The 144,179-nt window shown below is 35.1% G+C and overlaps 2 protein-coding genes and 3 long non-coding RNA genes across 30 annotated transcripts in view; 2 read left to right on the forward strand and 3 right to left on the reverse strand.

Moving 5' to 3' along the window:
* Positions 1 to 9,522: 9,522 nt before the first annotated feature.
* Positions 9,523 to 88,826, reverse strand: LOC103911981 (uncharacterized). Its single transcript, XR_663166.5, has 3 exons — positions 88,683 to 88,826; positions 23,621 to 23,697; positions 9,523 to 10,553 (listed from the first exon to the last, which is right to left on the reverse strand). It is a non-coding gene; the product is annotated as an uncharacterized lncRNA (long non-coding RNA).
* LOC141377139 (uncharacterized) lies at positions 18,723 to 20,304 on the reverse strand. The gene is made up of 3 exons (XR_012389176.1): positions 20,258 to 20,304; positions 19,438 to 19,723; positions 18,723 to 19,258 (listed from the first exon to the last, which is right to left on the reverse strand). It is a non-coding gene; the product is annotated as an uncharacterized lncRNA (long non-coding RNA).
* Positions 21,035 to 76,721, forward strand: LOC141377137 (uncharacterized). 3 transcript variants are annotated; one of them, XR_012389170.1, is made up of 4 exons: positions 21,035 to 21,127; positions 23,636 to 23,746; positions 49,101 to 49,288; positions 75,851 to 76,721. It is a non-coding gene; the product is annotated as an uncharacterized lncRNA (long non-coding RNA). The 3 variants fall into 3 exon arrangements; XR_012389169.1 differs by lacking the exon at positions 75,851 to 76,721 and adding an exon at positions 70,147 to 70,876; XR_012389168.1 differs by lacking the exon at positions 75,851 to 76,721 and having other exon boundaries at positions 49,101 to 49,426.
* An 800-nt stretch (positions 88,827 to 89,626) lies between the features above and the next one.
* six2a (SIX homeobox 2a) lies at positions 89,627 to 92,498 on the forward strand. The gene is given in 2 exon segments (NM_131783.2): positions 89,627 to 90,439; positions 91,702 to 92,498. Coding segments are annotated over 2 exon segments (867 nt in total). The 5' UTR covers positions 89,627 to 89,879; the 3' UTR covers positions 92,009 to 92,498.
* Positions 92,499 to 115,007: 22,509 nt separating this feature from the next.
* The window catches only part of six3a (SIX homeobox 3a), an 88,867-nt gene continuing 59,695 nt past the window's right edge, over positions 115,008 to 144,179 (reverse strand). For 7 of the 24 annotated variants that reach the window (XM_073919302.1, XM_073919301.1, XM_073919291.1 and 4 more), the window contains 2 exons: positions 117,577 to 118,114; positions 115,008 to 116,088 (listed from right to left, as the gene is read on the reverse strand). In XM_073919302.1, coding sequence (XP_073775403.1) covers positions 115,896 to 116,088; positions 117,577 to 117,881 — 498 coding nt within the window. In that variant the 5' untranslated portion in view covers positions 117,882 to 118,114 and the 3' untranslated portion in view covers positions 115,008 to 115,895. 24 annotated transcript variants of the gene reach the window in all.

Below are 144,179 nucleotides of genomic sequence, written 5' to 3' on the forward strand. Positions count from 1 at the left end.
AAATATTTTGCTTATATATTTTATTTTTCCCATGTGTCATTCAAAGAAGCTCTTTGTGGCATTGTATTTCTTAACAGCTAAGTATCCAGTCTAATAATGCAGTTCAACTGCCTTGGTTTGATTCATGGTTACCACTTTAACACTGATTGATTACAACAATAGGTGTAAGTCATGTTTATAGATGACGTAATACATAGGCTTGATGCAGTGGTGCAGTAGGAATTTGGTGTGACAATTGATTTCAATGGGCCACAAGTATTACTAGTGTCCCCTTGGTGCTTAATACAATGTAATGTAAGTATGATGTCATTGACGGACAATGCAATAACACAGATTGTGTCACTGGTTAAAATAACAGGTTCATTTGCATCTAACCATTTGAAAACATTTTGGATAATGTGTTTACATAAGTCACCAAAATATGTAACACTGTGTGAACGTTACAACTAGTTGCAAATTGTTACATAAAACAAGATAACTCTTATTGGTCACTCATAAACATGTTGAAGGCTGCACGATACATCATTTTAGCATTGACATTGCAATGTCAAGTTGAGATCATTGCTGAAAAGGCACCACAGTTTGGAATGCATGTAATTTGTGGATTAATTGCAAAGTTGAACAATATTACAGTCAACATAGGTCATTTGCAGGTGTTTTAAAGGATTGTTAACGTGTAAACTTTAAATTTTCAAGTATTTAAAGCATCCGGGAGCAAGAAACAACAGAGGTTGAAGTAAGAATAAGTTTACTATACACACCAGAGACTATCTATTATTTACCATTTGGTCACATAAGCAAAACGCACTGTTGATTTCACTTGTATCTTTTCTCTTGTAATTTGCTCATTACGTTTTACACTACTTTGGTCAAAAGAGCTTAACATGCGGCAATAAGAAAGTTTCTCATTGGTTTGACAGAACAGGTGTTGCAAATCCTCACCACAGAAACACATTAAGAAACATGCTGCAGTTCTCACAGAGCAAACAAATAAGGAAATGCCTGCATTTTCTCTCAACACATGCAAATAGCACAAACGACAATGGAAATGTTTCTAGTGGACCCTAAAATTTACCCCGGCTATTTAGGGTATGGTTATTTAGACCAACAATATATAAGACAAGGGAATTGTGTAACCATAATTTTAAAATAAACAAAAAAATAATAATCTTTCAAATATCACTCGAAACTTCACTGAGCAATAGTCACAGCACAATAAACAAATCCCAGCAGGGCCAGTCCCGTTTTTTGGGTCATCTTGAAAAGTTTTCGTTGATGTTGTGCTATTTGCATGTGTTGTGAGAACATGCAGGCATCTTCTTAATTTGTTTGCGTTGTAAAGATTTGTATCACATAAAATGAGGCAAGCCGTTTCTTAATTTGTGTTCTTTAATTGCAGCACGTTAAGCTCTCTTGGCTGAATATTATACAGATGAACTAATTACTACAAATGTAGGTACTACGAAACCACCCCAAACTTTCTAAAATAATGAGTTGCACACTACACTTTTCAATTTTACTTTTTTATATACTTTTTGAGCCTTAGCGTTGAATTTATATTTAATTTTATTTAGTCATGCACCTTAAACTTATTGTGCTGGCTTTTTCCTGCATTTTTGGAATCAGTTTTGTCCAGCATGTAAAACAAGCAAAGCTACAGTATTACCTCATCTGTGGGTCAAAAAAAAAAACCTTCCACCCCCTTTCATTTGGTGGAAATTGAATAAGGTTGCATTACTTTAACCCATGTTTACAGGACCTCCTAAGCCACAGGAGGAAACGGAGAGGCATTTCTTGACCATAACTCACTCCAGAGAGATTTAGAGTTCGGGAAGAGATGCTCCAAAACACCGTGCACTCATTTGTACATGTGTTGTGCTGCACAGAGAGGAAAGCAGCCACTTGTCGTCTGGAGAGCTTGAGTAATGCAATCCTTCACGGCCCAGCAGCAGCACTGCCACATACCTCACTAATAGCAGGTTGATTATCAACAAGACTGTCCTTTAACACATTCCCCACATCTGCTTTCTGTCTGAGCATGGAGAGTGGATGCATGCAGACGTTCAGAACACTCGCACACACCACATTCATTGTAAGAGTATGTAAAAACACCCCTGCTTCACAAATTATATACAATTGAAGGCAAAATTATTAGCCCTCCTATAATTTTTTTTTATTCATTTCAATGGTTTCCTAAGTTATGCTTTAAGAAGAAAGCAAATTATATATAGAGATATAGAGATTTATATATATTTATGAAGTTATTTAAATATATACGTTTCAGTCAATATTCGTAGTCCCTTAACAAATTATTATTTTCTGATTGACTACAGGACATTCATTCATTCATTCATTCATTTTCTTGTCGGCTTAGTCCCTTTATTAATCAGGGGTCGCCACAGCAGAATGAACCGCCAACTTATCCAGCAAGTTTTTACGCAGCGGATGCCCTTCCAGTCACAACCCATCTCTGGGAAACATCCACACACACATTCACACACAGACTCATACACTACAGACAATTTAACATACCCTACCCGAAGGCAGGGAGAACATGCAAACTCCACACAGAAACACCAACTGAGCCGAAGTTCGAACCCGCGACCCAGCAACCTTCTTGCTGTGAGGCAACAGCACTACCTACTGCACCACTCCAGCCTCGCCGACTACAGGACAATACATTTTTATCCATTAGCCTGCTTATAACCAACTTGCTTAGTTAACATTATAACATACTTAAGGCTTTAAATTTAAATAAAAAGCTGAACACTATATCTAATTAATTATGTTGAAAATTTATATACTGTCATCATGGCAAAGACAAAAAAAAAAGTTAACAAGTTTATAAGTTACACAATATTTAAATTTAATATGAGCTGCATTTTACTGTAGGACAGTTATGCTGTATGTTACTGTATTTTAGTTGCATTGTGTAAATTAATGTATATTGTACAGTAAAGATATAGATACAGATCTGTAAATACATATACATCAAGATAAATGGTTCTGTAAATGTGTATACTGTATCTTTGCTTTAACTGATTTAAGTTACTGGCGTGCCAGTAAGTTACTGTATATTCTACAGAAAGTTGTTAACGGTGTAGTTATTGAAAACTAGTTAAAAACTATTATGTTTAAAAATGTGTTGGAAAAAAATCTCTCTGTTAAACAACATTTGAGAGATTTTCACACTATTTTTATACTATATTTTAAGTTTTTTTTTTTTTTGTTTGGCTGAAATGTTTTTTTTTTTCCATTTTCTTCAGAATAAGTTGTCATGTTTACATTTAATAATAATAATAATAATAATAATAATAATAATAATAATAATAATAATAATTTTAAGGTCAATGTTACTAGTCCCTTAAGAAATTTTCTCGCAAAAATGTTGAAAAATATTATATTAATAATATATTTATTAATAAATATAATCATGTCAAAGACAAAATATCCACTGTTGACGATTTTTGTAAATTACAGAGTATTTAACTGTAATAGTTAGTTAGTTAGTCAGTCAGTCAGTCAGTCAGTCAATCAGTCAGTCAGTTAGTTAGTTAGTTAGGTAGTTAGTTAGTTCGACAACCTAATGATAATAATTGGAAAGTGTATGATAAAGGATGTCTCTCATCATTGACAATCATAGCTTTTTTTAGTTCTCTTTCTTTTTTATATACTTTTAATACTAACTGTATATACATTAATTCTGTTAACAACATTTTTTTTCCCCAATAACTTACTGGCTGCCCAGTGACCTCTTCTGGGCCTCAGAAGCATTTCCATACCAACAAAATGTTGCAATACCTTCAATAAAAGCACTATCAAACATGATCCACAGTATGTTGTCAACATTAAAGTTTCTTTAAGAAATACATTCTCTGTTGAAGCTTTTTCCGGTCAGTCCATACATCCCACTTAAGTTTATTGTCCAACATCACACCCAAATATTTATAATTTTTTTCTAACTGAATTTTCTAATGTGGGATGAGCTTTGCATATTTACAATATGAACTGTATTTTACTTTAGGACAGTTATGCAATATGCTACCGTGTTTTAAAGTGGCATTGTGAAAATTACTGTATGTTTTACAGTAAACATAATGTAAATACATATACAGCAAGATAAATGGTGATGTAAATGTAAATACAGTATTTTTGATGTAATTGATTTATAGTAGGGTTACTGGCGAACTGATGCCTGTAAGTTACTGTAATCTACAGAAAATTATTAATAGTGTAGTTATTACAAATGAGTTATTAAAACTATTAGGTTTAAAAATGTGTTAAAAAAGCATTTAAAAATGAAAAAAAGAGATAAATTGTTGAAAGAATTAAAATATCATAGAAGGGCTAGTAATGTTGATTTCACCTGTATATTTGCATATACAGTATATGCATGTTTGTAAGATTGTTCACACATTTACTCTCAGACACTTTAATGTGCAACACACACACACACACACACACACACACACACACACACACACACACACACACACGCACACACACACACACACACACACACACACACACACAAACACACACACCATCCATTTATAGTAGAGGCTCTTAGCGACGTCCTCTTGACATTGTTTGGCAACGTTGTGATTGAGAGTGTTTTAGATGAGCAGATAATGGACTATATCCGCTCACTAATGAGCTACAATGAGCTCTGACTTTTGTTATTGTCCCTTCCTGAACAGAGTTTATAAAACTTCCTCACTCACTGTCTTTGCAGAAGGTGGGATTAAAGTCTTTTTGTGTGTGTGTGTGTGTGTGTGTGTGTGTGTGTGTGTGTGTGTGTGTGTGTGTGTGTGTGTGTGTGTGTGTGTGTGTGTGTGTGTGTGTGTGTGTGTGTGTGTGTGTGTGTGTGACTTGTGTCAAATGTTCTAGTGAGATTAGTAAAAACTTAAAATTTTGACGTTGTATCCATGATTCATTTTTTTAAAATAACATTATTCTGTTCATCAAGGCGGCATTTATTGAATGTATTTTTTTAATTATTAAATATTAATTTTTAAATATGAATTTATTACTTATTGTATGTAGTTTCAAATGACAATTATTACACTAAAGATTATTGCTTTTATTACTATTACCATTAATAATAATAATAATAATAATAATAATAATAGTAAGAATATTTAGAAGATTTAATTTCTAATTAATAATAATTAGAGTGATTTCTGAAGGTTCATTTGACTCTGTAGACTGGAGTAATGAAGCTGCAAATTCATCTTTAAAATCCCTGGAATAAATGATAAACTACTTATGATAGGGTATTTTATAGTGCAATAACATTTCAAAATTGAACAATTTGTACTGTATTTTTGATTAAATAAATGCAGCCTTGATGAGCAGAAGAAGCTTATTTTAAAACATTTAAAAATCTTACTGACCCCAAACTTTTGACGGGTAGTGTATATAATAATAATAATAATAATAATAATAATAATAATAATAATAATAATAATATTAATATAAAATATAAAAAAAAGAATAATAATGGAATACAGTCATGTAAACAACCACAATATTATTTCTAGCCCAACCCAAATCAACCCTAAAAACCAAAAAAAAAAGGAAAAATGTTACACTAATTCATGATAAAATTGAAAAAAGTGTGTGTGGGGGGGAGGGGTGCTACAAAACCTTTTAATGTTGAAAAAATAACCCTGCAGTTTTTCAAAGTGACTTACTGACAGTTTTAGAATTTTCTGCTGGTCATATAAATGAATGTACAGAATAGTATAACGTTGAAGTCAGATTTATTAGCCCCCCTTTGATTTTTTTATTTTTTTTTATTTCCCAAATGATGTTTAACAGTGCAAGGACATTTTTACAGTATATCTGATAATATTTTTTTCTTCAGTCTTATTTGTCTTATTTCGGCAAGAATAAAAGCACCTTTTAGGTTTTAAAAAACATTTTAAGGTCAAAAGTATTAGCCCCTTTAAGCATTTTTTTAATTGTCTACAGAACAAACTATTGTTATACAATAACTTGCCTAATACCCTAACCTGCCTAGTTAATCTAATTAACCTAGTTAAGCCTTTAAATGTCACTTTAAGCTGTATAGAAGTGTCTTGCAAAATCTCTAGTAAAATATTATGTACTGTCATCATGACAAAGATAAAATAAATCAGTTATTAGAAATGAGTTATTAAAACTATTATGTTTAGAAATGTGTTGAAAAAATCTCTCTGTTAAACAGAAATTGGGGGAAAAAATAAACAAAGAAGGGGCTAATAATTTTGACTTCAACTGTAAATGTATTACAGTTTTTTTTTTCTGTAGTTTTGTCATTTAAAAAATAATTGAATGTGCTTAAAAGTTTTTTAATTGATTTATTAAAATGAATAAATACTAGGGCAAACTATAGTGGTCAAAAGAGCTTAACAAGCTGCAATTTAAGAAAACACATTCACAAACAACTCACAAACAACTGAAGAAATGCGCTGTATTTTGTCACAACACAAATAACTGAAGAAACGTGCTGCATTTTGTCACAACATAAATTTTTGCATTTTTGTGGGTCCCAAAAACATAACAGACCCTGCTGAAATTTAGATGTGTTATGCCGTGAATGTTGCTCAGTCAGGCGATGTGCAGGAAAGAAGGTCAGCCTCAGCTAGGTCAGTTGGCATTTCACTGTGGAGTTTGCATGTTCTCTTCTCGTGGGTTTCCTCCGGGTGCTCCGGTTTCCCCCACAAGTCCAAAGACATGTGGTACAGATAAATTGGCTATGCTAAAAAAATGGACCGTAGTGTATGAATGTGTGTGAATGAATGTGTAGGATGTTTCCCAGTGATGGGTTGCAGCTGGAAGGGCATCCACTGTGTAAAAACATATAGTGGATAAGTTGGCGGTTCATTCCGCTGTGTGACCCCTGATTATAAAGGGACCAAGCTGAAAAGAAAATGAATGAATAAATGAATATTGCTCAGTCAAGTTGTTGTTGGTCTTTTAAAGGTGAGCTTTTTTGTTTATATTAATATCCTGATTACACGATTCCATTAGCTTTTGTAAAATGTTGCTTTAATAGTATGTAGCTCACTTTAAAAATGCAGTGTGTTTCTTCAGTTGTTTGTGTTGTGAGAATTTGCAACGTGTGCTGTCTTGATGAAGGTTGTTTTTTTAATATCCTGGTGTATTTTGTAATTGCACGTTTTCTTAAATTGCAGTGCGTTAAGCTCTCTCAGCCACTGTAGCAAACAGTAAAATGGATCTAGAAACCCTGAAACAATAAAAGTATAAGATGACTTTTCATTTTAGGCTTTTGACATGTATATAACAAAAAGGCTTTAGCAAGGAAAAACATAAAAAACAACACATGAATGTTTTAACAATAACTAAAAAATATTTATAAAAACTTACGTCACTGTTTTACCCTTGCTTTAAATATAGCTTAAACTATTTTTTATTTTCTAGCTTCTCATTACTATCAGTCTTTATAAACACACAAGTCATTATTTATTAATTTAGCAGTAATTAAAGCAGTAGGAATAACTTCACTTGTCTTGTTTAATCCATTTTCTGAAACCATTTGTATCCTTTTCAACAAACACACAGATAATATAAGATGCCCCTAGACTTACATTATAATTGACAGTATGATACTAACATGTAGACCATTAGCACAGAACATCTTTCAGTTTTGCTTTACTTTAATGATGACTTAAAAGCCTCCAGATTCACTGCTTGCCCACAAAGCCACATGAGTTTGATTGACACGTGCCTCCCTGGTTGTCAGGACATGTTGCTGATTGAGACCTGGCATGCGATTTCCCAGCGAACCCCCATCCCTGATTTTCACTCATCACGAAGCCCTCTGAAAGTCCACGGTGTCTCGATCTGCTCACAACTGATTTCTGAAGCTCTTCGGTTTCCCCCTCGTTCGGCTCCTGCCGCTCGGCCCGCCAACAAATGGAACCAATTTATACCCCTGGAGCAAGGTGGTTTTGATGACATCTAAAATGTTCACAATGTAAACTCTGGATATAAACATTTCAGGTCAGGAAGAGTTTAGAAACGTCTTTCATAAACACGCACGGGGAAGATTTTTGACTTGTTTTTGATAGATAGGCTTGTCGTGTGTTCCAAATGTAATTCAATTTGTCATGCTGTGTCCTGACGGAGAGAAGGGAGAAGGTATGGAAAAGGCAGGAATTAATAGGAGATTATTAGTTGTGGGAAGATGTGTGTGTCTGTGTGTGCTTGGAAGCTTTGATGTCAGAGGAAGTCAAATGCACATTCAAATAATCAAAAGTCAAAGTGAATGTGCATATTTAAAAAAAACTGTGTTTAAGAATGATACAAGCATCCCCTCTGTCACAAGCATGAATGTTTATTTAGCAAGATAGTCTGCTGTGGTTCTGATAACGTTTTAAAAATGTCTATTACTTTTTTTTCTTTGATGCAAAGTATTTAAATACTTTATGGTATATTTGACAATAGTAAAATATATATTCAAATAGGCAGCAACATCAAAGCTTCAAAAAATGCTAATTTATTAAATTCAATTAATATAAGACTTTTAAATTATTACGAAATTCATTTAATAAAATTTAATTTGTGGAGCTTTTGTGTTGCCGCTTGTTTGAATATTTATTATTTAACAGTAGTGAAATTGATTTAAATTAAGTGTTAAATTATATACATGCCATATGGTAACACTTTTCAATACGGTTGTATTAGTTATTGTTAATAAATGCATTTACTGACATGAACAAACAATAACAATATATTTATTACAGTATTTATTGACATGAGTTAATGAAAAGTTGTTCATTAGTTCAAGTTAACTTAAGGTGCATTAACTGTTAACAAGCACGAATTTGGATGTTAATATAAATGTTGAACTATGATTAAAATATGCTGTACTAGTTGAAGTCAAAATTATTAGCCCCTACTCTGTTTATTTTTTCCCCAATTTCTGTTTAACGGAGAAGATTTTTTCCAACACATTTCTAAACATAATAGTTTTAATAACTCATTTCTAATAACTGATTTATATTATTTTTGCCATGATGACAGTAAATAATAGTTTACCATGATGTTTTTCAAGACACTTCTATACAGCTTAAAGTGACATTTAAAGGCTTAACTACGTTAATTAGGTTAAGTAAGCAGGTTAGGGTAATTAGGGATGTTATTGTATAACAATGGTTTGTTCTGTAGACTATCGAAAAAATAGATCCTTTAGCTTAAAGGGGCTAATAATTTTGACCTTAAAATGTTTTAAAAAAAAATTAAAAACTGCTTTTATTCAAGCAGAAATAAAACAAAAAAGACTTTCTCCAGAAGATAAAATATTATCAGACATACTGTGAAAATTTCCTAGCTCTGTTGAACATAATTTGGGAAATATTTAAAAAAGAAAAAGATTCAAAGGGGTTTAATAATTCTGACTTCAACTATATATATATATATATATATATATATATATATATATATATATATATATATATGGCTGAATTATAAAAAAGTTTTTTAAGGATCAAAGAGTAGTACAAGAGTTTTTTTCAATACATTGGAATGTGTTGTTTATTTATTTCTTTTTTTATCAGGTGTTTTTAGTACAATAATAATTGTATAATATATTAAAGAAAAACTTTATTTAAGGATCACTGTGCCCTAAAATAAAAATTAATTGAATTTAATATTTTTGTATTCATATTTCCACTTTTCTTTACACATTTGTCAACTAGAAAAAAAATTATTATTTAAAATATGCATTTTATTATGGCAGTATTTTGACATTTTATTTTTCACTAAAGTCATCTGAAACATTGAGATAGACACTTTAATTGTGGATGCACAAAATTATTTCTGTGTGTATAAAATTACAAATTCAATTTGATGTAGACAAAAAAAAGATACGTCTTATTTTTGACTGATAAATAATAAAAAAAAATTAAATGTGTGCTTTGGGGATTTCCAATGCTGCTAGGCTTTTTTTGTGAAGTACAGCTTATAAAACACAGTAAACTAGGTTTTCTTAACAAGAATGCAAAATTATTTCTTTCAGGTTAAGTTTAGACTTAGGGATTGCATACGGTTTGAACAACATAAAAATGAATGTCCATGGAAAGTCCCCATAAAACATGTAAGCTCAACCCTTCTGTCATTCTTAATCTGCTTGATTTTATATTTACACCAGAACAAACTTGTTTACTGTTAGTGATCTCAATATATTGCTAGATGCGCTGGAATTAAACCTGCACTGCATTTTCCAGTCTTGTGGTTTCAGCGTTAGTGTGAAAGGACAAGTTTAGTGTTAAAACCCTACACTGTAAAAGTCTCTTTCTGCAGCTTGACCATCTTAATTGATCCTCCATTAGGGCTTTATAGACAGTGTGTCCGTCGTCTTGTGCCTCTTTTATAGATACTAATAAAATGTTCAAAGTCCCTGCGCAGCTCCTTATCATGCAGCAGTGTTTTTATGCCCTGCTTTCACCAGGATTGTGATTCTGTCTTTCTACTGTACAGTCTGATGATGAGGGTACGGTTTCACAGCCTCTGCCTTCATGTCGCAGCCTGGCACCATTTTATGTCTGGAAAAAGAGAAAGAGGAAAACAGAGAGGCATTAAAAACTGATATAAAGATGGGGTGGGGGATGCAGGATGGCAAGTTTACTTTCTAATTTGTACAAATCATCTTATATATATATATATACATACACACCCACCCACATTGTATATACACACACCCACACTTCATGAAAAATGTGTAGAATTTTATAGATATATAAATAATTATATATAAATTGTTTCATCTATAAGCAAATGGGCAGTGGGTAGCTCTGTTGCCTCACAGCTAGAAGGTTGCTGGTTCGAGCCTCGACTAGTCAGTTGGCATTTTTGTGTGGAGTTTGCATGTTCTCCCCTTGTTTGCGTGGGTTTCCTGCGGGTGCTCTGGTTTCCCCCACAAGTCCAAAGACATGCGGTATAAGTGAATTGGGTAAGCTAAATTGTTCGTAGTGTATGTGTGTGAATGAGAGTGTATGGGTGTTTCCTAGTGTTGAGTCGCAGCTGGCATCCGCTGCGTAAAACCATACAATGGATAAGTTGGCAGTTCATTCCGCTGTGGCGACCCCTGATTTATAAAGAGACTAAGCTGAAAAGAAAATTAATGAATGAATCTATAAGTGTCTTTGGTTACTTGGTCAAATGGTGCAGTGAGGTAGGGGGTGACAGTATTGAAAAGCCTATTATAGTTTGTGTTCATTTATGTTATTTCTTTCAGTCGTATATTTACATTTCTAGATACAGTAGGGGGAAATTAAACAGATTTAGGAATGAGAAATATGGGGAATTGATAAGATTCATCATTCATTTATGTACACAACGGGAAATTATGTGGATAGACATTGTCCCATGTTGTGTAGTTTGACCTCCTGTAACGTTGCTGGGAATGAAGTTGTGGGCCAGTCATGGTTTTTGTCCCAAGGTGATTTTTAATGCTTAGTATCTGATGACACAAGACCTCATTTTTCCTTGGTAAAAGCAGATACTAAATATTACAACAGATAATGTGTGTGTGTGTGTGTGTGTGTGTGTGTGTGTGTGTGTGTGTGTGTGTGTGTGTGTGTGTGTGTGTGTGTGTGTGTGTGTGTGTGTGTGTGTGCGTGTGTGTGTGTGTGTGTGTGTGTGTGTGTGTGTGTGTGTGAGTGTATGCATTTCATTTGCTCTTGTCATATTTAATCACTTTCATATCTGTCTTTTATATTTGTTTTGTTTTACATCTGAATGAGCAGCTGTGATGGCAGTGTATTACATTATTTTATTTTTGTTTGAATTTGAAACAGAGAAACAAACTGATTATACATTTTTTCTTGAATATTTGTACAGCTGGTGGGACTTTGTTTTAGAAGTAAGTAATTGGTTTATTTTATTTTTTATTTTTTAATTAACATTTACGTGTTGAAATTTGTGCTTTATTTTATTATTATTATTGAAAGATTGAACAAGAACTGCACAATGTGTGGAAAGACTTTGTTTTGCTTAACATTTTATTTAACTAATAAATATGGTGAAAATGACTGCAAAAACACTGAGAAACTTGTGGTCATTTTCACTATTGAATTTAATATGGTATTACATTGCTAATTTGTTAGAAAATAATAATATTAACATTTATCCCGTGTTTAAGCATGGGGAAGGAATGGGGGCGAAATGGTTCTTGCAAGTGTTTGTTTGAGAGTAATATTCTGAATAAACATTAGTTGCAATGACATTTCAATTAGTTGGAAAAAAGAAACAATGTAGTAGATTTTTTAATGTTTTAATATTTATAGATTTTGCTTTGATCCACAATCAAACTACAAATAGCAGATTCAAATGAATTCTGAAAGATCATGCGACACTGAAGACTTAAGCATTGATTCTAAAAATTCTATTCAAATAGAAAATAATTATTGTAATGATATTTTACATTAGTGCTGCTTTTACTGTATTTTTGATTTAAAAAAATAGGTAGGCATTGTAGCTTTTCACTGAAAACATTTCACATAATTGAAACGTTTCCTGAGTACTGTAAAAGCAGTACCGCATTCCTTCTCAAAGTATATTATCTTTAAAAAGTCTTTCTTTCCATAAAGAGATGCAAAAACAACTAAAGCTAAGTGAATAATTTGCTGAAACACCTTAAGCCCCCTTTAAAGCGAATTGCAAAATCAAAGTAGCACTTGCAAATAATTATGCTTGTGTTTTGGAACCAGGCTACGAAAGAAAACAACAATTAACAGCGAAAGTTCCCTCATTCACTAACTTTGTCGACTCGCTCTGATAGCAGAGGAAGTATCTGTTTACTTTGTGATTACGACAATTTTGCTGTCGCGGGGCAGCAAATTCAAACCAGTCGCGAGGCCAGATTACTCCAGACAACGTGAAGCCCGTACGGCCGACTTTTTTATGGTGGCTTCAGAGTAAAATAAACCTTCATACGTAATTACAGAGAATTCTGTATATTTTTGTGTCCGTTTCCCTCCTAACAAAAAGCGTATATTTTAAGGGCCAAGCATGTCACGCTTAACCACCGGCCTACAAAGTAGATCACACATTGGAGGACCTGACCCGGGTCTCTTGTTTATTCAGAACCAGGGTAAAAGGAGCCTTATTCATCGCACATTCCAAATCACATGGACTGTCATATTTAGACAGTTCATATATCCCCGCTTCAGAGTTGCCATGTCGTGAAAACATTATCAAAGTAAATATTATGACTGCAGACACGTTCTTTTATGCAAAGAGCGCTAGTGTGAAGCTGAGTTTGATTTTCGGGCCTAAGGCAGCGGTGAAACGTCCACCAACATGAAAGCACTGAGGCTGCTTAAAAGCATAACCGGGCTATCAGTCGACTCCTGATTGTGTTATTATTTCTTGCTACTGTTTTTCTTATCAGTCAGTCAACATTTCATGTCAGGAAACAAGCCGGAGAGCTGCGTTTGGCTGCGTGCCATGTCGACCTGAAAGCATGCACCTCAGAAACCCCACACGTGTGCGAACGGTGAGATCTGGACAGTGTCCCCGTGGCCAGAGAAGGATGTGAGCAATTACCAATTCTCAAAACACTACTTTACCGTAGTTAAATATATTACACGCCTTACACCAGCACCGCTCGTGGTTCAGTCTCTGTAGGGCTGCGGCCTGGGATACGTGGACCTTACAAAAATCCAGCCACCTTCAACAGGCACAGTCTACTGCAATTAACCAATCACCATCATCATCATCATTAACATCATCATCGTAATCATAAACCCACTGAACGGGCTTTGAAAATGGGGCTTCATACTAATTTACCCCAGCCAGTGTTAGTTTTTGTTTTATATTCAATTATTTCATTGGAAATTAATTTTAATATATGCTTATTTATAAGATATATGACAATATTTACAGATAAAAGAGATAAAGGCAGAGGGGAGAGTGTTGTGTTTCAGGTCTGAATTACAGTTTGATTTATGAACTGTTATTTTGTGTCCGTTTCCCTCCTAACAAAAAGCGTATATTTTAAGGGCCAAGCATGTCACGCTTAACCACCGGCCTACAAAGTAGATCACACATTGGAGGACCTGACCCGGGTCTCTTGTTTATTCAGAACCAGGGTAAAAGGAGCCTTATTCATCGCACATTCCAAATCACATGGACTGTCATATTTAGACAGTTCATATATCCCCGCTTCAGAGTTGCCAAAATGGGGTTTGAAAATGGGGCTTCATACTAATTTACCCCAGCCAGTGTTAGTTTTTGTTTTATATTCAATTATTTCATTGGAAATTAATTTTAATATATGCTTATTTATAAGATATATGACAATATTTACAGATAAAAGAGATAAAGGCAGAGGGGAGAGTGTTGTGTTTCAGGTCTGAATTACAGTTTGATTTATGAACTGTTATTTTGTGTTGAATTGGTGAACTGGTAGCTGAATATTCATGTTTATTTGATGTGACATTGAGATTTTTATTTAAATGTTCTTTTACTTTTTCTACTTTTTTTATATGTCAATGGGGTTGTGAAGGGTGGCACGGTGGCTCAGTGATTAACATTTTCACCTCACAGCAAGAAGGTTGCTGGTTTGAGACCCTGGAGTGTGGAGTTTGCATGCTCTCCTCGTGTTCAAGTAGGTTTCCTCTGGGTGCTTTGGTTTCCTTCACAGTCCAAAGACATGCACTATAGTTGAATAAAATAAATTAAATTGGTCATAGTGTATGAGTGTGTGTGTGTGTATGGGTGTTTCACAATACTGTATTGAAGCTGAAACGGCATCTGCTGTGTAAAACATATGCTAGAGTAGTTGGTGGTTCATTCTGCTGTGGCAACTTCTAGACTAAGCCGAAATAAAAAGAATGAATGACTGAATGAATGGGGTTGTGATATCTTCCAGTTTATTGGATGTTTAAAATCAGTTGGTGTATTCTGACAGCTTTGAGTGTGGCGAATACTATGTTGTTATACTGCAAAAAGTTAGTTTATTACTTAGATTTTTTTATAGTGCAAAATATCTAAACATTATAACAAGAAGTGTCAACAAACTTTTTCAAATTACTGTATGAGTTTATTGAATTAACTTATATTATCTTAAACTGCTTTAAACTGTTTGCATAACTTATAAAATTAAGTTAAAACGTGACTAACTTAGTTTAATAAGTTACAATGAACTAAAAACACATGTTGGCATGACTAATTGTTCAATTTGTTTTTTACATTGTAGGCAAGCAATACATATTGTCTTGTTTTCAGAAATAATATACAATATTAAATGAGTTTTTTCTTAAAACAAGTAGAATAATCTGCCAATGGGAAAAGCAAAATAAATAATCTTGTTTTTCCTTTTGACATAAGATTATTTTCTTACCCCATTGGCAGATTATTTACCTTGTTTTAAGGAAAAACTCACTTCATTTTGGCATATTATTTCTTAAAACAAGACAATATATGTTTTGCTTGTCTATAAAATGCTTCTGGATTTAAGATTTGTAAGATATTTGAACTGAAAACAAGACAAAAAAAATCTAAGTAAGAAAATTATTTTTTAATTATTGTAAGTATTTGGATTTATGTATTTGTTTTTATTTATTTGTTTATTTATTTGTTTATTTATTTCAAATAAATAAATAAAAAATGATCCAATTTTTAATTTTTAACTTTTGTAAACTAACGACATTAAAAGTTAAGAAATGCAATCCAATTTGTTTTTCTTGGTGGGCATGTAAAGGGTTAAAAAGCCTCTATTACGAATTAAATATTTCAGGCTTAAAATGTCATCATAGTGATTGATTGACAGATTTGTCCCCATTTTTGTTTGAACAATCCCTTTATATCATTGTAAATGATGGCAGATAGGAACTATAGTTTATATATATATATATAGGCTACATTTGATATAAATAAATATTATAAATAGGGTTGGGTATAGCAAAAAAAAAATTATATCATTTGATATCAATAATTATTACGATAAATGTCTAATCTTTATATCTATCAATTTTAAAAGAATTTTCAGCATGCCAATGCCTTTGTGCAGCTGATATATAACACATTTTGTGAAATGTTTAAGCTGTCTGACAGCATAAATGATAAAATAATAAACAAAAGAACAACCTAATTCAGCATTTACTGTTAAAGTTTTCAACAACCATACACTTCTATGTATTGCTACATGCATTTACAAAAATCCACAGTCCTTTTCTCAATGCATCTCATAATCGCTACATTCACAGGAGTGTAGAAAGACAGCAAACACAAATCTAGTCTGTCCACAAGCAACAAACATATAATTTGACCACGTGTGTGTCCACCTCAGTAATCCAGCAGACTGATCCTCTCACTAACCAATTCAGGGAGTAATTGCCTTCAGTGCGAGGAAGTGCGCGCACACAGGCCTGGGTGACACTCGCTGCCGCAGCTCAGGAAAAGGCAGACCCCGTTTATTTTCATCCTGGATTTACGAGATGAAACAGCACTGATTGCCACAATTCAAAACCTGGGATGTAATTAGTGAACACGGACATGGCTCGCGCATCAGAGACAAATTAAACAAACAATTATACATTTGTCCCGGGTAACTGCTTCTCGGAAGCTCGAATAAACAAATGACACATGTGAAGTCTGTGCATTAATAAAGATAATTTACTGAGGCTGCCAGACTCAATAAAACAGTCTTCATCGCGATTTGTTTGGGTTGAAGTCTTTTCCTGAAACTAGTAAACTTTAACATCAATTAAAGAAGCATTGAAAACGTAAAGCAAAACAAATATGCGCAAAGTTACTCTTGAAATAGTTTTCCTTTTGTAACAGGGCCTACTCTCAAAAAGCAAGGTGGGAAAAGCCTAAACAGATTATAGGTAATAGCACGTATTTATTTATTTATTTATTTATTTATTTATTTATTATTACCACGACCATAATTATTATTACTATTATTATTATTACTATTATTATTACCACAACCCCCATTAGGCCTATTATTATTATTATTATTATTATTATTATTATTATTATTATTATTATTATTATTATTAATATTATGGTTGTTGTTGTTGTTGTTATTGGTCTATTCGTCTAATTATTATTATTATTATTATTATTATTATCATAATTACTATTCATATTATTATTATTATTGGCCTATTATTTTTTATTATTATTATTAATGTTATTGGCATATTATTATTACTACTATTATTGGTCTGTTCTTCGTCTCATTATTACTATCATAATTATCATTCATATTATTATTAATAATATTATTGGACTATTATTATTATTATTATTGGCCTATTATAATTTTTATTGGTCTATATTATATTATTCACATTATTATCATTATTATTATTCATATTATTATTATTATTGGTCTATATATATATATATATATATATATATATATATATATATATATATATATATATATATATATATATATATATATATAAATTGTCTAAATTGTCTAAAACGTCTAAATTGTAATTATATATAATTACAATTTAGACGTTTTAATTCCTAATGTTCACCTTATAGCATTTTTGTTTATGTTGGATATAAGCAACATTTTCTATCTAACTGATCTCGCAGCTTTAAATCTGAGGTGGTGTGTGATTTATGAACAGGCAGCGGGATTGCGGGCGACGCTTATACTCAATCACCAATTCAAGCTCCTCGACATCACGCTAAACTGAGGGCATAATGTATGAAGGTAAATCCGTTGCGAAACTCGAGAGCTTGCAAATGTAAATGTGAGCACTTGTGATAATAATATTTGTATGTGTAGGTTGAAATGTACACTTACAGCTCTGATGTGAACAGCTGAAATCCTCGATTTGCACACACACACAACAACCCACACACTTGTGTTTTAAATTGGAAGTTGCAGATTAATAGTTGTGTATTTGTAAAATGTCATTCACAAATACAAAGTGACAGACACACGTGTGCAAGGCAAATTTGATTGCATCTTTGCTCTACAACCACAGGTCGGCACTCACAACCTCTCAGATTGGTCAGTACAACTACAAATCTCCCGCGCTCTGACTTTTGCTACACATCTCCCGCGATCTCTGTAGCAGAACTCATCTGTGCACTCGCAGATGCAGAGGCGTGAGCAGCGCGGGGCGGGGGAGGGGCGGGGCAGGTGTAAAGCTGTTTGATTGGCTGAAGCCTGACCAATGAACAATGCCAGCAGCCAACAGGACTGAGGTGCAAAATAATAATTTCCCACGATTATTTCATTAGTTAGGGTTTATTTAAACTCTTTTCTGAAGAGATTCTTGTTAAAAATCATAAATTCTACTGTAATGTACATACCAGTAAAAGAGCAGCAAAGCCAGTTTATTGGCTACAGCCAGCCAATGAGATGGGGTGTTTCTGTTTGTCAGCACACAGGGCAGCTCACGTTGTTGGAGGCCTCGAGCAATCAGAGGGTAAGTTATGATTTTTTAATAATTATCTATATGTTCAATACTGTTAGCTAAGCTAAGGACTGTGCTGGGTGCTTCTCTTGTTTGTTTCTTATATAAGAAAACAGTTATGAGTTATGTAGGAGTTGCTTTCTATCATGTTATATGATTCTAAAGATACGATTCAACCCACATGAAATAAGAAGTTGTAATAGCATTTATAGTAAACAATATTACGTTTTTGAACCATACTAACTATAATAAACTGTATTATACTGTATATTTTGCAGTATCTACAACTTTGTTAATGAATGCAACAGCACACTGTAGTATTAACTAGCATGAACTTTAATGAATTGAAGTATACTTTATATGTAAAACCTAATACATTTTAAAGCAGTTTCATTTCTTTCTAATTTATACATCTACATGCATTACATCTGATTTAGGTCCACAACTTGCATCCTTCAACATGATATGTGTGTTCAAAGGAAGAGCAACTAGGTGAGGGAGACAGTGTCCATCGCTCAGCAGAGGGTCCACTTTGAGCATCTCATCTGCAGGGTTAAGCAACATAAGCTGAACAGTCATCATCTCTCTCTATTACAGCGAGCATCAACCAGCTTTACACAATGGCTTGCTTTCTGACCATTAGTATAGGCTTGAGCAAAGGATTAAAGAGGAGATAACATTTGATGGGTAATGATGAAGTTGGATTTACCACCTCCATCTCATTACGAACAAGGAAAAACCCTGAAATATTTCAATACAAGTAACTAGACATTTGCACTGCACTTATTTGGACTGTAAATTTTATTTGACAAATTACATTTCACTTACAGAACAGGTGTCAAACTCAGTTCCTGGAGGGCTGCAGCTTTGCAAAGTTTAGTTCTAACCCTAATTAAACACACCTGATCAAACTAATTGAGTCCTTCAGGTTTGTTTGAAACTTTCACTTAAGTGTTTTGAAGCAGGGTTGCAACTAAAAACGTGCAGGGTTACGGCCCTTCAGGAACTGAGTTTGACACCCCTGCCTTACAGTAAAGTGTAAAAATACTACATTAAACAATTATCAAAATAAAAGTTGTGTGTGGGTGAGTGTGTGTTTTGTTCAAATCTGTAGTCATCTTGGCAGGTAAAAAGAGAAAATAAATGGTCGGCTTCCTCTTGAATGATCTGAATTATTTTGAAGTGTTTGTAGATGAGCTGGATCATCATGTCATCTTTAGCATAAATAACATCCTTTTCAAGCTATGCAGCTTCTCTGAGTTCCTCATCGACTTGAAACATCCTGATCTCTCCTGTCACTCCATCCTTACAGGAAACTGAGAAATAAAGGTAGTAACTTTCATAATTAAAAAAGTGACATAAAGGACACACTGTACACAAACATGTAAACAGATAGATGGATAGATAGATATGATGCAGGTTATAATAACAAAAACCGGTATGATCTGTAAGAAACTGAAACGCCTAGTGTTATTTTTAATTGCTATTAATGTGTGCGTGTGTGTAAATATACTTCAATTCATTAAAGTTCATGCTAGTTAATACTACAGTGTGCTGTTGCATTCATTAACAAAGTTGTAGATACTGCAAAATATACAGTATAATACAGTTTATTATAGTTAGTATGGTTCAAAAACGTAATATTGTTTACTATAAATGCTATTACAACTTCTTATTTCATGTGGGTTGAATCGTATCTTTAGAACCATATAACATGATTGAAAGCAGCTCCTAGATAACTCATAACTGTTTTCTTATATAAGAAACAAACAAGAGAAGCACCCAGCACAGTCCTTAGCTTAGCTAACAGTATTGAACATATAGATAATTATTAAAAAATCTTAACTTACCCTCTGATTGCTCGAGGCCTCCAACAACGTGAGCTGCCCTGTGTGCTGACAAACAGAAACACCCCATCTCATTGGCTGGCTGTAGCCAATAAACTGGCTTTGCTGCTCTTTTACTGGTATGTACATTACAGTAGAATTTATGATTTTTAACAAGAATCTCTTCAGAAAAGAGTTTAAATAAACCCTAACTAATGAAATAATCGTGGGAAATTATTATTTTGCACCTCAGTCATGTTGGCTGCTGGCATTGTTCATTGGTCAGGCTTCAGCCAATCAAACAGCTTTACACCTGCCCCGCCCCTCCCCCGCCCCGCGCTGCTCACGCCTCTGCATCTGCGAGTGCACAGATGAGTTCTGCTACAGAGATCGCGGGAGATGTGTTGCAAAAGTCAGAGCGCGGGAGATTTGTAGTTGTACTGACCAATCTGAGAGGTTGTGAGTGCCGACCTGTGGTTGTAGAGCAAAGATGCAATCAAATTTGCCTTGCACACGTGTGTCTGTCACTTTGTATTTGTGAATGACATTTTACAAATACACAACTATTAATCTGCAACTTCCAATTTAAAACACAAGTGTGTGGGTTGTTGTGTGTGTGTGCAAATCGAGGATTTCAGCTGTTCACATCAGAGCTGTAAGTGTACATTTCAACCTACACATACAAATATTATTATCACAAGTGCTCACATTTACATTTGCAAGCTCTCGAGTTTCGCAACGGATTTACCTTCATAATAATGTGTCCACTTGGGCTAAAAGCCGGTGTTGGGTTGCATCGCAGAAGCATCTGCCTAATAGATATTGCAGAGACCGAACACACAAATGGGTTTCTCTTAGGATAGTGTGTGCTGTATCACTATACACCGCTCACAGGTACAGTCTGTCTGTATAAATGCTTTATCTTAAGTTTATCCGCCCCGATGAAAACAATCACCCGAGAGTAATGTGCTTAGCTTTAGCTTATTTGGCCATTTAACACCCGCCTCTACCGACATAAATAAGCCTCTCGCTGTAGCCTAAACATTGCACATATTGTTCGCGTTTCTTGAAAGATAAACTAGGCGAAATCAGAGAAGGCCTGTTATAGCGAATGTGAGAAATGTGGATCGACTGTTAGCATCTAAACCTGCTAAACTCACTCATTCAGTCAGACGATTTCCAGATCTGCTTTAATGATTGTTGTCAAATCATATGATTAATGACTACACAACTGCAGCACTAGCTGGAACAGTGAGGGATTTCATGATTTTCATGGCCAAACAAGGCACAGAGAGGAAAGTATTTACTTTAATAATGTAATATAATGTTAGATATTGCCATTCACTCGTTGTCTATGTGTGTGTTTACTAGCTGGCATAACTAAAATGCATAATCAAAACAATCTCAGAGTCAGTTCAGTTGTTCAGTGCTGATTTTCATATATTTCCTTAAAAAATACAGGTGCTAGGCAAAGATACAAAAATACACTGTTACAAATGGGTGTAAAAAATACAGCATATTTTACAGCAGCTAACTGCTTTTCTAACAATAGCAGTTTTCTGTAAAATTTGTGATTTCTGCTGTCACATGATAGTTTTACCAAAGGCGACAGAGTATTTACAGCAGACCAGTAGCCAACCTGGTGAAGGGGATTGTTATTTTTTCTCAAAAGGTGAACCTTTTTGCAGTTATTTGCCTCATTTTTCTATTTAGTTATGAGATTTAAATTTTTAGTGACATTTTAAGGGCTATTTTTAGCTGGATTAGTTTGTTGGATGATCATCGTAACCATACGTTTTGATGTACCAAATATATTTTCTAAAGATGTAGAATAACAAAAATTTGACAATTAACATCATATATCATTAGAAAAAATAGGAATCTGTTAAAGTTTTAAATTAAAAAACTGTAGCCTATTGTCATTTATTAGGCAAATAACAAACTGGCCAGCACATTTAACTTTTCCTCAGTTTATGAATAAAAATAATTAAAACATATAATAATAATAATAATAATAATAATGTAGAGCTTCACAATTTTTCTAGACTCTCTTGTAATTATTATTATTTTTTTTAGAAAATACACGCATAACCACAATAGCCAAAATAGTATTCAATTACATTTTAATATAGTGTGCTTTTGGTGCTTCACCCCTTTTTATTTGTAATTTTTTTGTTTCAGGAGTAGGCCTAAGGTCCAAGATGTTTTCTCTATTTAAAAACAATACAGTAGGGAAAGAGGAGTTTACTGAGGTCAAATTGTATGTTTTCTTCCACAGCTGAATGTTAGGGCTCTTAAAAAATAATTGTTTGCATTGAATAAACTGATTAGCTGAAGTAACACGAAAGTGACACCCAACAGAGGATTCCACTCGATCTTAAAGCCTTTTTTGATGAGTTATTTTCACAATTTATGATGGCATAGCAGTCAAAATAAGACAAATGAACTCATGGATGGGACAAATTCTGGACCTTTGTCAGTCTTTTGAACCCCCCTGGCTATGGGCCTGTACAGTGTTGGTTTTCACATACTGTAGATACATTTCAGGTTCCCCAAAGATCCATTTTTTTATAGTGTGAAGAGCATTTATAATCCAAAGAACATTTTTGTACGAAAAAAAAAAGTTCTGTGATTAGTGTGAACCATTGATGCAAATAAAGAGTCTTTATTTTTTAAAGAGTTTTTTCCAATAAAAATGACCTAGCCTAAAATATATACATAATAACATTACAAAGATTTGAATAATGAAATGATGAATTTTGAGATGTGTGTGTGTGATGCAATATCCTGATTCAATTTATCATCCCCAAATCACTAAACCTCTAAATTAGAGTAATTCAGGAGATAATTAGTCCTGCATTAAGTCCTTTGAAGCCACCAATATAATCTGCTGTTATTGCTTTACATCAATTCACATTTGAATATTATGCAAATTCCCATCAGACTTCACGCACATCCTCAGGGCGAGTTGGAGAAGTAATTAAAATGAACGGATACATATAAACACACATTACGTATAATAAATTTAAACAATGATATTATCGAAAACACAATTCAGGATAATAGTCTGCATTGCTGCAGGCAACAGTGGTTTGTTAAGGTGTTTGTAAGCGAGTGAAGGAGAATGTGTGTGTGTGTGCGTGTGCATGTGTGTGCGTGTGGGCGTGCGTTCGTGTGTGTGCGTGTGTGTGTGCGCGTGTGTGTTTGAAAGAGAGATGCTTTTCTTGTGGTCTTGTACAGCACAAATGAAGGTTACTGACTGTGTGTCCGTTTGCAGGTTACAGTTTCTGTGGTCACATTGGCCTCTGTCTAGGTTTAAGTGTGTGTGTGAGTGTGTGTGTGTGTGTGTGTGGCAGACTTTGGCTCAGACTTATTCTGATATATTACCATTTGATCCTTCAGTTTCCTGCCATTGATCAAGCCCCACCTATTCAGCTGATGGGCCAGAGGAGAAACCCGATCACCTAACAAGAGAGAAGCAGAGGAGAGAGGAAGGAGAAAATGAGAGAACTGGTACTGTACCACAGCCTCTTTATTTCCCTTCGTACCTAAAACACATCCCACTCTGTGCAATGCATATCAGTTTTACTGTGTCTACATTCACACATACTTAATTCATCGTGCTAAACTTGTCTCTGTAAGCCACTGAAAGTGATTTGCATTCCAAAATGAGATTAACAACATCAAAGGGACTGTAAATGTACAATTTAGAAATTCAGTTGTTATTATTCAGTCCCTAATATCTAAGGCCGTACTCACACTATGTACAGTTGCCTTGAACTGGGCCAAAGCACGCTTGTCCCCCTCCTGTCTCCCCCGACCGCCTGCACTCACTACATTCGGGCCTGGGCATGATTACGTCATCGATGCTGCGCTGTTCAGTAAGCGCTCTTGCTCAGCATCAGCACAGGGGAAATTTCTTTAGTTTTATCGCTTGGGATGCGGTGAAACGCAGTCAAATATTTCACCGAACAGATCCGCCATTATTGGTGCTCATAAACAACCATAAAGTCCTCATGCTGCAGGAATAAGGAGATTGCTGAAGGTGCAGCTATCGTGCAGTGAGGGGTTTGCGTATTTAATAATCTATGATAGTTTGCCTTCACTGAACAGTAAGAATGATTAATAAATCCATATCAAACAGTCCCTTAAAAGTCACGTCTTGCTTTCAGTTTTGGCCTTTGGCATGTTTTGCACTCACACACAAGCGTACCGCGCCAAAGCCCAAGTGAACCGCGCTAAGGCCCACCTCTTTCAACCGGGCCAGGGCCGGCCAAGTGAACCGTGCCTAAGCCTGATTCAGCGCACTCACACTTCTCAAACGATCTGGGAAATGGGCCTGGGCACGCTTCGGATAGCATAGTGTGAGTACGCCCTAAGAGCCACAGATTTGCGATCTAAGCACAACATTCTTTCAAAGCAGTTTCAATGTCAACAAATAACAGTGAGTCAATAATACAATAATTTTTTTTTACAAACTATAGGATGATTGTCACTTATAATCTATAATAATAGTATTCAGTTACTTTCCTCATGGTTTAGGTTTCTTTAAGCCATAACTAACTTTGTTTAAGTAGAGCAAAAACACACCAATACAAACATAGAACATCGGATTCTTGCAGCTGCTGGAAATCCTTGAAAATGATTTAAATGGTTTCAAGGTTTGAGAAGTGCCTAGATTTTTGATAAAGTGCCACAAACTGACATGAAAATGTAATTGTATTGCTTTCATAATAGTTGGTCTTACTAAATAGGTAATAATATTAATAATAATAATAATGAACTGTTTTTTAAAGTGCACCTATTTTACCCCTTTTTTAAGATTTAAGATAAGTCTTTTGTCTCTTCATAATGTTTCTGTAAAGTTTTAGCTCAAAACACCCATCAGTTTATTTTTTATACTTCTCAGAGTGTCTCTCAGAGTATTAAGAATTTTCTGCTCTGAGTACAATGTTGCTGTTTTTGTTGCCTGTGCCTTTAATACTAGTTCTCCCTACCCACCATTCCCACATACCTGTCAGAGTGTGCCTCAATCTCCAGCTCTGTGTGTCAGATAAATAGCACAGTGACGGACATGATGAAAGCCGATCTCGTGTAACTTTGTGAGAAATACTACAGTAAGAACTTTCCCAATGATTATTTGATGTATTTGTTGTGGAGTTGGAAAGATGAGTCACATGCAGTGTCAATTACAAACTTTATGCACGCACGCATAGCATGTGTGTTTAACTTTGCACTGTTGCACGGCAAATGTGACAGGATACAGGTTAATATCCACTGCTGTAATGTAAAAAATAAACCTGATTTAACGTACACAAAGCGGTATTGAAGCGCCGTCTGTTATAATTGTCCTGACATGCAGCTGTGGTGATAAAGACTGTAAAATCGCGTTAATTCTTTACAAACATGCACTGTTTTAAAAACGTTTTAAACTTGTAAAACTCATTCTTGATCACATTTGATGATGATTGATGATCACAGAGAGCTGAACAGATATTTTAATCCTAGTCCAAACAGCTTACAAAAGATAATTTTCATTATAGGTGCCCTTTAAATTTTCTTTAATTTAAAATGAATATTTGCTTTTGCACAAAATTAAAACTCTGGAATCTAGTAGTGACTGTAGCGTGATTTGCCTGTCCTTTAACAGTGGTAAAAGACAAAATGCATGGATATTACAATTTCATGAGCCATCGTGAAAATAAATAGAATTTAAGATAAATAATTATGCATTTAAGATGTGAGAAAATTACATTTAAAAGGGTTAACGGCCTTAATCCAATGTTGAACTTGGAGTAAACATGCTATCAAAAAGCTTTCTTAGAATACTGTAAAATATAACATCTGATCTATGATGAAGTGTGTATGTATACGTGTGTAAATACGTAATTGGCACATTTTTAAACTGCCTGAAAATGTTGAAAATGTACCTGAAAAGTACTTAAATTTGACTTTGGGAAAGGTGTTAGAAGCCAGAGCACGCATCTGTGTTTCTCTGATTGCGTGTATAGAAGCCACCTGTGGAACAATGTCCCTTTATTAGTATTGAGCACCTCCAACAGTCACGTAACATTTACATAATTTAACTGATTAGGAGGTTACATTCGAAGGGTGACAATGCATCACTTTAAAGGCAGCCCTATACACTTGCTTACTTTGTGTATAGGGGACACTGACTCTGAGTGACACTATAGTGGCTATTCAAACAACTGCAGCCTGCAACTTGTTACTTGTGCAAATGTAACTGTTAAGAGGTTACACGCCTTTAAATGATCTATTAAATGTGACGTGCTGCATGACATAGTTTGCCGTCTCTGATTCTCTGATTACCTGAATCGTGTAAAATTGGAAGCTGAACTGTTTCTTTCAACATACTTTGTAATATTCATTCATGTTTTTACTCGTTTTTAATTTAGCAATACATTTTTGCACTCTGTGTCTTGCCTTTACTAACTGGATCTTAATTGATATGGAGATGTGATTAGATTGTTTTTTAGTTTTTCAGAATGTACTATGTCATGATTGGCTGCAACACTACAACTGGCACTCAACAATGACATTTTTGTAGGGAAAGTAAAGTGTAACATAATTATTTTCATCAAAATTCTCAAGAAAATACAGGACATCATTCATGTTAATGACAAAATAGACAGAAGAAAAAAAGATGGCTGCTGATGCTGTTATGGTAGCTTGATTATAGCAGTAGCATTGCTACATGTTGTGTCGCTTTTAGCTTAACTACATTTCTCAGTAGCGTCGCTACTTTCTTAATCAAATAGCTTTTTAGTAGCGAAGCTATTTTTTAAGTCAAGTAGCTTGGTAGCTACATTTACTGATCGCAGATCAATAAGTAACGGCACCAACATTCACAAAGCTGTGAGGCCGGCATCTAGCTGATGAAAATAAATCCATGATCAATCAATGATGGCGAGAATGACGATTTCTTCTACTACCTGTTTTACAGTGGTCGACATTAAACTTTTTGGTGCATTACTGCCACCTCTCCCACCGGTCGGTGACTTTGCCAACCAATTAGGCTAAGATGAGAAATTTGCTTGATGATATATTTTACAGTATTCTAAGAAAGCTTTTTGATAGCATGTTTACTCCAAGTTCAACATTGGATTAAGGCCGTTAACCCTTTTAAATGTAATTTTCTCACATCTTAAATGCATAATTATTTATCTTAAATTCTATTTATTTTCACGATGGCTCATAAAATTGTAATATCCATGCGTTTTGTCTTTTCCCACTTTTAAAAGGACAGGCAAATCACGCTACAGTCACTTCTAGATTCCAGAGTTTTAATTTTGTGCAAAAGCAAATATTCATTTTAAATTAAAGATAATTTAAAGGGCACCTATAATGAATAATAATAATATAATCATCTTTTGTAAGCTGTTTGAACAGAACTGTGTGTAGGTATAGTATGTCTACAGTCCAATTGGAGTGTTATAAACACAATAAGTCTATTTTTTACATTTTCTGAAGCTAAAATAGGAATTTAAATAATTCAATAACATTACAATTTCACAAAACGCTTTAAGGGCCCTATCATACACGCGGCGCAGTGTGGTGCAAGGCGCGGCGCAATAGTGTTTTGCTAGTTTCAGCTTGGCGCAAGAGTCGATTTGAGGTGTTGCGCTATGCTGTTTAAATAGCAAATGGATTAGCGCTCAGATGTGCGCCCATAGGCGTTCTGGTCTAAAAAGGAAGGCGTTCTGAGGCGTACTGCTGGCCCGTTGCTATTTTGAGAAACTATAATATATTTTTCATTAGACCAAAACAAACCCGGCCTAAACTCCAGCACAGAGTTGCGCCTCGCTTACACAATGCTTAATACGCACAAAAGAGCAATAGGCAAATATCTTCACATATATAAAAATTAAATATTAAGGATATATATAGGATATAATATGAATAGATATAGGATATAAATAAAAAGGATTAAAATATAATAAAACATATTACTTTCTAGCCTACATAAATATGAAAAACCACTGCTTTTATGTCTTCTTCATCTCGGGAGGCTTTTTCAGTTCATTCATAACAATTTGCTTTTGTATAATGTTATTATTATTAGCAGTATTATTTATTATATCCACATTTATATTTGTTTTATTAAAAACAAGCTTAGATTCCCCTGCCTGTCAGGTTTTAGACCATATGGGGCACAGCATGTGTTTTAGGATATAACTCAGGTTTTTGGGTACACTTCGCTAATATTGTTTACTTATTCGTTTGCTGGAAATTAGAACTGAATTTAGAAATTGTTTTGAAACAAATATTTGCGCTTAACAAACACAATTAATTATTTATATATTAATTGATGTCTGTGCATAAAGGTTTCCCTATCCACGAGAGCATAAGTGAAAGTAGATCGATTACCTCTCATTCTCACGCAGTAGATGCTCTGTTTAACAGTTTTCTGTTAAAAAAAACTGTTAACTGTTTGCTAGTGAAATGCTAATTTTTTCCACTTAGACTTACTTTACGTCCTGTAAATAGCAAATGCGCTCATGACGCGACGCAGCTGGCTCTTAAAGGGAATGGGAGATGAGACTCTAATTGGTTTATTCTGAAAACACACCTATAACTCATTAGGAAAATAAACTCAACCCTTTTAGACCATGCACCGCGGCGCAAAGCGGATTTTCCCGTCCTTAAATTTGCAAAAATGCGTTCTGACACGCCCTGAAATCGTTTGCGCCCTGCGTTTTGCGCTCTGCGCATGGACTGTGAAAATAGAGCTCAAAATGTGCTTGACATGCTCAAGCAGGCCTTAAAAGCACATTCAAATAATAAACTTTCACTCTATTATAGATAAACTTAGCAATTTTCCCACAAATCACACGTTCTGTACTGTTGTGCCTGATTGTCTACTAATCCTGACTGGACATTTTAGTTCCTGCTATGTTACTATCGTAGATGCACACATTGCAATATCAATGAAAAACGATATATTGTGTCAGACTTTAGTTTTAATTAATCCTGAACATTATAAACATTCAGTTCATGTGACAGAGGCTCTTGGGAGCATGTGCAAACTTCACATCTCTTTGATTTTCCCAGCAAAAAACATCTTTAAAGAGTTCTTCAAATATAAGTCTGGCTTTCATAGACGTTAAGAAAGGTCTTTTTTTTCTTGTTACGAGCTGTTCACACATTGGCAATAAAAAAAGCTAATTATACTTGAATATTCTACATACAACCTCTTTAACCTCATTTATCATGCATTAAGCATCTTCCCAAACTGTATAAAGTGTTGGGGTGTTCACACACAGCAAAACCGTCTCCAATATGTGTCGCTAAACCACAGACAGGCATTACAGGATCATATTTACTGGATGATTTTTAGCTGACAGATCTGTCATTAAGGCAAATATCAAGAGAGCTGCAATTATAGTGCGTGGATTCCTTTTACACTGACATACATCATCCTCATCTTCTTTTTTACACTTTTGAACACACATACACACACACACACACACACACACACACAGTCTGAGTGACAGTAGATCAGCTCGCCTGGCCTCGTGAAGGTCATAACCCACACCATCTGGATCTGATCTCGCTCCGCACAAAAAGGTGCTGGGTTTGCGAGGTAAAGCTGCTTTAGCAGTGGGAACCTGCTATGCGGCCGCTCTCATATTCGACTGTTGACGCTGGGCATCTGAATGCATATTCATACTTCAGTGCTGCTGAAAGACAAGTGTAATGTTTGGAACTAAAGTATGGAAAATTCATAAGTTGGCAGCTTTTTTTTTGTCATGATCTAGCCATCCAATGTAAATGCAAAATACATTATATTCTTCCATGTGAAGGGGGAAAGAAAACAATGACGGAATTTTCGGTGTAAAAGCAAATGTTAACCTGCGTCTGTCAGGAAGCTGTTTAAGTCCATGCTTGGCTTGAGAGAGCTCCAGTCATTCACTCCAGCTGTCAATTACTGTCCTTATCGGCTTACAACTGGAGGAGGTGAGCGAGTGACAAACCTCTCTTTGAGGATTTAGGTTACACAATATGGTAACAACAAACTGTCACTGGGCTTTAGAGGCTGCATTGAAGAACCTGGGGAATTCCCACCCTGGGTCAATGCATATAGTGTCTGATTCCAGAAGGTTTGGGTGGGATTATCTCTTTGTAATGAACTTAAACATCAAAAACTGTTAGTTGACTGCTGTTGTCGAGCTGTAATTGATTACATTGCATAAGTGTAATTTGGTGGTGCAGCAAATGTTTTTTGTCCCCAAACACCAATACAAAGATAAAGTGTTGCCAATCTGTTGTTCTTCGTCATTTAATAAAGTAATGTGAAGACATTTACAGAAAACGTTGAAGTCTGATTTTGACATAATATTAGTACAATTTAGGTTTAAACATAGTAGTGACAATTTTATTTTACTTTAAAAAAAGTTTATTTATTCATGTAATGTTGAGATTCCCAAACATTAATGTCAGCTGAACCCATTTAACCTAAATAATTTTAAGTTATATTTCAATATATATATTTTTTAATTTTTTTATATTTATATTTTTTTATTTGTTGTATTTAACTGTCTATTTAACTACTGGTATGTAATTTGTTATTGACAAAGACTTTCAGCCATGGCTTAACAGTAAAATAGAGTAAATAACAGTTAGAATAGTTCATAATAACTAAATATAAATTAATGTATAAATTATTTGTTTCACCGTTTGATTGTGTACAGTTTTAACTTTTCATTAAGCCTTGAACCTGGTTTCAGAAAGCTTTATTTTTAATGCTGCTGATATATAGATCAATATGTTACAAAATTAGTCCTGTACATATTTATGCACTATAAAACCCAACAGTCAACTTTATCAAATAAAATGAATGTAGTTAACTCAAAATTGACCTAAAGTTAATTCTACTCATTTGAAAAAGAGTTTTGATCTCAGTATTGAAGGTAATGAGTTAATGAAATACCTCCTTCAACATAAATGGAGTAAGTTCACAGTACTCTTATCGATTAGGATTTTAACTCTAATGGTTTGTAGCAATCGGTTTCCTCAAACAGTTTGAGTTGCTTTAACTTATTGGGTTTTACAGTACTCAGTTGGTTTGAGTTCTCTTCATTTGTTGGATTTTACTGTGCTCAAATTGCTTCGTGTACTCAAATAAATTAAGTTCACAGTACTCATAAGGGTTAGTTTTTGAACTTAAATGGTTTGTTGCAATCGGTTTCTTCAAATGGTTTGTGTTACCTTAACTTTTTGGGTTTTGCAATGTACATGATTAACCAGTTAAGGCAAACATCAAACCAATAATAATAATAATAATAATAATAATAATAATAATAATAATAAAAACATGTTATAATAATAATAATAATAAAAATAATAATAAAATATGTTATAATAATAATAATAATAAAACATGTTATAATAATAATAATGATAATAATAATGATAATAATAATGATAATAATAATGATAATAATAATAATAATAATAATAATAATAATAATAATAATAATAAAACATGTTATAATAAAAAAAATAATGCTAATAATGATAATGATAATAATAATAATAATAATAATAATAATAATAACAATAATAAAACATGTTATAATATTAATAATGATAATAATAATGATAACAATAATGATAATAATAATAATAATAAAACATGTTATAATAAAAAAATAATAATGCTAATAATGATAATGATAATAATAATAATAATAATAATAATAATAATAACAATAATAAAACATGTTATAATATTAATAATGATAATAATAATGATAACAATAATGATAATAATAATAATAATAAAACATGTTATAATAAAAAATAATAATGCTAATAATAATGCTAATAATAATAATAATATTAATAATAATACTAATAAAACATGTTGTTATAATAATAATAATAATAATAAAACATGTTTTAATAATAATAATAATAATAATAATGCTAATAATAATAATGCTAATATAATAATAATACATGTTGTTATAATAATAATAAAACATGTTATAATAATAATAATAATAATAATAGTAATAAAACATGTTATTATGTTGTTTATAATGGATCAGTTTGTGCTTTGTCATGTTATAATTAGTGAGGGATTTCTAAGGAATCAGTATTCTGAATGTTGAGATTATTGGCCCTGAAGTTTGATGAAATATGTTCTGGATGTACTTTTATTCTCTTGTTTACTGTCATTTCAATATTTCTTTCTAGATGATTAGCGAACAGCACTTGCAGTAAATCAGTGGCACTTTAAATGCTGATTCTGACAGATACGTCTGGCACCCAGTGAAATATGAAGTTGGGTCTCAGTAGCCCATGTCCTTCTGAGGAGTCTTGTGGTGCCCTTGTCACAACGGCACTGACAAATGATCAGGCTCAAATAACAGCGCACTGCCGCTGTCAGTTCCACAGAGACATGTAAACAATATTTTGATGAAACTAAATTAAGCATGTAAACGCTTCTTTCCTGAACCACAGCAGAGCAACACACTAGTGCAATACTCTACCTGCTTCTGCTCTTGCTGAAATTTCAAGTGTCTTTTGTTTGGTTTATAACGTAAACTACTTAGCCAGAGAGTAGCTGAAGTATTAGTGCACAACACATTTGTAACACATGTAAATGGTAAAAGTGTGTCATAAAAATCTGATCATGCATTTAAATATGAATATTTTTTCCCCCACATGTTTCTATATTAGATATCACAGTGATTTTGTTTTGTAATGTAGTGATGGCTTTAGGAATAGAATTTTACATTGATGCTTAACAACAGCTGCTAAGCAAAATCTTCAAAAGAAAATCCTAAACAATTGCATCTTATTCAAATCTTAAATTTTGATCCACACTTAAATAGAAAATTTTTTACTTTTTTTTTATTTGCTAAAAAAATACATTTTGAGAAATGTTCAGAGCTAATAATCAGCATTGGACAGAATTAAATTTTATAGTATGGACAAAAATGGTTTTAGGAAGGGCATAGACTATTTATTAGAACAATTATTTTATTTATTTATTTTATTGTTTATTTAACAGGGACAATACATTTGACATTGTTATACAAAGACAATCAATGTCGCGTACATAAAGCATATAGTATACAGCTAATTTGCAGCCTTCGTCCCTGGTTAGGCTTTACATATAGAAATCAAAAAATAAACAAACAAGAAAAAAACACCATACAACAAACATGTACAGTATATACAGAGCCACAAACATAACATGTAAGTCAATCTGCATACTAAAGAGAAATGTAAATCTGACCATGTAAACCTGTATCAACTCACAGACTACTTTAGAAAAAAAAATCTAATCTTAACAAGTTATATTTTTTAAGAATTTGACAATGATGCCATTTTATTGGTTTCTGATCCATTACTTTTAAAGTTTTTGTAAAGTGACATTACAGGCTTAACAACTAACTGAGTAGCTTGACCCCAGATTATTGCACAATAAGACATACGTGATAATATCATAGCATGCACAAACATTTGCGCTGCTTTGAGAGATATATAAGGTCTTATCATTCAAAAGCAGTTTAAATTTGTCTTAATAGTCTCAGATATTTTTTAACATGCGCAGCAAACCTAGGCTTTGAGTCTATAATGACACCTTAAGTAGGTATTCAAATTCACTCACTTCCTTTATTTTCTTGTGGTCAGTTTTTTTTTTTTTACGAAAAACACATTGAAACTGTTTTATTGTAACTTAGAGTTAAATAGTTGTCCTGCAGCCACTGAGAAATACAGACAAGTTGCTTGGCTAACACTTCTGCAGCCAAAAGCAATGGTAATGAGCCTTGTGGTACACATTCAAACATTGAATCGTATTAAAATTATACTATTAGGTTAGAAACTTCTGTTCAATATTTTAATCTTTATAAAACACCCATTTTATAGAACAGCCAGAAGTAGAACATTAAGAAGCATTGCTGTCATAAAAAAACATTTCTTATAATCAAAATGTATAACTTAGTTTAGTATAATTATGGTGTTTTCCTGAACAAAAATAAACCAAAGTAAATTAAAGTAATTTTCACTAAGAATCATATGAAGTTTGTTATGTTACAAAACACTTTTTTAATATTCTGTAGTTTCCCCCTTAAATAAATGGCATTTATTCTAACTAAACCTTGACTTTTTTTTTTTACTGTATTTTTAAAATATTTATTTTGGCAAATACATCTTCCAGAATTCTTTATTAACATAATAATACTGTCTTAAATAGCATTTTCTAATTTATTACAGACCAAACATCACTCTAAAGCATCAATGGTTGTCATTGTTTGCAAGTAAAACCTAAGAGTGCATGAAAGACACGGGAAGCAATAAAACCACCCAAGGGCTCAGATTTCTTCCTCTTTATCCATATCTCCCTCTAAGGCAATTATCCATTTAGTTTGCTAATTTAGCTTTTCCTTTAAGTCTAGCATGAAGTGCGAAAAAAAAAAATCAAGACCTCAAACAAAGAGCAAAAAACACCTTACATCAGCTTGACATCGCAAATATAAGTGATTGTTATTACTCCAAGGGTCATTTCACTGTTTATGCTATTTCACAATATTGTTAAGCGGCTCATATTTTATATGTGACAAAACATCAGTCTGTATCTTTTCAGCAGAATCTTAAAGTAAATAAACTGTCCCTACCATAGCACTCCCCTACTGAGAGTGGCTAAGATTTCTCCATCACTCTTTATTATTTTCCTACTTCACTTCTTGCTTTTATGCATGCTATTAAAAGCTGTAAAGTTAAGCTTAATTTATTTAAAATATACTCAGCCCACATTTTATGAAACCACAGGCCACAATTTTAGTGTTTGACAGGAAAGAATGTTAAAATTAAGAAACTCACATTGCTCAGCTCGATCTAGAAGGCACATCGGTGCATCTGATTAAAGATATGCTTAACACCATCAATGCATCAACAGAGGCCGGACAGTTGGGCTAATGTAGGACTAATGCAGCAAGCAGGAGCTTGTTTTTATTACCGCACAGCCCAGTGTTTGTGCAGTTTCTTGATTTTCTAAACCCTACGTTGACAGGCCCACTCTTTGAGCCAAGCTCCAGCAGATGTCCAAACATTGGTTAATGTAACCAGCAGGACCTGTGCAGCCAGCATATAGAAAAAAACATGACGGCCAGAGCAGAATAACTGGAAAAGACAATTAGATGACACATTTTGGAAACAGTTGAATGCAATGTTTTGGCTTAAAGGTTATAAACAAAGCGGAGCATCTTCAGTGTCATTCTGAGAGGAATCACTCCTTTATGTGATTTTCTCTGTCGGAAATTGTGTAAAGAATCACTTGACTGCAGTAAAGGATGTGAGTAAGGGATACAGGCTTGTTGCTAGAAGGGATACAGCTGCGGCCTGCAGTTAATGAGAATTATTTATATTATTTATTAAATTAACCAATATTTGTATTTTATTAACTACCCCAAACCTAAACTATTTAACCAAAGTGTGTTGCAGTATAGAATAACACCATGTCCTAACTAAATGCGACGTGTCGCTGTAGCATGTAATAAAAGGTATCTTTTCCATGTTAAAATGAGCTTTTGTCCTAAACATTCTTCAAAATTTCGATATTAGAAATCGTTTCTGTTTCCACAACGTTGTGGCAGAACAGCAGCATGTACTACTGTGACAAAGATTACCCCAGGTTAAGATGATGTGCATTATTCAGTGTTAAATTCTCCCAATGTGAGTTTACATATAATTTTATGTGAGATTTATTGCCATACTACGGAAAGCAGCAGCAGATAATTTATAGTAGAATTAATCTTGAAAATGAAAGAACTAGCAGGCTGTTTGAAAATTAAATTCAGAACTGTGACTCAGTGGCCTATTGATGATTATAAACAGGTTTAATATGTATTAATTAGATTAAAAGCCTTTAACATTTTGTTGGGAGTGCAGTGGCAAATTGCTTGTCGCTGGAATCTTGTTGCGTTGCATGTTGTTAGGACACAGAGTAACAGATGTTTATTATTAAAGGGTCATAGACTGACAGTCAGATATGTGACAGGCAGCCAATGAGAATTGATCATGCTTTATCAAGTGTAAGTATTTAAAGCAGCAGAAAACAGTTACTTATAGTAAACAAAATTGTAAGCAAGTTGCCTTACAATTTTATGTTAAGTCAACTTTTTTTACAGTGTTCTTGGTGTGAATGTGCCTTTATTCCAGTTTTAAGTAGATATATTTCCTTCCAGTTAACTATTTCCTTCCAATTTAGCTTATGCACATAAAGGTTTGCAAATAAAGCATTTTTTTTGCATTACATGTGTTTAAAAGTTTATTTTTTATTTATTTTTTTAAAAGAAAACCACTGTAGCTCTTTTCATCAGAATAAACTGTAAATGACTAAAAACTGAATAGACTGTAAAAGATATGGATGATACCAAACAAGGGCAAACAAAGGCGGAGCGTTTTTGGAGCTACAGACACATGCTGGCATTTTGCTTAGACAGACATTTCTTTGGGAGAACTGGTTAATACTTCATTACCTGCAACTCACTTGTGTTCTGACCACTTTTGCTTGGTTGTACACTATATAAGTGTTTAGTCTTTTATTTACACTGTTGTAATACATTGAGTTTTTCTACAGGAGGAAAATGCTAATTACTTCCACTTAACATATAGTCTGTGTTAGAATATGTCATTCTAGAGTGCTTTACACACGGCTCGAAATTGCGACCATTTTGGTCGCATATGCGCCCGAAATTTTATCTATGCGACCTCAAAATATATTTGGGAGCATTTTTGCGAGTGCATGAAGTTGTTGTGTGCGACCAGTTTTTACTGCAAAATGTTCACCACATGCACGGATTTGGGAGGCATTCACGCAGAATGCATCTCTGCACTTGAAACACGAAATACAGCTCTCAGGAATGTTTTAAAACAGTTGACATGTCAACTTGCTGCAGTAAACAAAGCCAAGTCCATAACGCTTGCCCCGTCTTCGCACTCTTCTTATTGGCCTACTGCTCTAGCACTGAAATATCAGCTGTCAATCACTCAGTCAATGACTTGCCTTCTGGCTTGGGATGACAGAGAGAGCTACTACCGCGAAAAAACTGTAAAGCGCTGAAGATGAGAATGTAGATAACACTGACAGATTTTGTTTTAGAAACCATCTAGTTACAAATAATGACACATCTTAGTAGTGATCATGTGCTGAATGTTAATCAACCATCTACACTTTTTGAAGAGTGGATAAAAGACTTCCATTGGCTTCAAGTCCCTTATGAAAAGTCTGTGGGATGGAATTTTCAGGTAACTGCGTGCCACATCTAGCACAGTTTAATCCTTCATATAATCGCCAGATGCTGTCAGCCGTGCAAGTAACAGCTGTATGTAAAATTAAACACCACGTACACCGTCGCAAACGGGCTTACACGGAGTAAACTAATATCGCTACTCATGAAGACCGGTATGGCTATTAACATGACGTATGTATATAATAGAGTACAGTACATATCATAGCATAAAAATACATACAAATACATAAAAATACCACTTTTTAAACAAACTGTTGGGGTTGTCCATATTTGAATCAACGCTGAGACACAACACAGCATTTTTTTAGAATGTAGTTTATGTACACACAGTATATTCCTATCGCATAAAAATGATCCAATTAATTGAGCATTATTTTTAATATACTGTACATGCATATATATTTAAAAATATTGTCACTTTCATCCAGCATAATGTCCTAAATACAGCACGGAGAACTTAAAAATGATAGCAAACCTAATAATGATTAACGAAAATGAGTCGATTTATCATTTGTCTATCTGATTGCTAAACAATGAAAAAAAACAACACAAGAAATCATTAGCGTGACCTTTCTTGGTGTTTGCTTTTTATCCTGTCTGCCTTCTAATGTAGAGTTTGAGGAAATGATCCAATAAAACAGGATCATCTGTCTAAGAGCATGACAGCTATGAGCAAATCAATATGATACTGTATACTTCAGCGTCGGCTTTCCTCAACACATTCAAATTCTGCTGGCACACTTCTAAGACACTAAACAGCAAACGATATTATTATATATTATTTCATTATATTATTTAATATATATTGTATACTATAGTGTAATATTTCATAAGACCATTGAAGAACACTGAAGTGTATTTCTGCTTAATCTCTTGCTGTGAACAAAACTCAAACCTCCTAGTTAAATAAAATAAAATTACACTAGCAATATGGTTTCAGGTTATAGTACAGGCAGTCTACTGATCCTATGGTCAATGGTTTTGTTTATGAGAAACAGGAAATAATGATAGAATAAGACAAGTTAAGATAAACAGTCTGATTTTCAAACTCCTCCAGCAAATTATCATCTTCTTCTTTGATGAAGTCGTAGTCAAACTTAATTATAGTATAAATATACAGTTTGTTCCTTACAACAGAGGTTTCCACTTTGAAAGAAAAACCAAATATCAAAACCAGAAATTTTCACTCTTCATAACCAATCAAAACCTCATATTGATGAGAAGACAGTTATGCATTTTTTTTATTTTTTTTTTACAAACGTCAGGTTTTCATTACAGCATAACCAATGACTTTGATGTTAAGGTTCTCTATTATTTGTTTTTCCACTGCCTTTTGGGTATCTTGGTACACTATGATGATGCTTTAGTTTGTTTGGGCCTCCACTGAGGATGAGAAGTTTGTTGTTGTTTGTTTGGTCGCTATCTTCCCTCCATATTTGGTTTACAGCTAAACTTTGCAATGTGAACTCGCTGCATCAAAATGATGGTTCACTTGAGCAAACCAAAAACAGATCTGAAACTAATTTAAGCAATGTTCATTTTTAACCCTGCCTTTTTAAAAATCATGACATCTCCCGATTTACGATAACCAGGAAACTTGTCATTTGACTTGCACAATCAATAATTAAAAGACAATACAGGCACCTTCTCAATCTTATAATACTGTTAACAAATAGTCCTGCATGACGTTGGGAAAAAAAACATTGGGATATGTTGTTTTTCTACCGTTTCTGTTTGTTTGTTTGTATTTCATCTATAATTTGATATGAATACAATTTCACCAGATTAATTTAATTAAATTGAAGAGTTCATAGTTTTAGATTTCTAGTAAGGTTAAACTTTGCAGTGACTCAACTATAATCTTCTAAAATAGAGAACCACCACATCTGCACATTTTTCATGCTTCCTTAACCAAACACACCTTATTCAAACCATCAGCTCATTAGCAGAAACTGAAAGACCTGGGCTGCGTCCGAATCCACCTACCGCTCAGTCGGTACTGCATTTGAATTAACCGTTCAACACAGCCGTTAGAAAAATAGTTGCTTCACTCCCATTCATGAGTTCTCTTGCAGGGCATTATGGGATAGTGCAGTGAGCATGGGATGCACACTTCAGAATATTTTTTATATATATAATGTTTTAAAAGCACAACGTTTTTGCGGTTATTAGCGCAGAAAGAAAATTCTCTTCATAGTTTTTTCTGCCACTTTTTGTACATTTTTCATTGCCATCATGTAAATTGTGGAAGTTTATTTTGGAAAATGAGGCTGTCTACACGCATCCGTTCATAGACTGTCCATTTAAAGAACTCATCAAAGTGGTTGAAAGTGTACAAAAGAGATTAATACACCACGTGTAAACGAGAATGTGTCTCCCTCATTGACTTTATCCGATTGCCCTACTAATTCACATGAAGATGTTTGACCAATAGAATAACCGATTGAAATCTTAATACATTTTTGCAGTGTGGCAATAATGTGGAATAGTATGCAGATTTTATATTTTATTTATCAAATTGTCGAATTATGTTGCGTCATTCAGAGAAATGTTGTGTGCTCAAAGTCTAATGTATGTAAAGTCTTTGCATTTTTTTAAATCACTCATTTAAACTATTAAAAAATTGCCATATGGTTTATTGATTTAATATGTTAAATTGTTTTGTGATATCCGCATAATACATATGTGGCTTAGGTGCACTATAAAAATGGCAGTGATTTTAGCTGTAAATTTTAAAAAGTTACAGTAAAAATCTGTAACCTGTAACACTTCCCTTTTTGTTTTTTTGTTGGTTCTTTTTTTCTCATCAGTGATGTACATTAGGGTTTGTTGATAAATTGTTAATAAATAATTTTAATGGCATAACTGTGACAACCATAGCTGCCATTTTTTTTTTTACCATGAATTTTATTTATTTATTTTTTAAGTGAAGGCAAGGCAAGGCAAGGCAAGTTTATTTATATAGCACATTTCATACACAGTGGCAATTCAAAGTGCTTTACATAAACAGGAATAAAAAAGACAAGTTTAGGAAAATAAAATGCAGACAATAAAAAATATTAAAAACAGATAAAAACAAATTAAAATGAGTTAAAATAGGTTATAAAAGAATGAAAAAGAAAACGAAAAACATAATAGTGCGATCTGTCGGACGCAGCACAGTGCTCATTCAGTAAAGGCACAGCTAAACAGATGTGTTTTCAGTCTTGATTTGAATGTGCCTAATGTTGGAGCACATCTGATCATTTCTGGAAGCTGATTCCAGCAGCAAGGGGCGTAGTGGCTGAAGGCAGATTCACCCTGCTTAGACTGAACTCTTGGAACTTCTAGTTTATATGATCCTAAAGATCTGAGTGATCTGTTAGGTTTGTATTCAGTGAGCATATCTGTAATGTATTGAGGTCCTTGGCCATTTAGTGATTTATAGACCAGTAATAATACTTTAAAATCTATTCTGAATGTAACTGGCAGCCAGTGTAGAGACCTGAGGACAGGTGTGATGTGCTCTGATTTTCTGCTTCTGGTCAGAATTCTGGCTGCAGCGTTCTGGATGAGCTGCAACTGTCTGACTGTCTTTTTGGGAAGACCAGTGAGGAGTCCATTACAGTAATCCACCCTGCTGCTGATAAAAGCATGAACAAGTTTCTCTAAGTCTTCACTAGAAACAAAGCATCTGATTCTTGCTATGTTTTTGAGATGATAGTATGCTGATTTACTGACTGCTTTGACATGACTGTTGAAACTCAGATCTGACTCCAGCGTCACACCAAGATTCTTGACCTTATTTTTTGTCGTTTGACCTTTAGAGCCAAGGTACGCATTCACCTTGAGAACCTCATCTCTGTTCCCAAACGCAATGACTTCAGTTTTCTCTTTGTTTAACTGAAGAAAGTTTTGGCACATCCAATTTTTAATTTCATCAATACATTGGCAGAGGGTGTCAATGGGGCTGTAGTCATTAGGCACTAAGGCTAGGTAGATCTGAGTGTCATCAGCATAGCTGTGGTAGGAGATTTGATTCTTTCTCATTATTTGGCTCAGAGGGAGCATGTAAAGGTTGAACAGGAGAGGTGCCAGAATCGAGCCTTGTGGGACTCCACATGTCATGGGTGTCCACCTCGACCTATGATCACCTATACTGACATAGTAACCTCTCCCTTCAAGGTAAGATCTGAACCATTTGAGGACTGTCCCAGACAGCCCAACCCAGTGAAGTGTAATTTGAAAGCAGAAATGGTTTTATATACTCATTTCTAACCACATCAATTATTCCAGAATAAATAGTTCAGTTTTCACCGTATTTGGAACAGTCATGAATATTAACCAGCCATGCTCTGATGCTTGACAGCTTTTGTCAGTCTTGTCAGTGTCACAGCCTGCTGTACTCTAAAATAAACACATTTCATTATACCAAAGTGAGTAGAGATGCCTTAAAAGTTTTTTTAACTAAAGTGGCAGAGGTTTATTTATGCTACTAGAAGCGAGGGAGTTATCTTTATGCCACCAGAGTAATAGTTTGCTCCTGAGTTGTGTTTAGGATGAATTTTGATTGATAAAGTATAATTATCTTCAACTAAAGGAACAGACAGAGATGCATTTAGAGTTGTATTTTAAAGCTTTTTAGAAGTCTTCATGAGTTTGTTGCCTCATTACAAACATGAATATCGAATTTCACGATCCCGCTTTATATTAAGTGGTCTTAACTAATATGGACTTACACTGAAATCAATCATTTGTTATGTACTTTTTGTGTAAATACATGTTTTACATTGCACTTATGATTGATTAAATACCTGCATGTAACAGACCCCCTAGTTTGTCACGATTTGTTTTGTGATTTTTTTTTGCAAAAAAAATACTGATTCTGTGGTGGTAATTCCCAGAAATTTGCAGACAATTTAGCAATTAAAATATTTATGTAAATATAATATATATATATATATATATATATATATAATTTTGGTCTCTTGTCGACAACATCTAAAACGGTTGGGATTAAACCAAATAAATGTTGTATAACTCTTTATTTTTATCCACTATCTTTCTCACAGATTTCAATCCGATGAGCATCTGAGGTCATGTACAGTACCTCACTCAGAACCAGAACATGTGTTTGGGCTTCCCCTACCGTAATACACTTAAAACACAAATTGCCGTTAGACTTGTCAATGGCTTGTCAACTTGTCAACTTGTCTTTCGTTAACTGTAGGAAAACAGTTAAACTAAAACATTTACACATCAAATTACCAGCCAAACATGTAAAGCACAAATAATGTTATTCAATACATTTTTGAGTGTATGTACTGTACATACACTGAAAAAAAGTGATTAATTACTTAAAGCGCGTAAACCAATTGTCTTTAAACAAACAAATTGACTTTACAAAAATAATGTAAATAAATGCATTGTAACTTGAAACTGTTAAGTTGACTTAATTTTTATAATTATGCAAGTTGTATTCACTTTTTCTTTTTATGAAAGTAAACTAATCACTTTTTTCCAATAAACATTTATTATACTTGTTTTTTTTTCAGCGTTTCTGTACCTAGCAAAATGACAGTAACAAAAATAAATCTGCTCTTCCAGACTCCAGTTTGTCTTCTAAATTTAATACAGGCTATAATTGTAGATTTTATCGACTTAATAAAGCACCAAATATGTAATATTGTGATAATTACAGTAATAGTTTGAAAACAGATGTGCTAAAATAGTCTGACACAAAGGGATTAGTTGACTTTGAAAAAGTACAATTAGCATAAGTATAAAAAGTCAACTTAACTTTTCCAAGTTTCAATGGGTTTATTTTCTTTTTGTTAAGTCAACTTGTATTTCAGGCAATTGGTTTACTCGTTTTAAGTAACTAATCACTTTTTAAAGTGTAGCAATCAAGGGCTCTTCAAATGGAACCAATTCCACAATATGCATGTTAAACTTTCATTCATTTTCTTTTCGGCTTAGTCCCTTTATTAATCCGGGGTTTGCCACAGCGGAATGAACCACCAACTTATCCATCAAGTTTTTACGCAGCACATGCCCTTCCAGCCGCAACCCATCTCTGGGAAAGCATGTTAAACTAACAACAGTTAAATATAAATAGACTCTACGACTCTTTGAGGTGGTGCTATATAAATGTACAATCTGTATATCCTAATACAAGCTTAGTACATGCTTAAATAAACTTAAAAATAAAGAAAATAATATTGTTGGAGGAAGCGGTCACTAGGAAACAATGGCCAGTCAACAGCCTGGGGTGTGCATATTAATAGTTGATCATAAGAGTTTGTGTGCTGTTCCGATTGGCTTGTTTTTCACTGGGATTTTACTCTTGCATGTAAAATCATTTCCATATACTTGAACTCTTATTATTTAACTATGTCTAGGTATATATCCATAGTTTAATTCCATAAGCTCTTTAATAATTAATTGGAATTAGAATACTTGGAACGCAGCAATTGGCAAAAATCAGTAAGTAATCATGCTCTTAAATCTAAACAAATAATCATGGTTCTTAACTCAACGAGACTGGTACAGCTCTACTAGCATTAGAGATGGAAATAATCTCAGCTGTTGGGACCTGAGGCCATGCTGTTGTATCCCCAACAAATCATATGTATCGAGTTGCCATCCACTGAGAGGATTGAGAGAGGATTGAGTGTTAACCGTCATGGCTTCCCTATAAACATGCAATCACACTGACACAGAGCCTATTGTGCTCTGAAGCAGAGAGAGAATCGACAATGAGGGAAATTTTGGATGGGGAAGAGGGGATTGCAAGAAAGTGAGTGAAAATAAAGGGCTAAAAGGACTATCTGAAGGAAGAAAGTGAGTAAACGGAGCAGTGTGTGGATGGATGGTCCTGCAGGTCTCAGGTGTCCAGTCGATAACTGATGCATTAGTCTAGAGCTCTGTGCTGGTTTTGGGTTTAAACACACATTTTCTTAATACAACATGACCCCATTTCCCTCTCTCATTAATCATGCAACTCAGTTCGAACAGCCTCCGACGAAGGGGGCAAACTTACTGTTGAACTCTCATGTGCCCATTGACTGATCATAACTGCTGATTTTTCATCTAATACACACTAAACTAAACTAAACTACACACATGAACTAAAACTTTGTTCATGTATGTGGCCATTTTTGTTCTTGTTTGTAGTGCCTGCAATAGTAAAAAGTTTGGATTTTTCTTTTGTTTTTGTGTCATGCTCACCAAGAATGTATTTATTTGATCAAAAAAGTTGTGAAATAATGTAGAATATATTTAATATATAAGTTAAATTATATAATAACCATTTGACTGCCTCTCCACCAAATGGTTGGCCATGTTTTTACTGTTTTAAATAATGAATGTTAAAGTCATTTGAAGATTGACTATTTTAAATAATGGTCTACACACAGCATTGTTGGTTGCAAGAGTGTATGGGTGTTTCCCAGTGTTGGGTTGTGGCTGGAAGGGCATCTGCTGCGTAAAACAGATGCTGGATAAATTTGTGATTCATTCCACTGTGGCGACCTCTGATTAATAAAGAGACTAAGTCAAAAAGAAAATAATGATTGAATATTTTGATTAGTTCCACAATTCTCACGTTTAAATTATCATATTTTTAAATAGAAATATTTATAACATTATAAATGTGTTTTTTATTAATGCAAAAATAACATTATCAAAATTAAAATAATTATTACAAATTTCATTTGATCTTTTTAAATAAATGTAGTTAACGTCAGATTTATTAGCTCTCCTGAATTGTATATCCCCCCCCCCAATTTTTGCTTAAAGTAAAAAAGATTTTTTCCCAACACATTTCTAAACATATTAGTTTTAATAATTCATTTCTAATAACTGATTTATTTTATCTTTAAATAATACTATCTATTAATATTTTACTAGATATTTTAAAGACACTTCTATACTGCTTAAATAGACATTTAAAGGCTTAACCAGGTTCACTTGGTTAATCATAGGCAAATTATGGTAATTAGGCAACTCACAATGGTTTGTTCTGTAGACAATTAAATAAGAGGACTAATAATATTGATCTCAAAAGGGTTTTTTTTTTTGTGTAAAACTGCTTTTTTTTTGTCAAAATAAAGCTAATAAGACTTTCTCCTGAAGAAAAAATATAGACAATTCTGTTGAAAATCACCTGCTCTATTTTACATTATTTTGGAAATATTTAAAAAAGAAAAACAAAATTCACAGAAGGGCTAATTAAAATTATTTTTTTTATTTTACAGTGCATTACCCCAAACTTTGAATAGAAATATAACAATAGAAATTAATATTACCAGATATGTAAAAATAAAACAAATATTACAAGTTTAATATTACTCACTTTTACACTAAACTTTTGACATTAACCTAGACACAACAATACGGCAAATTCACGTTTTCTGAAGCAACTGAGTAAAGCATCTCATCAGAAACAGCCCTTAAATCATCTCAAATTTCTTTTAAATGCTTGACTAAATTTTGATTTGGAGATGCCTGACATATACACAGGGCTATAGGATGTGGATTTTCTCATCCCATTTCAGGTCATACACTGTCATCTGCTCATGGATTAAAGTTGTTTGTGTGCTTGTCTTTCTGTTCCCAGCAGCCCCACGGCTGGTAGTCATATGTGTCAGATCTTCCACTGTGACTAAACATTTCTGCTGCCTTTGGTTTACACAGTCTGAATTCCGCAATTCATGTCATAAACTTGTTTATGAAAGTAAACACTGTGACTTACGGATACAGGTCACCATCATTATCCATAATTTCAGCAAAATGGTGGCGGGCAGCTCTTCAGAACAGAGAGTGAAATGTATTCCGCTTATTCAGGGAGAAAAATATCATCTTTTTCCAGCATATGCTTTGGCAGTTAATTCTCAGATTTTGGTTCATTTGTAAATATTTTACCTCAAGAAAACAATGATGGCAAAACGGTAACACTATAAGGCTTCCCATTTGTTAACCAACACATTGGGCCCTATCATACACCTAATAAGGCGCAAGACATGTTTGGTTCGCTTTGTTACTATTTTCAGACCAGTGCAACCCTAATTTGCACATTTTGTACCACGTTGTTTAAACAGTAAATTCATTTGCGCCGCTTTGTGGACTCATTGGTGTGTCAGTCTAGAAAGGAGGTGTGTTAAGGTGCATTGTTGGGGTATTGTTGCTATTTTGAGGAACTGAAATAGACTATTAAAAACTGGTCTAAAGTCCAGTGCAGATGGTCCAGCGCCTGTGCCAGTCCAAACGCTTGCACATTGTTTAATACACACGTGTACAGCAATATACAAATATCTTTACAAATGAATAAGAATTAAAGGAATAAAATATTACAAAAATGATTTTGTCTATAATATATATATATATATATATATATATATATATATATATATATATATATATATATATATATATATATATATATATATCAGTTTAGTAAGTTTCCACCGTTTCCTTACTAAGTAAAGTGTAAAGGGTCTGAATGGAGAAGACCTCTTCTCTAGCGTTGCACTGCAGATGGTCTGTTTAACTGTTTTCTCGCTAGTGAAGCAGTCAGTTTTTCCACTTACAATTCGCCATGTAAATATCAAATGCACCATGCCATGATGCAACTGACTCTTAAAGGGATAGGGAGATGAGACTCTGATTGGTTTAATGCAGGTTATGCTCAAAACACACCCATAACTCATTAAGACAATAAGCACAACCCTGTTAGACCGTGAGCCGGGACACAGAGGGCTCTATTTTGACGGTCCATGCGCAAAACGCAGGGCACAAACACTTTCAGGGCATGTCAGAGCGCATTTTTGCTAATTTAAGGACGGGAAAATCTGCTTTGCGCCATGGCGCATGGTCTAAAAGGGTTGAGTTTATTTCCTTAATGAGTTATAGGTGTGTTTTGAGAATAAACCAATTAGAGTCTCATCTCCCATTCCCTTTAAGAGCCAGCTGCGTCGCGCCAAGAGTGCATTCGCTAATTACAGGACACAAAGTAAGTCTAAGTGCAAAAAAATGAGCATTTCACTAGCAAACAGTTAACAGTTTTTTTAACAGAAAACTGTTAAACAGAGCATCTACTGCGTGAGAATGAGAGATAATGGATCTACTTTCACTTTCGCTCTTGGATAGGGAAACCTTTACGCACAGACATCAATTAGTCTATAAATAAATAATTTTGTTTGTTAAGCGCAAATATTCGTTTCAAAACTATTTCTAAATTCAGTTCCAATTTCCAGCAAACGAATAAATGAATAATAATAGCAAAATGTGCTCAAAAACCTGAGTTATATACTAAAACACATGCTGTGCCCCATATGGTCTAAAACCTGACAGGTGGGCAAATCTAAGCTTGTTTTTAATAAAAACAAATATAAATATGGATATAATAAATAATACTGCTAATAATAATAACATTATACAAAAGCAAATTGTTATGAATGAACTGAAAAAGCCTCCCGAGATGAAGAAGGCATAAAAGCAGTGATTTTTCATATATGTAGGCTAGAAAATAATATGTTTTGTAATATTTTAATCCTTTATATTTTTATCCTATATCTATTCTTATTATATCCTATATATATCCTTAATATTTAATTTTTTATATATGTAAAGATATTTGCCTATTGCTCTTTTGTGCGTATTAAGCAGTGCGTAAGCGAGGCGCAACTCTGCGCCGGAGTTTAGACCGGGTTTGTTTTGGTCTAATGAAAAATCTATTATAGTTTCTCAAAATAGCAACGCGCCAGCGGTCCGCCTCAGAACTCCTTCCTTTTTAGACCAGAACGCCTATGTGCGCACATATGAGCGCTAATGCATTTGCTATTTAAATAGCGTAGCGCAACGCCTCAAAACGACTCTTGCGCCAAGCTGAAACTAGCAAAAGACTATTGCGCCGCGCCTTGCGCCACATTGCGCCGGGTGTATGATAGGGCCCAGAGTGTATTTTTCCATCCTTAAAATAGCAAACATGGATTTGGACATGCCCATGTTTTTGTACCATGTTCTTTAGACTTTGCAATTAGATTGTTAATATAGAGCCCTTAAAGTTAAATTTGATTGACCAATAATAAAAGGAAAGTATAAAATAAAAAGTTGTAATATGAATATATTTTCATATTATTTAATGGACCTAAGCTAACATAAATATAAAATTAACAGTTTTATTAAATTGCATTTACTTTTATTCTTTACTTTAACCTTTAAATGTATTTATAATTGTAAATGAAAACTGGTAAATAGTAATGTTTTGAAAATGTTTGTAAATGTAAGAATAAATAATAAATTTCAAATTAAATTAAAAATGTGCTTATTACTAGTGACATTAGTAAAATCAATGTTATTTGTGGTAATCAATTAATTTATTGATATTTTTTTTAATTATGTCAAGAGGCCCCTACATGTCACATTTTTAAATTAGTATTATTTAACTAATCATTTTTTGTGTGTTTATAATTTTGTTTTGAGCTTACATTTGTAAAATATTTTCACACATACTTTGCAATTCAATGGCAGTTTGTAGCAAACTATTGAGTCTCCTGCAAACACATCAGTCTAATGATCTGTCGTTATTCTCACAGTGTGGACTAATGAGAGACTCCAACCAGCACATCCATCTTGCGTCCTCAAAGAGACTGGAGAGTTGAAAGTGCTTGAGCTCAACACTGCTGTTTTCTCTGTGGGCTCCAGCTGCCGGTGTGAGTGACCAGCGGCAGCTCTAGAAAGGCTTGTGAGATTGTGCAGGAAACAGAGGAAACTGAAGAAAGAGGTCAGATTGGGTTTACTGGCCTGTCAGTCTGTCAGTGATACCCCCACTGCAGCAGTCCATCAACACACTCGCATACACACATACACAAATTAAAAATGTAACAAATGTGTGCAGTGCCATAAAATGACATTTACCAACTATAGTGTTCCAGAGCGTTTAACACCTAATTCTGTGATGAATAATCTGATTTTGAAACAAGGTTAGTTTTTTTGCTATGGCTACATTTTGGTTATTGGTCCTTTTCTCAAAACATCTTTTACAATTACAACAGAAGGAATTCTTTCATTTACAACAGAAGATTGAAGCAGTCTGTGTGAATCAAAGTCTATACAGTGTTTCCTTTAGGATTTTTTCGAGCTGTGGCTGCAGGCATTTTTTACACAGATCTACCAACTACCTGTGGCGTTATTTCAAAGACAAATGTCAGGAGCGCAGTATTAGAAGTCGAGATAGCATTTATGTAATAGCCTACGAGCATGCGAATCTCTTCAATCGCCGATTTCCTCTGCTTGTGCACAAAACTTCTTGTACGCCCTTTCAAATATAAGCCACTTCAACAGCGCTGATCTTCTTGTGCGCTGAAATAAACGCTGCTGAAGTGCGATTTAGTGAGTTTATGTAACAAGTATGTCTTCAGCATTTACTAGATTTGCTAGGAATATTTATGAATGTCTTCAATAGACCTACAGAGCAGCATTAATGCGTCCTGAAGTAACGGCTATACGTCGTGTTTGCTGGCAGCACGCACCTGTCAGTCAGTCACCATGTCACCTTAAAGGGTTAAACAAATGATGCACAGCACTACTACGGTTACAGAAAAGATTGTGCTGTTTTAATTCACTTACCTTTTAAAACGTTTTGGTGCGATTATCACCCGCTATTTAAAAAAATAAAATGTTTTGAATGAGAAGCTTTAATGTAGCCGTGGCGGGATGAGTTTTGGCGTGGCGCCCCGCCAAGGAAAAATGAATGTAGCGGAAACCATGGCATATTATAATACATTAGTGTCCAATCATTTGTCATTTTTTAGACCCAGTTATATATTTTTAGTTAATGTATGTTTATAACCTAGATTTTGCTGATTACCGCTCATTGGAGTGTATTTTAAATTAATTAATGTAAAATATTCAACACATTTGGGTGGTGGTGTGGGGGGGGGTGTTAACAAATGCGAATGTAAAGTCCACATCACTTTTTTTCATTGAGCAGTGGTTTAGTTGGTACCACATTTCCAATTTTTAAAAAAATATTTGACAGTAATATTTTCTAGCTTATGCACTTGTTTAGAATCATAGATAGAGCAGGGATGCCCAAACTAGGGCCAATGGGCAAATGTTAGCCCATAGTAACCTTTGATTTGGCCCGCCATTCCATCTGAGGAGAGAGGAAGAATGGGCATGGCTTGGAGTAGAGCTGCACAATTAATCTTAAAAAGATCGCGATCTCGATTCGACTCCCTAGACAACCTTAATCCAGCATTTCTACGATTCTGCCAATCATATTTTCAAGTTCAGGAGAGAAGCAAAGGCGGCTGCACGAGACTTTTCATTGTTTCACACACGTTGCTCAGCGACATGGACACCTCCAAAGGATGTTAAAAGAGTCACATACTGTATATATATATGGTATAATTCACTTAAAAATGTCATTTTTTTAAAATTACACGTGACATGAGCTGCTGAATGTGCAGCTGAGCACCCTAATGATAGACGCACGCACCTCTCCTTTAGTGAACAGAATCTGCATATGCTGTGAGTAACAGGTAATAAAGTTGTAAATAATATTCAATATGTGGCACACAGTGATCGTTTGAGAGCTGTGCACGAAGTATGAACAGCACTTAGCAGTGAAAATGAAACCGAAAGCATGCACATCATTTAAATAATCATATCGCATTTTAAAGATATGATTGCGATATTAATTCCTGTGTAAGTACATATTAGTTAAGACCACTTAATATAAAGTGGGACCTAAAACTGATACAACATACAACTCATCTACACTGAAAAAAGTGTTGCATGCAGAACGGTTGCAAACAATTTATTTGTGTTGAATTTAAACAAACAAATTAAGTTTAATAATGTTCAACTTAATTTGTTTGTTTAAATTCAGCCCAAATAACTTGTTTACAACCACTTGCCGTAAAAAGTATTAATCCAAGGAATCATCTTTGAATATTTTTTTTCAGTGTAATAGCTTCCTTCCCACCCTAATATTTTGATTGTACAGTCAGGTTTCTGTACCATGCTCTACTAATGTAATCCAAATCTTCACATGAAACACTGCTCATATCGGCATCTCTGTAAGTTAACGAAATCACGCATGAAACCCAAAACATTACATCCAGCACAGAGAGCGGCTCTTGCACTGTTTAATGCAGCGATGAAGAATTTTCCAGTTTACATAGCAGGAAATACAGTTGTGAGTTATAAAAAAGAAGAGTGTGAGTTTCTTTATAGCATGCAGTTGTCATTTTGAAATGTGTGTGAAAGCAGTCGTCTGAATGACTAACAACTGTATTCTGATGCTGCAAAAGCTGCATCATCGTCCGCTGCAAAAACTTTGGAGAAATTCAATCCAAAACTGTGGCTGTATCGATGAGTGACAGGATGTTGCGGGAGAAGCAACACCATGTACACAGATACCTTCGATGATACTGTGAACGTCTTCCAATACACACTCTCATACACACACCCCCACAACACACTCTCAGGGATGGTATTTCAATACACAGACTGGGCAGTATGGAGCGCTTTCTGTCTGTGTGGTTTCCTGTGAAAGCTTAGCAGCTGATTTTACCTTCAACCGCAACAATAAGCTTGACACTAAATACTCCCAAACACACACACAAACACACACATACAGAGAAGCTGAGGCAGAATGAGGTCTCCTTGGGTCTGCGTTGTGCTTGAAGCCCAATAAGATCAAGATTGTTTATCTGTATCTATCTGCATTCATTTTTCTTTGGCTCAGTTCCTTATTTATTGGGATCGCCACAGCAGAATAAACTGCCAACTATTCCGGCATATGTTTTACGCAGCGGATGCACTTCTAGCTGAAATTCAGTACTGGGAAACACCAACACACTCTCACATTTACACACTATGGCCAATTCAGTTCATCTAATACACCTATAGTACATGTCTTTGGACTGTGTGGGGAAACCGGGAGAACATGCAAACTCCACATAGAAATGCTGACTTGTCCAGCCACGACTTGAACTAGTGTCCTTTTTTGTGTGCGGCGACAGTGCTAACCACTGAGCCACCGTGTCACCCCCATTTTGGATATCAAATCATATTTTTACTAGTAAGACATTAGTTTATATGCTTCACAATTGCCGGCTAATCTGCTACACATGTTCAGTAACATTACTGGTCAAGTTCCATCATTGTTTTCCTTTATCTATTAAAGGACACTGTCTGGCCGTGAACCTGATGGACAGATCAATTCAGACCTTGAGTTTCTATCGATATCAATCCCCATGTAGCCTCTTTCCCAGTAAAGGCCACTTAAGCACAAGAGGTCCCATCAAGTTAACATGGATTAACTCATCAATCAGATGGATGGACAATAGGCTCGGCAGCTATTTTAAAAGTTGCCCAGCCCATGTGTTGTGGCTGATGGCCAGACACGGAGGTAATTTAAGCACAGTGCTATGTCGATAGTTGTAATGTTAGCTGCGCTACATCTGTACACATTCATGACGGTGTAGAGCCTGGGCTTCCTTTTACATGTGTTATGCATGGATGCAAACTTACATGATGCTGTAGGATTACAACAGAGAGGGAAGGTGTGTCAGTTGTATTGCTCATTGAAGTATTGAAGTATTGCTTATTAAGGATGCTGGGAAATATGTAAAAAAAAAAAGTGTACTTATTTTAAAAACAAAAAAACAAAGTCTGCTGGATGGCGCAGTGGTAGGTCTGGGCGATTAATCAAAAAGTAATTGAACTTGACATTCAGAGCCTATAATAAATCTAAATTTTCCTGGTCATTTTTTTTTTCAATTACTTTCCCTAGGACGTGTGGAATCACGTGACCCCGCTCTGTTAGGGCTGATTTACTTCTGTGTTGAACTCACGGGTATGGTCTAGCGCAGCCTTCGCGCGATCGCATAACTACACGTTGCATGTTTGGACTACATTGACGATAATTGGAAGCTGTGCCAGAGATGCCTTGAGATATCATATTTTTTTAAAATGACTAAATAAATAAATAAAAGAAGCGTTCATTAATTATAATCGAGTTAAAATGTTCAATTGATTGAGATTTAGATTTTTACGTCAAATCCTACAGCCCTACGCAGTGGGTAGCGCTGTCGCCTCACAGCAAGACGGTTATTGATTCGAGCCTTGGCTGGGTAAGTTGGCATTTCTGTGTGGAGTTTGCATGTTCTCCTCATGTTCACGTGGATTTTCTATGCGTGCTCCGGTTTCCCCCACAAGTCCAAAGACTTGCGCTAGGTGAATTGGGTAAGCTAAATTGTCCGTAGTATATGTGTGTGAATGAGAGTGTATAGGTGTTTCCCAGTGATGGCTTGCTAGAAGTGCATACGCTGCATAAAAAACATAGGCTAGATAAGTTGGCGGTTCATTTTGCTGTGACGACTTCTGATTAATAAAGGGACTAAGCTGAAAAGAAAATGCATGTGAGAAATTGCACCTATGTATACATGATTATGCAACTGGCAGCTTGTGTTCTATACTGTTAGGAACACACTTATGACCATTTAAATATGCTAATTTAAAGGTAATAATGCTGTAAACTGTTCAGTTTCTTGCATAGATCAGTCATTTCACTTTATAAGACCTCAGTGTATCATCAGAAGCTACGCTGGGTATTTATTTAATTTTGCTTGTTTATTTTTTGTGCTGGAGGTAATCCTCCTAAACTCTGCATACCCGATAACGGTCCGTGACGTCATTTACATCTGCATTCTTTAAATTTTAAAGGTCAGTACTGGCCCAATACCCCAATAAGTAGTTCCGTTCTCTCATCAGTTGGAATAGAATAACTTTTGCATAGATTATTATTGAGACGTTTTTCCATTTCCCTATGATTACTCACATGTGTAGGAACCACCAAAATTATTTACAGCAACCTACACCACAGAGAACCTTAAAGGTATACTTTCAAATTTGAGTTCACCAAAAACTTTTTTGAAAGGGTTTATTATAACATATATATATATATATATATATATATATATATATATATATATATATATATATATATATATATATATATATATATATATATATATATATATATATATATTGTTGTTTTTATTATATTTATTACAATGTACAATTAATTTAATTACCTTCAACAGTGTTTTATGAAAATTCAAATGGTTTTCTTTAAAACGATACCAAACCTTTACATGTACACCTCTGCATGTGGATTTGGGAAACTTTTAAATTTAGGGAGGCAAAATCCAGGCGGAAGCCCCAAAAAAGCACTTGACTTTAAGAGGTTAAAGATCTTCTAAAGTTCTTGGCTGACCTAAAGAAGAGTAAATTAACAACAGTTTTTCATTTTTGGGTTAACTACTGTATCTCTTTAATCAGCTGCCTAATTATTTAGAATAGTCAACAACTAGAGTTACAGTCTAATTCATCATTCTATCTCCCAAAGTTGTGCTTTCCCCCCACATCTTCACGGAAGTCTCTGTTTTCCCTCTCTCCTGGAAATGGGACTATCCTTCTCGACCCCCATCTCTCTCCCTCACACAGACGGTACCACTGCTTCATTTCTCTTTTTCCTCTTGCTCTTTCTCACTCTCCCTCTCTGCCTCCTCCCTTGGCGCTCGCTTGGGCGGGCAGCCGAATTCCTGTGGGCTATCCGGTTACCAGTTGCCGTGGAAACCAGTGGGAAGGCAGCTCCATTAATCATTTAGAGCGCGCCCGAAGTGGAGGTCAGCCTGATTTCAGCGGATAGGGTATCATCCCTGTGTCCCACCAGGGACCTCCTTGATTTGAATTAAAAAAGATTAAGCTTGCCCCCTCCCAAGCACCCCTACCACCGTGGCCCACCATCATCATCGGCCCAGCCATATCATGTGACCATGCTCCACGGAGCCACGCGGATTAAGAGATCGGAGCTGAGCATGTGTTTTTTAGAGACTCGCTGAAATATTAGACATGCACAGGTGTCTACAACAAGGATTTGAGAAGCTTGTGTAAGAAATGGACTGTGCGTACCCCTCCTGAGTATTTTTTTCATCCTGTCCTCCTATATTTTGCTTCTTCTTATCCTCTTTTCTCCTAATATTCTATCAGTTACTTGTTGCTGTGCTTTTTTCAAGCTGGAAGCAATAACTCAGTTTTACTCTCCCACTGACATTTCCCTCTCTTTCAAGCCTATGAAATGGTGCATTTGTTGCAAAACCTTTTTATAACTTAATAGGAATATGATTTTTACAAGCGTGTAGGACAGCTGGCTCTGGCTGGGGTGAAGGGAGGCCAGACGTGTGCGTGGGTGAAGTCGGTGTGACAGCTCTTGGGTCACAATCCTCCGAAGTCTGTCTGGCTGCGGTGGGATCACCTCAATGAAATGTGAAGAGCAGTGAAATGACCAAAAGCGTTAGTCCATGTGAAGTGGCCCTCGGGCCTTTGCTTGCCGGCCCCCCGTTCCCTAATGACGGCAGTGAGAGTTTAGATTTACGGGGCCTCTGTGGGAACGACATGGAGAGCCATGAATCATCTAAGCTATGAAATAGTGGCATAGCCTGCTCCACTGCAGTGGCTCCCAAAGGTGCCCGCCAAATTTACGGGCGCCTGTAGAACTTCAAAAACTTGCCATAACTTAAATCCAGGCAATTTTATCGTTCCATAGAAACTGAAAGGGAGATACGATGAAGGTGATGGAGAAGATGGATGGGTTGAGTAAAAAAATACAGCCTCCTTCATGTTAGTTAATTAAAATTCCATTGGCAGTCAACCCCTATCGCTTGGGAATCTGTATACAGTAATAGAGCTTAAACTAATACTCGTACGTAACGAGTCCAAGCTGTGTTGGCTTGATAAGTTTAGGGTTTTATCCTTATATCTCGGTTGTATGAACTAGCCCAGGAGAATGATGACAGTAAAGTAAGAGCTCCAATGAGATTATTATAGACTCTTCTCGCTAAAATTAATGATCTCGACACCTTGCTTGTCCAAGTTACAAGCATTTCGCTGGTACGCCGTCTTGTTAATGTCCACTTTAATAAGCGTTTCGGTAGCACCAGACTCACAAGGCCTGAACAGATGCTTGCCAGCAGGTTAAGCTGCTATGAAAAGGTAGGTGATGCGAGCAATGTCTGTTACTTGGGACCTGTGTGAGGATATTGACATGTACTTAGGTTATATATATGTGGATTTACACTTACTGTAGTAAGTGAACATTTGTAAGCATTAATAATATTTAAGTTACAGTATAACATAAGTTATACATAACAAATCTTTTCTTTGTGCTGTGAAATTCTGGTGCCTTGCACATTTGGTATTCCCTATTTTTGACCATAGTAAAATTACAGTGAAAAGAACTCATTATGGTCAGTGATTTTAAGTAAACCACCACCAACAGGGGGGTCGTGTTTTGCTTCTGTTAGGAAGGCAGCTTCTCAGTTAATGCTCTGGAAGTGTTTTCAAGCTCACTGATTACAATTGATGCTTTTTAATTGTCTTTGAACTTAAGCAACCCTGTTAAATAGATGGTGAAAGTAGGCTAGTGCATGTTGCTCATGTATTTGTAGGATTAAGAGTTTGGGATGAAATGTATTATAGCCATGTCCTTATGTATTTTTTTTGCAAGGGCTATGCATGCATATTCATCTGTTTACACACTTTTTCTTTCAGATATTTTGTAAAACTATCAAACCTTTCGAAATTCAGAATAGTGTATTATATGCACCAACATTCAGTATACCATATACCACTACCAACCAGAATGTTTTCAGAATCTGTGCACAATTCTTAAGTAACATTAGCATGCAAAAATGATTACATGTTTTTCAGAAATATTTAAAAATAGCCACATTTTAGTTGATTCATTTAGCACTTTCATATTGTTTAAACTGAGGAATGCAGTGAATTGAACATAGGGGAAGAAGTGAAAAGCCAATGAGAATGTTTGTATCTGCTGAAACTTGTGGTTCTGTAGTTGACCAATGTCATATTCTATTGAAGCTGGAAGTTAAATTACTGAAATCCATATGAGCAGGAAAAGCTTCTCCAGCCAGTGAAGATGGCTGTTGAGAACATTAATGTGGAGTTTGGCCTGATGTATGTGCTGCCTTGCCAGATATACAGTAGGGTAACTTTTCCTGTAAAATGAGTTACATAAAAAAATGAATAGATTGTTGGGAAAATATATGGAAAGAATTGTAGTTAGGTGTGTATACCTATGCATGGTTCGTTGATTAATTATTTATTAATTTTTTGTAATTTAAGAGTTAAAAATGTACAACCTACACTCAAATTACTTTTGCTGCTTGTTTACCCTTAAACTGAGTTGAAACAACACAATCCATATTTTTTAAACAACTTAATTGTTTTATGTTGCATCCATTTAAATTTGTAAAAACAATTAAGTTAACTTAATCGATTTGTGTTGGGACAACATAAAGGAATTGTGTGGAACCCAATTTTTTTTACAGTGTCCAGTATACACAGAACACAAACGACAACAGAACAAAATGAATATAACAGGTGTATAAACAATGACAATAAGAACTATATTGGTTGTATTTAAATAGCATTTAAAATTCATATTAATAATAATAAGAAATAAAAAATATTAATATTATTACAGAAATAGTCAGTGATAGCAGTAATAATAAAGGTAATGATACTAATAATGTCATAACAATAGTAATAACACATACTATCATAGTGTTGTCACACTAAAAATTCCAAAAAGACAATGTCCACTAAAAATGGCCAGATGATTCCCTTACTTAACAACCCAAAAACCCCTAACCAGAGAGAACACATAATGTCAACAACATAATGGTGACTTTAAAACCAAAACAAAATCAATTTAGTAAGTCAATTTCGGTGGTGATTTCTAATAAAAGAACAATAATAAAATAATAAAAGAAGCTGAATAATAATTAATAATTAATAAAAGAAGCTAAAAAGAAGAATTGGTGCAAAAGAAATCACTGGAAATTCTCTATAGATATTCCTCAAATATTCTATCACTATTCCAAAACCTCAAAACTTCTTTTCGGCTTTGCACGATGACTGCCATCCTGAATTTTATCCTAACTTTTTCTGAGTAACAAATGCAAAAAATGATATAATTCTAGTAGTAGTTTAAAACTTAAAAATTACCCGAAAATGGAAATTCTATTATCAATTACTCACTCTCATGTCTTTCCAATCCCCAGAGAGATTTCTGGAACACTAATTAAGAATTTTCCTTCTTGGGATGAACTGATTTAATTTTTGGGAAGAACTGATCTTTGAAGTTCAACAAATTGTTGGTCCTTAAAAGTCTGTTATTAATTAGGTTCACAGTTTTGGTTTTGAGGTTATACTGTATATACTAAAATTACTAAATATTTATTAAAATTTGACATTTGCTATATTTTTTCTACGATATATTGCCATATTAATGCAGTTTCATCAGATGACTTGAATAGGTCTATTTAAAATGAATATATTAACTTTGCTTGGAATAAATGTAGAGGAGTTAATAAAAAAATGCAAGTGTAAATAAATAAGATAGAGCAAAGATAAAAGTGAAATAAGTAGTTAGACATTCAGGTACAGTAATTCGATACGATATTGTCATTTAGCACCCGATTATGATAGATCACAATTTCAGCGATGCACAAGAAAACCATCCACAATTTGTCATGATATTTGTAAAAAAAAATAAAAAAAGTTTATAAGATGTATTTTATTAATAACACATATATTTTGTAGAATTGCAACATTGATATGTGTTCGATCCGACACAACGAGAAGCACCACCTCCTGTACTTTCGCCTGAGTGGTAAATGGTAGCAGAGCAAGGCTGATGAATTAGTTTAGATCTTTTGTACCTTTAAATAAATCTTGATACTTGGCTACATCAATAATGTATCAAGGGTGGAATTATCACATTAAACCAGCATCGATATTCAGGGCTCGAAATTAACCTTTTTGATTGGTAGCACCGGTGCTACCAACTTTAAAAATGTAAGCCCATCAGCCAAAATTTAGTCGCACCCACCAATTATAAGCACCGTTACTACAAGTTTTATACAAACATATTTATTGCAGTTGAAATCAACATTAATCAAACTAACAAGCAAAAATAAAATAAAAAAATATATACATATATAAATATGCGTGCGTGAGGAAAATATGTCTCAACGAAATTCCGTTTTCACAAGAAAATACATTTTTATAACATAACTGAGTGACAAAAGGATACACAGACCGCTCACCGGCCCTGCACACACTGCTTGACATGAATGAATCTGTTAACGAGATAACTGTGCTGTTTTCACGGGTGGTGTCTGATATTGAACTGATGCTTTTGACAAAAACTGTACCTTATTATATGCATACGTCATGTTAATAGCAAGACCGGTCTTTTCATGAGTAGCGATATTAGTTTACTCAGTATGCGATGGTGAACGGGGTGTTAAATTTTACATATAGCTGCCACTTGCACGGTGGACAGCATCTGCCGAATAAATGCAGGATTAAACAGAACTTCTCGTGCTAGATGTGGCAAACAGTTACCTGAAAATTCCATCCCACAGAATTTTCATAGCGGACTTGAAGCCAATGGAAGTCTTTTATCCACTCTTTGAAAAGTATAGATGGTGGATTAACATTCAGCACATGATCACTACTAAGATGTGTCATTATTTGTAACTAGATGGTTTCTAAAACAAAATCTGTCAGTGTTATTTTCATTCTCCTCTTCAGCGCTTTACAATTTCGCTGTTGTAGCTCTCTCCATGTCATCCCAAGCAGGAAGGCATTGACTGAAGGATTGACAGCTGATATTAACCAATCCATTCTTGTTCAGTTCTAGAGCAGTGGGCCAATAAGAAGAGCGCAAAATGGTCGCAATTTCGAGCCCTGATATTTTGTCCTGGACCTTTTATTGAATATCAAATGTAATGTAAAATAACACTGTGTATTCTTCATTGCTGATCAACAATGATAGTCCAGATATATATATATATATATATATATATATATATATATATATATATATATATATATATATATATATATATATATATATGTATATATATATATATATATGTATATATATATATATATATATATATATATATATATATATATATATATATAATGCAGATGCTGCGATGTAATATTGCAAATGCACACATATAATGTGCAGCCCTAGTATATACAGCTAAAGTCAAAATTATTTACTATCCTGTGATTTTTTTTTCTTTCTTTTCTTTCTTTTTTATATATTTCCCAAATAATGTTTAACAGAACAGGGAATTTTTCACAGTATTTCGTAAAATATTTTTTCTTCTCAAGAAAGTTTTAATTTCAGCTAGAATAAAAGCAGTTTTAATTAAAAAAAAAAAAAGCATCTTAAGGTCAGTATTATTCATACATGTCAACACTGGGATGTAAAAATATGGGATCTGCCCCCTCCCCACTTCCCTAAAAAAACCCTCAAACCTACCCAAAAGAACTCCCAAAATATGACCCTATATTCCCTAATCTATTCATTCAGAGCAGTTTAATTGTATTTAAGCCTATTGAAACAGTTACAAATATGGGGAGGAAATTAGCTTTAAATGATAGAAAATTCAAAATAACATCAAAGGTTTAGCCTTTATCAATGGCTTATATGGACATGAAATCAAGTTATTAAATCTTATTCAGTTTTTATTCTCTATATTTAAATATTGATTAAATTTACTGTAATTATTTATTGAAGAGCAGCGAATCTCTCATTTTGATCCCCTAGATCAGTGGTTCTCAATCTTTTTTCACCAAGTACCACCTCAGAAAAAAATTGTCTCTCCAAGTACCACCATAAAGACCAGTATTAAAATGCAGTAGTGTAGCAGGCCTAATTAAGCAGCTGCAGCTCTGCACAGTTCAAAAACCAGGCAAATTAATTCCTGGTTTTAAGAATATTTAATATTGTCAGCCACTTTAGACATAAATAATTTGAACATTAACTGTGCTTACAGGTAAAAAATATAAGTTAAATGTGCTTCTAAAAGTTCACTAAAAATGGTACTGTTATTAAAAAGTAAAAAAGAAAACTGCTTTACTTAAATGTAAAGTATTAATAGCCTATTTATCAAAACCTGGAATAATTCCTTGGACTTTATAAATATAGACTATATGTCATCATATTCATAAAAACCCCTTTTGATATTTTTTTAAATAGATGTTGCATGCATTTTTATATATATGATTTGAATTGACATATTTACATTAGATCTGCTTACTGCGCGTTAGAGTAGGCTTCGTGTGCCAGAAAAGCAAGTCATTAAACCATACCCATCAACATTGGGATATAAAAAAATACGGAATACGCTCGCAACAACCGTTACAAATATGGGGAGGAGATTAGCTTCAAACGATAGAATACATAACAAACTCTAGACAATTGAAAATAAAATAAAAGGTTTAGCCTATTCAAAGCAATTTACTGATCGCATTGATGTTATCGTATGCGTCAAAGGGTTAAAAGTGTGTTAATTGTTTACTTTAATTATTCAACAATTTCTCCGCGTACCACAGTTTGAGAACCACTGCCCTAGATAATAGAGGTGTCCGTTTTAGGATACACAGATCTATAATAAAAACTTTCTATTACTTTCAACAGTTTTTACTCCTTTAATTGTAAGATAAAACACACCAGGATGGACATGTTTACATATTATTAGGTGTATTTTTCTGTTTAAAAACACACCCAAATCCAATAGTGTCCACTTTCACTCCTCCTTAAATCGCGTGTACAGGAGCTGGGAACAGTTTGTTTATACGAAGCGCCTCTGTAAGTCAGCACCATTAAGGCTGATTTACATGACTGATTCAGAGGTTGCATAGCTTTAATGGAAAAGGGGGTGAATGCAGCTGTTTTAATATTAATTTCAATGTGCTTTCAAGCCATTATAAAGCAAACCATAATTCTCTCAGTCGGATCACATTATATCACAATATTAAAAATACGGGAGAAATACAGGAAAATACTTAAACGGGATGACAGCAGGATAGATTGGTTTCGATTGTCTACTTAATTGCCTTTAAATTAAACTTTAAGCTGAATACTAGTGTCTTGAAAAATATCTAGTAAAATATTATTATGTACTATGTAAAATATGTATTGTCATCATGACAAAGATAAATAAAATCAGCTATCAGAAATTGATTATAAAACTATTATGTTTAGAAAAAAATCATCTTTGCATTAAACAGAAAATGGGGGGAAAATATATGAGGGGGGACTAATAATTCAGGAGAGCTAATCTTTTTGACTGACTATAAATTTTAAAAGAAAAACTAACGTTTGTAATATACACTGTTAAAATACTGTAAAATTTACAGTAACTTAATGGCAATTTTGGTTGCCTGTAAGTTACTGTAATTTAATAATTTACTGTGTACTTACTATTTAAGTCACTGTAAATTAAATTTTACAGTAAAACGTAATTATTAATTTACAATGCATTGTAAATTTACTGTCTTACTGGTAACCAAAATTGCCAGTAAGTTACTGTAAATTGTACAGTAATTTGTAACTGTTAATATACAGTGCATGTTGCACATAAACTCATCACACCTGTGTGAGCCAAAACTGTTTAGTGCACCTTGTTATGCTGTTTTCTGTTGTACTTGAGACAGGCTCTGTCAGTGTTAGCTGACTCATGGGGCGCACTGGATGAGCAGCAGATGCTCTGTTATCTCTGTGAACTAGAACTCTGCTGCTCTGATCACTTTACAAATACCCCAGTCCACCCACTGAGCTGGTCACTCAATCTGAACATGAGCTGATAAGATAACCTTTACCACCAAACAAGCTGCAGGTTGACCCTGGTCTTGAATGAGCTACAGCTACAACGGTAAAAAGAAAGAGAATAGGAAACATACTAATTTTAGATCATTTTTCCATCAGCATGGGCTGAATTCTGTGAGCCATAATTCTTATTAAATCATCTTTTGTCACTTTCCAGGCGAGTTTGTGTTGCCAAAGCGTATGAAGACATCAGGAAATATGAAACATGAAATACAGCTGTGTGAATATTATATATAAAATTAGCACATGAATATGTGCTAATCTTCATCTCCAATTTATTTATTGCATGGTGTTAAAGATTAAGTATCGAGGAGGAGGCTTGATTTTTCTGAACATGCCGATACAAGAGCAGAAGAGGGAGAAGTGTGCTTTCTATTAGCGTCATGAGGACAGTCCCGCAGTTCAGCTTTAATTAAGCACACAGAAGGAGCGACTAAAGGAACAATGAGACATCTGTGCGAGTGCATGCATGTGCGCTTGTGTGTGATTTTGGTTGAAAGCCGCAACCAGCAGCAGCTCTGCTTCAGTGATCGCATGCTGGTACATAGATCCTGAAGCCATTTAGGTGTTGTTGCATTTTTTTTAGTCTTTAAGATTCTAAATGAATATTTTAAGGCTGTGTGAAAGAATGTGAGGTGCAAGTGAAGTCTGCCCAGTAGATTTTTATGATAGACAGATGGGTAAAATCCAACTTGTTTTATACTCAGGGTTCCCACAGATCATTGAAATTCTACAATTTTAAAATGTCTTTTCCAGACATCGAATTATATATTTTTTGTTTGATTCATTTCATGCACTGGCAAACTGATTCATTAAATTTACTAATGATTTTAAGGTAAGTGGTTGCAAACAATTTATATGGGAGGAATTTAAACAAACAATATAAAATTTAGTAATGCTCAACTTAATTTGTTTAAGATCAACCTATATAAATAGTTTGCAGCCTTTTACCTTAAAAAAAAAAGTAAATCCAATGAATCAGTGTGTTTTTTCAATTTCAGTTTTATTTATCACAATGCATTTTTCTATACTTTATTTATTATGCTGTTTTAGATGCCAATTATTATGGTTAGGCTATTTTTCAGCTCCATTTTATTTCTTTCCTGTGCATCAACTAGCAATCACTTAAGTTAGATGCAGTCACCAGACTTGTACCTGTTAAAGAAGGCTAACAAGCCAGAATAATATACACTATTGGTCAAAATGTGGGCTCAGTTTTTGATGTTTTTTTTTAAGAAAATTGTTCTATTCATCAAGGCGGCATGTTTTTAAATGTACAAATATTAGGTTAGGTCACTTTATTTACCTGAAGGTATATTTGGTTTGCAGTCAAGAGTCCTCATTTCATAACAGTGCCACACAAAAAACTCCCATAGTGACAACAACAACTGGACATAAAGACATAAAACATATACACACAAAACAAATGTGTCTTCCAAAACAAACAAACAAACAAACAAACAATAAAGAACAAATAAACAATCACTCCACCCCCCAAAGATAAATGTTTAAAACTATCTTTAAAAATGTAAAATATTCACGTCACAGAAAGACCTTGGATTATTTAAATATCTAATGGCTGCTGGTATAAAACTATTTTTGTATCATTTAGTTCTACAGCTTGATTCTAGGATTATTGTTAAATTGTCAAAATAACTGCTTTCTTATTGTATGCAGTTTCAAATGAAATTATTACTCCAGCCATTGTTAATAATAAAATATTAGTAATAGAGTAATGAAGCTGAACATTCATCTTTCATCACTGGATTAAATTATCAAGTTTAATAATTTTGAAAAGTTATTTTATAGTGCAACAACATTTCACAATTTTACAATTTTTGATAAAAAAAAAACAGCATTTCCTATTGTTTACATCGTTGCTACAGCATACCGTTAACAATAGACACTGTACTTGTCATGATCAATTTTAACAAATAAAAACACTTACAGGTTGTAGTTCACAGCTTCTGCTTTAAGGAGATTTTAACCGAATCCAGTACTGAACTGGGAGTGATTCTGGAGCTGTTTTGTCAAATCATGCTTTCTATGCGTTTTATAATTCTCTGGAACATAATTAATATTGAACTGTAAGCACTTCTGTCTTTGTGTCGTGTCCTTTGGAAGGCCAAATACAGAAACAGACGAAGCTCTGTGGAAACAGCAGCGTTTTAGCTCTATCTCTGCTATAACGTTACAGCGCCTCTGGCCTCGGCCCTTAGCTGCGCAGTGTCTGTGCGTGGTAAAAAAACCTTTGTGATCTAACAAGGGCCGGAAGTATTTTTTCGTAGTCCCCAAAATTCTTTCATTGTAGGCTTTGCTAAGCTAACTCTGTAAAAACCTTGAAAAAAACTCCCTTTGCATTGAACTTTGAGCTTTTTACATTCAGAGATGTTGTTTATGTTCACACAGCTACATTACACATGAACTAAAGTTTAAAATATGATGTCGTAGTGGACCACCCCTATAAATAAATGCAGACTTGGTGAGCAGGATAAGCTTATTTTAAAACATTTAAAAATCCTACTAACCTCAAACTTTTGACCAGTAAGGGTACATTTTAAGAGCTTTGGCTTTAAAATGACCACTTTAAAAATTGGTTGTTAAAAAGTAGATGACAAAAAAGATACATTTTGTTAAACTATATTGAGCTATCAAATGTCAGACAGTGAGTTCTTCATAGTAGGGCTGTGCGAAATCAAATCGCAATTTGAAACATTGGGATTAGTTCATCGCAAGAGGCTACGATATGAAATAAATACGTATTTTTGAATTTCCCCCGCCCAGAGCATATGTGTGAGTGCTGTCTGTGTGTGACAGTCAATTGAGTGAGCACACTTTAATTCAGCCCAATCAGAATTGCGCAACTGAACTATGTGGAATGCCCACAATAAAAAAAAAGAAAACAAAGAGGAAAGCGCGGAAAAGTGGGATGTTGCCGTCTGCTGCTTCAGAAGCATTATTAGACTAATTAATATCAAAGAAAAACAGCATGTGTAATATGGGAATAGTTTGGTTTCAAACTCACAGACACCGAACAAAAACAGGTCATTTTTAAGAGCTGTCGCAAAATTGGTGCCACGGCTTGCACACTATTGAGCTGAGGCTTGTCTACAAAATTATATCGTGAATCAAATCGCAATATCTGTCAAAAAATTACTGTAGATATTTTTCCCTAAATCGCACAGCCCTACTTCATAGACATGCAAACTTTTTTCAGGCATTACTTTTTTTCAAAATCTGAGGTAATGCATTATTGTTCTCATAGTTAAAACTCATGTAAAATAACATTCAAGCTAAAACCATTGTCAATTATTATTATTTGAATGTAATATTTTTAGCATAACTGCTCCCCGTTTATTCATTATAGATCATGGAAATGCAGCTTTTTTTTTGTTAGTAAATGTCGGGGAAATGTCAGGGAATTTGACACTTGGCTTAGAATGGGAACCCTGTATGTCTTTGCAGTGGTCAGAACTGTTTTTGAACCAGTGAACTCCTAGAGACCAGACTGAACGCTGATGACAGGCCCTAAAGCTACGACCGCTATTTATTGCTGCTGTAGCATTTCAGCACTCGGGTAAAGTGCATGTGAGCAGGTAGAGCGCAAAAATGTATCATCCTTTCACTGATAAAACAACGGAGAGCAGAAACAGGGCGGCTATAAAATTGCAGATTGATTCCAGACCTGGATTTTATAGTCTGAGGGTTATAGAATATCTGGTCAGCATGATTCTGCTGTGCCTCGTCTATTATCCAGATGACCGACTCACATAAACCGGCTCTTCACGTAATACTTCATTCCTTCTTTCATGACGGATTCTTGCTTTTTTCTCTCCAGGGTTTATCCTCTTTTTCCTTTTCCATCCCTCCAGTGGGATCAATGTTCTGTATTGACTTAGGATTTTCAAATCCTGCCTTTTGTTGCGTCGACTTTGCTTTTATTACAGGATGGCTCTTATTTTACCCATCAATCACTGAGATGTCACAACATCTCTGAGCTCTTTAGCCTGTTCAGAGAGGGCAGGAGGAAGAAGTCCTTTAGGTCTGGATCAAGACCAGACACAGAACATCTTTTGCTTTTTAACTTTTCCCTCTGCTCTTGGGTCATGAGAAATGTATTTTTAGTCATTAATGTCAGATTATTACTGCTTGACTTTCATTCTTTCTTTCAATTTTTGATTTTTCTCATATATGATGTTAAATGGGTGGCGCAGTAGGTAGTGCTTTCGCCTCACAGCAATAAGGTCGATGGTTCGAGCCTCGGCTGGGTCAGTTAGCATTTCTGTGTGGAGTTTGCATGTTCTCCCCGAGTTCCCATGAGTTTCCTCCGGGTGCTTCGGTACAGGTGAAGTGGGTAGGCTAAATTGTCCGTAATGTATGAGTGTGAATGAGTGTGTATGGATGTTTCTCAGAGATCTCCTCGTGTGCTGGAGAAGTTGGCGGTTCATTCTGCTGTGGCATCCCAGATTAATAAAGGGACTAAGCCAAAAAGAAAATGAATGAATGATGTTAAATCTAAGTTAAGGGACTACTTTGGTGTTACAAAAACATTTTATTGCTAGATATGGGTGAAATTATTTAATTAATTAACTTCAAAATTTTCAGTATGTGGTCCGGACTTTGATTTAACTATTACATCTTTCACTAAACGTATGAAATATCAAGTCAAAAAATATATTTGTTGGGATAAGGGACTGAAGTTTACTATAGTGCTGATTCAGTTGTAACAGAATGAAAACACGTCACATCGATGCATTTTCTTTTCAGTGTTTGGAGTTTCAGCAGTAAAATTTAAACCACACTGAACTGAACTAAACTGAACATCAACTCTGAAAACTGGACTGACACAGTTTCAATTTAATAGAACTTCTATGTTATGCTACTTTTACACAATCTACATAGTAAAAGCTCTATAGACCATTTTTGGGAATGTAAAAAAAATGCATGGTCCCAATGTATTTCCAATTTTACATTTTTATTTTCTATAGCTTCCGAGAATCCAAAACGTGCCACACATTGATAAATAACATTATGATAGCTGTTTTAACATTAAGTTATGATTGTCTCTTGTTACAGTTGTGAAATAGTTTGATAACAAGCAGGAAATGTTCATGGGCAAGCAGCAAAGTGAGATTATTGCTCTCAAATATGAAAAAGTTCATGTTGTGATAAGCTACAAAACCAGTTAAAAAACTTTTATTATTATGTTGCTGGCTATAGATGTTTTGAAATAATTGTGGTTCAATTTACTCATCAAGTTCCCTATTTATTCATTATAAAACATGTTTGCTCCATACAATTGTTAAACTTTTATTATATTATAATATTAATATATTAATGCATTTAAGCTTAGCTTCTATTGTCATTTACTCCGAAATGTTGTAACAGTTTGACCAATTTAATGAGGTGTTCCACTTCAACAAACACTTAAGTACCTATACTTCCAACCAAAACATTGTTCAGTGTAGCAAACCATCGTCACTCAGCAGAATAACGTGTATTTTTGTAAAAATGTATCAATATATTTTGATCTGTACTGTTTTAAATATCTAAAAGAATGTATATTCTAAAGGATTTTCACTTCTTCACTTCAATTCTTACAAAAATATATTTTTTGGGATAATATGTGATAAGGACAATAAGATAAAGGATTTTAATGATAACAAATTAGTATTTGGGGTCTGCAGTGCTTTATTAGTTCTTAAGTAAGCCTGACAGACTTATTTTGGTATATAAGTCATGGTAAAAAAAAAAAAAACTGAAAATCATGGTAAAAAAAGGAAAAATATTAATAAAAAGAACAAAATGTAAAAGCATCTTGTATTTATTAACCCACTTATTTATAATTGTCCATAATGTATGAGTGTGAATGAGTGTGTATGGATGTTTCCCAGAGATCTGCTCGTGTGCTGGAGAAATTGGCGGTTCATTCCGCTGTGGCATCCCAGATTAATAAAGGGACTAAGCCAAAAAGAAATTGAATGAATGATGTTAAATCTAAATTAAGTGACTAAGATAAGATTCTGGCGAGACACTGAACTGACAGATACAGTTCTTTATACATAGCTCCTATAATTATAAAAAACCTATAATAATAATTATAAAATAACCTATAATTAAAAAAAAAGTCTTCATAAGCTGCCAGTTGCATATGATGATTGTATGAGGATTCTTCTTAAAAAAACATAGCTAGGGTAGTGTAAGTGAATTATTCTGTAAGGTAATTTCAATAATTTTTTTATTAGAATTTGATCTATATAAGTTTTCTGTCGATTGGAGAATTCTCAGAATAGCATTTTAATGTTGATAAATCCTAGCCTTACTGAGATTCGTTATCGGTCACATTTGATGAAATATTTGCATTACTGTCTTTTTTAATGCGTGGTTTTTTTAGTCTGTCTTTTGTACCATTTGGACCTAGTGTCTGGAATAAAGAGAATATATCTGATTATTTAAACTCCCTTTAAAGTCTTTGACTTGTATGTCAAAAGTTGAAGATATATTTGAACGTGCTGTACATTGTTTGTTTTATTTATCTTGAAGTCATACGAACCCATGCTTCTGATTTCAGGTTAATAGCTGTCTGTTTTTTAAAAGTTTCTTCAAGCTATGCCTTTGTTAACACACAGTCCACAACTGTTGTTGATAACTTATAAATTGGGACCCTGTACTTTTTTATATGCACAATGTACTTGCAATAGTAAGATATCACAAGTATTACGTGTCAAAAATATTATAACTTCATCCTAATGCATGTTTTTGGAATGAGATCCTCTGAATTAAGTTAAACAGATTTCACAAATTGAACTTGACTCGCCAATAAACCCCCCCTCATCTGCCGGCAGGTCGACTGCAGGACAAGCCCTTCTTGCCAATCAAGAGGGACTGATCCGACTTAGTGTTTTGCAGAAAATACAAACGGTGAAATTCATACTTCAACAATGTCAACTTTCCTCCACTCGCCTGTCACTCATCGGAAAAGGCTGCTAAGCTTTGGTTGTCCAAAGCCATCCAATTTGTAAAAAAATACAGATGCTCAAAAAGAAGATCCTGTGTCTTTTCCTGTTCCTCCGTTCACTTCCTGACCTTTTCGGTTTAACTCGTCATCCCAGCCTCCACCATCTGGTGCTTCCTGTGCCTGGTGCCTACTACGGTGGCCAAGCCGTTCACAACACCAATGAAATGTAGAATGAAAATAGAAGTTTTCAACACAACTTAATTGCCACAATGAAATGAACCAGCATCACAAGAGAAACAAGCTGATGCACACGTAAGGAAGCAATATAACAATAGAAACAGTGCAAATGTATATTTGTTCAGTGCAAACACTCAGAGGCAAATGCCAGATTCTGCAGACCAACCCCTTTTAGTGGTTGGGAGAATTTCTTGTTGTGTTGTGGCTGGATTTCAATGTGTTGTGAACTTATATTTGCTTTTTAAAATTCCATTGTTTTGACGTGTTTCCATTGTGCTTCTCTAATCAAAACAAAGAAACAATAGAAATCATAATGGAAGCTCTAATAGGTTTGTAATGGTTTTACTGGTTACAATCGAAATATATGGGTTTAATGGAAACTGTATTGATTCTGTGGGTCTTTATTTGTGGCATGTTAAAAAAAATTAAATCCTAATGTTCATGTCCCAAAAGACACTGGAAATCATTTAAAGCCGCTGTATTTGGTGGTTAAAATTTGAAGCTTTGTAAAACAAAATTGTCATAAGACTAATAGGTCCTATTCAATCTGCTTTCACTACATGGCAGGTGATTACCTGCTGAGACAACAACAGATCTGCTACTGCTGGTTAAATTTATGTGATGTTTGCAGCAACAGCTTGTTATATTCTCAGACAGCATGTCTGTGAATGTGCTGCCAGTACATTAGCAAGTCTCGGTTCTTGCTCTCCACCACTAATCAAAGCAGCACCAGCCTAGCAGATCTATGCTGCCAAGACCAAACACATAAACATTGCCAAATGCACTGTAAAAATGCTGGGTTCCACACAATCAATTTGTGTTGGGACAACATATAGGAATTCAGCTGAGTGGTTTTTAAAAATGTAAGTTGTCCCCCTACAAAAACTCAACAATCCCCCAGCTCATTTTAATTAGGTAGTTTGAACAAACAGCAAACGTCATTTTTTGAGTGTACAGAAAAGGCTGAAATTATTCAAACCCCTGGTAAATTCTGACTTTAGGTTAATTTAACCAGCAATTTTTTTCCCAGAAGATAATAAGACATCATTGTGGGGAAAAAATATTTCTCAGCTTTTATTTACATTTGAACAAAAACTTGAAGTCAGAATTTGCCAGGGGCATGAACAATGTCGGGCTTGACTGTGCATATTCATTACTATACTAAATCTCTCCAAGAGTTGTCATGACAGAAATGGTTTTAATGGTATTTGTAGTGAAAACCATTAGGGATGTGTTATATGATGATATACTGCATATCACAGGGGTGTCCAAACTCGGTCCTGGAGGGCCAGTGTCCTGTATATTTTAGTTCCAACCCCAATAGGGTATATGCCGTGTTGTACATACATTTGATATGATTCTTGATTCACTGTGTTTTGGCCTGTGTCCTGGTTTCTATCCATTGTGTTTTGGCCTGTTTCCGTTGTTTCGTGGTGGACTGATATTTCTTTTTGCTTAATTTCATGGTATTATGCAGCATTGGGCAACCATAGCCTGCTTGTTTTGGTGGCAGTGGCCTCTGTTAACCTGACTGACTTGGGCGAGATGCCATCCTCCTCTCTACTGAACCTGTGTTTTTGACCGAAAGCTTGAGAAATGGGTGTTTTTTATTTTTCTTGGAAGCTTTGCTCAAAGGGTTAGGTTCTCACTTTTTCTAGCCAGCACTGAAGCCTTTCGCAGCTCACAAAACAAGCTGTGACACAACCTTCTGTATTCTCGTAAAATGTTGTCTTTTTAAAAGTGTAAATCAAGAAAACCAAATAGATCCTGTCTTTAATAAACGGGGCATTGAAAGCCGTGGCAATTTTAAAAGGTGAAAAGCAAGTGAAAGCCCGTCCTCATCAAATTAGTATTGACATGCATAAACTTCCATTTACGCTTTTCTCAACTCAAGTCAGTGTCCATTTTTCCTGTTCCAAGCAGTCTGAAATGATTGGATTAGTCTAGATTTGACTGGACAAAAGCAAAAAAATCTGCTGATCTAAAGATGTGTGCTTAAGTGCTTACTTCCAGAAAAGTCACTTAAAAAAAACAACAACAAAAATATTGCATAAAATATAAACATCATTGCAATGATTCCTTATAATTCAGGTATTTTTAAAATAAATTATGCATGTTTATCACTGACAAATATTACATTTTATATGTATAAATTGTGTTAATATTTGTTATTTGTTTAATTAAAGCACTGCGTAATAATAATGATGATGATGAATAGCAATATTAATATTTCAAATGTTTGATTTTTTCTATAAGTAGTGGTAATATTTAATAATGTCCTGGTTACGAATGTAACCTACGTTCCCCCAATAAGTAAAGAAGATGTGTGTCTGGAACAAACTATGGGAGTTTGCTAGACAACCATACACTCTGAAGAGTGATCTCTTTTAGTCTGTTCCAGTCACACGTCTCCTTTTCGTATTGGAGGAAACATGGGTTACGTTCGTGACCAGGACGTTATTAAAAATTACCACTACTTAGAAAATAATAAAAATATGAAATATGAATATTGTTATTCATCATAGTCCATAAAGGGGAATGTCTTGGTTACGTCCTGGTTATGAACGTAACCCACGTTCCCCAAATAGAGAACAAAGACGTGTGTTAGCTGAGTGATCGGTTCTTCAGCTGGCAAAATTTGAATGCTCGCTCTGCGGACGCCAGCTGATATACTTCTTTAATGACAAATCACTGGCACCTGCAGAGCCATGTTCTGCCAATTAATTTGGCATTTCATTGGCCCTTTTTCTTTCTCTTCAGAGTGATTGGTCGTCTAGTTATCTCCCATAGTCTGTTTCAAACACTTGTGTATTTCCCATGAAGGGGAAAAAATAATATTAAAAATACTTCATAAATGTATTATTTCATAATGTGGTTTATGTTCTAAGAGTAGTAATATTTACACTAGTAGTTATAATATTCATTCATTAATTTTCTTTTTGGCATAGTCTCTTTATTAATCTGGGGTCACCACAGCAGAATGAACCGCCAACTTATCCAGTTCACCTATCTCACATATCTTTGAACTGTGGGGGAATAGTGATAATAATATAATATAATATAATATAATATAATATAATATAATATAATTGCTGTATTAATGCTTTATTAACCTGAATTTGGTTTTACTTTTGATAGTGGCTCAGTTCTTTTCAAGTCTAGCAATATATTGTTTAAGTGATGGTTACTGATAGTAAACTGCTGGAATAAAATCAAATACAGAACTGATGTTGACAGATGAAATTCCAAGGCATAAAAGGATTTTGTTAATGTAAGCCAACATTTTATTCTTGAAACAGTATAGATTTTTTGATTTTCCAATTTTTAAACATCAAATATATATTAGTACCCCTGTATCAGAGCATTCATAAGCTTAGAAAAACACCTCTGGGCCAGCAAATAACACCCTCGATACTACAAATACCCACAACTGCAATAAACACTTCTGCGCCTCCCCTAAGAACAGCGCATTAATGAGTTTGCCAAAACATCAAACTCCAACTGTTGTGCTTGCTTTGCCGCTCCATCAGGGAATATAAAGTTTAAGAGTCTTTCGCTATCAGTGACCCAAGGAGAGGAGGCATTTGTTGAAGAAGTGGCCATTTAATTGCGGAACTGCGAGGGTTGCTAATGCGGCTCTGAACAATGACACCTTTGGAAGTACAGTTACAGGAGAACGGGGCCCCTAATTTATGTCAGCACTTTTGCAGGGTTGAATTTATTGATGGTAACTCAAGCTGGTGAGATCTGCTTAAAAAGCCCCAAGGCCTCTTATTATACAACTTGTCTGTCTTTCACACTAACCTGAACTGTAACTGTAGAGTCTTAGCTGACATGAAGGACATATGGCATCCAAAGAAACCATTAGAAGGAGGACCGTTAATGAACCCGGCGCTCGCCTCCCACCTTCAGACTGCTCAAGTGCTGCTAAAGTTAGACCGCTTGCGTTCTGTGCATTTTTAAACAAGGAACTGTGGAAGTCATTTGACGGAAAGCGAATGCTAATTTTTCTAGTCGCTTTAGGATTATTATTCAAACGCAGAGAGAGGAAATATCAGGATGGAACTGGAGAGCAGGACGAATCCCAAAAGCAGCTGGCCTGTAACCGAGAGGTCAGTTGGGAAACACCGCAGCTCTGCGTACACGGCTGGGTGTATATAGATATTGTTTTAATGTGCAGGTCTGCTTTTTCAAAAGTGATTTGAAGACATGTGTTCTATAGGCATGTTGAGTCTGAACCCCTTTGACCCTCTAAAAGACACAAGAATGTACTGAGTCTCAATAATTTCACCTTTGTGTTTTACTGCGGTTGTGGGAGAGGAACATCCAGGTTTATTGGCCATTAGAGGCCCTAAAATTTACCCAGTACCGCTCGCTTCCCTCTTTGAATAAAAGATGTCGCGTCAGGAAGCGATGGACTTTATTCGGATAACGTTAGAGGTCAACTGCATCATGACTCTGAGGTTATCGCAACAAATACAGACATGTTGATACCAGTATTGGTTTTACCTGGTAATCTGTCGACTCAACAGTTCTGAGAGGTGTTGCTTACTACAGGCGCTGAAATTAAAACCAAAGCATCTCTGGAGGATATTATTGATGTTCATTGTCCACACAGCTGTGGAAACTCAGTCATGTATTGATGAAGGTATGCAGTTCACACAAAAATGAGAACAATGTCATTTAAATGATATTTGGAAAATAAAATAAGCAATAATTGACAATGGGCAATTTTATAAAAATGCAAAAAAAAAAAAAAAAGGCATGTTTTGTTTGTTGCACATTAGGTTTGCATTTTTATTCTAAAAATAAATGTCCTCAGTCAATTATTACACTTTTACAATCATTTCGACCTCAAGCCATTAGCCTATTGCTAAATCCAAAAGAACTAGTTAAACAGTCATGGGGTGGTGCTGACAGCATGCTCCGGTTGCACCAATGTTTCCATGTTTAAGCTGGAGAAAGAAAATGCATACTTTCTGTTGATTCATTTTAATTTTAGCAATAATTGAATAATTGACCATTTTGTGGGAAAAGTAAGAGACCAATTGGTCATGTATATTGTATTGTCTTTATATTTATTTTATAGCTGTCAATTTAAAACACTAATTTAACCAAAGCGACACTATCTCGGACTCACTTTCTCTCACCTTCCCTTGTGGTTGATAAGTGGTGTTGAGTAATAGCTAGCAATGCCTTACAGAAAAGGCATTACCTTTGACAGTAACTAACACTGTAACTTATACGTTTTAAGTATATTAATTCCATTACCTTTTCAATATGATGCGTTTGTCCGTTACTTGATAAATTACTAAATTTTAGCTGCAGTCTAGCCTACATCTTCCTGTTTACAGCTGTGGCGCCTTGTGGGATTGGTGGATGCCAAGTTTGCCAACCAACCACTGTTAAGAAGACGCATCATGTACGAGGCGCCAGACTGGACAAAACTAACATGAAAGCAGAGAGACCGGCCAAGTGCATGTGCGAGAGAGGACTGAATGCGCACTAGGTAGGCTGAGTGTGTACGCGAGAGAGACCGAATGCACGCAAAGTAGACAAAGTGTGCACGCGAGAGAGACTGAGAGACTATTAAAGTTAGTATTACAAATACTGCTATGTATGTTGTTTCAAATAAGCAAGCACACATTTGGTATCTGTATAACAATATTGATTAGTTTAGAAGACTACCTGTAGTGTTGTGTTGCTCAAAAAAATGCTGTGATTTTATTTATTTTTTCATTGTTTTACACCTTTCTCGAGCTGTATACAATAGCAGATTTTGCACTTTGAATATACACAGCTTACTTTGCATATGTTGTTGACATGCCATGTTTAATTTGTGGTTAGTTTGAAAATTCATCTTTGAGCAGCAGTTATATTTTTGATTTGTTTAAAATGGTTGTCTGTAATAGCAGTTTTTTGATGCTGAGTTTCAGTAAATTGTAATGAGTTTCACCAAATGATAAATCAGCTCTCTTTTATTTATGTCATAAAGGTTGCGTGTTTGTTGTATTTTGTCATTATTTTCATACTCAAGCTGTGAAGGAACATGTTTAAGAGTTAGATACAAACTTTTACGAAGCTGCAACTTAGTTTGACAGCTAGAGTTTAGTTTAGTTTTTGCTTTTTTTGGTTGTGAAAATATTATTCAGCTGGTTTATAACTTTGTGATATTTTCATTTTTATACTACTGGTCTAACTTGAATAAATTATTGTTTAAGTTTGTTTTGTGTTTTAGTTGTGACAATGCAAATTAATTAAAACAGTGAAGTTGATCAATAGTGAATTTTCCATACAGTACTGAAGTGACGATGACGTTATAAGCTCATTAATAAGAGAATTAAAAATGTTGTTTGGAAAAGTAACTCAAAAATTACTTTTAACAGTAATGCATTACTTTTTGATGTAAGTAATCCATAAAGTAACTGAGTTATTTTTGGAATGAAGAAACTAGTAACTGTAGTTAGTTTATTTTTTTGGTAACACTTTACAATAAGGTTCATTAGTTAATGCAGTTACTAACATGAACTAATCATGAACAACACATGTACAGCATTTATTAATCATAATTGAACATTTACTAATGCATTATTAACATCCAAGTCCATGCTTGTTAACATTAGTTAATGCACCATGAGTTAACATGAACTAATAATGAACTACTGTATTTTCATTAACTAATGTTAACTAACATGAACAAATACAGCAGTAAATGTATTCTTTATTGTTTGTTCATGTTAGTAAATGCATTAATTAACATTAACTAATGAACCTTATTGTAAAGTGTGACCATTTTTTTTTTATTTTTGAGTAACTAGCACCATGCTGCATAATACCATGTAATTGGCAGTCAGCACCAAAGTGGATCCCTGTTCATCTCAGAGTCATTTTTATAAATGTCCATGGTTCCGCTTTTTTAGGGCTGTGTGTACTGGGTCACAACCGCAAGCTCCAAATATGATTTCCGACGAAGAGAGGCAGATCTGGTAGCCCCAGCAGCAGAATTCATGCAGTTACAAGTTATTCTACCAATAATATAATTTATAGACATTTCTTTAGTTCACTTTAAAAAGTGTTGTCTTAATTATTTCAGAAACAATAAAACATAACATTTTAATGCATTTAAGAGACCTTTCTCAGATCTACATTTCATACAGCTGATTGCTGACCAACATGATGCAGGCCAACAACTCACTGCAGTCAAATGCCTCAAACATTTACAATTACTGGGTTTCTGTCTGACATTTATATCATATATGGGCAATATCATTTTTGTTTCGGAAATAGCATGAGCGCAAGTGTGATACTGATGTTGCACAACAGTTCAATAACCAAGAATTAATAGTGTTTTAATGTTTTATTTAACACAATATTTTCTGTTTTTAGCAATTAAGCATGCCTCCGATCAACACACATTTTTAAGCAGTGTTTTCAGAATGAATGTGCATTAGAGCAGTTTACTTCAATGGTGAATGAACTAGTCACTTGAATAGATAGAATGTATGACTAACTCAAAAATTCAAAAATGAGCCTTCTGTTTATTTTAACCTGTATGATTTGATTTCACTTGATTTAATATAAGGGACGTAAAATAACTATTGGACTTAGTCCAATTTGCTGGGCCATTGTAGGCTTAGCCTTCATGTATATTAATACCTTCTAAGACACTTTTCTCATTCAAAACCATAATTAAACATTTAATTTTATTTTGGGGGTAACGTTTCAGCTAACTTATGATCTCCAATTAAATTGTGATTTCTAATAATTACAAGGATAGTTCACTCAAAATTAAGAATTTCGTTTCCATTTACTCACACTGAAGTGATTCTAAACTTGTTTTATAAATGTATTTCTTCTGTTGAACACAACACAAGATATTATGAACGTTATAAGCAAGCAACCACTGACACCCATAGTATGAACGAATAATACTATGGAAATATCAACTTGCTTCAAAATATCTTCTTTGGTGCTGAAGAGAAGAAAATCAAACAGGTTTGGAACTAGTGGATGAATAAATGATGAGAGAGTTTCATTTCTGGATGAATTATCCTTTTAAGTGCTACATAATGCAATTAATTTGATTGCACATTTTATTTCTTGAAAGCCCTAATTTATATGCTTAGCCACCCTTTTGGTTACTATTGGTCCTATGACTGTTACAGCCTGTAGGGTCTTGTGAAATAAGTGAAATCATTTGATGTAACGAAATGGAAAATCTTTTTATCTATTCAGTGAGAGTGAAAGATATATAAAATAACATTGCACAGAATGACTTTCAATGTAATAGACAAACTTTATGGTTGTAAAACTGTTTTTTTTTTTAACCTAATCTGCACCTAATCAGTATTTCTTTACTTGTGTAAATGTGTGCACATTTATATTTATAAATGTTTTAAAATATTTTCAGTAATAATATTGACTAATATAAAAATGTTCATATGATTTATTTACAATACAGCTTGTAAAGGAATATTTTCTCTCTTTTAGTAGAAATATTATATGAGAGACTTGCTTTGTTTACCAAATAAGTGATCTAATTGCATTTGCATTGTAAACATTAAATAAAAGTCCCTTTATTAATACGGGGTCGCCACAGCGGAATGAACCACCAACTTATCCAGCAAGTTTTTACCCAGCGGATGCCCTTCCAGACGCAACCCATCTCTGGGATACATCAACACACACATTTACACACACACAGTCATACATTACAGACATTTTAGCCTACCCAATTCACCTGTACCGCATGTCTTGGACTGTGGGGGAAACCGGAGCACCCGGAGGAAACCCACGCGAACGCAGGGAGAACATGTAATAAATAAAAGTTAAAAACATATTATTTCTTATTTAATATATTAAGCTTTTAGTTACGATACTCCCAAAATCATTTCACATAAATACTGATTTTGTCTGGCCCTACTAATCAGACATTGGACTGTGCTGAAGAAGTGTAGAGGTCCTTCAGTGCAGCCCAAACCAAACCGTCCCCCACCAGGCCCTCACAGGAAGCCTCTGAACAGCTGCTTAGACACTTGTCTGGACTGAATTACTGCAAGGTGCCTTTCTTTTTGCTTTTATTGATAATATTACTGTAGTTGATGTAAATATGGCTTTGGCTGTTGTCTCTATATCGGCGTGGGCCAAGGCTGGTCGTCAGACCAAAAGTGTGACCCTTGTACCTCCCTCCCTCTGGAGTCACGCTGGGTGACAATAAATATCCAAATTCTCTCCTTTCTATTTTTTTTCCTTTTTTATGCTTGCAATTGATACCTGGTCATGGCTTTAAACAGAAGCATAAATTACCGTTTTAGGCTTTATCTTAAATGGATAGTTCACACTAAAGTGAAAGGTTTATATCTTTTATGAACATTCATACAATCCCTTTAAATCTTTGCTGGGAAGCGAGAAAACAAAACTATTCTACTTTAATTTGTACGTTATTATTATAGTGCCTCTTTTAGGCTTTTTTTTAAATATTGCTTTTCATGCAGGTTCTGTCTAGACCAAAAAGCTGCCCAAGAACACACCAAATAGATGAAAACCAACTTAGTCTACAGAGCACATTTGTACCTGCGTGGGAGGACTTTTCTTTCTGTACCCTCGGAGGGCAGTATCTGTTTTCTTATTCACAATGGGAAACTGAAACTTCCGACGTGTGTGTGTAAAGTGTAAACAAAGCAGCAGTTAGTACCGTTATCACAGTAATTGTCACTCACCACGGAGGAATTTGCTCTTGCAAATATGTCTGATAATAATAATAATACATCTAACAATCCATATTGTTTGCAAATATTTGGGAAATATAGTGACATTACAGCCGGGTTCTTTGTGATCCTTGAATTTTGACTTGAATTTAGTTGCTATGTCACTTCACTCATGCTCTGATTCATTGCTAAATAACCAGTCAGAGCACTCTCTTCAATATGGACCCTGATTCTACATACTAAATCAGGCCAACAAGCTCCAACGTTAACCCGGCGAGAGGAGACATGTTGAACACACCAAACCAACAAGCAGGACCGACTGACGGACCAATGAAGACCAACGGCCCACTGTTGGCTTGTTGTGTCTTGGCCTTTGAAAGGAAGGAATAATTGTCAAAACGAGTCATCATAAATTCTAGTTTCACTCAGTGACTTATCCATGTAGATTTGTAACACAATTACATAACCCTAGCCTGTTTTTTATTGGCAAAATCTACTTTGCCTCTTCTTGCGACAAACAGCCATATGCCAAGAATTCAGAACTGCTGTATGTCCTCCATTGTTGTTTAAGGCTGTTCACATGCTGTGTCTAAATGTGTGGAAAGTTGCTGTAGTTGCTCAAGTGTTTCCTGTTGCTTCATCAGCAAAGTGTGGATTTACTTCACCTCAAAAACAAATCTTATACACAAACTGCAAATAATATAGACATGAGTGCCCAGCTGCTGATGGCTCATCTTCACTTTCCTACAGATACTGTTTACTAACAAGGTGACAGTGCCAAATATTGGCCTGGCATATGTATTACACCATTTTTGTCTTGTTTTCATAGGGGTGTGTAAACATGGATAGATTTGGAAATGTTGACATTAAACTTTTTGAAAACGCACAGGAAAACATATTTTTGGATACATTGTTGTTGTGTACATGTTAAGTCTCGGTTTTAGCACCTGCTTAAAGGTGCTGTATATAAGTTTGACAAGAACTAGGTATTGCAGTGTAAATTCAAGACTTTTTAACCCGGCCGCTTCTCTGACAACTCCATGCAAACACAATGTGCCAAATTGATGACACCAATATGAGCAAGCGTGTCTGGCCATCAAGCCTACACCATAACTCCACATGACCTAATGAATCTTTTTCTTGTTAAAGGGGTTTTTGCCTAAACTATCATCTAAAATTTCTATTTTAGAAACGGTTTCTGTTTCTTCCAGCTGAACAACAGCATAAACTACTATGAAAACTACTATTACCACAGGTACTGATTATGTGCCTTTTTCAGCGTTAAATGCAACCAATGTGAGTTTGAATACCATTTTATGTGACTTGCATTGCTGTATTGAAAACAACAAAAAATGTTTACCTCAGATCTTGAATAAATAAACATGTAAAAATGAACATTAGAACTGTGACTCGGTGCAAATCAAAAAAATAAGTCACTCAACGTGTATTTTTAATAAGGTTAAAGAGGTTTAGTATACAATACATACATTTTAAAACTTTCTATTTTGTTGAAGTGCAGTGAGTGAACTATTCTGTGCTTCTGAATGGCTCTATTTAAATGTTTCTGTCATATTGCATTGCGTGGGGCCAGTCAACTTGCTTGTCTCTAGAATTTTGTCACATTGTGTGTTGTTAGGGCATAGTCTTACAGTGTATACTGCTCAGCTAAGGTTTACATTTGTAATATTTATACTACCTGCGAACTAAAAACCACCTAAAGTGGATTTTTATAATTTGAAATCTAAGGCTCATTTCAGAAGATTCTGTTGTCCTCCAGAGGTCGCATTTTCAGCTGAGGATGCATACACTGAAGCAGTCTTCATCGCTGAAATGAAAAATGGCGTGTTTTCTACCAAGGCAACCCAGAATGCTGAAATATAATTGGGTGTTCTGGCATTAGGCAGGTTATAGAGATGTATAAGCATGTTCACTTAGCATGTTTCTTAAATATCCGCAAACATAAGGGATTTTTATGCTTTAGAGGAGTCAAAAACTTACATGCAGCACCTTTAATTGATTCGTCATTGGACTCGGGTATAAATTGAAAGCTTTAAATTAACACCATTGTTCCTAAAACATGTACAATTACTGAGGATTGATGAATCCTGTGCATCTGAAATTCAGATATATTTAGTTTCAGATACATGGTGTAAGCAGTAGACCAATCACAATAGGCTGTGCCATATGACCAATCAGAGAAGAGTAGACCCACAAAAAGGTGGGGTTTAGAAAGATCTGATCTCTGAACAAATCATTACAAACTTCTTAAAAAATGAGGCTATGTTGAATATGTATGAAAAATTTAAGTCGTTTTTTTTAACCATGGATGCATGTAAACCTTTTAAAAGCTACATCAAAATCCATTAAAATAGCATAATAGGGACCCTTTAAATCTAATTTAAAATACATTTGCAATGCGATATAACAAATATGCCATTTCCCTTTTTGTGGAGGATTCTACAAACATAAAAATAATTAAAGCTTTATATATATATATATATATATATATATATATATATATATATATATATATATATATACTGTATATTTATTTATTTATTTATTTATTTTTCTCAAATGATGTTTTGGATTTTTTTCAGTATTGTCTATAACGTTTTTTTCTTCTGGATAAAATCTAGTTTATTTTATTTTATTATTTTGGCTAGATTAAAAAAATATTTAAAAAAAAAAAAAACATCTCAAGTATTATTTTTTTAGATTGTCAACAGAACAAACTCTTATGTTTAGAAATGTGCTGAAAAACATCTTTCTATTAAACAGAAATTCGGAAAACATAGGGAGCTAATAATTCTGGATGGATAATAATTCTGACTTCAAATATCCGTACATCTCACCTTGACACTGTTTGTAAAAAGCTTATTTCCACATATCATTTTGATCAAAGCTTCATAGGACCTGCTAAGCTCATCTGCATGGTGATCATTACAATGCAGATATTACAATATCTGTAAAGCCAGCTGTTCATTCTGCTCTTGGTCATCTGTAATACATACAGACACTTCTGTCTTCAGTCATGAAGGCTTTTATCTGCCCTGACCTGTGGGTGTAAAGTCCTGTTTAATGCGTGACTGCTGAAGACTGATCTACTGTCTGAATGTGTGCCCCAGCTACCACACACACACTCATGAATATGGTGGCGGAGTCGTTGCACTCTCGCACAGTATGTTTTTTTCACTGTTGTTAGCAAGACTACATTTTTTTGAGCATTCTGCCTATCATATTACATGATGTACATGCATACAAATATTTCCCTACTAGTAGAACAATGTAGCTGCTTATAATTATTACAACTGGCTGGATGAGTTAGCCGTCGGATCAAAATGGAGAAAAACTGATAGCTGCATTTTTCTACAACACGTTTTTGTGTAGTCTATTTTGTTTTAAAAAGTGATTTTCAATTTCAGATTCAGATTAAAACAAATGATTGTTTTTGTTATCTCAGATGATTTACCCAAATTGTGCTCGCAAATTATTTAACAGAGGGAAAAATAGTGTGTGCTTATTGAGCTTCAAAATTTTTGCATTCCATAGCAAACAGTATGTGTGTAACATTTGTTTTTTATAAAATAAAAAATCTAAAAATTTAAACAACTTCCAATTTAAAAAACATCCCATAATGTAAGTAAGTTGTCATTTAATAAGAATATGTCAATAACTCAATTTTGACAATAATGTCAGATAGAACCTTATAATTCTAAGGTGAAGAAATGTCTTATTGATGCATTCAGATAAAATTAACAGCAACTATAAATGTCATGGTTACATTTATAACACAGGAAATATAAACAACTAAACAATACAACATTGTGCTGTCAATCATGTGTGTACCAGTTTCAATTTATTATAGAGATTATACAGGCTCTAAAAGATTACGGCTTTAAAAAGCTGAATGTTTGGCATATGCCCATACAATTTACTGAAAAACGATCTTTATTTATATATTTATCTATATTTAACATTCTCAGATAACACATTTAAATATAAATATATATTATAATATACTATAAAGAATTTATTTGTGTAATTCTAGTTTTAATTGATTTAAGTTGAAATCATGTTTGATTAAAGATTAAGTTTTAGTTAGATCAAGTTTGGGAGATATTTTGAATATAAGCGACTGAAACATTATGGATTGGTATTCTCCACTGGAATGGACACATGTAGCCATCCGTCAGCTGTGTGTGACTGTGGGTGGCCTACACTGACCAAATTATTGTGACTTGTATTCAACTGACAGTAAATCCACATGATGAGCCTTTCCAGCACATCAACACAGATACACACAATCATATTTTATCATATTTACAAAACACATACTTCTAAAAATGTATGAAACTCATTTTAGATGTTTTTTTTTATTATTATTCAGTTAATAAATACAGTTGTATGCATATTATTATGTTATTAGACATGGTACTGTTGTGTATCTATAGTTCTTTATTCATAAGCCCAAAACACTTTAATAAACAAATAATGTGATCATGACCAGTGCTTTCTTGTTGATGTTAATCTTTTTAAGCAACCACCCCCCACCCCCCAAAAGACTCAAACTTTATTATGTTCTCTTTCTTTTTACAAATTTTCCTATGTAGTGTGTTGCGTGTACATTAATATAAAATAAAATAAATTATGTTAGTTTTGTTTTATTTCCAACAAGTTGTGCATATTATTCTGTGCTCCTGTGTCTCTTTTATTTATTAATTCATTCACTTATTTCCCTTGTTTCCTGTCAGTATCAACAAGCAGCTAAATGTATAAATAATCAAAAACACGCATTAGTAAATAAAATAAAATTGAATAGGTGAACAATGCCATAACACAAAATGCCTGAAATATGCTTGTTTTTCTGAATTTTATCAACTGGTGTTGATGAAAACTAATGCTGACCTGAAGAAGTGCGAAACAAGGAAAAAATTTGAGGCAAGTAATGCAAACATATGTTCTTACTTTTCAAAACCAGTAAAAAAAATAAAAAACTGAAGTCAAACTAAAAAAAAAACCTTTGGAAAAAGCCTCCTCTGTCGACATCAAGTAACAGCCACTTCTCAAAACTTCAATACTGTCAAAACTCACCTCACTAATACCACAATTTCATTTCATTAAATTAAAGTTTACCATTCTATGAAATATTTTTCCAACCCCTTGTTTTATCACATTTTCATGTATACAATATTAAATATATAACTTAAAATAGCTAAAACCTAATTACATATTTATTACATACCAAGCAATTGTGAGGAAGTAGCAAAATACAAATAACTTATTGTATCGTGAATAAAGGTTTGCATTTACAGGTGTTACTTTAACCTGAAGATCAATCGTAGCCATGTACCCAAAGCCAACGATATGTAAACATTTGTACACACCTCTCACCGAAATGCAAACAATTGCCATATAATCTCTACAATGTGTGGTTTCATTTAGGTCCTTAGGGAAAATTAGAGGATTAGTCAGCAAATGTAACCAATGCATGAAAAAGTCTCAGTAAAATCGCAGGTATCAGATAGCATTTGATGTATAACTTGTAAAACTCTTCACCCTAAAATATATTTATATTGTTCTCTTGGTTTTGTAGTTTAATAAACGAAATATTTGTAATATCTTTAATTTTCGATTTATATTCAACGTTTAATTTTACTGATAAAAAATAAACTTTTATTTGTCCGCTGCACTTGCTGCTTTAACATTATTATGATGTTATGAAGAATTAACCTTTGCATAAACAGAATTTTGAGTTAATATTTTATTTGCATTTCTTTAATCATAAATCAAGCAAACTACTGCTACTGTATAGAAGACAGAGCAGGTTCTCGACAAGTCACGCGCGACCCCAGTCACCAGGGAAAACACAAATCATCAAGTCATGCGTCACAGTAAGTTGTGCACCAATAAACAGACCTATCTCTAATAGATTCGTGCACGACAAAGGCTACTTACGTGTACGGAGGTCAGAGAAGGTGAAATACACCACCAAAAATAATAATGCCGCCAAGCCGGCTTTTGAAATAACGCACTTGTTACCCGACTTTCGTCATAATGGGTCATCATCAGCCTAAGTTCAGGAATTATCTACAGCATTAAAATTATTTTCGTTTCCAGTCGAGTACAATGTTTATTAACGGGTTGTTTTTATTTTTATTTAGGCAGTGGTGTATGTCATTTTTTGTTTATCTGTGACTTAAAACGGATACCTTAAAAAACTATGCCAATGTTTATTCCAATATACAGCCTATATATTTATAAATATGTTAGGCTATTTGTCCTTTAACTCTAAAAATCAAGGGCAGATTTAAATCGGCTGCAAATTTGTATTTATTTATTTATTTGTTCATTTATTTTGGTTTTATAAATGCATATATTTTATTATTTATTAAATGTTATTAAATGTATTGTTCATATTTGATTATTCAAATAATCAAAATGATTTTTGTCTATTCTTAGTATCTTAACAATGAGTAAACATTAGAAAAAAAAACAAAAAATGGGTTTCGAATCAAAACTATAGCTCTATACTTTTATAAAGACAGGCATTGTATGTATAGGTGATTTAGCCGTTCATTATTGTGTCAAATACAAGCCTCATCTCCAATTTTAAGCGGTCTTTGTTTTTAGAAAAGTACACATGAGTGTTATAGCAAGTGTGATTTATACTATGCACACCTCTGCGACTTGTGTTTTTTCTTATTATTAAATGCAATTAGTTATCTATTTCGCGCGGAATTTTAATGCATTCAGTTTTTTAATTACTGTGGGTGTCTTGTTTTTCTTCCACCGAACCGCACGCTGACACCACACGTCTGGGTTTAATTCTTACTATTCCCGCTTAACATGACATGTCTGAAAGAATGTAACTCATCTGGTCTTATGGTGCAAGCCGCGGAGCAGCCGCGCACTGCCGCCACCCTGCGCTTTCCAGAGAGGAAAAAACATCTTGCAATAATCAGTCCAATTAGTGGAGGTCGCGGCTGCGCGCTCTCCGGTTAGCTGTGGGAGGTTGTCAAAACAGGGGGCGGCTATTAGACGAAACGCGATCCCCATTCATCAGCATTGTAATAATCACCATGCAGACGAGCAGCGCAGGTCCTACGAAGCTCTGATCAAAATGATCCGTGGAAACAAGCCGTTTACAAACAGTGTCAAGGCGAGACGTACCTTGATTTGGCCTGTCACTGACATACCCCCACAATACAAAAGCATCCAAAATCCTTTTAGTGTTCGTTTCCATTGCTTCGCTGCATTGTTACAGCTTCATTACAGTGTCACAAGTGGAATATAGATAAAATAACTCACACGATCACACAATAAGCTGGCCTCTATGCTATAACGACTATAGATTATGTAAATGTACATAATTTGGGACAAGAACTTTTTATTTACTCTCAGCAACAAGCCGATATTGGTATATTGTGAATCAAAAAGAGCACTGAACAGCAAGTAAAGATATTCAAGCAACAGGTTTAATGTTTTCTCACAGCAAAGTGCAATTGATGCGACATCTAAATAACTATTTGAACCCTTTCCTTGATAAGTGCAAACAGCTCTACTTTTATTTATGTAATGTTCATTATTTATTTTGGATCAAAAACAGACATTTACACTGCGTAAATTCAAGATTTACACAAAAATATTTGGATATTTGTTGGATTTTACGATTATTTTGCTGCTATTTTATTTTATTGACTATTTTGTGTATAGTTATAATAATCTTGTTAAATTATTGAATTTGTGATGTCTTAATCATATCGCAAGATTGTATTGTCAAAATGTCTTAAAACATTAATTATTGATTAATTTATTAATTATTTTAGCATTTGTTCGTCAAAACTTATGGAAGTATTTAAAAAGTATATCTTTGGGCGACTATAATACGCGAAACAATTAATGAGATGGATGGGATGGGTTATTATCCTAACGATACATGCTTTGACGTGTTTTTGGATAGTTTGCTGTACAAGCTCTGAAGTTTCTTCACAAACAAGCCACATCACAGGCCTTCGCGGCACCACAGCAGTATACGGACATCTACAAAGCGCAACGACACACCAGACCTTATACTAAGCAATTTTCTCTCTCCCTTACATCGAGGCTGACATGCCTCAACAGCGTCAGCAGTTTTATTTCGTGTAAGATGTGATTTTGCTGAACTTTCTTGTGGCCTCAAGTATCATTCAGTTGTAAAAGGAGTCTACCTGGTGAAAATAACTTTGTTTCTAAGCCACTGTACACGTTGAGTTAAAGTTCATTCTAGAGACTGTGACTGATGATCTGCCAATAATGACGTGCTTAATGGCAGGTCATCATTCAAATATGCGCCTTTCTGAACTGTCGCTTACAAACACCTACAGTTTTACTTAATTGACTTGCAAGACAACAAATCAACCGAAGTAGCACATGTATGCGCAAACATAGATTTAGTGTCTAAACAGCATTTTCAATAATTTTCAATGAGTTGTCTTACCTGCTCAAACGTCCCTCGCAGTGTTTTCAGTGCCTTTGTGGTGTAATACTCAATCGCTGTTCAATCTAGCGTGTATCCTTGAAAACCGCTATATACTACCTAAAAACGCCCTCCAACCCCGTTCTACTCCAGTCCATAATGTCTGGCTTCCACGCGCGTGCACTTTGAGAAACATACCCCCTTGTTTGTCTTCAACAACTGTTAAATAATGCATAACACGGGACAACTGGTCCGATTAAACAGCCACTGAATTGAAAACAAATGTAAACAGGACAAAAAAGACTGAAAGTTTTTGCTTATAAAAATGTTTGTGTAAATCGTGACTTTCTTTAAATGAATTTCATTATGGTAATTCATAAGTGCTGCTTATTAATTAGTGAGACATAGTTTATGGATTCTGGGGGTTTTCCGAACTTTGAAACATAGTTTTGGTGTGATCGACAAGTTACAGAGAGAAAAGGTGTGCATATCCAGGGTGGATTGTCTGCTTATGGTCACTCAAACATTTGGTTTGGAGAGCGCCTGGTGCGCAGTCTTGCTCCGGTGCTCTCAGCTCAACTTCTGCTACCTCACAACCTCACAGATCAGCGCTCTTTGGTTGCTAGAAGTGTCTGTCAAACCCCGGGTAAAAAAATGTAATATACATGGAAAGTCGAGGCTATATTTCGATGTCGGTGGGCGGGCTCTAAATGAAGGGAATAATCAGTCAGCCAGCCCAAGGAGCCACCTCAAAGCATATCAGGTTACCTTGAATGACAGCGTAACCATGGCAAATAATTTGACTAAAACTATTGTCTTATCCTCATCATCCCCGGGTCAGATAACCAACCAATCACCGTTCACATAATCGCTTTTCTTGCCAGCTTAGAATAATATTATTAAAACAAGAGAGCGAGGTCCTTCTTCGGGAGTGCGTTATGCTGAAACGACATAGAAGAGGTGGCGAGAGACTCGCGCAGGAGGAACAACTTTCTCTCGTCTGCTATAGATGGATATACGGTGTGCATTATGCTTGTTTGAACGGATCTAAAGTTTTGTGCCTCTCTTCACCCGGTGGGATTTGATTCCATCTACTCAAGAAGTCTTTCTAAATGTTTGCCTCCCAAGGGTTACTTTAAATCTCTTTAAGGACAGTCCAAGTCATCGCTTAGATAGACATACAAGTACAAAGAGGGACGTTTATTTTTGAGACAAACCATGTCTATGCTTCCAACATTCGGCTTTACGCAAGAGCAAGTGGCGTGCGTCTGCGAGGTTCTTCAGCAGGGTGGAAACATTGAACGTCTCGGCCGCTTTTTGTGGTCTCTACCGGCTTGCGAACATCTCCACAAGAACGAGAGTGTGCTCAAAGCGAAGGCTGTGGTCGCATTTCATAGGGGGAATTTCAGAGAGCTTTATAAGATTCTCGAAAGCCACCAGTTCTCCCCGCACAACCATCCGAAGTTGCAGCAGCTGTGGCTCAAAGCGCATTATATCGAGGCTGAGAAGCTCCGGGGCCGCCCTCTTGGGGCTGTTGGGAAGTACCGCGTCCGAAGAAAGTTTCCGCTACCCCGCTCCATTTGGGACGGCGAGGAGACAAGTTACTGCTTTAAAGAAAAGAGCAGGAGCGTGCTGCGGGAATGGTATACCCATAACCCCTACCCTTCCCCGCGGGAGAAAAGGGAACTAGCTGAGGCAACTGGGCTAACAACGACACAAGTCAGTAACTGGTTTAAAAACAGACGACAACGCGACCGAGCAGCGGAGGCGAAGGAGAGGTACGGAATTTTAGTTTGTTGCTTTATTAGTGTTTAATATTATTAAGTGTCTAAAAGTAATTGGAACGCATTATATGCATATATTCGTGCCGTGCAATGTGACATCAAGTCAGTGGTGAGTGTGTAAAAAGTCCTAAAGTTCCCACAGATGGATGAGCACAGTCGGTACAAATGTCATCCGTTCTCTGTAATTGTTGATCGTTATTTTTGTAATAAATAGTTCTCCATGTCATTTGTAATATGCAATAAAAAGTAGGCTGCTGTTTGAGAAAAGCAGGCCCATGCTTACGGGAAAAGTCTTAAAGCCCGTGGTGTGTATTTTGGTGTAATCCAGTTTGAGGGAAAAATAATCCGCTTTTAATTAATGGTAATGTTCTTCGAATTGTAAAAAAGTATCTGAACATATTCTTGTTATGAATGTGTGCAGTTGCAAAGGCTACTCCTTAAACGTGTCTTGTTTCACCCGCAGGCGAGCTAGTCAAGTTGAAACCACAATGTAAACCATTAAACTAGCTCATACGTTTCCCGATACTTTATCCTTAATTAATACTTTATGAATGAACCTTTAATTGACACCTTGTGATTTAGAATTTAGATAAATCAGTTTGTGACGATGTTTTAACCGACATGATTTATTCCAAACCATATAAATAATTATGGCGTAGACGCAAGAAAAGTAAACTTTATCAGTTAATTTGTTTGTCTTTTATGTAAATTTAATACCGCCAAGAATTAGGATGTGTAATAAGACTAATGTCTGATGCAGAGAAAAAAAGGTGCACACTGTTATTATTGTTACATATATTTTTATGGAAATATTCTAAAGTTTAGTCTACGCGAAGTCGTTAGTGATGGTTTATTCCTATTGGCTTTTATTTATACTGTTTTAACATTTTAATAAAAAAATATTTCTCACCTAAATAACCCACTTTCATTAAGATAAAGGCTATTAATAGTTGTTTTAGATTTGTTTGAGAAAGCATGTTGCATAATTATAACTATTTGTGCAAATTAGCTATTAAGTATTATTATGTTGTTATTGTTGTTGTTGTTATTATTATTATTATTATTATTATTATTATTATTATTATTATTATTATTATTAGAAGAAGAAGAAGAAACAAGTGTCAAAACTAATTATATAATTCTATATTGCATCTTAGAGGTAACGTTTTACACCAAATGAAGTAAGTTTAAATCTGACATTTTTAAAAAGTTGTCGGATTTTCTCAAACCCTAACTTTACCTTTTCATTTTTACAGGGAGAATAATGAGAACTCGAACACAAACAGTCACAACCCATTAACGTCCTCCATGAATGGAAATAAGACTATTTTAGGAAGCTCGGACGACGACAAAACACCGTCTGGTACTCCTGATCACACCTCGTCGAGCCCGGCTTTGCTCCTCACGTCGAACTCCGGGCTTCAGTCCCTGCACGGCCTCGCACCTCCACCTGGTCCCAGCGCCATCCCAGTGCCTAGTGTTGATTCCGTGCATCACCACCATTCATTACACGACACTATACTGAACCCTATGTCATCAAACTTGGTCGACCTTGGCTCTTAAACGTGGACCCTTTCAAAAGGACGCTTGTACGTGAACGTTTAGCATAAATCATCGCGAGATGCGTATAAACACAAACAAATGAGACAAGGAATGGACAAAGAAAGTTGGGGATGTTTGTCGGCTGACCTACTTGCAAAGCTGATATGGAGGGCCTTGATAGAGGTATTTTTCTGGAATGTAATGTCCTCGAGGTGTTTAAAAAAACTAATAAACGTCTTAATTGTTGATATAAACATTATTTGATATCGTTATTATTTTAGATTGCAATTGACCCAGGACTCCTCAGTCGCATACTCCTATTATTTACATTTATCCTTTTAAAAAGGCAGCATCGTTTATTTTTATTGGGATTTCATTTTAATACCAAAACAGCATTTTTAACGACTATGGGCATCTCTTCATTTTTATTTGTATTTTACTTTTGGAAAGCGACTGCATGTAACCTTTGGGATCAATAAACAGTAAATGCATTTACTGAGCAAAACAAAAAGGTTTGAATGTTTTTTTGTTGTTGTTGTGCATGCTGTGCATTGCTTTTTTGAGCAGGTGTCCTGATGTAACATTGTTGGGTCCCTGTTTACAATAATGACATTTATCTGGTCGCGTGATGATACCCAGTCAAAATCATTTAAAATAATTTCAAATTGTGCTTTTGAAATTTGCATTTATTTCAGTTAGGTTTTGAATTCATAGCGGTCATAAATATTAAGTTTAAAATAAACTATAACTTTCTGCACTAAAAACATCCACCAACAATATTTATTAATCTTATCTAAATGCTTATATTGTTTTACCCACTTTTTATTTCGATATTTAAACTTAACAGCACAATGTGTCAACATGCAAAGCTAGCTGATGTTTTGTTTTAGTTTTCATGATTAAAACTATATTCTAGTGCTTGTTATCGAGCACATTAGGCCTACTGTATGCTTTTTCTCAGCACGGTGGAGGAATTTCTTTCTCTTTGCTAACGACTCAATTGTGAGATAAACAGATTACTCTATTGTATGCATTATTAAAACCCTGTCATTGAGATAAAATAATAACGATTATTTTAATAGGCTACTTTCCTTTGTCAAGTCATACATTTGATAGAATGTTTTATTATTGCTAATATTATTATGTTAGTTTATTTATGGACGGACTTTAAAAAGCCTTTGATAAACTTTATTTTACCACTGCATAACAATAACTGCTCAACTTTTCAGTAAAAGATACTGCCTATATACACCCTCCAACCCCAGCCAACCCTTATTTCAGGTCATGCAATATACCTAACGGTTTTCGATCAATCACACTTCTCCAAAAGACGTTAATGGGATGTTTCCTCTAGGCCACATTTCTCTGTTTAGAGTATTTACAATTTCTTTCAGGGCTATGATTTTATTTTCGCGAATATATAGACTGTTTACAGTATTTTATCTGGAACTAAATTGGTTGTATACACGCGGAGTCAGATTAGTTTTCAAGTCCCGAGTTCAGACGCATTTTTTTTTCAAACAAGGTGGTAGCAATTATTTTGAGTAAGCCCATGAACCAACGTGACATTAAGTGTGTTGCAACAGTATTCTCAAAAACAAGTTTTGAATCCGCAGTGAATTGGGTACAATAGGCTTATTCTGTCCATAACTCAACAAGTGTCTATATTGCTGTGTCTACATATGCTTTAAGAGAGGCAGACAGGTTGTAAAAAATTCGGGCATACGATGTAAAGAAAAGGAATAGCTCTCAAAGTAGAGAGGCTAATACGCTATAAATGCAATCTTATACGCTGAGTTAATGCTGGAAAGCTGGTTTATGGGAGACGTTTAACGGCCTTGCAATTTTGTGTTAGTTGCATTCCATCAACAGCCTCTCTTGTTGTTGCTATCCCTTTCATTTTAAAACTGTTTGCTTCCAAATGCAAATGTATTACAGTTTGCAGCTTGAATTTTCACAGAATTATGCGTTTATTTGTATTATTTGTTTTTATTATTTTTGTTCTGTTAAAATACTAGTGTCGAGGCGAAGGAAACATGGATGGGTTAAAAATGAAATAGGCGCTGGTGGCACTTGTTTTTCTAGACAATAACTGTACATTTACATATTCTTTTTAATATATAAAACCTTTGTTTAGAGTTTACAATTATTTAAGTACAGTTCGATTGAAAACTTGCACTACCGACCTTAAGCAAGACTTTATTATTATTATTATTATTATTATTATTATTATTATTTCGGCCAACAATTTTATACTTCAGATGGATTGTGCGAGTCTACATTTACGAATCCTGTGTTTTAAAACTTATTAACTAACATAGAAGTAATCAACAATGGCAGATCAAAATTGTAAAATCGTGTATTATAATCGAAACAACGTAGTTCAGCGTTATATATTTGTTCTTTGGGTCTACCATTTTTATAAGTTGGTAAAACATTAAAAATCCCAGTGCAGATCACTATTAAATATCTACTTGCATCGTCCTTGGGGGGAAAAATATTTAAACGACATTACTTACATTGGTCTCTATAGGCTACCTTGCGACCAAGAATTGACTGGTCGAGAAATGTTAGAGTAGTCTATATAGCAAACAAACAAACAACAAACAAAAAACGGCTATTGTTTACGAAATGTTAAAACATTAAGAAACTCCATTTAGGCCTAAAAGGAAAATCGTCAGTCAACTCGCTTTATTTCAATTATATCCTAAATATTATTCTAAAAACATATATAAATGGTTGAAATCTAGGAAAATCGGCGCATCTAATGACTGGGTAGGCTTTAGGGAAATATTATAATCTTAAGTCAGGTGTAGGTTTCTTCGAGATGACAGTAGCATTTTTGGTTGACAAGATCTCTTATTAAATTGCAACTCGGGCGTTGGTTAACTGATTGTGTCTGTAAAAGAGTACACACCAAAAACTATGCCTTAAACTTCTACAAATAAGTCGTAAAACAGTAAATCAAATTTGTAATGGTTTTTGTTTTTGTAAAGTGTTTTGCGCACATCTTGCATCTGCCTATTAACACCTTAATGTTTATTAGAAAATCATTACTGCTTTTTTCCGTATATGTATGTTCTTTCATTACCTTTAATATTTTTTTTCTTTAAAAAAATGCTAGGTTGTCTCAGCCTACTATTTTGTCAGATTTGTTCATATTAAAACGGTCCATATTTGACCCAAATTGGGTTAAAATGCTGTTTTTTGCAGTGTTATGGTGAACATATTTTCATGACGTTAGAGAACATTTCAACCTCAACATAAGAGATTCAACCTGTGCATAAATTAGCAAGCTACAATCCAAATAATGCGTATTAATAGTCAGATTTAAGACTAGTTTCTTTCCGCCCCGCGTGATTTACTGTAAGACTAATGTTATATAGTTTTAATAGCACTGTATGGTAAGAAACTTAAAAAAGTAGGTCTGAAACCCCGGCCGTTCTGGATTCATAAGCGCGCATAAATGGCATAACACAAAGTGGCTTAACAAATTGTTTATGTGAGTTTACCTCTTATTTTGTTTAGAATTTTGAACTCAGTATTGTGTTCAATTTGGCAAAACGTTCTTTTAGGGACGTCTTTTGTACAATAATACAAATTATATAATTCGTCGTTATCTTACAAATTATAGTGTGTTGTAATTAACCATCGTCTGTGCTCATGCCGGTTGCGTTGTCACAATCTTGTAGGCTCAGCAAAACACGACTGAAACTCTACAGATGTAAGAAACTCTGAAGTGCTCGCAGAAGTTACTGGCGCCCTCTCCTGAACGTATAAGTAGTTACAGTAAGACTGTCTGAATAATAAAAAAAAGGGTTGCTGTTGACAGATGTTTAACATATGTGGGATTTCCCAGTGTGACAGTACTGTATTTCATGATTGTATAATATTAGGCTACACAAAATAAAAATTCATTGAAACAATACATTTAAAAAAGATTATTCTACAATCAACAAGGTAGGCTATGCCAGCCTGATCTTGTAAGGGCAAAGAGGAAGATGGTTCTTCTTTTCATTGACTGTGGTGACAGTTATGCATCTAGAGAACAAGCTAACCATCAGAGAACACAAACACAATACAAGAATCTGAATACAAGTAATCTGAAACCTTCGAGGAGAAGATGAGTTCATTTTCAAAAAGAGAAGCTAAATGAAATTTACAGTACACTACCTGACCAAAGTCTTGTTGTCTATCCAACTTTTAAAAACAACAAATAATAACTTGACTTTTAGTTGATCATTTATTATCAGAAATGGTTTATATGAAAGGCAAAGGCCTCTAGATTACACTTATTTTACCAAAGTGAAATATGATCATGCCTTGATTTTTAATTATTTAATTAGGACAGTAAGGTCTGACTTTGCTTAGACAAAAGTCTTGTCACTTAACAGAAATAATGTCCAGTATAGAATATAGTCATGGTTCAGTGGAAAAAGAGTTAATACTGTGTAAGATTCCCACGAGCATGGAGGACTGCATCCATACATCTCTGCAATGACTCAAATAACTTATTTATAAAGTCATCTGGAATGGCAAAGAAAGCGTTCTTGCAGGACTCCCAGTTCATCAAGATTCTTTGGATTCATCTTTAATGCCTCCTCCTTCACCTTACCTCAGACATGCTCAATAATGTTAATGTCTGGTAACTGGGCTGGCCAATCCTAGAGCACCTTGATATTATGTGCCTTCAGGAACTTTGATGTGGAGGCTGAAGTATGAGCAAGAGCACTGTCCTGCTGAAGAATTTGCCCTCAGCCTCAGGCTGTTGATGTTGTCGTCCATTCCGCAGATCTCTTGCACACCTCATACTGAATGTAACTCCAAACCATGATTTTCTTTCACCAAACTTGACTGATTTCTGTGAAAATATTGGCTCTATACAGGTTCCAACAGGTCTTCTGCAGTATTTGTGATGCAATTCAACAGATAATTCATCAGAAAAATCTACCTTCTGCCACTTTTCCAAATGATCAACTAGAAGTCAAGTTATTATTTGTTGCTCTTACAACTGGGATTGACGACAAGACTTTTATCACGTAGTGTACAGTATGATGCATTTGAACTCATTTCGTATTACTTATAGCATCTTCTGGTAAATGTGCCGGGATACTCTCACTGACGACTTTAGATACTTCTGCTCAAAAGCTTAGTAATGCAAATATTTAATAAACCAATCATATGGTAGCCAAAATATGCATTTAGACAGGCATGTAGTCAAAATGATCTTATAAAACTGAGTATCAAAATGGATAAAGTAGGTAGCACAATCGCCTCACAGCAAGAAGTTTGCTGCTTCGAGCCCCGAATGGGTTAGTTGGCATTTCTGTGTGGAGTTTGCATGTTCTCCCCATGTTTGCATGGGTTTCCTCCAGATGCTCCAGTTTCCCCCACAAGGCCATAGACATGTTTTATAGGTGAATTGGGTAAGCTAAATTTTCTGTAAAGTTTGAATGATAGTGTATGGGTGTTTCCCAGTGATGGGTTGCAGCTGGAAGGGCATCTGCTCCATAAAACTATTGCTGGATAAGTGGGTGGTTCAATCCGCTGTGGCGACCCCTGATTAATAAAGAGACTAAGCTGAAAAGAAAATGAATGACTGATCCACATGGATTTTTATGCACAACCTCCAGAGTTACAGGGAATGGGCTGAAAACAAAAACTATCATGTGAGCGGCAGTTCTGGGGGCAAACATGTCTTGTTGATTCCAGAGGACAAGCTGATAAAAAGGGAACGTTAATTCTTGATACCCAATCATTAAAACAGACGTCTGCAAAGGCTGAACACACAACCTGTCAAACCTTTTAGCAGACCAGCTTCAGCGGCAGCATAAGGAGAGGAGCACACCATTGACACTCCTGTAAGCTAAGATCAGAAAAAGTTTTAATTACTAACATTTGCATGAAAAAGTCAGAATTTGCCATAAACAACTTTAAACAATAGATAAATCATGGTGTAATGTTATGCAGGATGTTTTCTTTTTTTTAACATCTTACCAGATGAGTTTTTTTGTATTTTTTATTCACAAATGTCTATCCTTTTATTTAGTGAAGTGGGCCTTGTCAAGTATAGTTTTAGGCATACTCGAAATCGGTCCTCTGCTCTCCACACATTTCTGGATGAGGAGTGAGAGCGCGCACACACTTAAACAGAGACTGTGATCATACACCCACATGCTTTCATTGAGATAACACAAAATCCAACAATGGTTGTCATCAAAACATGTCAATGAATTCAGCTGACGAATATACATTAACTGCTTGATGCTTTCAGGACAGCACGGGGCATTTTATTTGCAGAAATGTTTCCTGCAGCTTATTGATCCTATTAAGAACAAAGACAAAAAGCAAAATCCAGCCTAAACCTAATATGAGGTACCTAATAAAGTAGCTGGTATAATTTAGAAGAGCAACAAGCTTCCCTTTAAAGCTCAATGAGCTCCTTGTTAAAGCCACAAATATATGTCTCTTTCTTTAATGATCTTAAGTAATACTTAATATACACATATAACTCAGACCAGTCGGTTGTCATTTATAATACTCTGTGTAATCTCTGCCACCAAATACAAGAAATAGCATTACTCTAGCCTGACATTTCTCAGTCACTGCACTTGAATGTCACTTTACTGACAAACTAAGCATCGTGAACTCAAGAAAAACAAAACTTTTGCTTTCAATTAAAATGACTAATGTTGCTACAAATGTGATTAATGTTTCGTTTTCAATACGAGCCATCGTTTTCTTTTTTTTTTTTGAGCTTGCAAACACGACACACACATACACACACACACACACACACACACACACACACACATATACAGATGCAATCAGAATTATTGAACCCCCTGAATTATTAGCCCCTATATTTATTTTTTTGCTCAATTTCTGTTTAACAGAGAGAAGAATTTTTAACGCGTTTCTAAACCTAATAGTTTTAATAACTCCTTTCTAATAACTGATTTCTTTTATCTTTGTTATGATGACAGTAAATAGTATTTGACTACATATTTTAAGACACTTCTATACAGCTTAAAGTGACATTTAAAGGCTTAACTCGGTTATTTAGGTTAACTAGACAGGTTAGGGTTATTCTGCAAGTTATTGTATAACAATAGTTTGTTCTGTAGACTATCGAATAAATATACATCTTGAAGGGGCTAATTATTTTGACCTTAAAATGGTGTCTAAAAAATTAAAACTTTTATTCTAGCCGAAATAAAACAAAAAAAGACTTCCTCCAGAGGAAAAAAAATGATCAGACATACTGTGAAAATTTTTCTGCTCTGTTAAACCATTTAGGAAATTATTAAAAAGAAAACAAAAACAACGGGGGTTAAATAATTCAGATTGCAACTGTATATGAAAAATACAATATGAGCACTACTGTGATATGGTATGCCACAGTATCCCACCAGAGCTGTACAGCTAAATCACTGCACTACGTGTGATATTGCATCAGTACAAGAGTTTAACAGCAAAATCATGTGTATAAAAAATAAAAGCAAACACAGAGAGGAGATTCTCAAAGAAATAAGAGTGTAGAGTACTGTAAAGTCTTAGTGATGGCAAAAGAGGGGATCTTGCTCAGATCAAGATTATACGGGTAAACAGCATATAACAACGTCAATCTACATATCTGTTGCCATCTTGTGGTGGAACAATGTAACGCCAACGCCAGTAATGGTTAAAGCTGTGGTTTATAATAGTAAAAATATAATTTTTCTTTTACTAAATATGCATGTTTTTGTTCAATAAAATACATTTGATGTAAACTGCAGTTTACATCAAATGTATTTTATTGAACAAAAAACATTTAACAAACAATAATTAAAAAATGCTTAGAAAAGTTGCCAACAGAATAATGGCCAATTTTTAATTCAGCATAATATAATATAATATAATATAATATAATATAATATAATATAATATAATATAATATAATATAATATAATATAATATATACTTAACATTGCAGTCAAATCTATTTGCTCTGGAACAAATAACATGACTGTGACACATTGTTATCTTTAAATAATCTCAAAACAACTTATATTTCACAATAGACCACATCCATCAGACTCCTGAATAAGAAGCTCCAGAAATGTTCTTTCAGTGATGAAGGAGAAACTGAACTGTTGCCGACGCACTAGAAGTTCGGTATAGGTAGGATTGGCCGTAGTATAATAGTGTGTGTGAATTAGAGAGTGTATGGGTATTTCCCAGCACTGAAAAAAACAGCTCTGAATAATATACAAATGTTAGAGCATGTGTCACAATGCTATTTATTTTAAATTATGTATAGTATTTATTTTTCTTGTTATTGGACTTGTTAAAATGTTTCAATAAATAGGGGAATTGCACCATAGGACTACAAAAAAATGTTATGCTGGTTGCAAAAAGGTTAAATACATGAAAAGTCAAACATTTAACAGGTGCATGTCATGTGCTTATTATATTCATTTTTGTCATGTGTGACTAAAAATTCTATGTCATGTCAATAACCAACACAATAGCACCTGTCACTTTTGAGATTTGGGGCTTATTAACCCTCCAAAAAATGTCTGTTTGTTTTCAGTCTAATGTAAATAAAAATAATAATGTTTTTAAGTCACTTTAAAAAACAACTAATGCAATTAATATCTGCAGACAAATTGATAAAGGCTGTTTTAAAGTTGCTTTCTCCTGCACTAAACCACAAATGTCCAATTCATCAGCCCTTAAAAGAGATCAAACTAGACAGTTTTATTAATACTGCAAATGCGTTCTAAAGGTTTTTACAGAGGGAAATGTTCAGAATTTGTCAGATTATTTCTGAAAAAAAAAAAACATTTTCCTTTTTCACTATATTTATTTTGTTTGATTTCACAACATTTCACAAAAGAATGCCTCTCTATAAAAGGAATAGACTCAAAAACATCAAGGAACAAGAATTCTGAACCTCCAATGTTCATATTTGTGTGCTATAAATGAATGCAAATGACATTTAATAATTTTAATAACAATTTAAATACTAATTTGCTAATTTATATACATATATATCAAGTTAGGAAACTTGTCATACTTTTTTTTTTTGCAATTCTTAACATAATTAATCAAAAAGTACACGTTTTTTTCCACTTTATTTACCTGCAGTGTAACCAGTTGCCCTCAGGCCTGAAAAGCAATATGGGGTGTTCATGACACCTAGAGGGTCAACAGCAGTACTACAATCTAACATGTTGGGAGTGTATGTGTGAATTTCACAGTGGTGGTGTTAAAACTGCCCCTATAAACACTTTATTTTACAGTTCGGTTTTGCATGTGTACCTTTTAAAGCCATTACATAAACTAATGTAATAACTAGGTAGAGTAACTAGGTATACTTTTTTAGGTAAGTACACTGTAAGCACACATTCTGTACTGGACTGTACAATAGGCAGTTCTACGATAAGCACGTGTTATTAGAACAAATAAAAAAATGCATTCATTTATTTGGTTACATTTATTTTGTCAAATGACATGTTTGGTTTAATTCTCTCTTTAATTTTAGCCCCCAGTGGACTTACATATCCTTTGAAATAAACAGTGGTGGAAAGAGTAAAGAAAAATGATACTTAAGTAAAAATACCATTACTTGCCCAAAGATGTAGTACAAGTAGAGTAAAAGTATCTGTTGTAAATATTACTCAAAGTGTGAGTAAAAATTAGCCCTTTTAAAAGTAAGAGCAGTGAGTATTACGCTGTAAAAAGCTGATGTGTTAACATGTAATTTGTGTGTGTGTTAATGTAACATTCTGTAGCACATCAGGTATAGTTTGAGGCCATTTCGATCATCATACATTAAACACCCGTCATCTTCACATCATCACTTGAGATCTAATCAGTCTCTCTATAATTGCATGTGAAGATTTTTGACATCTTCTTGGACATTTTTAATGCTTCCAAACAGTTTGCTGCATTTCCAAACAGTTTGAGGCGGTTTACTTTCTATGCGTGATTTGATTGAACAGAAAACACAGAACTGTTTTTTTTTCTAATCCCTATAAACAGGAAAAAATAAAGTAGTGACTCCAGGTTAAAGGAAAGTATGGGGAGTAAAAGTACCAATACAGTACTAAAAATGTCCTCAAGGGAAAGTAAAAGTACACATTTTTAAAACTTAGTAAAGTACAATTTCTGAGAATAACTACTCAATTACAGTGGTTTAAGTATTTGTAATTTTTTACTTTACACCAGGGGTTCCCAAACTTTTTAGCCCACGACCCCCAAAATGACATTGCCAGTGACTTGCGACCCGCAATATCCTCTGAAGTGGTTAGAAATACAGAAACCTTGCATGCAATGGCGCACACACACCAATAGACCCAAGTCTTTATTTTTTTAATGTATTTGAGTTCTGTCAGTGGGCCAGAAAGTTTAACCTGGTGTTATAGAATCAATGTGCTGCATCGGACACTATTGCTGTGTATTAAATATAATGTAATTACCCCAGGGGTCACAATCCAATAGAACTAGTAACCGAGCTACTATAGTAACTATATAGTATATAGGAACTATAAACGACTATTTTTTTCTCTTCATTAGGTTATAGATTAAATATGATAATTATTATGGTTTAATGAAAATAAATAGATTTTCATTGTCCCTCGACCCCTTGGGGAGTCCCGACCCCCACTTTGAGAACCACTGCTTTACACCACTGAAAATAAAGGTTTGTTGACATTAAAGGTTCAGGACACCCTGGAGAACTTTATTTTTATATTTACAGATGTGTGTGTGTTGAGCATCAGTTAAGACAATGTTAGCACCCGTCAGCTTTAATTGTGGGGAAAACTGGATAATCTTGAGCTTTTGTCAGCTAATTTCAGCTTCCGGGTTTAAAAAGATTTTTGGGGCGGGATCAAAATCGGTGACGTAGCGCAGTACTGCAAGTGCAATGATGACGCGTTGGTTTCTCATTATTATTCATAGCGGAGTTTTCTTATCCTATGAGAAGAGCCGGCTGCTTAATTATTCATGAGAGCAAGTGCTTCCCGAAGGCAGACCTGCCAGTTTCAAGCAAGCTGTGAGACAGACCAACGGCACGCAGTAGCCGTTCATGAAGGCTCGCATGTGTTTGTTTCCATGATCCACGCGGTTTGTTGCATTTTTTTTCCCCGCGATCCTGTCAGGGCCGATCATACAGCAAAGCTGTGTGTGTGCTGCAAGCATTTTTGTCGGGAGAGCACTGCGAGAATTGAAGAATGGCGGACGTTGACTTTTATCAGTAGTTCGTTCACATTCAGACACATCGTCGTGCTGCTGTGTTTGCCTAAATCCTCTATATTACCAGCAGGGCTAATGGTTAAAATAGACAGGTCAGGAGACCTGCTGCACTGAGTCTGCTGGATACGGGGATCGAGGGAGAATCCTCATTTATAGTGTTTACATAAACACACTTATCTTTATAATGATATAAATTGTGGTTATGTGTATATGAAATTACGAATAACAAATGTAGCAGGGTATTAAATTACTGTTTATTTCTTTGCATTTTAACTTTGTGAACTATAAACCCATGCGTCTCCTCACGGTTTGTGTCTCATTTTGTGAGCTGACTGTCAACAAGAGTTATTCGCTCCCCTTCTCCCCTGCTGGCCACGCCCACTCCTGCGCGATGCTCGCGGAGCTCCACGCCCATTAATCATGCATCTTTTGAAAAAATTCTGAAGTAGACTTTAACCGAAAGTGGGGGGTGTCATGGCCCTTTAAGGTTTGCATGAAGAACCTTTCATGGCAAAAAAGTTTATTTATAGTGGGAAAAGTCTCTTTAGATTTTATAATGTCTTCACAATAAATAACGTAACATTTAAAGAGGTTTTTATGGAACTCAAAATGATTCTTCTATGGCATCACAAAATAAAAATTATTTGGAGCCTTTTTCTTTAGGAATGTAGGGTTACACTTTATTTTGAGGTGACTTATAGTTACAGACTAACTACTCATTTATTTACAGAGTAATGTTAATTAGACCTGACAGTTGTAACCATAGACTATAAAAAGGTTGTGATACAGGTAATTTGTAACACTTACAATACCTAGGGACTAGTTTCAATTCAGCTGATTAAAAAAACTACACCTAAGACACTATTATGTTTTACTTAAAATATTTTAGGGATAGCAGTGCCTGATTTGTAGTTAAGCCCATCAAATTTAAAGGATACGTCAAATGTGTGTCTGTGTTAATATTTGAATGCATGTTGTTGTTGATAATGTTTTATCTGTTAGCTGTAAGGTAAGCAAATTCATGGTAACAAGACTCTAGTGCAGTTGTAACATCCATGAAATGTTACCACCAACCCCAAGCAGATTGAAAACTTAATGTCAATGTCAATTTTATTTGTATAGCACTATTTAACACAACCAGAGGTTGACCAATGTGCTGCACAATACACATCAAAACAGATAAAAACATTTAAATTACAGCTAAAACAGACAATTCTCACTGATAAAATGCCAAATCAAAGAGGTAAGTTTTCAACCTAGATTTAAAAACAGACAGGGATGAAACAGATCTAATGCAGAGGGGCAGAGCATTTCACAAACTAGGACCAGCTACTGCCAAGGCACAGTCACCTCTGCATTTCAGCCTCAACTTGGGATGCATAACAGTCTCTGGTTAGATGACTGAAGAGACCGACCAGGCTGATGCTCAATTTACATTTCTGACAGATAAGAAGGTGCAATGCCATTTAGAGATTTAAAAACCAAGAGAAGCATTTCAAAAGTAAATCGATAGTGCAAAGGCAGCCAGTGCAGTGAGCATAAAGTTGGGGTAATGTGGTTATGGTACCTGTTAAAAGCATTGCAGCAGCAATTTGAACTCATTGTAACCGGGATAAGGTTTTCTGACTAATCCCAAAGTATAATGAGTTACGATAGTCCAATCTAGTGGTAATTAAAGCATGGATTATTTTTTCAAAATAAAATTGAAGCTGAAAGAAGCAGGATTTGACCACTGCATTTATCTGTTTGTCAAAGCTCAAGCCATCATCCAAAATAATACTCTTACAAGAGAAAGACCTCAAAGCCAAATAAGTTTGTGTTAAGTGTTTGACCTGTACTCTGTGGACAGGCTTATGAAGCCTGCACATACACAAATACTGTACAACTGTTGAAGCGGATGCACATTTGCACATTTATTCGTCTTTGCAACACAGAGACACACCAATTATACTGAAAACTCAGTGGTGAATAAAAAGCTATCAAGTCCTTTTTTTAAATTATAATTCTTATTTTATTCTGTTGGAATATGGTGGAAATCATAATGTTACATCTCAAGCCAGTGTGTGTGTTACAACTAACCCTGACTATGGGGTGAATTGTATCATTTCACTCCTCCTGTTTGAAACTAAACTGAATTTCTGTGAAGATAACATTTATGCTTTCTAATAGCTGACACTTGAAGCTAGTTTCAATCTACATTTTATTCAATGGCTTAAAATATCTAAAAGATATAGGGAGAAATGTACTGTAGAAGATGATACAATTGTCCTTGGTCTCCCCTACTTATTTTGTTGGGGTTATAATGTGGGTTATGTTTAGAGTTAGTTACATCTAATTATGCAAATTCATCGTTATTACTATAGTAAGTGTATAGGACATGTAACTACATCAGTTAAACTGTTAACAAATGTAATCCTATACAACAACACTGTAAAAATAAAGTAATGTGGTTTCTGCACTACAGTGTCACCTAGGGGATTTTAAAACAAACCTGTATTTTCAAACATCCTTTGCGAATGCCCTTGATAAACTTTTGTCCTATCCTTAACATTCTTGCCATAAAAAAGTATATTTTACTACAAAAAAAAAAAAAAAAAAAAAATATATATATATATATATTTTTTTTTTTTTTTTTTTTTTTTTTTGGACTGAAAACAAGTTTAGGTTCTCAATCGAAACACAAATATTTTTTCTAATTTATCCCAAAGTTGTTGCTCATTTTACACTGTTGTCATTCTCTGCACATATTGGCAAGTTTTAGAATGTTGGCTTACACTTCTGAATGGCTTTGTTACTTCCCTAACCAGCTTAAACCCTCTTTGGTTCAGCCTATAGGATGCGATTCTGTGTAACGTAACTGCTTAAGTATGATGCATTATTGGAGAATCCAAGTATCTAATCAAGGGTTGTTTTTGGTACTGAAACTGACTAGTGGTACAACCCAGTACTGGGAAACCCCATGCACTCTCATGTACACACATACACTACAGCCAATTTAGTTTATTCTATTCACGTATAGAACTGTGGGGTAAACTGGATCACCCACGTGAACACAGGGAGAAAATGCAAACTCCACACAGAAATGCCAACTGACCCAGCCGGGGCTCGAACCAATGACCTTCTTGCTGTGAGGCAACAGTGCTAACCACTGACTGAGCCACTGCCCTGTTATAACTTCTGTTAATTGAAACATTTGATAGGTTACTGCTGTAAATATTGAAAAAGGCAACTGTTTATGAACCACTATTTTTGTTATCTTTTTTCCCCCTGAGCGCACCTCATGGTTCCACTATGGAACTACACATGGTTTTATACTTCTAATAAATTGAAAGTACAACTGATGTGGTGATATAAATCTTACTGCAGCTTAGTATCTTTCCCAAGTGTTGGTCTTTAAATGACATGCTTCGATAACCACAGGCTGAAAGCTGTAGTTCAAGCACGTCCTTGCATGGAAGTATAGAGCATGATTACAACAGTACATGCAAAGGTGACACAACACCCTAATTTCTATTGTAAATAAAAATAAGCGACACTCTTGAAATGTCAACAGATCAGAGTCAGTTATTCCACTCAAACATTTTTTTTCCTTTAAAACTTTTCTATGTGTATAACTTTTTTATGTTATGAATCTCACCCAAAATCTTAGAGCGAAAGTAGGCTTGAGTCATTCATAAAGTTTATTTGTATTAAGGAAATTGATAAATTAAAAAACAAACAAATTAAAACTAGTCCATAAATAAATTGTCAATTTTCATTTTGTTTCCACATTTTTTACATTTATAATAGACAGTCAGTGTTTGCTCATTTTAGATATAGATGCACGTAAGAACCTTTAGCATGCAGGGTTATATTTTAAATATTTTGGGATTATATTTTTCAATGTTTTGGTAGCCAATGACACTTTTTGGAGCAAAGAGCAAGCCACTGTTTGAACGGCTGAAGCAAATATTCCACCCCAGACCTGACAGCTTCACAGTATAAACTAGAACCTAAAGTTCGTTGACGAACTTTGATGTTGGCTTGAGAAAGCCAACGTGACTGTGCCGGGGACTCAAAGGCAGTTGGCAGGAAGCACAGCGGTTGAGAAGTGGTTGCTAGGCGGTTGCTAAGATGTTGCTAAGGCATTCCTAGGTAGTTGCTAGGGTGTTCTGAGTGGTTTCTAGGCTGTTGCTAGGGTCCACTGGACTGTTAATCGGAAGGCCTCATTTACATTTTTGATCAAATCGAGAGAGAGAGAGAGAACTGATTTGTTCAGGTTGTTTAATGCAGATCACTATAGTATAGTTAGTATTTATAGTATATATTATAATCTGAACAAAATTACATTATAATAAACATCATATGAAGAAAAATATTAAATTAAAATACCAATAAAACAATAGCACATACATTTAGTTAATTTGTCTTTTATTTAATCAGTCTTATCAGTTTTGCAGTTAAAAAAGAGTACAGTCAATTTACAGTAATTTGCAGCGTTATATATATAGTTATATAGTTATATATACAGTTTACAGGAAGAAAATCGCATTAAATACAATATTAGACCATCTTCATCACGTGGTTAATTCTGACCAATGACGTTGTTCCACCCCACTGGCCACTAACACAATGTTATAATCGTAATATTTAGTTGTCATCACCTGGGTGATTTTATTTTTTTTTGGTACAGCATAGGCCAAAAGCTTGGCTTTCATTGTCATTATCACAAGTGAGGAGAAGGCTCTTTTGCGGCACAGAATATTGTTTTGAAAGAAATATCTGAAGTAAACTTATGTTTTTGCCAACATAAAAGGGGGATAAAAAATAATCCTTATAACACTAACCATAAATGTGTGTATGTGTGTGTGTGTATGTGTATATATATATATATATATATATATATATATATATATATATATATATATATATATATATATATATATATATATATATATATATATATATATATATACACACATACAGTTGAAGTCAGAATTATTAACCCCCATTTGATTTTTTTTTCCTTTTTTAAATATTTCCCAAATTATGTTTAACAGAGCAAGGAAATTTTCACTGTATGTCTGATAATATTTTTTCTTCTTGAGAAAGTCTTATTTGTTTTATTTCGGCTAGAATAAAAGCAGTTATTAATTATTTAAAAACTATTTTTGGGACACAATTATTTGCCCCTTTAAGCAATTTTTTTTTTGATAGTCTACAGAACAAACCATCGTTATACAATAACTTGCCTAATTACCCTAACCTGCCTAGTTCACCTTATTAACCTAGTTAAGCCTTTAAATGTGACTTTAAGCTGTATAGAAGGGTCTTAAAAAATATCAGGTCAAACATTATTTAATGTCATCATGGCAAAGATAAAATAAATCAGTAATTAGAAATAGGTTTTTAAAACTATTATGCCTAGAAATGTGCTGAAACAATCTTCCCTCTATTAAACAGAAATTGGGGAAAAAATAAACAGGGGAGCTAATAATTCTGACATCAACTGTATGTATATATATATATATATACACACACTTTATTTTCACTGTTTGTAAATAATTGTTGTTAACATTTTTGCTTTAAAACATAATACTGTTTTTGCACAATAAATAAAATGTGATTTAAAAAGTGCAAACATTGTCTTTGTTAGAATTTACACGTGATTACAACGGTATAAAGACGTTCAGGTCCGACCGCACCGAATGGAAAGAAATTGTAGGTTTTGAAGATGGATTATTAGTTTTGTGGCAAGGACATAGCTGTTTTTAGAGGGTTAAAATACAGATTAAAAATAAAGTTAGAAGGATTTTATATTAAATATGTTTATTGTATAATATATGTGAATGTTCGCATGGCTTTCATTTTCATTATCACAAGTAGAGGAGAAGGCTTTTTCACGGCACAGAATATTCTGTTTTGAAAGAAATATCTGAAGTAAAGTTATGTTTCTGCCAACATCAGATGCATGCATTTTAAAACTCACAGGGTAGCAGACAGAAATGCATGCGGGTCGATTCCGACGCGGAAGATTCTGCATCCAGATCAGCACGGATATCCCCGCCTCTTAAAGGGCCATTACTAAATTACAAAGGGCTCAAAAATAGTCTTCTGGCGCCATCTCGTGGACACTCTGACACGCTTTGAGTCTGAATTTTACAAATTTAATATAAAAAAAATATTTATAGGAAAACTGTTATTTATAATTACACCAAATAAATATGACAATTATCAGTAATTTCAAACACATCTTTTGGCCAAATTTGAGGATTGTATACTTTTTTATATGCCCCAAATACTCGATACAATTTTTTAATTAAAAAAATTTTAATTCAAAAACTACAAATCTTATCGGCATGAGGACATACAGCAACCATCTCCTGAGCAAAAGACAGCTTTTGACCAAATTTGGGGCTTGTAGCATCTAAGCCCTGGGAGGAGAAGCGATTGCTTTTTTTTGGTCAGAAGCCGGAATAATAATAATAATAAGAATAAGTTTAAGTAGCATTACAGTATGTTGGCTTTCTCAAGCCAACATAATGATATGGTTTCCTTTATAGCACTGCTATCCTGTTATTTGCACCTTCACTCTGGGCCAAAGTATGGGGTATAAACAATCATAATAATAAAAAAAAGTTCCTTTTAGAGTTCGGAACAACTTGGGTGTCTTTTATTTTAGATCAAGCCTCTTTAAATTCTCTGTACTAGCTTGATATGGGTTTTCTCATCAGGCTGGTTTCCTAGCAAATGTGTAAAAATCAGCTTTTCCCCGAATTTGGCCAGTAGGTGGCCTAAGAGACTGAATAACTAGGCATTCACCTGATGTGGTGCAGAATCCACTACAAATAGGAAACAAGTTATTACAAATGATCAAATTAAATAGATATAAAGAATATCTAGATTACCAGTAATAGATGCATAAATGTTTTAACTTTGGTGGTTGTTTTAAAATGCCCTCTTTTTTCACTTATTGGAAACTGCCGCAAACAGAGTGGTTCCTTGGGCAAGTGTGTTTTACTATTCGAATGCTTTGCCAACTCGGGCACTTACCCTGTATTTTAACTTTAAAAGGCTTCGCTCCAGCGAAGCCCATTAGATTTTTACATTTAGTCTAAAAAAGTCTGGGTATCAGCGGTGAAAAATTAACAAGGGCAGTCCGGATTCCATTTCATTCCGAGCCGTCTCACTCTGTGATCTAGCACACATGAATCCAGTTTAGCTATCAAACATCATTTGACTTGCATATGATTAATCATTTAGTGCGATTGTTTTACGTCATCTCCCAGCGGAGGGCATGAGACACTACCCAGCAAACAATTTCGTGTTTAATAGACGTCTAATAGACATCTAAACGTTGACAGCTCGGCTAAAACAAGGCCAAACATGGACTGCCAGTGAAACTCTAATATCTAAGAATAGCCTAAAACTAGACTAGTCGTCAAATAGACAAACTTTATATGTGTGGTGATTCATTTCTGTTTATTTGATGACTATTCTGTAGTTTTGGCCTACTCTTAGACGTCTATTAGATTTTTACAGCCCAAATGTAGCCTTGTTTTAGCCAAGACGACTATGTTTAGACGTCTATTAGACATCTTTAAAAAACTTTTTAAAAAAAATGCTTAGATATACATTTTTATAGCAATCTGCAATTGAACTTCATAATTTATTTAACATCAAAGATATTATGCAACTTTGCATGCAATACTCTTGTAAATGTAGCTTTATATATTTTTCCATCACAAGGACGCTTCAAACCTTTTCCCACAAGATGGCGTAACACGCATACGAGATCAATGAACAAACGAGAAGCGCGCTTCACTTGAACTCAACTGGTATTGGACCTGGTTTGTGCACTGCTTGTATACCTTATAATAGTAATATATTATATTGTTTCAAGCTGAGGTGAAACACAACCTTTACACTTATGATTCAGACAACGGTTAGGCTATGCTGCACTTTTAATCAATGATGACTAAAGATGTGCAATTATTATTATTTAGGCATCTATTACATACAGTACAAGTAAACATTTTATGAAGTATTCAAAATATATTGAAAGCAATTTGCTGTATAAACGATAAATAAGTGCTTGCTTTCTTTGATTGTCTGATTTCCGTATTTTAATTCATGTATATTTTAGCTCTGTTAAATGAGTCCTTTCTCTTACATTCAAGCTACCTCCCCATCTTTGTTTTACAGAAATGAAAATAGAGTATAAACTATTTGGTTTTTTTCCTCTGGTGCATGGCTGAGGGTAAAAACGCCGCTTGTAGTAGGCTATATCTAAATGATGTGCAACCAAGACACCAGCAGCTAACATGACATCTGTTTAAATGCTTTCATGCTAATACACTCCTCTCGAATAGCGTCTTTGTTAGTGCGTCAAAGATTATTTACAGAATGAGTCAATTGCTAAATGGTTTCATGATTGTTGAGCGGAATCGCCGTAGGAGGCGGTTAGGACTATTGGAGGCTGTGAGGTCGAGCTCTGGCGCGCAGCAGGGCTCCAGTAGGAGCGGCGCTAATTGAGGAGGCAGAGTCGAGGCGGGCCAGTAGAGCACGGGAGCGCGAAGAGCTGGGGCAGGACACGGTTCTTGTTGCTCTGCGTATTGTTTAGATGTATAAAATATGAGTGCAACATCTCTCACTTTATATTCTTTGTTAATTCTCTCAAAAATAGATATTTGTTATTGTTTCCTGATGGTATCACTTAATTAGCTACTTATTCATCAACTTATTTTTTATTACTGTGGATTTGTATTTTTAATTCGTTTGCTGCACCATACCGATTTTGTCTTTATGTTCATATATTTGTATAAATCTTGATCGAAACATACAAATTAAAATGCGTTAAAATAGTTCGTTAATTGTGGTTTTTATTATAGGCTAATTCATGTTGTGATTATGTGCAATAGGGCAGGGTAGCCTATACATTATTAAGAGATGAACTTTTGGTATTTTAACATTTCGCATAAAAACACACGAGTTCCCAATGAAATATTTATTTTCGTTTACTTTGTCATAAGACCTATATTTTGGCCTTTAAGTATTTCGATATGAAATGTAATTTGCACATGGTTAAGATCCAGTCGTCAGTATTTGTAAGACTCTTTTCGTTTAGCATCCACTCGTAGCTTATGTAAATGTTTCGGCAGAGACTTCTGCAACCTTACAAGGTGTGAAGGTAGAACAAAACCTGATTATTTCTATAGTTTTTCCACAGTTCATGGGATCTCATCCGAATTAACCTTCAAACGAGCTTTTACACTCTGATCTTACTGCTGATCCTGTATCATAGCCTCTTGTGACCTCTAAATTACTCTGTAATAGAATTACAGTTTTTAATCCTGCTTGCCAAGAACGCCTCATCACAGGCTGCTGGGTCGGGAACAACACTCGCGGTACTCCTTCAAAAGCGAATAGAACTACAGATTTATGAATTGTTATGCATTAATCGACTTTTAAAACTGAAAGTAATTGGTAATTCATCTTCTATGTCTATCAGAAAAGTATTTGCCTGTCTCTTCAAATCAAAGCAATTTTTCTAAGTCAAGTAGTTTTAGTCATTGCTCTTATCACGTTTTCGAACCCCGACGGGAAATGGAAAACACGGAGTAGGCGACCAAAATGAATAAAACAGAATTGATCCAAGCACCCAACAATAGGCCAGGTAAAATAGAATAATGAATGGAGTGATGTAACATTACCTTTGAGATGTGAGAAGTTATAATAATGAATCATTTAAAAGATATCAGTCCTTTAGGAGCATCTAAAGGATGGAAATTGCCGCCAACTGTTGTTGTCACAATTGACTGGACTTGAAACTACTAAATAGACCCACTTTTGAGACTGCAATTATTACGCCAAAATGGGATAACACGAACAAAATAACTATCAATCCTTAAAGTATGAATTAAATGCGTATTAAAATCAACAAATCAAGTAAGTAATGACTTTTCGTGTTCAATATCCCATAAGTTACATCTTTGATTACTTTGTTATTTAGCAGTTCCGACTGTTGTCCTAGCACTAATGCACAGCTAGCCACTGTCGCGATATGTAAGCTACTAATGCACATAGTGGATTCTTGCTCCGCGTACCTTACTCAGTGCTTATTTGTGAAAAGGGGACTGTGTCGGGAGGGAAAAGGCCCAGTCTTGCCAAGAGGGGTTGCACTGACAGGCTATGCCGAGGCGCACGCTTTCAATCCGGGTCAGAGGGAACTGACGCTCATTGAGAACTGCATGAATACACACGAATAGAAAAGTTGTGTTCAGTTAACCGATGAAATCAGAGAAAAAACAGGGCTGTACAATCTTTTCTTATTGCCGTCTGCGGTCCAATTGCATTCATTTGTCTCTGTGCGACTAAGGTTATGGGAACAGGACAAAAAATGTATTCTGCCTTTTTGACACCTTTTAGGCTCTGGACGAAGTGTTATGTATTGTTGCTTGAGTTGTCATTTTTACTTAGCCTAACATTTTCACATTGCAAAGCCACACCTAAATAACCAAACATTTTCAAATAAGTAATTAATTTACTATACAAAAGTTTTAGAATCTTTATATTTCTTTGCAACTTTACGAAAAGCCTGTCTGTAGTCATAGTCATGGGGCGACATTCAAAGATAGGGTAGCCATATTTATGTTTAACGATCTCATAACATAGTTTAAAGTTGATATAATAAAGCAAAACTCGTAAATACATTTTCCATAATGTTAAAATAATTCACGTTTCCCTGTTTTTTTATATAACACTATTGATGTTTTACAGTTCCAAAATAATCTGCTTATTATAGGACTTTTTTCTGCCTTAACATGCTTAGATGATTTTGACCAACAAATGAATGTTGTCTGAAAAAATTAAATGAAAATGGTCTGCTGGAAGTGATTGAAACCTCCATTTGCCCATGAGTCTGTCCGTTGCAGATGAACTTGGAGTTAAAAGCAGTCTCTTGCGATAAACTACCAATAAATAAGAAGCTTCTTAGAGAATTTGCGTGACCAAGTCTCATTATCAATGAACATTTCCTTGTGGTCGCGTAAATGACTTTCTATAACATAGCCCTAATGCAACTTTAATAATGAACATGAGTGAAATGATGAACGCTGCCTTATTATTGCCGGTAAAAAAAGAGCTAAAATTGCTATTTAATCTGCCTTAAAAGGAAAGATAAACTGGCGGAGGAAGGTGTTAAATCAGTTTACTGTTACGGTAAAAAAAACAGCTTAAACAAAATAATTAATTGTTAACTCCTGTTCAGTGAAAGTCAATTTTGACTCAGTTGCAATAATTCGTCTACAAACTTGGCAAGTAGTTTATATGATAACTTTAGTCATTAGTGTAATACATTGCATTTTACATCAAATGGTTTATGTTTGTGAAAGCGCGATGTAAATATTCTGGAGCAAACTTCTGAAGTTCTGAATTAAAGTGCTTTTATGGTTTTCTGTTTGTGCATGCAAATTATATATACTCGCCCACTGGGAGCTTTCTCCTTGCCTAGCTCAATTTTGAATGAATAGCCGTTTCGTTGACTACAATGGGACACTGGGCCAGGGGAGGAGTTCCCCATGACTAGTCAATTTAATAGCGCCTTCACTTAATTTTTGCACTGTGCACATTTGCACCTGACTGTTAACAAATTTATGTCGTTTGTTCTGAAAATGTTTCTGTAATGTGTATATGTAAAAATTCTGTTACATGATTGATAAACATTTTATGCACTCCGAGAAGATAGTTTGAATGTTGTTGTAGAAAATGACTTGTGGAAATGACACACAAAATACAGTTTTATAACAAAATTGAATACTGTATTTTCAGTTTAGAAACGTATACATTAACAGAAACACGCAAGAAAGTAGTATTGAATTATAAGCGCTGGACTGGAAACATGAAGTAGACTTGGTCAGTCGATGATGATATCCAATATTTTCTTTTGCATTAATCTCGACTGATATTTCATAGTCACTAGCGTTCTTTTCATGGCATAAAACAGAGAAACAAAACGCCTAGCACTTAATAGTTACGTTTTGACGAATAGTTTATGTAGGGACACCAAGCCAAGAAAAGTGAACAGGGATAGAAAAGAGAATGGGAATAGCAATATTATTTACAGACGTATTTCTACACATATATTACAGACTGGGAGAATGATCGCATTATTTAAGATATACATAATTCAATATAAAATCTCGAAATAAAAATAAAAATCTGATACAGTCATAACGATTCAGTTCCACATTTGACCAGTACCCCACACAGGCAGTGACAGAAGTGTAGTAAAAAGGTGCTTACGACTCAAATGATTGTCTGATGAACATAAAAGAAAAAAAGGATTGCATCCTGGCTGCTCGTCGTCACTCGGACTAAAACAGAAAAAAAGGCGTTGGACACCGCTTTCTGGTAATTCCCTCTTCACGGTGGTCCTGGTAGACATAATAACGTGGGGCATTTCCCCATATACAAAAATGAGAAAAAATATATTTAGATATATATATATCATGCAAGTGGTGGGGTGGGGGAAAGGTGTGGGGTCCATTGAAAGCGCTTGAAAAAAGACGTGCTTTTATGCTTTTCTTTTTATAATAGTAATATCAATTGGTCCTTTTTCATCTTCCCCGATAATTAATAAAGTTTTTCAGGTCCATTCTCCTTTATATATTTCTCTGTGTGCGTATCATACGTCGCATTCCGAGTCACTTGATGTTACTGAAAGAATTGACGTGCCCGTGTCGACTCGTTCTGTCATACTCGAGACACTGGTTGTTGGACTAGCCGCAGTTGATGGCGACTCCGCCGAACTCCGTGGGGTGCAGCCGGATTCTGAAAGGGACCGCATGCCATTCTGCCCTATTGCTTGATGCTGGAGCCTATAGCAGAAAAATAAGAGAGTGGTATGTTATTTAAATTAAAAATTCCTAGGCCATTTTCTCCACCTAAATGCACCTTCTCTGTTAAACAGCATTTTTAATAGAAACGAGATATCTTAAATAAAGCGACAGTTCAACTTGCTAATTTAAAACTACTTGAAGGAAATGCTACAGCTACATTTTTGGAAAGCGGTTATACACAATGCACGGTCGCTACAAGAATTAGTCTACATACCAAAATAATAGCATGCTCATAGACTGTCGTCGAGATTTGATTGACTTGCTAGATTATTTTTTAACTTGCAATGGTACAATTAAGTATTAGTCCGATTTGTATGTTTACATGTTCAAATCAGCTGACGTCAGATGAAGATTAGTCTTGCTATGTTATACATGAACAAAAATCTCATAGTTCATTTGTTTTTTGTTTTTTTGGCGATGTGTAATTATCCAGTCAAGTGCTTTTTGTAGATCTATGCATTAAATGATACAATGATATTAAATGATATAAATCAGTTCCATAGTTAAATGTGCTTTTTCGTTCCCAAGATACACAGTAATATATATATATATATATATATATATATATATATATATATATATATATATATATATATATACACACACACACACACACACATTCATACATACATACATACGCACACACACAATACAATTTAAAATCAAAATACAAATAAAAAGATTACAGATTTAACAGTCATAGAACATAATAGTCCTTTGCAAAATGTACCACAAACAATTTTATTTATAATTGTGATTTATTTATCAGAGTATGCTGTGTATGTATATTTAAAAAAAATTGTATTTACATTATCATGTAGCAAATCTGTTGAAAAGAATGTTTGTGATAAATTACTTGTTAGAATTAATTGGTTACAATATAAGAAATATAAATCTATTCATAAATAAATTAAAATATCTTTAAAATCTTAAAGAGAAATGCTATAAGTATTTTTTTTATATTTCTAAATTTAGGAGTTATCCACATCTATTCTTTTGTATTATGCAAAAATGTATTGTGAATTTACGACCAAAGCTTAGTAAATTAAAATAGAAACCTTCACATGACTAAGACTATAAAAGGCTATTTTATAACTCAGCATATCTGTGTTGAGAAGCATAAACACGTTTGATTATGTGTTATTTTAATTATGTAAAATTTAATCAGAGGAAACATTTTTTATTAGCTTATATTTATAGTTTAAGGAAAACGATTAAATAGTTCTATCTTGCTTAAAGTGTTTGGTTAAGCCTTTCTAAACATTTTAGCCTACACAACTAAAAAGCCGTCGTTTTCGCTCCCTCATTTGTTGTATTCGTTATAATCTATTTGATTTTGTTTTAACTGCATCACTTCCTACGTTGTGTTTATGTATTTCCCAACAGATCATTAATAAGTATACATTTAATATCACTGTTGAAGCACACAATTTCTGTAGAACCGTATCAATACATAACATGACTGACCTGTTTTTTGCTGCCGCTGCCCTGTCTCGTTGTCTCCTGTTTTTAAACCAATTTCCGACCTGTGTAGGAGTGAGTCCAGTGGCTTGAGCCAGTTCCCTTTTCTTGCTGGGGTTTGGGTAGGGGTCCTGAAGGTACCACTCTCGTAACAGACTCCGCGTTCGCTCCTTGAAACAATGCGTCTTCTGCTCACCGTCCCAGATGGTTCTAGGCAGGGGAAACTTCTTTCGCACCCTGTACTTATCAACCGGTCCTAGGGGACGCCCGCGTAGTTTCTCGGCCTCCTGATAGTGAGCCTCTAGCCACATCGCTTGTAGTTTACCATGCGAGTCCTTGGTAAACTTGTGGTTCTCCAAAATGTGGTAGAGATCGCGAAAATTGCCGGTGTGAAAGGCGACAACAGCCCGGGCGCGTAGGATGGATTCATGCTTGTTGATCGCCTCGCAAGCACCCGGTGCCACTGGAAGCGACCATAGGAAGCGACCCAGCCGCTCGATGTCCCCGGTCTCCTCCAGCGTCTCGCAGACGCTCGCCACTTGCTCTGGAGAGAAGTTTAGGGTCGGTAGCTGAAACATTGACAAGTCTTCGGGAGACCTGGTGCTGGGCGCACTGCTCGCCAAGAGCAAAGGGCGATCAGCAAAGTTTGGCAGGAAGAAATGAGAGGGATAAAGCTCTAAAGGCGATCTGAAAACCATGGAAATGACCTGAGAGAGAGTGAAATTTGCGAAGGAAAAAAGAACGACGAATTCAGATTGAATGATTCAATAGCTATCGCCTAATGACACCAGCCTCATAATATCTCCCCCTAAATCCACCGTGAGTGTAGCATTGAAATATTTTGTTTCGCTTTTCTATTGGTCTTCTCGGTGTCGTTGTAGGGTTGTCATGGCAGCCCTGCCAATCACTGTCAAGCGTGCCAATCATTAGCCAGTACGTAGAGGCTTTCACCACTTCGGCTGCACGCACGGGGGGTTATCGGGAACTCCAATCTCAACAGCTCCCTCCCTCCCTTGACTCGTGTGAAGTCGAAGCAGACTCTCGCCTATTTGTTGAATGGAATGAGCAATTAGTGGGTGGAATATTATTGTGATCTTAACGAGGCTCGTTAAAGTTAAGAAGATATGTAGGGAGAGAAGGCAGGGGTGGGGTCTCGGGATGACTGTCACGGACACGGGAATTTAAATGAAGCGCTAAAACGGAATCTACTATAGGTGCACAGATAGGCTATTTCATTCTTTAGCACCACTAGAGAAGATATGCTACGATGTTACGCCGTGTCGCTTATCTCATGAATACAGCAGCCGCAAAACGCGTTTGAATTGTGTATTTAAAAGCATGCGCGTATTTGTGGCTAGCTCCCGGAACGTTTTGCATTACAAACGCGTCTCGACGATGTGACCGACCGCTATTCTCACAGTGACAACCGTCGCGCATTCCCGTGGCTGCGCTTTGCTTTTCTTTTTTGCTCGGAGCAAACCACTGGCGCGTAGCCCATACTTGTTTATGGAAGCACGTGATCATTGATTCGCATTTAATGTTTATTTCTTGTCAGTTAGCCAACAGGAGTTATACGAAATCAATTTTTGCACTCCTTTAAAAGTCGTTAAAATTCGAAATAAGTTTCACAAGAATGAAGGACAGTATATGTCACGGGGTTCGGCTTGCAGGAGCGTGCTGGAATGGGCTTCCTGGTTTGTATCAAATAGTTTGTGCTGAATAATATTTAAATAGTGCTTAGTTGCTGTTAAATTTGTGCGCGTTCACTCGATCAAGAACATATTGTGAGAACAATAAGAGGCGAGAGACTTACTTCATCTTAATGCTAAAATTATTTTCTGCATTTTCCACGATTGGTTAAAGTCCTAAATTTCTCTTCCAGGTCTTGAATTCAAATAGGTACCTAGGAGTTCATCTGATTATTTAAAAATATTTTGTTATGAACTCACATTCCTGTTCTGATTACACTGTCATAGATTTACACATGCACTGCAAGCTCGTGTGTGTGTGGCAGAAAGGGGCGGGGAAGAGGTCTTTATAGAAGTATTGGGTCACGTTGTGTTTCCAGGATCAAATCTGTTTGTTCTTCTGTCACAGGAAACTTAAGTGAAGTAATTCCAAGTGGCACTTGAAATGGTCCCTTTGGAAAGCTTTTTGGACAGGAAATAACCTGTTACTTCATCATTGGCCATATTTTAAAAATTAACAAGTTGGTCAAGTTATTTACCTTGCTATAGCTTATTGTGGGACTTGTTCTTAAAAGTTTTATTTTATTTATTTATTATTTTATTATTATTACTATTTGCATGGCACAGTTCAAATATATTTTGCAAAAACTTCGCGCAAATGGTGTAAAGTTTGTTAAATCACTTTGTTTAACATAACCTTTGTGTTCTTTAAGCAAGTAATTAGCATCCCCAAATAAGTTCATTCACCTGGTTTAATCGTCTGTTTATCCCCTAGCTTTCACTGCTCTGTTCTATGCCAAAATCAGCAGGGAGCGAGGTCCTCAATACCGCTGAACGTTTAGCTCCGTCTTTGTTTATTTACTGACAAAGACTTCGCAATAAGAAAGTAATAGCCAGTGGATTATCTCGCAGTTCAACGTATAGAATATGTATATTTGTTTTCGTCAAAATTGTAGTAGGCTATTTCTAATTGATCTGACATTAGACGATTTAAAGTTAACAAGTAATTTCGACTATTATTCTCTCTGAGAGAGTCATATAGCCCAAATAAAGCTATACGTTTTGTTACGGCATGCCAGAGATCACTGAGAAAAGCTTGGTCGTATGAGAAGGTAAGTAAACCATTTCTTAGCTCTCGATTCAAACTTGCACTCACTTCTTATCACACTAAAACGTGTCCTCCCATCCTCTCTCCAAATGTTGGCAACTACGCGGTTAACATGCATGAGTAATTTTGTGCATTGTGTGGTGAGTCGGGGACTTGCAAGTGTTTGAGAAGGAAAGGGCACGGGACAATGCCTTCTCCCGTTTAAGATTTTATTTTATTTTAAACGCTTTTTCTGTTTTTATACATCCACTTAGGTCATTACACACTGCCAAGCAGGAAATCGATCTTCATGTGACGGCGAAAGACAGTTCTATCAAGAGACTTCTTCTCCGGAGCGAAGCGATGGTTTGAGTCTTTCTTTTTCCTTTTTTTTTCTTAAACTAACTTTGTGATTTTCGAAACTTTGTTGTTCTATCGATTCTGATCCATTGTTCACTCATTTTGCCCTTACATTACATTTTTATTCGTTTGTTTTTTTCAGCGTTTTACTTGCTTTCATTCATTTATAAAATTAGAGACAAGCTGTTTTCTACTGCGATAAAAACAAATCCGTCTGAAACGGCTTGTTTGAAATGTGTCCATGAGCTCTGTGCTGCTTCAAGTGTGTAGCATGCGTCTTTGCATCCTATAAGTTTGAAGCATGTTATTTTAAAATAGCTAATTGTTCTGGAAGACTCACCAGAGAGTTGGTCGAGTTCTTAAGAATATTTAGGACTTTAGTAAAAGACACCAAGTAGATCATAATGCGATGGTGGTAGGTTAATCAGTAAGCATCGTTCAGAACCGCTTAGAGTCATGCATATTCCCAGTTTATCTGTTTTAAAGTTGTCATCCTCTGCCGGGACGTTGCTCTCCACTCAGTGAATCACGCGAGACAAGTGCAGCTTGCAGCGTTGTGGGGCCGTCGTAACGGGGCGCAAATGCCCCTTTCTATTCGCTCCGCTTAGGGTCTTAACCTCGGCTGTATTTTGAATCCGCTTGTCTTGTTTAATGTAGGTAACACAATGGAGGCGTTTTATTACTTCTGGCAATATGATGTCACACCTACTTGGGTAGGTAGCCAAGATACCATTTCTGGAAAATGTAAAAATGTTTTGAGTGACAAGTTTTAGATATGTTTTATTTGTTAAAGAATTATATTTTTAACTATTTTTGCGGATCATGTTCATGATCAAAATCCTCATGACTTACTAAATTTAGCATTTTATTAGGCCTATTTAACGCAGGGGGGTTGTTAATTCATTATTTGCATTAGCTATACAACATTTTTGTATATGTATATATTTTCTTGTTTGCCGGGGGAGGGACTCGACATTCTAGCAACATTTTCAACAGAGATGCCCCCCACCACCACCACCCCCCCTTTTTGTGTGGTCTCATTAAGTGGGCATCCTGCTAGGTCTGGGGAGTTATACGGGAGCTGTCCAATCACTGCATTTGCACGGCTTGTTAGCGACATTTAATGAGGGTTCTCTGCGAACCAAGTGAATGGCGCTTCAATGTTAGATTTACCTTGTGTCAACTCGTTACTTCTAATGAAGCCATTGGAGGTTTCGCTAGTGAATGGAGCCGGACGCCTGGAACTGCAGGCCCTCTTTCTTCCGGTTTCTCTTAGTGCTTTGGCTTGGACCAAATCCATACTGTGTGGTGTGGGTGGTGATGACGTGCACTGTGTTTTGGGGTTGGAGGGAGTAGCGAGATATTCTTATAAAGAGACATACGTTGTATCCATTCTGTTTAATTGATTATGTTGATTTTAAGACCCTATTCAGGATCAACGTAAGACCCGTAACCCTTGTTAGAGATAACCTAATTCTTATATCACCCTCCTCGCGATAAATGCCTTCAACCTCAGGCATGTACCACTACCGCAGTTCTTTATTATTCATATCACAATCTACAGATTTTTACACTGTTTTGACATTTAGAGAGTTTTGTACGATGCTTTTAATCTGGTTCCAGATATTTCTGTGCAGCTTTAATTAGTTTCTTTACTAATATAATAGTGATTACTTCTTTACTAGTATATATAGTGATGTGATTTTATTGTGTACTTGATGCATAATTTTACGAATGTATAAATTAATGTACATTAATATAATAACAAAAATAAAGCTGTACAAATAACAATAACTTAAACACATTTATGAACCAAAGGGACTGCATAGCTTTTTGGCTCTTTTGGATTAGTACAAGAACTGATGTGTGATTTCCCCGATTTAATAAATTGTTTAAAACGCTAGGAGCTTAAGAGTCGATTTAATGTTTTCAAAAAATTGGTATACGTATTTTGAATTGGGCTGAATTAGATTTTCGTACATCGTCTTTTATTTTGGGTGGAGTTTGATCTTATCTTGCATTTTGTCCTGGTAATCTATTAGTTGTTTTGTCACTGTTGATCTGGTGCAAAATGACAAGATAAAACCATTGAGGATGTCATAACGACCCGAGGCAAGCCGACAATAATTCATAAACGCTGCCAATCTGTCACGTTGCATTCACGAAGAGTTTTGTGTTGGAGCTTTTAAATTGGCAGAATGTGAAACGCTGGTCTGCGCCTAGTACGACAACCCAATCTGGAGCAAATCGTCAACATGGGCAAATTATTAGCGCCTCAGTTGAGCTACTGCTGAAAGGGCAGACCCATTCATGATTTTTTTGTCTCTTCATCCACTCTCCTTCAGTCATTCATGCTATATAAAGATTCAATTTAGAGATGTTGTAAAAACGAGACTCAGTCGGATGTATTTTGGGATCTTTTTCACTTTAACTTATTCATCCCTATCTTTTTAAGTAATCACATAATTTAATTTATAATTAAGATCATTATTTACATGTGATTGATTTGTGGATTAGGGCACGCGTTTCTGCTTTTAACCCTTCGAAATATTATCACTGTAATACGGATTTGCATCGACACGTCCAAAGTGCAGATAAAATGTTTGTGAGAAAAACAGCAAAGAACAAAAGTCCCAATTTTTGAGATATATATTTTGTTAAAATGGAAATAAACTGGCATTAACCTTAAAATAAAAATGCCTATACAGTAGCCTAATGTAACAATAAATTACATGATTAAATACAGCTATTAATCGTGCTTAATTGTTCACATGCATTTCTTTAAACAATTAAATAGATTATATTTTATAGGTAGGCCTACATAGATACTGTTCTAAAGTGAAGTTCGTGAGAAAGCAAAGTACAAAATGCCTTTTCCTGCTCTGCCTAAACTGCCATGTTTAGCATAAGCCTTTTCCTCGTCCTTCATTTGACAGGGAGTCAAGTGACTGAAAAATTACACGAGTGAAACCAGCATATTTAAATGGGACAAGCCCTGCTATTGTAGCTTGACGTGTTTTTGTTCCTGTTATCGAGAATGACAGTGATTGTTGCTGGAGATGATAAATAATAATTGCATTTCGTTTTGTCCACATCAGGTAATTTTTCTATATTAATGTATTTATTTGGACTTAAGTCATTGTTAAACGTGTAGTTTATGTATTGGTATTTTTTTACATGTTTAATTACTGGCATAATATATAGCTATTCCCATGTTTTGTCATTTTATTTTTTAAAACTGTTGGTTAAACAATAAATCTGAAAACATTGGCTTAGTGTGCCTGCGTGACCTGTGCTGACCCACAAAAGCTCTCATTTGCAAAGGTTACCAGGAAGTTCTTTGGTAAACATGTCGTATTTAAAACTCTGCTTATCTCTGATATCAATTTACAGTAATTCAAACTCTCTTTCTCTGGGCAAAAAAGGTCAAACAAGTCATCACACAATAAAGACGCAGTCCACAGATTAACCACGAAAGAAACCAAATGCAAACTATATATTACTGATAAGTCATGATATAAATGTTGCGATGCCCTGAAAAATGGTTCAGTTTAGTATAATTTTAGCATATTATACACGAACTACCTATCAGAAGTTTAAGACAAGAAGGCGAACGCTGTTGTAGGCCTACTGTATATGATTACTTGAAATTAACTTGGCAGCTGAAAGTGTAGCATCCAGAACTTGTTATTCATGGGTGAAAAGCATCTGTCGAAAAGGATTTCTGTCTAAAGAAGAGTTTGACCACAGAGATCAATAGACGACGTCTGGATTGCTACATGAGATGAAATGCGCTACATCGCTGTGACAGGTACAAGGCGCTACTTTGAGGAGACGCGCGAAACCTCAACAGGTAGATCTAGGCGTATCCAACGAAAATCTGAAGTGAAAACAAAGAGGGAAAGGATAGTTTTTACGTTACAGTAAACTCATTGAAACATGTTGTTTATTTATTATTTTTTTGAATGGTAATCCGATTTTTAAAGGCTACTCTAAAATTTTGTAAAATAATTTTATCAACAAAATGTGCAGTTCAGGGTGATATACAAACAAAATAAGTTTTGGTGTGCTGCTCACCAAAAGAAATAATTTAAACGAATAGAAAATAGGACGAAATTTTTAGTCTTTTTTATATTATTGTTATTATTATTATTATTATTATTATTATTATTATTATTATTATTATTATTCAGTTAGCATTAACAAAAAGAGGCTAAAAAACATTATTTTTTAAATCTGTTTCTTATCTAGAACCTTTGTTTTGCAAAAAATATTTTCATAAAAGTAGATTGTAAAAGTAAATTGTAACCAGTGAATTATTATTTTAGTGTAAATGGTTCATAATGTTTTAAAATTAAGCTTGTGATAAGACTCCAGCCAGTCTGTGTATTCAGTGTCTTTGTGTTTTCAATCCAAAATGAATTAAATGAATTCCAATGCACGTTTCCTTCTTGTTTAGATGGCAATACTACTAAAATACATTAATATAAATAAAATAATAATAACACTAAAACACATTGCCAAAAACAAATGCAATTATAGCATACGAATTTACTGAAACATTAATTTATAGGGTCTGTTCAAATATTTGACCGATATACTTGTCATATCAATGCATATTAATTTTTTATTAGATCACTTAACTAAAGTATTATCAAAAACTCAAGCAGATGTCAAAACGTCTTAAAAATGTTTATGAGTGAATAACATTTGCCCAGTAAGCCCAGTGCACGACGCATTATCCCATGCCCAAATAAAAAATTTATGACTGACAGCTGTAACCTGTAGCCTAGTCTGCCCTTGGTCTTTCAATGGCTGTGATGGTTATCATTCGCCGACATGAATAGATAAATACCCCCCAAAACATCCAAATGATTATCTACTTTTCTGGGTAATGACTAGTGTGGATAGTGCCAGCATGAAAAAATGGCTCAGGTTATATGTGCGATTCTAAGTTAGGCCTCATTTCAAGGGTTCTCAGTCTGTGTGCTGTGACCGCAAAAAATATGCGCTCGCGCATTCAGACAAGGTGAATTTAAAGTCAAAATGTCGCGCAGAGGTAATGGGAAGTTATTGGGAGGTTGTCCTACCATATTGTCCTGCAGGTCTGTGGTTCATGGCGGGGTTAAAGAAACTGTTGATATCTTTGTTTGCTCTCTCCGCCAAATCCCTTTCCTTCCTAAAAGAGGATGTGTCCTGCCCAGGAGCGCTGCGCTCACCGGCTCGCACCCCTGTTTGTTTTTATAGGTTTACAACATTGACCAAAACAGGAACACAAATAATATTGCGACGTCATAAACTGCACGGTATGGTCTTGTCTTTGTGAAAGCAAACACCCGTCCTCAAACTAAAGTTAATTCTTTGTCTTTGGATTATTGGGGACAAAAATAGCCAGAGTCCTTGTATCCAGTTCTGCCTATTTCCGAGTAACCTGCTATTGTGCGAAAAAAATTCATCTGTCTCCTCAACAGTATTTTAACTAATAATAAGTCTAACTATGTTTAAAAGGTGGATTGGTTTGTTAATAATTTAACAAAAAAAAGTAAATAGCAATAAATACTTTAATATGAATTTTTTGTGTTTATATTTTTATATTTAGTATTGTTGTTGTTGCTGTTTTTATTTTACAAAATAACAAAATGTCGAAATATTGGCTATAGTAATAGGTTTTAGTGAAGTTAAGAAAAGTATTCTTTAACCGATCAATAAAGAAAGCTAATCCAGGTTGCTATTTTTTATGGCATATTTTAATAAAACAGACATCGAAGTTCATAATGGAGTACATTTCACGATATTTGGAATCACTGATAGGCTATTATCAGTTGCATGAACTCAATTTATTACTCAGTAAAACATTCGAGTTGATATGTTGTCTTTGGATACTATAGTTCATAATACCGAGATGTTCGGAGTATTTGACCGATCAGAACAATAACATTGTCAGCCTGTCACTACTCGAATGACTGAGCTGCTAGGTGTGAGAGTGTATGATATAAAGAGACAGAAGGGGAGGGAACATATTTTATGTCCTCTGTATTCCAGCACATGTCTTGAGGCTCTTAGCATTTTTAGTTTTTTTTTCTGTTTGTGTTTGCATGTGTTTATATTGCCTCGATTAGCCTCATTAGATCTGTTTAGCTGCAGAGCACACACTAACAAACTGAACATCATTAGAGCTCACACCTCTCCATCTCTCTCTCTCTCTTCCACTTCTTCCATCCTCTTCATCTCAGTCGTTTAGTATCAGGTGCATGATGTAACGTAACACAACACTTTTGTATTGTTGCCTTATTGTTTTAATGTTGTGCAACCTATGCAAATCTACATTTTATTTAAGAATCGTATTAGCATATGATTAATATTAATATTTTATTAGGTGACGTTACAATGATCAAAACTATGGCAACCATCGTTTCTGTGGGGTCACATGACATGTTTTTAATTTTAGAGTAGAAACCAAAAATTTAGTTACTTTAAATTGCATTGTTAACTAATTCTTATCACAAGTTTGACGAATTTCCGACTCCAGCAAACATTCGCAAAGTTCCCCGCAAGTTTGCGTGGTTCAAGGTTTCTCGCAAAATGGCATATTTAACTTGAGCAAAGTAAACAAGATAAAACGCAAAACATATTTAATTATGTACATAAACAAGCTGCACTCTATGAGTTTTGGTTTGTTTAGGGATTTAAAACGCAGTTTTCAAGGGTGCGCATGCTCTATTAGCCTACTACGCGCAACCTAACGTGGTGCAACGGTAATCGGGAATATATAATTTGACGGACAACAAAGACAGAAACCGAGCGTAGCTTAGATGCAATAATCGTACATCATTTTCATCATTTTATTTTATAACCCCGCTACCTGCGTGACGTCACTAACTAGTTTAATAGTTTTGTCCTATAATGCATCGTCATTTTATCATTAACCGACTGAAATAGCTCATGTGTTGAGGTATAATTAATTTGAACTAATTAATACTTCTGACATTAATATCTCTGTAAGAATTCTGAACAAAATATAGGGATTTATTAGCATGCAACCAACAAACAATTCAGTGACCAGTGTCTAAGCTGAAAATAAAAGAGACTGGAACGTGCTCCGTGACTCCACTGGACAAATGTGAACAATAACAAAATATAGTGCTCTGTAATCCTGTATCTAAAGTATAAATCCTAAATGAAATTCCATAAAAGGATTAGTAGAGTGTCACAGAGGAGCTGTTAAGAGTACCAAAGGTAATTTGTAACCTTAGCAACTACTGGAAATGGGGATTATCACAGCCATGTGGGCTGCCTTTGTGGATTGGGCCAGAGTGAGGTTGCCCAGGATACAACAGGATTCCTAAATAATCATAAAGTGTCACACACCTTTTTAAATTATAATGTATTTAGAGGAATTTATATTATAGATACTGGCAAATCATTGATGTTAAATCAGCCTCTTCTATAATTTTATTCTAATATGAGTGTTTATACAAGAAGAATTCATCCATAATTCATGATTTTGTTTTTAAGTTGAAAAGCATTTTGTATTAATTTACCTATTACATTTTGTGTTTAATGTCAATGGCAAACTTTTGCTGCCACCTTTAAAAGAAGAACCGACACCAAATGACATCTTGTGTTGTGGAACATTTTTAAAAACCAAAGCTGATCTATGATTTGATTAGTAACTGGATTGAACTGGGTTTTCCCAAGCTTTTGTCCAAAGCTTCAGTTCAAAGCAAGAAACTCACAGTCTAACACTTAATCGCGGAGGCATTATCCAGCAAGTTTAACCACTTTCTTGTTGGGACTTCTCAAATGTCTTATTGCTTAATCATGTGGAAGTGACAACAGCCAAACCCTCTCTCTCTCTCTGTTCTCTCACTCTCTCTGTCATTCTATTTTCATTTCTTTGTAAGTTTGGGGAAGCTATTAAAGCAACAGTAAAAGGCTTCACAAATGACATTTGCTGACATTCAAGGAAGTGCATTTATCAGCCAAGTACAGTTCACCTTGGTGAATGAAATCCATTTGTGCCAGTGTCTGCCTGGTGGCCTCTCTTTCTCTCGTTTGCTCTTCCTTTCTCTCCCCTTCTCTCTCTCTCTTTCTCTCTCTAAATTGATGCCCAGCGAATGGGGAAATGGCGAGGTGGCGCACGGTGCGGCAGCTGCTCTCAAATGTCACGCTGGAAAATCTTTAATGGGCTAAGTGTAGCCTTTCCGGCCCCAACTTGTCAGGTAATCAGAAATCTCCGTGACTCCTCTCCCTCCTCTCTCCTCTTCCAACATTTCCAAGCTCCCCAGGGCCACATCCCAACATTAATTACACGTTATTCTATTCGGAACTCTATCGCCATGAAACAGATAGACTGCTTTTAAAAGCCAAGACACTTGAGCAAAAATCTTCTCAGCCTGTTTATACATTTTTTTTTTTATCTACAGAGATATGCTTATGTTCAACACTTGTTTCAAAGTCTTCCGCTGTCACTCTGAAAAACCTCAAAGTAATGGTCAAACAGAAATAAGTGGACTGTATTTTTTGTTTTTGTAAACTGACACGCTGACTTAATGCCAACACTGTGCTCATTAAAGGTTATGTTCGTTAATACATTTATTGATGATTTGTTCTGATTACAAATTGAATTGTAGTTTGCCTGTCTTTATATGTGTAACATGTCATGATTTGATCTGTTTGATCTGACTCATGATTTATAACTACTGTATACAAACAATAAACAAGGTTATTTCCTGCATTAAAGTTGTTGACCGTGCATATATATGACAAAAAAATGTATACCAAATAAAAAAAAAGAATGCTACAAACATTTTGTGTTTTGGTCAAAATTGTTTACATTTTGTTATTACATTTTGAGCATGACTGTGTGACTTATCATGAAATAGAGTAAAGTATTAAACTATAATTTGAAAACATTTTAGTAAACTCTTAAAAAAGCTTAAAGGTTCAAGCACCATACCAAACTCTATGGGGGGACTAAACAAATGGTAATAATAAACATTTACAAAGCGATGTAAAGGGCCAGAAAGTGTTTAACAATGAAAGTGTGTGATATGACTAAAAAGTGGTCATAAACAAATATTTTCTCAATTCAAAAAAGTAGCAGTTTGCACCCAGAAACTGTATTCAATGTTACTGATGCATCATGACTTAACAAGTAAATAGGCATCCGTGATTCCATAAGGAACATTAAACAAACAACTTTTGAAAAAAGTTATAAAAAAAAAAATAAAAAAAAAAGAAAATTAAAGAAAATTGTGGAAAAAAAGAGTTGTTTGGATTTTTTAAAATATTGTTCACAAATTGTTCTTTTAAAACTGTTCACTTTATAAGTGTGACGTCACACAAAGTGGCTTCTGGGTCAAAGCACCATATCACACTGTATGGGGAGACTAAACAAATGATGACAATTAACATTTACAAAGCGATGTAATACTTTCGAAAAGCACAATTACAATATATATATATATATATTCTCTGTCCGAGATGCTGCAAATCTAGAGACTGTTGTGTACACCATGATTTTATATAAGATTAATGATATTATGATTATGATATTACTAAAAAGTGGTCATAAATAAATATTTTCAAATGAGTTGCGGCTTGGATCCAGAAACAGTATTTCATATGTCACTGATATATCATGACTGAATAAGTGGATAGGCATCAGTGGTTCCATAAGAAACAATTGAAAAAACACCTTTGATAAAAAGTTGAAAAAAATATAATGTGAATAAATGTAAATAAAAGCTTGTTTGGATTTTTTAAATATTGTTCACACTAAGAAACAAATTATTCTTTTAAAACTGCAGACTGAAAAGCTATTTAAGGAACAATTGCATCATAGCAAAAACTATTTTAGAACCTTAAAATTAGAACCGTAAAAAAATATACTAATAAATTAAGTTTTTATTTTTCATTTCAATTGCGGATTCAGCTTTGCTTTTAGCTAATCATTTCTTACTTTTACTATAAAACTGCTGTATAACTCCAAGTGTCTTGAATTGCCTCTAGTTGAAGATCAGAACATGTAATCATGAGGACATACCTAGAATGCATCGGCTTCTGACAGAGCTGACCTTTTGTGTCAGTAATCTTTCCACAGAAGTAACACTATTTCCAACCCATTCAGGTACAAGATGGCTGATTAATCTTCTCCTATGGCCGTCTGGGTGAAGGTCCAGCAATTGTGACTCTTATTCTCAACCTCAAGGTGGTGCTGATGGGGAGAAAGGTGCTACTGTAGTGCCAGCACTGTAAATATGCACATAAGAGGAGTGAGTGTAAGACTTCCCAGCAAGCATTTTTTGTTTTTAAAAGATGTCGTATAGATGTCTAATTGACGTCTAAACATAGTCGTCTTGGCTAAAACAAGGCTAAATTTAGGCTGTCACTGGAAAATCTAATAGACTTCTAATAGAATGGGCTAAAACTAGTCATCAAATGAACAGAAATGGATGACTACACATATAAAGTCTGTTTAATCTGTCTATTTGATGACTAGTCTAGTTTTGGCCTATTCTTAGATTTCTATTAGATTTTCACTGACAGCCCGAGTTTAGCCTTGTTTTAGAAAAGCTGTCTATGTTTAGACGTCTATTAAACATAAAATTGTTTGCTGGGTTAGGGCCCTGACACACATATAAAGTATAGTTGGAGATATTTTTTGTATTGTGATTTAATGTTGAAGAAACACAGCATAACATTCATGTGAAGAGGTTGTTGTCAGTGTCGCAAGAGTAACAAACACACACACAAACGACACAACTGCTGTCACTGAGGGACTGGACGGGCTATTTGGATATCTGCAAGCTACTCTCAATAGTGCATGTCCACACATTTCTACTTGTAGCCTGTCTGAAAAGTGCTTTTCCGTGTTAAAAAAAAGTTTTTCCCTTTCAATAAACTCCCTTGACGCTGAGCTACTGCTGACAGAGCACTGTGTCTGAAAATCTCTCTCCGTTATGATATCATGCCATGAAAATAAACTGCCATGGAGTCACAGCCTTATCAGCGCACACTTCTGAATAAACCATGTACTGGGACAAAGCACGATCTACATTACAGCACAGCGCAATCGTGCATTAACTCTGTGCTACTTTTAAATGTTTTTTAATCATAACTAATTAATTTAATACCATACAAAAGCACCAGGCCCGCAAAGAGGGTGGAGAACGGTGGCGAGATAAGATTTCTATGAAATAATTTTCGCTAATAGTGTCAGTGACTGTAGCACTTCACTGCCATCAAGGCTGCCTTGCTTTAAATGAGAGGACATGTAGTAATCATTATTCTTTAATTTTACTTCAAGGAGCACATAATTAATTCCTCATCTTGAACTTGGAGGGAAAAGCAGAATTCATTTAGTGCCATGCAAGATAATGTGAAATCGCCTGCTATGGTCTGTTGATGCTGGGCTATTGCCGTCCTGCTGTTACAAAGCAGACGCTGCCACAGCAACATTATAGAACTTGAGTACTTTATAAAAGTGGGTTCAAAAATGCTGTTAATGCACTGGATGGGGCATGAAAAATGAAGAATTAAAAAATACTGACCAGGATGGATTAAACCATGCTTGTGGAGTTTAAACTGGTGTCTTGGGGACCTGTTTGGGGGAATAGCAAATCTATATACTTAATCAATATAAAAATAAAATCATAAGTAAAAAAATAAACACATTTAAAATTATATAATTATAATAATTAGAAATTAATACACACACTATTATTGTATAACATTCAAATAAATGAGCAATAATTTGTTTTAAAAATGTTAATAAATAAAGAATAGGTTACAATACACAAATTAAAAAAAATAATAATAATATTGAAATGAAATAGTACATTTTCTAGTGCTGGGTTGTGGCTGGAAGAGCATCCACTGCATAAGACACATGCTGGATAAGTTGGCGCTTCATTCCGCAGTGGCATCCCCTGATTATTAAAGGGACTAAGCCGAAAAGAAAACGAAAAAATGAATGAAATAGTAAAAAAAAAAATCCAAACTACATATTTGAACCAGTTTATAATGTTTATTTTTATAATATAAACTGGGTCTCTACTAGAAACTTTATAGCTGCCTTTTTTATTTAGCTGCCTTTATTTTTATTTTTAAGAGTCTAATCACAGAAAAAAAGTATGGCGCCTAAAGCATGGAAAACTCAAACTAAATCACTGACATTCAAAAAGGTGGTTTATTCATGTCTTCAAAAAGGTAAAAACATATACAGTTGTAGTCAAAATATGATTTTTTTTTGTTTCTTTTTTAAATATTTCTTAGATGATGTTTAAGAGACCATGGAAATTTTCATAGTTTTTTTCCGATAACATTTTTTTCTTCTAGAGCTGTGGTGCCTAAACTATTCCGTGAAGGGACAAAAACCAAATATCATTGAGAGCCGTGGACTGAAAATACACAACCCAAACTAAACTACAAAACATTATTACATTTATAACACAGCAGAGTTCAATGCTGAATACACAAATGCTGAATACAGAATCTTATAGCAGAATCTGCCTTTCCCTTGATTCGCTCATCAAAGTCTCTGCATTATCATCTACCTGTCGCATGTACATTTTAAACAAAATCTGATGAATTTACACCATTTAAATTGAAATATTTAATTTCAGATAGCTTTTTTGTAATGTATCCTAACAATAAAATAAATGGTCACTTTATTTTGATGGTCCGTTTTTTTTTAATTTAAGTTACATTGCACCTACATGCCAACTAATTCTTTTTAGATTATAAGTAGACTGTTGGGTTGGGGTTAGGGTTATTGTAAGTTGACACGTACTTGCAAAGTTTCTTATAGTCAGTTAAATGTTTGTTGAAGGAGCATTATAAACATATTAAGCAGTCTACTAATACTCAAATGGACCATCAAAATTAAATGTTACCAAAAAAATAATAATAAAAGGTTACATAAAATTAAATTTAAATTACAATTTCTAAACCATTCCCATATGGGATGGCTGACTTAATTAAAGGTTACCAACAGCCAGCTTTGGCCCACAAGCCCTAGTTTGGGAATCTCTGTTCTAGAGAATGTCTAATTAGTTTGATTTTGGCTAGAATAAAAGCAGTTTAATGAAAAAAACATTTTAGGGTCAACATTATTAGCACCCTTAAGCAATATTTGTTTTCGATTGTTGTCAGAAGAAACCATTGCTATTGACCTTTTTCTTCAATGCAGAAGTGTGCTCATTTTTTGCTATTGTTTTAGACCTTCCGATTATGAACTATATGAACTATAGAATGACTATAATAAATGGCAGTTAATGGTCAACTAACTTGAAACGAGAAAACTTGCTCTAACAAGTATTTGCATGACTATACAGACAAAATAAAATAAGACAATAAGAAAATATCAGTTTGCAACATCAAGCAGCATAACGATCTGTTTTTAACGTCTAAAAGTGAATGGAAGTGAATGAGACTGTAAGTCTCAAGCCAAAAACATTCAATTGGCTGCACCCGCTCGTACGCGGAGAATAAGGTGAATACAAAGATTTGCCTACACTGTAAAAAACAGATAACAAACATAAACAAGATAACAAATATTTGTATTGCTTTTACTTAGGTTAATCAGTTTTAAACGTAATGTTTTAAGTTATACAAAGTCTAACTTCATATTTTAGTCAAGTTAAAAAATGTAAGTTGAGATGACTAGAAAAGTCAAAAAAGAAAAACTAAAAAGTTAAGACAGCAACATTTTTTTTTACAGTGTAATTACCCTAATTTGCTTAATTAACCAAGTTAAGCTTATAAATAAAACAGTATCTTAGTATCTTAAAAATATCTAGTGAAATCAGCTATTAGAAATTAGCTATAAAAAAATGTGTTAAAAAATCTTTTCGTTAAACAGAAATTGGAGAACAATATACATATATATATATATGACCTTTCTAAAACACCAACACAACAAAAAAATTACAGAGGGTCAGAAAGAACTACATCAGAAAGTCCCGTACTGTGATATCCCATCTTTCTCACGCACAACTGATAGGTTGTAGTTAAATTATAGTGTAGAGTTGGTGACACAAGAATGAATGCTGTCAGTTGTAATACAACACTGAGATCAAAGGTTTAGCAGGCTAACAGTCAGTACAAATCTTCATTATTGTCTTAAAAGACGATGACGAAGATGCAGGTGTTAAAAAACATTAACACCTTCATTGTCTCCGCCTGATTCTGCCAGAGATTTTGTTACACATTAAATAACTGGAGAATCCCTCATGACAACAGCTTACTGACCCCGACAATGTTAAGCATCCAAATGAGATGTTAAGAATGAACATTTGAAAATATTTGTGTATGACACAGAAGAATGCTTAGTGCTTAATCTGACTTGGAATGTGACACACACACACACACACACACACACACACACACACACACACACACACACACACACACAAAGTTCCCAGGGAATATTAACAGGATAGTTTCCTGCGAGAGCTGTCAATCTGAATTGAAAACCAAGTCTGAACAGGGTTGTGTGATATGTGTGTGTTTGCAAAAGCTAATCTGAGCCTGCGCACAAGAAAAAGCACTAAGTGTGTGAGGTGAGGGTTTCACTAATATTTTGACACACACAGGTGTCCTGAATTGAGGAAATTAGAGAAGCCTTGTGTTTGTGCGTGTGCACTCGGAATAAGAAACCAACGTGCCTAGGCAAAGGAATTGGGTGTTCTACTTTTAGCATCTCTTAATGCACAAAGGCCACGGATTGAGTTTCATCTGTCTCCAGTTTACACAGGCACTAATGAGCAGGCGTGAAATTGGCCGCGATTAACTTCTAAGCACACAGCCTGTTGGAGTGAGGCCTCAGGCCCTGCCTGAAGCCTGACCGCCATCGTACTTCACCACGGAGAGGCATCAGCAATATGAATGATAATCTGACAGACTGACACTTTCGCTAGGATCAACGAGAAGGTTGAAGAATCACTTTTAAAGCCCTCTGTAACACGATCAACCCTTCTATCGGCATATAACCAGCACACAACATCATTGCTATCATTTTCTCCACTAATGATGGTTATGCGGGCGAGCGCGCATTGATGCCCGTGGGCTGATTGTGTAAATGAAACAGAAAACGTACAAATTACATTGTCAATTCACATTTAAGCAGGTAATGCCGCCCATTCATTGCACTGGCTCGCGTCTCTCTAGTAATCTGTGACAGAACGACACGTCGACGGTCTGCTAGAGGAAAAACACAGCAACAGGCAGCAGCAGTGCCTCGACTAGGCTACACCAGAGAAGAGACACGCTACGACATGAAAAATTCATCGCCCCTGCCTGCTAAATCACTGGGCTGTTTTAATTTACGCAGGAAAGAGGCCGTGTCGAAGGCCAGTTGCTGTTCTAATTAAACCGATACAACTCTCAGAATTGGCGCGCTCGTCTCGGCGGCGGCTGTCATCGCCCGCCTCGCGCATCTTCAGACTATTTGAAAATCAATTATCTCAACAAACCAGCTGTAAGGACTGCGTGCCAGCCACTTATTCCTGAAGTGAATAACTTATTTGAAATTCATTACGGCGCAGAAGGGACGGAAGTCGGGGGGTATTTATTTATTTATTTCCATTATTCATCGGCGTTCTTAAACAATACACAATCTCATTCTCATGGTCTCTTAACCTCCATGACTATTACATGATTTCACCAAGCTCACCTCCGTCATCGCCTCTGTCTGCAGTAACCTCGGCGGCTCTTTTCATTTATTTATTACATGCAAATCAAAGCACTCTTGGAGGTGCTCTCCCGTTTTGCATAAATACTGATGGGTGTTTGTTTGTGCCGGGTGGAGGGCGCTAAAGAGGAAGGGGGGTGCGCTGCTCAAAACATTATCTTTGCACCGTCAGATTGACCTAGCGTAAGAACCCGCTGCACATTTTGATGACATCCTTTTTTGTCACCTCTTTTGCAGGGTAGATGACAGGCCAGGGATGAGCTTCAAACTGCGGCGTGTATATGTGTATGTATGTAACAGGCCTGTGGAGTGTTTGTGTGTCAAGGACGTTAGCGGGGTGGACAGCTGATGGACACCAGCGTGGAGGAGATGTGATAGTGAGTTGATGCAATGTCACTCGTGCTCAGATCTAACCTGAGCTCTCCCTCCCCTCCCTCTCTCTCTCTTTCCCAGTCCGTCCTGTGCCTCAGTTCCTCCCTCTACAACTGCTTTCTCCCTATCACACTCCATTCCACACCCCCCTGCTGTATCTCTGTCTCCCTTAGCCTTGCTTTCCTTAAACCCTTCACACAGGATCAGGTCGCAGGCGTGAAGGGGGGGCCGAGAGAGAAAGAGAGAGAGCCAGAGAGCGCTTTATCAGCAAGTCTGCTTGATGGGTTTGTCAGCCGTGAGTCAAGCAGGGTCAGCCTGGTGACAGGAGGTGTCACTTCCCTGCATCACCGCCTTTTGTGCCACCAGCTGCAGTCTTGAGCACGCTTTTCACAGAACTGACTGGGGCTGTGCGCACAACATGTGTGTGTGTGTGTGTGTGCAGCGTGTGATCGAGATACTACTGCTTTTTCCATTTATTCCTCTGCCAGTGAAGTGAGGCTCTGCTGTAAGGGTGGTGTGCATAGAAAGAGCAGATTCTTGTTCTTCATTGAGACTGAAGAAGGTTATGGTGCCGCATGACCTAAGCCTGCACATGCATTTGTAGAATCTATTTGTTGTGTATATTGATCCAAGACACTAGATCCTATGTGTTAATTCAGCCTGCAATGTGCAGGTGATGGCAGCAAGCCTTTTCTGAAAATGATGTATCTTTGGCAGAATGTTTCTAGTTTTCTTTTCAATTTGTCAGTTTGTATGTGTTTATGGTAAAACATATAAATGGCATTGACTGTAAAACTATTTAAGGCAGCAACAATTACAGTATTACTGATTGAGCCTGAATTCCAAGATTTTTTTAATTAACAATGTTAAAATGCAAGCCTAATGAAGTACAAACATATTTAACTACGATTGAATTATCCCAGCCTGATCTAACCAGGAAACGTAAGTATTTTAAGTTTTGTCAGTTTAGTAGCTAATTCGTACGAATTGGTATGATTTTAAAAAAGGAGTAGCATTCGAATCCACCCTTAAACCCATTGGGGGATAAGCAAATTGTTCTAAATTGTATGAATGAGCTTGCACAAATTATGCATGTTCACACTAGCAACTACTCTGGCCCAATCCTAATTCTATATTTGTACCCCTACTCCTTGGCCCTTCAAACAGAGTGTGAAGGGGAAGGGCTTTAGAATTTACCCCTAAGAATTGGGACGCCACTACAGTCCTTGCACACATCATCATATGTCATTATGAGTTCTTGCTTCATATGAGATCAGACGATGGCTACTGCTGTAGTTATTCCAGTTGTATTATTTTTTGGTATTTATCATCAGGAAATCACTGAAGGCAACGATATCATGTTATCATAACGATATAATGTGGCGATAAGTTCGTAACTGTACTGTGCATTACAAAGTAACCATATTCATCAATGTAAACACTAGAAAACAACATTACTATTATAGCAGACACTGTAAAAAGGTCATTCCCAGCCACTTTTCTGAAAGGGTATTTGAGAGTCATTGAGTGACAGAATGTTGTGGGACTGCTGTACAGGAGTTATGATTATGGATTTTAGATCGCAAAATTTAGCGATTTTTATTTTAGCGTTTTTTTTTTTTTAAAGCAGGATGATAAAACATGAACACGGTTATGAATGTGTTAAAACATAAGCTTGTTTGTTGTAAAAATTTGTAATAATGACAAAAAATACTAACTTGTGCATCTCCTGACTTCTGTCTGCAGCCGTACTGCTGTTGTGGCTGGTGTATTCTGGGAAATTTTCTTACCCCTAGGTTTCGAGTGTGGTCCTGAAAAATTTCAGTTTCGAAGGCTATTCACCCCTTCCCCCTAGCCCTACGCCTTTCTCAAGATAAAGAAAATGGGGACACCACTACCCCTTCACAAAAACGCGCAAAACAAGGGGGTAAGGGGAGGGGCTAAAGGCCCGTGCACACCAGAATGCTTTTTGCTCGCGTTTTCGATTGTCATTTAACACCTCGTGACTAAATAAAAGGCACTAATGTGCTCGTCCACACCAACGTACAAAACACCAGGCGTAAAAGTGTAATTTTTAAAGAAACGTCTCATGCTCGTTTTTTTTTTTTGTTTTGAAACGCTGCGTTAAAACCTTCTCCACCAATCAGATTGGCATTTTTCTTCACATGCACGGAGCTGCTGAAGTTACAGTAAACAGCACTTGAAGGCGCTGAAGCACAAAATTGTCAATGCGAGCGCACATTGAAGAAGATGCCCAGAGACGATATGAACGCAGAGCTGCTTATTGCACTAGTGAACAATAATCATTTCTTCATTGCTAGAGCACGAGCTGCTACTTGAACCACACATGCTTTTTCAAGTCGCCAGTAACTTTAACAAGCATGTTAACTTTCTCTCTTCTTCTTCTGTGTTACAAGCGGGTGTCAGAAGTTTAAATTTGTGTAGCCCCTTCTAACATCAAGGTGTGATTTTGCATACTCTTCTGCTCAACGCCAGTGAAAATAGCTTGGGTTTAAAACATGAAAAGTGTCTAGTAAAACGCTGACAGTAAACGCAAACGAAAAGCTTCCCGGTGTGTACGAGCCTTTAGGGGTAGAATTGAGATTGGGCCAATGTAGATGCCTGTCGCTCTGGGTGGTGACCTGCTGCAAACGCAGGTCTGTGTAGGTATATACAGCATGGATACAACCGGCCTCTGAGAGAGCTGAGAGAGGATCACATGAGCTCTACTGGTGCTCCTATTGGCTGTCGCTCAAGAAAGTCGCTCTTCAATTGCATAAAGTTGAAGGATTCTCAACTTAGTCGCATTGCTTGACATGTCCAACTGGTTGTCAACGGCCGCTGACGCTTGCATAGACAGAGGTTGCCGGAAGTTGCTTGCTTTTAAAATGAATGGTCGCTTGTCGCTTTGCCATTGCAAGTGGCTCACAGTGTGAATGAGCCTTAAGCCACTAAATCAAAAAGTTATGAATTGTCTTTTGAGTTTGTGTTGTTTCATACTCTTATAGTTGATAAATAGGTGATGAAAGAGTCATATTGTGTAAAAACTCATCACAAATATCGTTCCGACAAGCTGAGAAAATACTAATACTTACAGTTGGTGGCCAGTGATATAACTACTAAACACACTCATGGTAGCTCTCGTCACTAACAGATTCAACAACATTAGATGTCATGTAATACCATACAGGACATAACTAATAAGAAGAAACGTTTCAACAAACCTCAAATGATTGTCACACATTAAGTGTCTCAGAATTCTTGGAATGTAAATTTTTGGATTCTCACTGTATTTAATAAAGAAAACTTCATGTTTACCAATTAACAATTAAAACCATAACATTTTTACAGTCTTTAATCATTAAAACCAGTATTTTTTTTTTTTTGTAGGTTGCTTTTGTTTTAGGGCTGCCAAAATTGTATAATAAACAATATTAGATTTTTTTTTTACTTTAATTTGATTTCGAGCTTTAAATACTTTTGTAATTCAGCTTAACTTAATTGATTTCTTAGTTTGTTTCATTTTTCACTTAACTTTTTTTTTAGTTTACAAAAATTCTTTATTTTGATTGATTGATTCATTTTCTTTTTGGCTTAGTCCCTTCATTAATCTGGTGTTGCCACAGCGGAATGAATGGTCAACTTCTCCAGCCCATGGTTTACACAGCGGATGCCTTTTCAGCTGCAACCCAGCACCAGGAAACACCCATACACTCTCATTTATAAATATACACTATGAACAATTTAGTTTACCTAATTTACCTGTACAACATGTCTTTGGACTAGTGGGGGGAACCGGAGCACCCGGAGGAAACACGAACATGAGGAGAACATGCAAATTCCATACAGAAATGCCAACTGACCCAGCCAAGGCCCAAACCAGTGACCTTCTTGCTTTTCTTGCCGTTTTCATTTTGATTTTCCATATAAATTTTTGGTTTAAAGGCTAGTACACAGACATATTGCAGGTAATTTACTCACACTGAGATGACCAGGTGAGATTTTTTCATGTTCCACAAAGTCACCCATGTTTGCATCAACATGAAGGAGAGGAAATGATGACTTATTTTGTATTTGCAGTTGAACTATCCCTTTGACAATGAGTGTGTTTGCATGCATGTTCTTAAGCCGATTATGCTTATTAAGCTGATATGTGTTATGTTATGTACATGCATTACCTGTATTGATTTCATTAGTTAAAGGTCAAAAACCTCAGAAAATCTGATCGGAACAGGTAGTTTTTTGCCTAATAGTTACCCAAGTGTTGCATTGCATGAAAATCCCTTTATCGGTATTCATGATGAATTATTTCTGCTTTTCTGTGCATGTGAGTTACAGTTCTCAGCATATATAAGTACACCCTGCACAAATCTATCTTTTAAAATCATATTTTTAATAGGAAGCTATACAATATTATATTTGTGCATATACATTAGATTACTCAGCAATGAAGCCAAACCTGGAGCTTATCTAACAACTTACGATAATGTTACAAAAAGTAGTACACCCAAAGTTATATGTTTTTGAAAAATATTAAATACAAGTTTTAAAAAGAGGAAAAATCAAGAGAAGCCAAAAAAAAGTTAAGATTTAGTTGAAATTTTGTAGGTTGTAACCTTTTTGCAGTATTTTGCTTGAATTAAATTGTTTTATCTTTTAATTTCTAAATAAGTTTGGTGAATAAAATATTTTTTAATAAATGTATCTGTTTAATAAATCTGTTTTGTTTAAATCAGGGGTCACCAATCTGGGTCCTGGAGGGCCGGTGTCCCTGCAGGGTTTATCTCCAACTTGCCTCAACACACCTGCCTGGATGTTTCAAGTATACCTAGTAAGACCTTGATTAGCTTGTTCAGGTGTGTTTGATTAAGGTTGGAGCTAAAATCTGCAGGACACCGGCCCTCCAGGAACAAGTTTGGTGACCACTGGTTTAAATGAACCAAAATACATTGCTTACAGTATATCTACATTACAATATCTACTATTGCTTATATCTATAATCATTTTTAAAATGGGGTGTACTCAATTACAGTATGCTGAGCACTGTGCATGTAATACAGAAGTAAGAGTAGAAAACATGGCTATTAATCATCATACATGATTTCCATCATGACTACCCACTTCCACCAGTCCTTACTGTAGACATACATCCAGCTTGAGCGGGCACTTCTAGACTGGGTGGTAATATTTTAGACACTTCAAAGCTTTCTTGTCTAACTACAGCACAAAATCGTTGTCGACTCATGCAGCTAAAGCAGAATGATCAAAACATAAAAAGTGTAACGAATGATAACGTTCAACAGCACAGTTTCAGACAGATTTCCATTCATCATTGTTTGAGCTATTGAAACTTCCTGTGTTTTGGCTGTGATATCACTGCCAGTGAGAAATTTAGCTTGCCTTGCAATCCCAAGTAAACGTGTTTTTCTGCATAGCCAGTTTACTGTTTTGCATGAAACACACAAAAAAAGTTTCTGAAATAATGCGATTTTTTGTAATTCTCTGCTTACTTTGTGCTCGTAAACACACTCGCTAACACCGATGTAAGGTATCCTGTAAGTGTGTACAGGGTTGTCGCTGCGGTGTCCATGGCGTGTTCTCAGTACAGTAATGTAAGATTAAGTAAAGGTGTTCTCTCATTCAGCCTCAGGCTAGGGGCTCACAGGAAATCAAAAAGCAGAGCAGAACGAAAATGGGGTCAAATTGCCTTTCAGCCGCCATAATCTTCAAATCGTTGGGAAATTACCTCAGGAGTAAGCGCTAGCAATTTGTTTCTATTCTGAGTAGTGGGATGAGAAGGCCACTTGAATTACTTAATTTCAGAATTTGACGAACACACAGACATGCTATGCACCACGTGTGCTCAGAAGCGCTGAAAGGGAGTTGTTTACATGCAAAAAGAGAATGGGAGCTGCAATCGATGGCCAGGCCATTACAGGATATGCTTAAATGTGGCAGAAACGTTTTAGCAATTTAGCAGTGTCCAGATTCTGCAGGAGGAATTATTTGATCAATATCATTGCTGGCTAATAGACAAGAGTAAATTATATGATCAATGCCGCTGCCCTGTGTGGGCAGGACAGTGATATATACCTTTGTACACAATTTGTCCTTGTGCATGCTTGTGCATGTATGTGGCCAGTACTATTTTGTGATGTCTCTTTTCAAGTATATTGTAGCTTAAATGTTCATTATAGTTAAATGGCATCATCGTTCAGACAAACTGCTGGATATAGCAGGGTATTGTGAATTTGTTCACTTGTGTGTTTTCCATTATTTCATCGCATATTCAGTGGCAGGGCTAGAACTGCTATTTCAGGGAGTCGACACAAACACACTGTAGGCTATATGGTGGAAAGATTCATGTAGAGAAAAATAAATGTTTTTAAAGAAAGCTTAAGAGACACTGTTACATTGTAGTACCTGAACTGGCTAATTAAGGCTACCAAATGTTAACCTGTGGAACACTCACAGCTAGCCCACTTCCCCATAGCTATTAGCTCACTAAATTCTATAATTGGGACTGGCTGTGTTTTCAGGTTAAGCTGAACTGAATCATTTTTACTTTAACTACAACTAGATCAGTATTCTATCACTATGTTCTTGTCGGCCTGACAGGCTTCAATGTTCCAATACATTAAATATTGTTTTGTCTTTTAATTCTCTTTTTCATCTACGTTAAGCATTGTAAAAATTCTATAGAAATAAAGATGAAATATGTGGTTTAAAGGGCACCTATGGTTAAACATTCGATTTTTCAAGCTGTTTGGACAGACATGTGTGTAGGTATAGTGTGTAGACCATCATATTAGGGTGATATACACACGCCCAGTCCTTTTTTTTTTTTTTTTTTCAATTTAACATCATGAAAACGGTGGACCAATTAAAGCAGTTTTAAGACCGACCACAACTTGACGTAGGAGTGCGGTCCCCCCACCCACCAATACTGTTTGTAAGGCACGCAATACCTCAGGTTGTTGTTTCACATTCGCCATTTTCAAAGCAATGAAAATGGTCAAAGCAATGTCACCAAAAAAACACCCTTGTTCTATTTTTTGATGCTCATTGGGCTCAACACAAGAGCCTTGATCGTCTTCCGGCGAATGAGCAAAAGAGATGTTACATTTAGCGGCCATTTGCTCTAAATACGCAATGAATGCAACGTATCAAGAGTCGGGCCATCAAAAACAGCTCTTTCTGCACACTCTCGAAAAAACACGATTGATCTCGGCTGGTGTATCAACAATCACCACACCACCACCACATCACCATGAAATTTTAACCTTACAAACAATTGGTATAACTTTGTTTAGTTTCCACAGTTTTGATCCGTGCAGAAACACGGTGTTGAGAAGCATTTACTATTAATTAACCGTGATGAATTACAGCATGGTTAATAGTGAAA

This window comes from Danio rerio, chromosome 13, assembly GCF_049306965.1.
Source record: "Danio rerio strain Tuebingen ecotype United States chromosome 13, GRCz12tu, whole genome shotgun sequence".
Lineage (NCBI taxonomy): Eukaryota > Metazoa > Chordata > Actinopteri > Cypriniformes > Danionidae > Danio > Danio rerio.